General features: G+C 32.0%; 6 protein-coding genes across 13 annotated transcripts; 4 read left to right on the forward strand and 2 right to left on the reverse strand.

Moving 5' to 3' along the window:
- The first annotated feature begins 1,634 nt into the window (after positions 1-1,634).
- On the forward strand, positions 1,635-43,886 carry LOC148624669 (putative ATP-dependent DNA helicase HFM1). Of its 4 annotated transcripts, none has more exons than XR_015919733.1 (39): positions 1,635-1,848; positions 7,145-7,222; positions 7,794-8,326; positions 10,411-10,447; positions 12,769-12,944; positions 13,442-13,486; positions 14,674-14,741; positions 15,419-15,554; positions 16,182-16,333; positions 16,999-17,079; positions 17,721-17,879; positions 18,370-18,413; positions 18,757-18,913; positions 20,475-20,613; positions 21,082-21,183; positions 21,430-21,575; positions 22,133-22,180; positions 22,497-22,543; positions 23,020-23,153; positions 23,712-23,759; positions 24,024-24,107; positions 24,465-24,556; positions 25,068-25,174; positions 25,424-25,471; positions 26,519-26,616; positions 27,320-27,448; positions 28,232-28,317; positions 29,590-29,673; positions 30,631-30,788; positions 31,342-31,445; positions 32,501-32,577; positions 33,397-33,457; positions 35,596-35,828; positions 36,517-37,060; positions 37,386-37,434; positions 39,560-39,829; positions 40,142-40,252; positions 41,399-41,703; positions 42,229-42,364. XR_015919733.1 is itself a non-coding variant. In XM_088567494.1 (39 exons), the coding sequence occupies exons 2-39, from the start codon at positions 7,176-7,178 to the stop codon at positions 43,593-43,595; spliced, it is 5,379 nt and encodes a 1,792-aa protein (XP_088423620.1). In that variant the 5' UTR covers positions 1,637-1,848; positions 7,145-7,175; the 3' UTR covers positions 43,596-43,886. The 4 variants fall into 4 exon arrangements, 3 of the variants coding, with proteins under 3 accessions (XP_088423621.1, XP_088423620.1, XP_088423622.1); XM_088567494.1 differs by lacking the exon at positions 41,399-41,703 and adding an exon at positions 43,529-43,886 and having other exon boundaries at positions 1,637-1,848; positions 42,229-42,906; XM_088567495.1 differs by lacking the exons at positions 40,142-40,252; positions 41,399-41,703 and adding an exon at positions 43,529-43,886 and having other exon boundaries at positions 1,636-1,848; positions 42,229-42,906.
- A 966-nt stretch (positions 43,887-44,852) lies between these two features.
- Positions 44,853-80,748, reverse strand: LOC148624670 (uncharacterized). Of its 2 annotated transcripts, XM_088567498.1 has the most exons (30): positions 80,658-80,748; positions 77,465-77,521; positions 76,792-76,876; positions 75,503-75,520; positions 74,377-74,441; positions 72,976-73,080; positions 72,113-72,196; positions 71,379-71,483; positions 70,156-70,326; positions 65,815-69,684; positions 65,052-65,168; positions 63,730-63,849; positions 63,273-63,461; positions 62,622-62,729; positions 62,071-62,196; positions 61,097-61,259; positions 59,263-59,363; positions 58,596-58,673; positions 57,932-58,111; positions 57,229-57,299; positions 56,827-56,880; positions 55,061-55,183; positions 53,709-53,811; positions 53,164-53,379; positions 52,999-53,034; positions 52,579-52,648; positions 51,434-51,519; positions 50,709-50,852; positions 50,164-50,272; positions 44,853-48,019 (listed from the first exon to the last, which is right to left on the reverse strand). In XM_088567498.1, exons 1-30 carry the CDS (start codon positions 80,661-80,663, stop codon positions 47,946-47,948), a joined length of 6,834 nt encoding a protein of 2,277 aa, XP_088423624.1. In that variant the 5' UTR covers positions 80,664-80,748; the 3' UTR covers positions 44,853-47,945. The 2 variants fall into 2 exon arrangements, with proteins under 2 accessions (XP_088423624.1, XP_088423625.1); XM_088567499.1 differs by lacking the exon at positions 75,503-75,520.
- A 239-nt stretch (positions 80,749-80,987) lies between these two features.
- Positions 80,988-104,918, forward strand: LOC148624671 (monocarboxylate transporter 12-like). 4 transcript variants are annotated; one of them, XM_088567500.1, is made up of 7 exons: positions 80,988-81,072; positions 82,236-82,336; positions 90,601-90,709; positions 91,365-91,508; positions 94,221-94,364; positions 94,886-95,923; positions 96,584-104,918. In XM_088567500.1, exons 3-7 carry the CDS (start codon positions 90,652-90,654, stop codon positions 96,736-96,738), a joined length of 1,539 nt encoding a protein of 512 aa, XP_088423626.1. In that variant the 5' UTR covers positions 80,988-81,072; positions 82,236-82,336; positions 90,601-90,651; the 3' UTR covers positions 96,739-104,918. The 4 variants fall into 4 exon arrangements, with proteins under 4 accessions (XP_088423626.1, XP_088423628.1, XP_088423627.1 ...); XM_088567501.1 differs by having other exon boundaries at positions 81,004-81,072; positions 82,209-82,336; XM_088567502.1 differs by lacking the exon at positions 82,236-82,336.
- Positions 104,919-106,714: 1,796 nt separating this feature from the next.
- Positions 106,715-109,324, reverse strand: LOC148624672 (uncharacterized). The gene has a single exon (XM_088567504.1). The coding sequence runs from the start codon at positions 109,088-109,090 to the stop codon at positions 107,408-107,410; it is 1,683 nt and encodes a 560-aa protein (XP_088423630.1). The 5' UTR covers positions 109,091-109,324; the 3' UTR covers positions 106,715-107,407.
- A 9,453-nt stretch (positions 109,325-118,777) lies between these two features.
- Positions 118,778-124,135, forward strand: LOC148624673 (LHFPL tetraspan subfamily member 6 protein-like). Its single transcript, XM_088567505.1, has 3 exons — positions 118,778-119,825; positions 122,942-123,040; positions 123,607-124,135. The coding sequence occupies exons 1-3, from the start codon at positions 119,444-119,446 to the stop codon at positions 123,735-123,737; spliced, it is 612 nt and encodes a 203-aa protein (XP_088423631.1). The 5' UTR covers positions 118,778-119,443; the 3' UTR covers positions 123,738-124,135.
- A 13,264-nt stretch (positions 124,136-137,399) lies between these two features.
- On the forward strand, positions 137,400-139,664 carry LOC148624674 (uncharacterized). Its single transcript, XM_088571170.1, has 4 exons — positions 137,400-137,518; positions 137,745-137,909; positions 138,072-138,136; positions 138,388-139,664. The coding sequence occupies exons 2-4, from the start codon at positions 137,747-137,749 to the stop codon at positions 138,823-138,825; spliced, it is 666 nt and encodes a 221-aa protein (XP_088427296.1). The 5' UTR covers positions 137,400-137,518; positions 137,745-137,746; the 3' UTR covers positions 138,826-139,664.
- The last annotated feature ends 4,515 nt before the right edge of the window (positions 139,665-144,179 follow it).

The following is a 144,179-nucleotide window of genomic DNA, read 5'->3' on the forward strand; positions in this document are numbered from 1 at the left end:
GGGTGGCGAGCCTACCTGCAAGCTTCATTGTCACCTCAAACATCATGAAACACTAAAAGTAAAAAACATTCTTTATGATCTCCAGTACAGATTTCGCCAACAACTTCTTTCATTTGTTCAAGAACTCCAAAACATTAGCACTACAAATACCTAAACTGATCTGATCATCATGGACTTCGCTAATGCTTTTGACAAAGTTTCTCATTGGCATCCTTTCTACAAACTAAATTACTATGGAATTTCAGGCAAAAAGTTTAAATGGAATTCTGCATTTCTATCTTGCCGCACTCAAAACGTAGTCTTGAACGGCAAGTCACGTCTCTGTTACTACCGGAGTACAACAAGGTATTGTATTAGCTCTTATGTTATTCTTGGTATATATCAATGACCTCTGTGACTATCTTTAACACAGCAAACTACGAATATTTGCTAACGACAGTATTATATACATGCCTATCAAATTGCAGAGCAATTGCCAAGTAAACTACAAAGCGATCTTGATGCAGCAGCAAAATAGGAACAAGACTGGCTAACAGCCTTCCACCCTGATATATGCACTATTATGATTATGGTTTAAAGTCCTATGGCAGAAATTTCAGGCATTTTCAGGCCGAGAACAATTTACCATTCGAACAGAGGTCTGCTTCGTCTTAGACCTACACACGGAGTCGGTCTTTACTGTGCTAACTCACATGTTACATAAGCACAACATTTTTCAAATTACAAAATTCAAAGAAAAAAACTCAGCCTGAAATCTCTGAAATATAATGTACCTGTGGAATTTTCTTTTTCAAAGATTGAATAATCAGATTGTCTTCCGGAGGCCAGAAAAGTCAACAGAAGTTCTTCTTGGTACCAAACCAGTTAGGTCTACATTATCATAACTAGCAAGCAGATTGGAGTTTCGAGGAGGATGAATAATATTACAAATTCATTTTTTTATTTATAAAAATTGGATTTCTTATATCACAAAACACATTTTTGATATTAAAAAAATCACTTTTTAATATTAAAAATTTAATTGAATTTCTAATATCATAAAAGCTATTTTTGAATATTAGAAATTGATTTTCTAATATTAGAAAATGGATTTGTCGTATTCAATGACGATTTTTTGATATTAGAAAATCAGTTTGTAATATTAAAAAATGTGACTGATTTTCTAATATTACAAATTCATTTTCTAATATTAGAAATTAGATTTCTAATATCACAAAACACTTTTCTAATATTAAAAATTCAATTGAATTTCTAACATTAAAAACCATTTTTTTAATATAAGAAATTGATTTTCTAATATTAGAAAATGGATTTGTAGTATTCAGTTAGGATTTTTTAATATTAGAAAATCATTTTGTAATATTAAAAAATGTGACTGATTTTCTAATATCACAAATTCAATTTGTAATATTACAAAATGTGTGATTTTATATAATATTACTAAATCAGGAATTTGTAATATTAGAAAATGAATTTTTAATATTACAAATTGAATTTCTAATATTAAAAAAATGATTTTGTAATATTAGAAATTCATTTTCAAATATTACAAAATATTTATTTTTGTCCACTTTGGCTTGCCATACTCCTCCCTCATTTTATTATTCTTTATCTCCTGTATATAGTTTTAACCACAAATGTTTACTGATGCACGGATCGCGGAAAAGTTTTCAGTAATTGTTCCGGTTTTGAGTTTGGTTTGTAATTTTTTGACGTCTGCTGGCGCCATATAAGGCATATTTGGAAAAAAATCAACAAACAAAGAAGGCGATGTTGAGCTGTAGGCACGAGAAGTTCAGTCGTTTTGTCATCTAAACGCTAGATTGACAAGCGGAAAGTTTCAACTAAGTATGGAAATACATGAAACATCTAAAATCATTGGCTGGCAGTTCATTTACTGTAAACTTTAGACAGTCACATCACACTTTATTGATAAGATTTCCAAGTTATCCAACTCCTGTGGCCAGTCGAAGTTCTTGTAGTCGTACCCATAACTGCATTTTGTGACGTTCGAATGAGTAATGGAATAGTTTATGAATTTCAATATATTTTGTCAGTCGAGAAATTTTTGTTAATGCAGGTACTTGTTTCATATGAAAAAACAGTCTCCCTGTCTTCAAGAAAGAATGAAACAAGTACCTGTGTCTGTTTATATAACAGTAATATATTAATGGCAACAAAAAGGCAAAACAATTCAATATGCAACAGTTAATTTATGATACTTTATTGTTTTCTTAGAATTTTTGTCAAATACAGAGCAGTTTTATAAGTAAGGATTCAGACCAGTGCATCATTGTCAGGAGCAATATTTTAATAAAAAATCCTTCCTTTAATATGGGGGTAGGCATTGCCTAAATTGGCGAGCACCGTGAGCTTTACTATACATGTACCATCTGTGCGAGACTCGTAAAAATAATAATGGACATTACAAAGAGGGGGGACGACTCAGATAAAAATTTTTGCTTCGCAAGTGCAATATTTGCTTTCTGTAATTTAAGCAAGAACATTCAAATTTTCTTGTATTTTAATCATCATAAAGTGAATACAACAATTACAAAAAAACATGATGATGAACTTTATTCTCATAAACTACATATTACTTAGTTAAAGAGAAACATATATACAATAATGTATAGCAATTATATGCATGTGTGATAAATACAATATGTAATAAATTTACCCCTACAAAAAATAAATGAACACAATATTTTAAAATTCAAATAAAGAATTTCAGCATCTCTAACAACTCAATGTAAAAAAAAAATATTTGAGGAACATATAGAGATGGGTGCATGTTGTTTTTGAACTATTAAACACTGAGAAATATAGCCATAGCGAATATAAGTTATATTACATGATCTTAAGATTAATGAAACACCAACAGCACAGTTTTCCTTTACCATCGATTTCTAAGTGTAGGTCAAGATATGAGGCTGACCTCAAAGTGTCTGTAGTATCCTTTAGCTCAAGTTCTTAGGGGTAGATGCAATGTATCAAATCCCCAAATCAAGATATCAGCTTGGGTACACAGCTTGGATATTTCTTGTTCCAGAAATTTCCTGTGTTGTTTCATTAATATAATTAGTGTTTCTGCATTAGTTTATAACAATTCATTAATTATTTGTTAATGTTCATCAAAGACATAAATGATAATTAGTGAAAATCAATCTGCTCATTATATCTATTATTGTACAGGTTTTCTTTTAACGAATTTATCCTCTTTAATTTATTCAATTTTTATTTTATACACATGTTTATTTTACTTAAATGAGTTGATATACATGTATATACAAATTGGTGTGATATTTACAACAGAATGTAATATTTTTAAATGTGAGGACGAAATATACTGTGGCAGAGATAACTATGGCTGAGATGTTAGTATGGCCAAAATGACTTGTATTTCAATATTTTTATTTATATTTAACCAGCAAGCAAAATCAATATTTCTGTCTGAAAATATGTCTTGTTAATTAATGGGGGAGTTTTTTTCATCATCATGAACTCGTGGATCGTTACAGTGTATCCATCTGCGCCATGAAAACGGATTTGTTCAATGTTTAATAGTTTTCCTTTCCTCTTTCATCTACCCCAGACTTATCTTTTATGAACAACTCAGCGGGTGTTTCTAGAAAAACAGAGGGCACTTACCCTACCGGTGCACCTGGTCCATGCTCCCAGTTTTTAGTGGAGTCCGAGTTGCTCATTTGCTTCTGTTACTTTGTATGTATGATTTTAGTTTCTTTATGTTCTTTGTTGTGTATGTCGGTTTTCCATGTCTGGTCTTCGTCCCTGGATTACATTCTTTTGATTACCGCTATAACCTTGGTTCCCTTGATTACTCTTTCAGTAAATGAATAACTTGAACAATTTTTTCCAAAAATTCCAACCCTATACCCCCCTCTTTTCCCGTCGCTCTCAAAATGGTCAATAACTTTATAGCACTTCGCAATGCTTTACATTTTTTATCCTTTTAAGGGCATCTTTAGCAACATCCATTTCAGTTTTGGCCGTCAGATCAATGTATACAGATACCGGAAATATTACAGTTCTTCACAGATGGTGGGAATATTTTTCACATATCAACGTGACGTAAACAAAATTCAGATGACAACTGCAAATTCCAAACAACAAAATGATTGCCTTTCCTATCTTAGAAAAACTATGCTTCTATTTTGATAAAATATTCAGTTATAATTTTTTTCGAGGCGGGTTAGGTTCTTGACAACTGCAACAGTGGAACAGCAGAGATACACGTACGTACATCCACATGGTGTTTCCCGAAGTTTTTATAAACATAACATTCACTTCTTTAAATGAGTAAAACAAATTAGATAAGACTTGAAAACTATCAGAAAAGATGAATCTATTTTTACTGAAACTGAATCTTAACCTATGTTTTTTTATTTGTTTGATTGAAGGAAATGATGAATTTTCTCCGTAAGGACAGTCACTTTTTGTTACTTCCAGGGCATGACTTTTTTTTTCGTTAGTATATTGGGGAACCTTAAGGGAAATTTAGAAAGTACACGTAATAATGGTAGAGCTCACACCGCTTCGCGGCGCTTGCTATAAGCAGACATGACAGAAGATATGATAAAAATCAATTAAAAAAGGCAATTACCAACAAAACAAAAGGAATTTGTATTTCTACTCCTGGTTTATTTTGACAGGTTGTATGTATTACAAGTCTATGCATTTCATCCAAGTAAGTGAAGTGGAGAGGGATGTTAAATTAGAACTACATGTATCAACTTAATTATTTTGTAGGATCTCCTGTACTTGGCGATTGCTATACTGGTATACTAGTATTGTGCACAATACTGGTATAAAAATTTGTTCCAGTATTGTGATTTTAAAAAAAAAATATTTTACTTTTATATCTATAGTATTGTAGTAAGTACCAAAAAAGGTGGTAATTGTCTTACAGAAGTCAGGCATTACTGGTATAATTTATGTTACCATAAAATAATGATCCTCATAGACATCCATTGATGGAAACCTGAACTTATCTAAACTGATTCATGAAAGTGTAACTTCTGAACTGCACAATTAATTTAATATTCGGTACCAGCTAGTAAAATGTAAAAAAAATTATGAAGTTTACATTGAAATTCTGTTTGATCCAATAATAAACACAAGCCCTATAGAGCTTTTTTTCTGAAAGACAGCATCAAACTATTTGCAAAAATGACTGTCTAGACAGGAAGTACCGACAATAACCTGGCTTACCTGTGCAATATTTCACTTTCCTTTGGTAACGGGAAATGGGAATTTTCATGCCCTTTAACAGCAAACAATGAACAAAACATGTACAAAATGTAGTAAAATCAAAGAAGAAATTGGAATAGCATGTTCGACACTTAAATGACTAAAGAATAAAATTTATCATACAGGGATCAATTTCTTCATTTTTAACCACTTTCTTACTACAAGTGCCGTTTTTTTTTACTTGATAAAATAAATTTTCACTTGCTATTTTTTTTATTATGTAATTACAAAAATTTAAACAGCTAGAATACAGCTAAGGCCCATAATGGCCTCTATCTTTTCTGTCTATTATTCTACCAGCATGTAACAAATAGCCTCGGCTCAACACATGGTGGCATAATAAATATCAACCTTACAAGGTCATTTAATTTTCTTGTGTATGATTCTCCAACATTAAGGAGCTGCCATATTACCCCAGGTCAGAAAAATGCTTTAAAGCAGGAGAAATAATACTCGTATCTAGCATTCTAATGATCCTGACACTTGAAAGTGAAACTAGGCAATTAAAAAAAAACATTTGATAAAATCTGCTGGCATGATGTAGCTTCAACTCGTTAAATTGATATTCCACTTGCATTTAGCGAGTATTTCCAGTAAAATTTGAACTCTGTTTTGTGTCTCCTTCATGAACTGTGTAAAAATATTTTATCGTCACCAGAAGCTGGTTCAAATGAAGAACTTAATTTTTGATGTACATACCTTTTGTAGAAACTCTTTCGGAACCAATCTAAAACTTTTGGAAATAACTACAAATGCAAGGAACAGTAAATTGATATGCAGACTTATAATATGATGCTGCACTACAGTTGAAGAAAGTATTATTTTCTGAAATGAAAAAGAAATTTAGAATCAAAGAATGTATTATAAGCATGTTTAGTTCGTATTTCCTTTGACCTTGCAATGTGGATACTGATATGTCAGGTTGCAGGGTCAGAGGAAATTCAGACCAAATAATATTGAAGCATGACATTAATATCTGTCGAAAATAGTCTGAATTCCTCTAACTGTTCAACCTTGCCCTTTTAATTTACAGTTGCACACTGCACTTCATTACATGTGTTTGTCTAGATCCAGAACCCTCAATTTCTGTACCAGGACCTTTGAATTCTTTTTTTAACCAAGCCCTGGATCTCCAGTCTCCTGCATTGACACTTTTATTGAGAACCTTAGAATTTCCCAAGAGAACCTTCGATTTGAAATTTGAAAAAGTCCTGGTCACTTCAAAAGTTACTCTTTAAAGCTATTAAATTTGAATCCCTGGCTAGTGGAGCATTGTAGTTTATCTGGAATCAGCTTTAAATGCCAGGTGCTAGGTAGAATTCTTGACTGGTACTACATTGTATGTCAATTTAGTTGAATCTTTCATATACTTTGTTAAACATGAAAGATTTCAATATTAATTATATGTTTCCAGTAGTGCACAGGTTCATTTTTTTTTTGTCTGACGCGTCGTGAGGGGACATGGAAATGCCGGGCATCCGTCCGCTTTTTCCTCCCTTTTTTATGCTTTTACCAAATAAGTTTGTTTTTGGTATGTGGCATTATTATGAAGAGTTACATATTAAGTTCGACTTTTTTACTGAAGTTGTGGCCCTTGGACTTAGAAAATTTCAGTGAATTTACAGTTTTTTGCACTTTGTTTTGGTAATGCTTTCACCAAATGCTTTTAAATTTTGTATGTAGTCTTACTATGAGAAGTTACAGATTAAGTTCGACTTTGGTTAGGGTTGATGAATTTTTATGGAAGTTGGCCCTTGGACTTTTTTTTTCGCTGGGGACATTGGAACGCTGTTCTCTTATTTATATAAAATTATAACAAGATATAAAGGACATGTATATTTGTATGAATTAAATCACAATAATCTTTTTTCAGATTGATGATGTTTTAGTGTTGAAAAACAATCATGAATGCCAGTCAGTTATTCTTTAGCAAAAGAGATCTTCCTAATGAGTAAGAAAAATATTATTGAACTTAAAACATACAGAATGATTCAGTGATTAGGTGTGCATGTTAGAACTCAGATGGCTCAAACACATTTTAAAGTATCAAAATTCAGTATATGTACTAGTATATAGCAATCATCCTGTCTGATCATCTGTCTACATATCTTGTAAGCACAATTCCTAAACTGCTCAGGTAATTTTGATCAAATTGTATAGGACTAAGGAGGGTATGGCATCATATGTAGATGTTAAGATAGAATATAACTCCATGTATTGTTATAGAGCTCCAAGGAGAAATCATTAAACTTAAGGGTTTAACATTTAACTCCTCTTTAAGCAGGAATTGGTACCAATTTATTTATGAGTTAACTCATAGTATTTTTTTGTGTTCAACCAGTAATTAAAATTTAATACATGTATGTTTGTCACATTATTTAATTGCTAAAACTGAAATGCTAGAAGCATAACCTGTTCTTCAGACACTTTTATTTTAGTACTTATATATACATATACATGTATGTTTTTATACAGAATTTTTCATGAGCTATTTTGAAAAACTTTTATATTTTATTTCTTAGACCAAGGTTATCACAGCAGTACCAAAGTTCAGATACAGGTAGCGTACCAGATGCTCCATCACCATTTGAAGCACCTCTTCTGTCAAGTCAGAGATCATTTTGTGATATCCAGGCTTCACAGCTTTATAAAAATCCACAGACATCCGGATTTAAGGCACCTTATCCTCGAAGCCAGTTATCCATCCCTGACTTTCAAGAATTTAAATTTGTTCAAACTCAAAACAATGAGAAATCCCACAGAATTAAACCAATATGGGCTACACCTGGGTCAAGAGACCTTTCTGTGTCAGAGGGCTCAACTCAACTGAGGCAGAATTCTAATCAGGAATTAGACTTATTGTCTTCCCAGCTCTACAGGAATACACAAACAGAAAAAAAATCAAAGACAGGTGCCCATGACACTTTTGGCAGTATTTGCAGTTATGATAATGTAGACTCAACAGGTTTGATACCAAGAAGAACTTCTGTTGACTTTTCTGGGCTCAGGAAAAGACAATATGATTGTTCAATCTTTGAAAAAGAAAATGCCACAGGTACATCATATTTCAGAGATCTCAGTCCGAGTCATTGCTTTAATTTTTTTATTTGAATAATGCTTGTGCTTATGTAACATCCTAGCTTAAGAGGAGACGTGTCACAAAAAATATTTTATAAACGTTTGTATTTATAAAACTATAGTATGTTAAGATACGAGTGTAACAACCGTTTTCTCATCAGGTTAGCCCTAAATAAAGTAAGAATGATTTATTTGTTTTCTTCATGAGGACTTAATTAATATGCATAAATGAAAACCGGAAGTAACGCTCAATTAACACATACTGAAATGCTACATCATTAAATCTCAGTCTCCATTTGGGCACATTGAAAATGTCTTTATCTTCAGACATAGCTTGTTTATATGCAGAGTGGTCCACTGATCTGTGTATGGATCCAATAATCGTGTTTAAAAAGTTAGAAGACTAAAGTTTTTCTCCTTTTCTGTCAGCTTTTCATTTCCATGAGGCATACATCCATGTTGTGAATACACAATTACTTTGCACACTATTTTAGGACTTGAACAGGAGGGTGCAACTAAAATAGTGACACTGTGTGTATTGTTCTTTCTTTGACCTGGATAATATTAATAAACAAGCCCGGTAGACTTAATTATGACCAATAGATAGTTTGAGAGGCTTATTTTAACTTTACAGTGTTTGTTGGCCCTTGACTTCAATTATTGAATTTCTTCTGTCTTACAGATTTTGAAATAAAACAATTTACACAACGAAAATTTGACACAATACACAGTATCTAATAGGGGACCCTAGGTGAGTTTAAGTGAGCTTTTTTAGTATGGGCAATATTTTTTATAGGTTAATTAAAATATTTAATTTTGGCAACAAAAAAAAAAGATTTATAACACCAAGAAGCTCAGCATGAAACCCTTATTGGTTATCAAATAAAATTATCAAAAACCAATAAAAAATAAACAAGTCCATATCATCCTCTCTACTGGCAGGGACTTAATATTACACTTTCTGGTGCTGGTACACTTGTCAGGACTAGCGTTTTGTAAAAAATGGGTGAAATCAATATTTTCATTGAAGATCGAGATTTAAACAGTTTAAATCTTAGAATATGAATTTAATTTACTTTTTGTAAAAAGTTTAATCTTACATGACAGAACATAATGAAATATTTCTATGTGATCTGCGGACAGAAGTGGTGTTGTCTTACTGTGAATAGTCTAGTCTTCATACATGTACATGTAATCGTTTAATACTTCTGACTTAGTTAATTATTTTCTTCTCGAAGTGGCTTAAATTGATACAACTGTAAGTATATATTAGTTGGCACTCCAAAACTTTCAATATTTTCACTCTCAGTTTTAGAAATCATGCAACAAATGCAGAAGCCCCAAGCATTTCAACCACTCAATCTATGAATTGAGAACCAATGATGTAACATGGTCATGTGACCACATGGCTAGTTAAAATTTGTCTGACTTGGGTCATCTTTGATTTTGAATCAGTTTATCTTCATTTAAACAACGTAAGTGACTACAAGGGGCATTTTGATTATGTATATTAGGTGTGATAAATAAAAAAATACAAAAATGAAAAAAAAAAAAAATTTTGTGTCACGCCTCCTTTAAGGAAAGTATGATAGAAACTGCTGTTCACAGCCATATGATTTTATATAATTTACATATTACATATATGTTCTTGTAACCTTTGAATCATACTGAAGGACTGAAACTGTTCCAAGTAGTAAAAACAGATTTAAAAAAAATCTTTGAAAATGTGTAGAATCGAATCAATTAGGCTTTTTGTATGTGTTTTATCATACATGTAAGATAAATTACTGGTAGTACCTTGATAGTTGATCTTACATAATGAATGATAAAAGTAATGTCCCAGAACTGGATGGGAGAACGTCAACTTCTTTTATGCAACAGTATAACTGTCTGCTGAAAATGCAATTCTCCCACAAAGTCTTGGTCTTCGAAGGAAGGTAAAAGATTAAAAAGAGTTTCTGTAATTTAATATGAACATAAACTATATAAGGTGTTAGCAATCTCAGATTAATGTAATTTTGCACATTTTTAATTTAGTTTACCTTTTAATTTTCCCCGCAGTGATGATAAGCCAGCCAGGAAGTGCCAAAAGAAAAAGGTATTTATGCAGACTAAGTTGAAATTTATGAGCATTTATTTCATCATTGCAACTGGTGATTTGAATGATGTTGTTTAATATAACTTAAGTTTCATTGAAGGTGTGACAAGATATGTTAATTTGTTATACAATGAAGCCGTATGTGTTCTTTTATGATAAAAACCTGCTTGAAATTTTATTTGTGTTGACATGACACTGCAGTTAATTGAAGAAAAATGATTTTTCACAATAAATGTTAATTTACTAATTACACTTTACATGCTGCTTCATAAATTGAATTATTATTGCTTTCCTTATCAAAAATTATTTTAGCTGGTTTAATGCCTACTGTGGTTTCATTATTATTCATGGGGTATTTTTTTTTATGGTTTTTGTGGGCATTGTGGATCCATGAAATCAAGAATTCAATGAACAATTATCTGAATAGATGAAAAACAACTCAAGCAGAAAGACTTTGGATAAATCTCAGCGTTGGAGAAGAAGCCATACCAAGTAGTTGGCATCCTGCCATATCTGAATTGTTTAATTGAACAACAATTAATTGTTTTTTAGGTCTTACTTGCCTTTGGGCTACCTTAGTTTATGAGTGATGTTTGGTATTTTTGGCTGTTTCCATTCCTCCACCACTAACCGATGTTGTAATAGTGTCAATCAGTATACTCCGGGTTTATACCATGTCCATTTAACTTGAATCAAGTAATAAAGCCTGAGTTTTCTATTCGAAAGAATTTTTACTTACTGGAATTTTTATCTTACTTGTAAACAGTGAAATGATAACTGGAGTCATGATTTCCCTTTCTATGGATGTATTATATATGTAACATCTATTCAATACTAAAATTACTTTGTCTCAATTGTCAGTGTTGTGAAACATGTTACTGCAAAGAATTAAATGCTTACAAAATGTTTGTTATTCCAGCTCAAAATTTTGGCTTTGGTGATAATTTATCTGGAAAAGCAGAGAAAAATAATTGATTTAAAAACGAAATGTTTTTTTTTTTCTCCTCTACCTACAATTTGATACTAACAACATAAAATGAAATCTCAGTACTTGTATTTTTTTATTTAATTTTCAAAGTTATAAAACCTCAAATTTGAACTACGTGTAGATATTTGATATTTGGTCATTTGCTGACTGTTTTTGAAATTTTTACAATTTCTCATTGCATAAATAAATATGTTCTTGTGAAATGCAATTCAAGTTACTGAGTGAAAACAGAATTTTCATTGGGCTGAAATCACTGATCAGTGGTGGTTATTTAATACTAGCTATATTCAGGGTTCAGTGTCAAGACACTAAAAATAAAAGCATGCAAATTCTTACCCCAAAAAAATATTCCTCCTTATTGAGTATATACAAAGTATGTTCAGGGTTGAGAAAATATCATTATGGGGAAAGTAAAAACACTTTTTAGCTCATCTGGCAGAAGGCCATGTAAGCTATTGCCATCACTTGGCGTCCATCTGTAGTCGTTAACAATTTTTCAAAACTCTTCTCCTCTGACACTACTTGACAAATTGGAACCAAGCTTTGTATGGATGTTCCTTTGGGTATCCTGCATAGAACTGATGTGGAGATTTTTGTTCCGACAAAAAACATGGCCGCCATTACTAAAAATAGAACATAGGAGTCGGACAGTAGTTTTCCGCATGTAAATCCAAAACATTAGATTTAGCCAAATTCTGACAAGTTAAAAGTGTTAAGCATGATGAAATCTATGTATGGTCAATTTTCATTTCAATCTGTTAAGCCGTGTTGGAGTTATTGCCCTTTTTCAACATTTTCAAAATCTTCTCTTACACTACTTGACGAATTGGAACCAAGCTTGCTATGAATGTTACTTGGGGTATCCTGCATAGAACTGATGTGGGGATTTTCGATCTGTCAAAAACAATGGCTGTCTATACTAAAAATAGAACATAAGGGTCAGACAGTATTTTTTGGCATATCATATCTCCAAAACTGTTAGGTTTAGCCAAATTCTTTCAATTGCTGAAATGATCCTTATTATAAGGCCTACAAAAGTCTTAATGGATCAAAGTTGTCAGACTACTCCTGGTTAGAGTTATAGCCCTTGAAAAATGATAAATGACATTTTTTTTTTTACAATTTTCAGCTAATATCTTCATGCTCCTTGGAGCTTCTTTGTTTTTTATAGCAAAATGCCAAAAAACAAAAAAAACTCCTTTATGCAATTTTACTGCATATTTCCAATTATTTTGTCTTTCAAAGAAGAATAGCTGCTTTTCATTGCATTATTTCACATCAGAAAAGTTTGTGCCATTGATGGTTTATATATGAGTTTAATTTTTTTCTGAAGAAATATTTCACCAATTGGAGCAAATACTGTTGACCAAAAAAACTCTACTAAAGTGGTAGGTGTAAGGCGAAAGGAGGCTGCAACAACACCATGGAAAACACCAGATGGTATAACTAATACCAGGAGAAATTTATATTTGGAAAGAGAAAGCATACCAACCCCAATGCCTTTGGTTTGTATGTATTCTATGACAGTTATTTAAGATGTTAAATTGTTGTTTACAACTAGTTTTGATGCTTGCGTTATTACTTTCTCAATTACTGTAAGCTTTTAAAAGACAACAAGCTTATAGCAGCTCAATGAAGTTCCCTCAGAGTTACTTTTACATTGGTATATCTCTGTAATGACAAAATAAAAAATCACTTACAAATTTGAGCTAAATTTTGTTTAAGAAAAATAAGAAAGGTATATTTTTCAGAAGTAATATGATTGTAAAATCCATTTTCTGTAAATCAGAAACTATTATGATTTTTTTAATTGTCACCAAAAAAAAAGGGACACACTTAAACATTATAATGAAAATACAAACCGTTCAGCATCACTAAAAATTGAAATGACATGTTTGACTAGAATGAAAAAGTTACGCTAATTAGTACCTGCAATTTTTTTCTGAATTTACTATACCATTATGATTGTTAATTGAGTGTAAATGATGTTTTTATTATTTTTTCAGTACCAAGCAGCCATGGAATAAAATTAAGACCACTTGAAGAAATTCGTATCCTTGTAGCTATCAGATGCACCTAACTAGATTTATTATCTTTTTTTTTTTACAAATAATAATTATCAATGGTTAACATTTTTAAGTTATTGACAGATCTGAAAAAATCTTAATTTTATAAATATTCCTCACGTTATTCAAAGTTCTATTATATATAACCCAAGTGCGTCACATGTGAGAAAATGTCAAAAGATTTTACAATGAATGGTAATAGAAATTATAGAATCATTTAAAATAGGGTAAAAATTTAACTTTTATGCCAGAGGCTTGTTTGTTTTTATTTTTTTTTATATCAAATAACTCAAGTGGATATTTTGCAATATTCAGTTTTTGTGTGTTGTTGACCTATTTCTCAGACGATCCCCCTGAATTGTTTCTGCAGTACAGTGTCTGTTGGGTAGGTACTTAAATGTGCAGCCATCTTTGATTTATATAGTTTCAACCAAATGCCTTGTTAAAGTATAATCACATCACACACTATTCACTCAAATAGGAAATGTTCATATCCTTTGTCAATTTGTCACAATGTCTGATATCTGTTACATGTACAATAATTGTTCAGTAAACAATACATGCTTATCAATACGAGAAGTGTTTTTATACCCCTACTATATGAGGGGTAGCTATTGGGGTATACTGTTTTATCCTACTGTATTAGGGGTAGCTATTGGGGTATACTGTTTTATCTTACTGTATGAGGGGTAGCTACTGGGGTATACTGTTTTATCTTACTGTATGAGGGGTAGCTACTGGGGTATACTGTTTTATCTTACTGTATTAGGGTTAGCTACTGGGGTATACTGTTTTATCTTACTGTATGAGGGGTAGCTAAATGGGTATACTGTTTTATTCTACTGTATGAGGGGTAGCTACTGGGGTATACTGTTTGATCCTGGTGTATAAAAATAAACATATAATGGTATGTCAACATCCATCCATTTGTACAATAATTTAAAAACACTGATGAATATTACTGGTTTTTTTTTTTGATAAAATTATTATTTTTTGCAAATATGTTTGCTGAAGACTTTTGTTTCTGAGTAGTGATCTTTTAACAACTTAGGGAAAACGGGGATAAACGTCATGCTTAGTGCGTTTGTTTAGTTCACAATGAAAAGATCCACTGAATATCACTTGCTTTCTATGATACATTCATATTTGCCTTTCCTTAACCATCTTGCTAGCTGAGAAGTACCGAAATGTATTTGACTTTCCATACTTCAACATTGTACAGTCTCGTGTTTTTGATGAGGTAATTGTTTTTCATAGATTATATCTTTTAATAAGATGTTTAAATGTTTTATGGAAGAAATTTTACTGACTATTACTATAAGTTGAGTTGCTGTGGGAAACCCTACTTGGGACACATCAGAAAGAAAATGTATTGTCATTCAGTGTACTGCAAAAGTTGAAAGATGTCTTTGATTGATTTTCAAATTTTTTGCCAGTTGCTGGTTTGCTAATAGCGAACTTCCACTCTGCATTTTAAACTTAGTGCAAAGAGATACAACTCTAGCCTTTGACATACACAACCATTCAAAGTATTGTAAATATCATTCTGTTTAAAAATTCTATTCAAATATTACATATTTATTTTTATCAATTAATGTTATGAAAAAAATTGTTGTTATTTAAGGTGTCAAAATATTTTACTTGTTCAGAGTGACATTAATGATGTGATTTTTAAGTTCAAAATTAAAAGCTCATTTGGTTAAGTTCTTTGAAACATTCTATAAATATTTTAATTTTGTCTGGTTTTGGTATTGGTAATTATACTGGCTTTGATGGCACTGATATTTACAGAAACTCATCAAGTGCACTTTTTGGGACTAAGTGACAAAGTGCCCAGTATGAAGAGGTGGGATGCTGTGAGCATGCCCACTAAGTTTCTTTTATTTATAAATCTATTACATGAAATATATTTTACAGGTGTTCTATTCAGATAAACCATTAGTTGTGTGTGCACCAACAGGAGCAGGGAAAACTGCTATATTTGAACTGGCTATAGTTAGACTTCTGATGAAAATGGAAAACCATCAAAAGAAAAGCTTCAAAGTAGTATATAGTAAGACATTAGTCAGATGTTTCATTTTGAGGAACCAGATAGGTTCCAAGGAAAGTAACCAAAGTATTTAAGAAATTTTTAATGTATGTACTGAGTTGAGGTATAGTAGTACTCATAATGACTTTGGAATGTTAACATGTATAGAATATGAATATGAGTTGCTTCTACAAAAAGGCACTAGGTAGATAGTGATTAGAAACTTACGCATGTAGGTATACTGTGCTGCTAGGTAGATAGTGATTAGAAACTTACGCATGTAGGTATACTGTGCTGCTAGGTAGATAGTGATTAGAAACTTACGCATGTAGGTATACTGTGCTGCTAGGTTGATAGTGATTTGAAACTTACGTATGTAGGTATACTGTGCTGCTAAGTAGATAGTGATTAGAAACTTACACATGCAGGTATACTGTGCTGCTAGGTTGATAGTGATTAGAAACTTATGCATGCAGGTATATTGTGCAGGTTGGTTGATAGTGATTGAAAACTTACGCATGCTGGTATACTGTGCTGAGATTATTTTTGTTTCCTGTAAATTCAGGAAATTGTTTTGAATATCTCGGGTTTAGGCAAGATGTGTCATATGTATTATATCTCAATATTAAATTTGGAAACTTCTCATTACAGTGGCACCCATCAAGGCCCTATGCAGTGAGAAGTATACTGACTGGAAGGATAAGTTTGCTGCATACAATCTGAGGTGTTGTGAATTGACTGGAGATACTGAGATAGATGATTATTATGAATTACAGGAAGTCAATATTATTTTAACAACTCCAGTAAGTAAAGAAAGCAATTTCCTTTACAGGAGTTATATTTGCAAGCTTAATATGCAGCATTTTTATGCAAATCTTTGATGTATATGTATTAGAAAATCAATAGAGGGATTTTAGATTGATGAAGACTGATGGACAGTGATGTATTGTATCACTTGTATTGCTAAGTGAAACCTAATTCTCATTGACCAGTTATATGGTATGCAAATGAATTTGTAAGAAAAAGGAAAAATACTTCCTTTAGATTGTTTATTTAAGTTTAGTATTTAATATTTGACCAAATCATGCAATATAACCAACATTGGGGCTGTTTATTCTTCATGAATCGGAATGTAGCTTATGAACAGGTGTATACCCAAATGTGGTTTTTAAAATCATAACTTGGTCAAAAATTAAAAACAATCCCTGAAAATTTAAATTTAATTTCTAACTGATTCTAGTCCAAATTGAAATTTGATCCTTATTTGAAACATTATTTAGTTTGGGATAATTCGAATACCTACTGTGGACCAAGAGACATTTATGATGACATTTCAAATTAAATTATATGTAGCTTTGTAATAATCTTACAAAAGCCTCACATATTTCATTTTTTGAAAGAAATAATTAATAGAATTCGAAATATAAGTAACCCAGACATTAAACTAATAAAAATGTTTTATTAACAGGAGAAATGGGACAGTATGACTAGGAGATGGAGAGACAACACTGCATTTGTTCAGTCTGTCTGTCTATTCTGTATAGATGAGGTATGTAAGAGTATTTTTACTGAGAGAAATCAGTATTGTTGCTTGTAAGTACTTGGAATAATGACCACACAAAATTTAAACTTTTCAAAGCAGCAATGCATCTGAACAGTGATATCCTACTAGGTCACTTGTATGTTTACTCAGTGTTTACCAAAACTGTTAAGAATCAACACTTGGATTCATTATTATTTTGAAAGGCACACATTTATTTTCTGGTCCATAATCCTGCTAATGCAACAAAGGCTAAATTATCACTACAACTAACCCAGAAAGATCATACCAGCTTGATGTTTGTTCATCGACTGGACTGTTATTGTGAACATTTTACACAAAAAATCTTTTGTATGCCTTTGGTAATATGAAAAGAAAGGTTGCTTATACTTTACTTATTTGCAAGTTGATTTCTTTTTAAGCTAGGCCAATTAAAAATTTCTTGGTTCTCATGCCCTCCTTTGTCTCTTTTACAGTTTCATAACATCAACATTTTTGCAATTTAAAAGCAATTATCATATATTTTGTATGCATTTGTATGTATTTCGGAATAGTGACAATTGTATTATGCTAAAAAAACAAAAAACAAAAAAACAAAAACAACAATAACCACTTTACTGTTACTTCCTAAATATAGTGTATTTTAACAGATCCATGTGTTAAATGACTGTTCCAGAGGAGCCACAATAGAAGCAGTTATCAGTAGAATGAAGACTATACAGGCTGCAATGGTTAGATCAAATGTGGAGAACTTTCTACAGAAACTAAGATTTGTTGCTGTATCTGCTACTATTCCTAATATTGATGATGTAATTATACTTTAGTCTTTTTCAATATATTACACCTTTTGTCTTGGAATTGTTTTTGGTTACTCAGAATCGCTGTTATTGGACTTCCCTTTTTGACTGTTTCTTTTGACCATTGCCTAGAGTTCATCAGTTTGGAAATTTTGTTATTACCGTTCAATCTTTTTTCAGTAAGGACTACTTGAGACAGAATATGGTCATTTATCTATAAAGGAAAAAAAACTTATACAATTGTGTTTTTCCCCCTTTTTTCAACTGTAGATTTTAATGTTACAATTCTTTTTTTACTATAAGCTTTTTCTTTACTGTATATTTCTTTTTGATTTTACCGATTTCTGCCTTGTTAGTTGGCCTTGTGGAATAAAGTCTGATATGTATAGATCATACTGGGAGTTTTTATTTGTTGGTAAGTTTCATGGTAGAAAAAAGGAAATTGCTGTGGTTCAATAATCATTTTCTTCCGGTGATGTATCAGTATTTTATTGATTATCAGGTTGCAGAATGGTTGGGTGAAACAGAGCCTGCTGTATCCATAAAGTAAGTCGTGAAGGTTACTTCACTCTCTCTGAACTTGTTAAAACTTCATATACTGGAATGGAAAATTATTTTCATATTTGGACTGTGTTAACTATTATACTGTTTGGTTTTTGCAATATAAATTTATTTGGAGAAGATAGACTTAAATGGAACTTGCAAAGGTAGAAGCAACTTGATTGACAAGTGAGACGGGTCATTACTGGTATGTCTAAGGTCAAGGGTATTAATACTTAAATGAATAGATGTTTTTTCGGGGAATTTGAAGACTTCTCTTGATGGTTTCGGATATTTTTGTGCCCTGGTCTCTTTGATAGACTATTGGTTATACTTGTTCCCTTTGTAGAATGGATGACAGTCTCAGGCCAGTCAGACTTAGGAAGGTTGTGTTAGGATTCTACTTCAATGATGAGAAAGGATCAGCATTTCATTTTGATATGTCCCTCAATTACAAGCTTGCAGGAATCATTAATACTTACAATGATGACAAACCAACACTTGTGGTAAAGTAACATAGATTAAATATGATACAATAAGATAATTCAATTTGTAGCTGGATACATCTTTATTATGAATAGTGATTTCAAGTCTTCATTGGGGGTTAGGATAACCATTATGCAAGGAAGACTTTTTGGAAAATTTGATACTTGAACAGTGAAACCTTCTAAAATGAACCTGAATAAACTTGAAGTATGTCTAAACCATTCATATTCTGGTGTTGATTGTATACTCTAACATGTGCCTGGGATGCTATGATTGGTTTTTCAAAGGTGCTCTCTAATTTTTAAATATTCGATTCTGCAATTTACATACTATGGGTGTCTGAATAAAAGCCCCATTTACTTGTACCATATTTTTAGGACTATAAGTTGAATTGCCTAATTTTGACCAAAATCGACGAAAGAAACATATATAAGTCGAGGGTCAGATGTGTGCATTTGTATCGTAGGTGTCAGCTAAGATCCGAGTTGAGCAGTTTGTTTTTAATAATAGCATGTTATTCTAGTGATGTTACTGTGTTAAGTATTTTTTACAATATTTGTGTTTTTTTTTAAAGTGTACTTTGTAGGCGAGTTCAGTTATTTTATTGAAAGTCGTGTCATTGGCTCTGAAGCTTTAGATCGTCAGGTGTAGGAAATCCTAAACATGCCAAGCATGGGCGCAGGTGTGTGATGTAAGCGGGAAATTTGTTTGATCACGTGATCATAATTACAAGCGTTAATTAATAAAGAATATTACCTGGTATTACAAAATACAATAAAAAATAATTGTTCCCTGTAAAATTGGTTCGGAATTAGTCATTTAGATAACACCTTAACTGATTATAATTAGAACCAATGGGTATAAATTTGCATAATAAAGGACCGACAACTCTGGGACACTTGATAATATTTTTCCAGTTAAAAATAGTTTTGTTTACACATCTGCTAGAGTTTGTTTATATATTTTAATGATTTCAAGTTTTTATTAACATTGTTGTGTTCATTCATAAAGGATATCGGCACTGATTAATAATCTTCAAGTTTGATCGCCGGTTTTACTGAGTGACAGCTTTCCTTGATTGCAATTTACCCAAATTTTTAATTAAAGCAATCAAAACTTAACTAAACAAATCTAATGCATTGTTGATTAACATTTTTCTTGAAAAATCCTTATATAAGTCTAAGTGGACGATAAGTCGAGGCTGACACTTTGCTAAAAAAAAATCAACTTATAGTCCAGAAAATATGGTATAAAGTGTAAAGAATCATAAGTTTCAAGATTATAACAGACATATAACATATAACAAATTATAACATAATGCACTACAGTCATAATTACAGATTGTCATAGATTTTTTGTATATAGATTTGGTTTTATTCTTAAACATGTGAAGAAAGTTTTTTCAGAATTCTGATTTATGTTTCAAGCACCAAACAGATGTGTTATGCCAAAATTAATTGCACCATCTTTTAAACTGTTTCCTTTTTTTGAAACCTGTTAAAGTACATGTATTAGTAACTTTAAAATTATTTTGATTTGCATTATTTTGGCAATAGTTTAATGTCGACTACATCTTTCCAGTTTTGCTCAACAAGGAAAAGTACACAACTGGCAGGAGAAATTTTAGCTAAAGACAGTAGAGGGAGTTATATCAGGACCACTCAACAGAGACAGAAACTAATGAAGTATTCCAACATGGTCAAAGACAATAAACTCAGAGGTTGGAATTAATTATTAATATAACTGTGCTGATCTAAAATGTGTTTGGTTCATATAGATTTTCTGTTTGTTTATATATTCTTCTAATATTACTTCTTACACACCTCAGAAAACTGTCTGAGATTGGATCACATTTTCATTAAATTTTGAATAAATGATGAACTTCATTACATGCCCATTTATAGATAGGGTAGCATTGCATATTGCTGAGACATTGGGTACACATGAATATCATTGAATGAACTTTCAAAAATGAATAAGAATATGTATTCTTTTGTGCAATATTGGTGAGTGCAGATTATTGTTGGCATCATTATTAACTTTTTATGTAAAATGTAAATACATACAAAAGTTTATAGTGAAATATACATCATAGAAGAAAGAAAGAAAAAAATTCTAGACTACAGTTGTACTTTATTCATTATTAGATTTACTGACTGTTTAAAAGCTGGTTTGTGATATTATGTAGATTTAGTGATGAAAGGTATAGGATTTCACCATGCTGGTATGGATATACAAGACAGGAAATACATGGAAGAATTGTTTGCTGGTGGAGATCTGCCAGTTCTTGGTTAGTTTTGAAAAAGATGCTTAAAATCTTTTCTATGAAATTTAAGATGGGTAGAATACAGGGAGGAGCATACAAAATACAACATTAGTGATTCAGATCTTTACTTAATAAAAATTAACCATCCTTTAATACTGTCTTTTATGGTTCTGAATTTTTCTTTAGAATAGGTGTTATAATAAGTAATTTTAAATTTGGACGTACATGGATATATATTGCTGCCTAAATTCCTGTACTAATTGTTTCCAGTTGCCACTAGTACTCTGGCAATGGGTGTGAATCTACCAGCTCACTTAGTTATACTAAAATCTACACAGTACTATAACATGGGATGTCATGAGGAGTATACTGATACACAAATTCTACAGATGATTGGTCGAGCTGGTAGACCTCAGGTTTGTATGTTAAGAGAAGACGATATCTTTAAGGGTTTAAATATAGTGGTAAAATGGGTTGCTATGCATCTACATATGTCTGTCCATGTGTCATTCTCTTGATTATTGATTCATTATTTGAAGTGTTTGTTTGTTGGGGTTTAACGTCTGAGCAGCAATATTTCAGCTATATTCAGACGATATTATTTGAAATAATGTTAGTTATGCACCAAGAGGCATTTTTTGTTTGTTTGTTATTTGTTTATATTTTTGTTTTTGTAAAGAGTTTTCTTAACATTGAAAAGATGCACAAAAAAATAATTTAAGCAGAACATCAATTTCTGTAGAAGTATTACATGTATGTAATGCACACTTTGAAATTCTATCATTGGTAAGTTAAAGATAGTACTGTCAATAATTAGAGAAAAATTTTTCTGCTATAATGGCAAAATTTCAGTTTTTTTTTTCAAAACCAAATTTTTCCATTGAGATGATTTTTTTACTGTATATTTACTTCTGCTTTTTGCTGGCTATGAGAAATCATCCCTGAATAATGTAATATGACTTTTTTTTTTCAGTTTGATATAACTGCAACTGCTGTTATCATGACAAAAAATCAAACCAAGGTGCTGTATGTTGATAAGTTAAAAATAAAAAAAAAAATTCAAATTTGATTTGTGATTTTTGAAAACAGTTAAGATTCTTCTAAGTAAGGGTCATCCAGGATAGAGTGTAAAGTTGAATTGAACCTTTGGTTGATATTCTTCTATCAAGTGCTGATAATTTCAGACTGCTGTCTCAATCATTTTTGCAACAGCTAGGGAACTACTATTTGTCTAGTGCAGTGAATTTCTAAATTATGTATTTGTTGTCTTTTATGTACAGAATTTTGACATATACCTTCTTTATTTCTATTGCTTGAATTTTTTTTTTATTTTACAGTCAAAATATGAGAATTTGTTGAATGGTACACAGGTTATAGAAAGCAGGTATGTTGATATTAATACACATTACCAATTTAAAAATGATTTGAAACTGTTCTACATTTTTGAGAAAAGGACACCTATAATTTTAGCCAACATAGCTCAGAACATCTTCATCTAGTATAGTGACAGGAAACTACCCTGATAGGCAACAGAATAGGCTGGATGTCATTTGGATCAAGATGAAAAGGGAGCCATTTGGAGACTACTATAGTCCTTTTTTTTTCAGTGAAGTCTTAATGATAAATTTTTACCTTGGGAAAATGTAAATGACTATGGCCCAAATCCCCTCCAAAAGAATCCTTGTAGTTAAAGGACTAAAGATCATTCATTTGAAATATGAAGGTGCTTACAAATTTCTGTTTTACTGCATATTTTCTCCTGGTTTTCCTGTATCCAGTCACTGTTGTTCCTCTAATGTCATCCCTGATGAAGTTTTTTAAGAGCTATTTGTATTTTCATCGTATGACACTTTTTTCCAGCTTGCACAAAAATCTTGTAGAGCATCTGAACGCAGAGATAGTACTCTGTACAATTAATGACATGTCTATTGCCATGGAGTGGATCAGATATACCTTTCTATACATTAGAGTAATGAAGAATCCTAAACACTATGGTATGTGTGATGTTAGTTATACCCTCACTAGACTGTGTTAGTCCTCTTAATTTTTGTGTTTATTTGTTTCATTGTTTATGGCCTTGATTAGCCTAAGCATATCATTTTATCTTGGTTCTACATCTTAGTTCTGTAAAGTATTGAATTGATGCTATGTATGCATGAATACAAACCTTGTAAAAAATTTAATTGGAAATCATTTGAAGATTTAACAGTTTACAGGTAATTTATCTAAAGTTCTTGGAAAAGAGAAAAATTGCTTTTTCAAATGACAAAATATTAGCAAATCCATGAATAACACCAGTTCTATTTTCTCATGAAATTTTGTCTTTTTGTGTCTAAAATTCTAATGTCGAACATTAATCAAAATTTTATTTTGGTAAATTTAATTTATAAATCAGTTCACATCTTATAACAAAAACTAAAAGGGGGCATGCATTTCATGTGCTTTACACAGCCATTTTTATTTGATAATTTATTGACTGTACAATGGCACTTCATGTATTGCTTTTATCTTGTTTTTATGATAATATTGGAATGAAATTTCCAATATTCTAGGAATGCCTGCTGGATTAAACAGAGAACAGGTGGAGAAAAGATTACAAGGTGAGGTTTTTGCTTTAAAACAATGCATTCAAAATATTCATTCCTTTGCCCTCCTTTTAATCTCTTGAGAAACTATCATCTGGGTTATTTAAAGATTGAACTGTTACCATGAACATAATTCCAATTGGAGATTTGGGCAATTAAAAATTTTGTTTGGTTGGCGACCTTTATTATGCTTCTTAGTGGACATCCTTGGAAATTGAACGTCATTATTTTGATTTGTGAGTAGGAAGAAATAATTAATTTTCATTGATTTTTTTATAGACCTATGCATGAGAAATCTGAATGAATTAGAATGCACAAAGATGATTACAATGAATGAAGAAACTTTTGATGTTAAACCAACAGGTATCTTTCATCTCCATTTTACTAAGTTATAGTCGATATAACTTGGAAAAAGGAAAAAACTTTCACTGGACAATATTTTGAGATACAGGTCTCACCCATTACACCCCTGTATACGAAGTTTCAGTTACACAATCATAAACTTGTCTACTCACCAGATCTAAACATCAAAGCCAGTAAAAAGTGTACTTCTGTAAATTAAGTTCAAATTTTGAAGATTTACTATGCACTATCTATGTAAGTGCTATGATATCAGTTTCAAAGGAGAAATAATTCTACTTGTATTCTTTTTTTTAACATTTAGGTCAGTTGTAGCTCATCTTTGCATTGGATGATCACTTGTTTTGCTTTGTTTAACAGAGGCTGGGAGACTAATGGCAAGATATTGCATAGCATTTGAGACCATGAAGAAATTTTGTAAAATAACTGGAAAAGAATCAATCAGTGACTTGGTAGGCATGAAAACTGAAGTATCCATGTATATGCAGGGAATGATTTTCTTCTGTTTTTTAGCGGATTTCTGCTATTTCAAATTTGGATTTTACCATTATGATTCTTTTTTGATTGTATATTTACTTCTGAATTTGCCAATTTCTGCTTTGTTTGTTGACCTCATAAAATCATCTCTGTATATGGATGTTTTATTCTCTGATGATAATTTCAAAACATTGACTACACTAAATCTTTGCTAACTGAAGCTTAAATTGTTTGCAGTAGCTAAGAGGCAAATTAGTGTGTCTGTATTCTGTAGTTAATAGCTGTGCCTGGTTTTTCAGACAAACTTGTACATAGGTTGCACTAGACATCTCCAGTGATGAACTGTTGACAGTGGATATATATGAACAACTGGGTGATTTTTTGTAAATTTCAGATATAATTTATTCTCAACAACTGAAAAAAACTTGTGTCATGACTACTTCAATTATGCTTGTAAATGTTACTTTGATTTTCTTTGATTTTTAGGTGACATTAATTGCAGATTGTGAAGAGTTCACAGAAATTCAGCTGAGAACCAATGAAAAGAGAACATTAAATACTCTGAATAAAGACAAGAATAGAGTGACAATCAGGTTATTAAGTACATTGATTGTTTAAGATGGAAAAGCAGCGTCAATTTGTTCTTCTTTCAAGACTAATCCCCTTTTCTGTTACTGAAATAGTTAGTATTTGTTATACTGGAAGTAGCTTAAAAAGATGTGTTGTGTTTCATTGTGAACTCATACATACCTTTGAATTTTGTCACGAATGTAATAATAAAAATAAAATGAATTAAATGACATGAACATTCATAACAGACTTAATACAAACATATTTTATAGGTTTCCAATACCAGGCAAAATAAAAACCAAGCAAATGAAAGTCAGTGTGTAAGTAGATATGTCATATGACAAATATTACATGTATGAAATAGATATGCACATATTGATATCCAAGAAAAATGATTTTTTTTTAATACATTATGTTCTTCACGTAGGCAATATTAGAGCTAATGAAGAATGATATGATTCTTAGAATTAAAAAGGTGTACAAGTTTTTATCATATTTTATATATGATACTTTGGACAGTACTTTTGTCTATGTTTGAGTTCCCCCTAAATTAAAGATGACATTAGTATGAAGAATAATAAGTTCTTAGATAAGTGAAGGTTAAATATTCAGTTATCTTTCACAAGTTTGAGAAATTAAAGTCTTCTTCACAAATTCAGCATAGCGGAAAGAGTGAATGTTTCATTGAACGAGTTAAGATGAGCATGTGCCCTTGTCTTACACAGGTTGTAAAACTACGCAGACTTTTTGTATCGCGCTAGAACTCTAACAAATAGGCTTCTGGAACAAGGTTATGTTGCTACAAGATTGAGTCATCATTACAGAAGTTTTGTGGTCGTTATCATGAACTCGTGGATCGTTATGGTGTATCCATCAGCACCATGAAAACAGATTTATTCAACGGGTCATAGTTTTACTTTCCTCGTTTGTCTACCCCGGACTTGACTTTTTATGAGCAACTCAGCGGGTGTTTCTAGAAAAGCAGAGGACGCTTACCCTACTGGTGCACCTGGTTCATGCTCCCAGTTTTTAGTGGAGTCTGAGTTGCTCATTTACTTTTGTTACTTTGTATGTATGATTTTAGTTACTTTATGTGCTTTGTTGTGTATGTCTGTTTTCCATGTCTGGTCTTTGTCCCTGGATTACATTCTTTTGATTACCGCTATAACCTTGGTTCCCTTGATTACTTTGTCTCAGCTGGCAGAGCCATTACCACAAGAATAGCTATTTATTTTTATCATTTCACAAGAATTGGGCATTCAACAAAAACATTTTTATTTTTAAGACTGAATTTAAGTGCAGCACAGGACTTAGTTTTATAGGGCTTACACCTTCACTATATATTTTGTGTTTGTTTTATTTTACAGTTTGATTCAGACAGCACTTGGTAGTTTGACAGTACAGGATTTCTCACTGCAGCAGGACACAACCAGGATATTTAGAGCTGCCAATAGAGTTGCTAGATGTAGGACTTAATAATTGTTTTATACTTTTTGCTTTAAATATTATGCAATATACTTCAATTTTCTTTTTAAAAAGTAAGGTAGTTTTAACACAACTCGCATGTATAATTTGCCTTGATTCCAAATTTAATTATGTATAATAGAGATTTTTTATATTCAAGTGCAGTTCATTTTAATATTTGAAGTTTGCATTATATGTGAAGTACTGAATGATATTTTTGACAGTTTTACAGTTGTGATTAAAAGTTGCTGATCTCATTCAGAATTGATAGCAATTATGACAATTTATGTTATCAGCCCAAATTTAACCTGTGGGACAATGTATGTTCAGAACTGATGACAAGGGCAATATTGAAAAGCCATTGGTTAATTTGTTTTTGAGATATTGAAAAATCAAGTTTATCTACCCTTTTAAAAAAGTTATTGCCATGGAGAAATGTTACGCAAAGAAAACTCTGCTTTTCTGCACAATGAGCATATATCATTGAGAAAAACCTGCATTTATTATGCATAAAAATTTGATGTTTTCAAAATTTTGTTCATTTAGAATATGATTGTTGGGTTTAATATAACAGGATTACTGTTGCAATAATTAGTACTCATATTTTTAAAAGGGAGATGCTTACAGCTATTTTAAAAACTAATTTGCATTTAAAACTAAATAAATTTTGAATGCAACCTATATGATTCATATTTTTATCTTAGGTTTGTTGGAGTTGTTATGGTCAAAGAGTGATTTCAAGTCTTTGCTAAGTTCAGTTCTGCTCTGTAAAAGTTTAAAGGCTAGACTATGGGAAGACTCCAAGTATGTTACCAAACAGCTAGATGGCATTGGTAAGTTTCTTTTGGAATATTGGACTAGATTCTTTCAAATACATTTATATGTATATCTGATGAGTAAGATAAACTTGTTAAACTACATTCATACTTGTTAATTTTGATACCTCCCAATTATCTTCTCTCCAGAGTACTAGGCAATTATTAGTTATTTTTTTGGTTTTCCTGCTGTTTCTTGTGAATTATGAGGAAATTTTTTTTACTTGTTTATTGCCTCTCAAGAAGTGTAGGTGCTTTTAACATTGTTCACAGCCAGAATATCTATAAGGGAAATTTTTTCATAAGGCCATACAAAATAGGTAATGAGGCATTCCAAATGGAGACATGAAGGGACTGAGAATTAATTTTTTTTATCTTATAATGATAAATGTACAATGAGGGTATACATTTTTTCTCCATATTTTTGATTTTTGTTTTTGTTTTAACTAATAGTGTGACACAGTGAAGTTTGAACTTTTAGGTTGTAGTTTTATAGATAATGATGTAATCCTGCTTCAGTCAGATCTTTTACTGGTAGTTCCATTGCTGTGATATGGATGAAAGAATTATCATTTGAGTTATCAGAATCATTTATAACATGCATATAAGTATTATCCTATTTTCTTTTTAAAATGTGAATCACAAAAATAAATTTGGATCAGTAGAGATTTTTTTAACTTTAAATTTGGAGACCTGAATATGGTAAAATTATATTAAGTATGGGATTTGATCAAACAAAGCCTTATAACCTGAGTTGTCTTGTTGGTTGTATAGATCTTCATTTGATTTCACTAATTTTAGGTCCTACACTTTCAAATGCATTGGTAAATGCAGGAATAACATCCTTTCAAAAGATAGAAGAAACAAATCCCAGAGAGCTTGAATTGGTAGCTTGCTTGTTTCTTTTGAATGCTTTGTTTATGTTGGTTGATAATAATTTTTATGTGTTTATATAGCTTGCTTGTTTCTTTGGAATGCTTTGTTTATGTTGGTTGATAATAATTTTTATGTGTTTATATTCTGTTATGTATTTATTATATTTAAATATATTTAGATATTTGATAAATCATGAATTGTTGGTATGTACAGTGTTAGAATTTACAATGTTATTTTATTTCATATCACAAAAGTAAAATATGCATTTTTGCTGTCACTTGTTGATAAATATATTGTTATCAAATGCTTTTTCTTTTTTTCTTTTTTTAAGTGTATACTGGTACCTTAGACACTCTAGAAAACAACAATTTATTAATAAAAATCGTGCTAGTAAAAGATTTTAGAAAATAGGGACATTTATTAAAAGAAAAATGTCTGCATAAATGAAAGAGTAATCAAGGGAACTAAGGTTATAGCGGTAATCAAAAGAATGTAATCCAGGGACAAAGACCAGACATGGAAAACAGACATACACAACAAAGAACATAAAGTAACCAAAACCATACATACAAAGCAACAAAAGTAAATGAGCAACTTGGACTCCACTAAAAACTAGGACCATGGACCAGGTGCACCGGTAGGATAAGCATCCTCTGCTTTTCCAGAAACACCCGCCGAGTTGCTCATAAAAAGTCAAGTCCGGGGTAGACAAACGAGGAAAGGAAAACTATGACCCGTTGAATAAATCTGTTTTCATGGTGCTGATGGATACACCATAACGATCCACGAGTTCATGATGACGACCATAAAACTTCTGTAGTGATGACTTCAATCTTGTAGCAACATAACCCTGTTCCAGAAGCCTATTTGTTAGAGTTCTAGTGTGATACAAAAAGTCTGCGTAGTTTTTGCAAGCTCTGGCATAACACATGAGTTGTGATATGAACATTCCATACGCAGGAGCCAAAGGGATGTTGCCACAGATGACAGGAAAGTTGACAATTCTGAATGAAAAGTCATCACTTTTGTTGTAAAGTTTGGTCAATAGTTTTCCTTTACCATCGATTTCTAAGTGTAGGTCAAGATATGAGGCTGACTTCACAGTGTCTGTAGTATCCTTTATCTCAAGTTCTTTTGGGTAAAATCATCAGCATCTAGAAATTTGATTTGCTGTCAGCACTTTAACATTATTGTCTTACCTTAAGTTTTTCAATTATTTTTATAACATTAAATTTGTGAATTTATATTGTTAGAATTGTTTAGACATATGAAGTCTTTTGCAGATTGTAAACAGACATCCACCATTTGGGAATCAGGTCAGAGATGCTGTAGCTGGGTTACCTAAGTATGAACTTACCATTGAACAAGTGAGTATTTCTTAGGAATGAGATAGGATCACACCCAGTTAATGTTTTGTTAGTCTAAATTGGTGCTCAAATATAATGTTTTTCTTTTTAAAGTTCACAGATTTTCTTGAATTTGATCCGACTTGGTTAAGTTGTGTAACATACTGCCAGATTGATTTTTGTCACATTTTTGACAAAACTGACCATCCTGCTGAAATGTATTTAAGAGTGGTAAGATAAATTGATCATGTACCCTATCTTATCTTACCTTACCCTAGTGCAAGATTGTTTTTTCTTGTCTTTTTAAGTTTTTGGTAATGATGATTTTGTACTAAATATTGAATACTGCTGTTACTTAGAAGATAGATTTTGACATTGTATTATGAGATGTGAATATCTTTAAACCAAAATTTTATGAAAAATTAAACATTTATAGAAGTGTTAAAATAACTTCAGGGAAAGTGCATGGTGAACATTCTGAATGGGTGGAAACTTAACATTGTACCATCTATCTAAGTAATGTACACAAACATATTTTACCCCCAAAAAAGAATATTTTTTGGGATATGACCATGGAAGTTATCCAAATTTACAACTATAGAGAAAAAAGTGAGTGTTTTTGTAATAGTAAATTAACTTTTTGCTTAACTCTTTTTCTTAAATGGTTATTTTTCACACAATCCAGGATTTCCCAAACCAGTGGTATCAAAATGTATCAAAATTATTGAAAATCAAGTTATGTAAAGAAAGATATTCCAATTCATATGCCTCTGCACAACTGACCAGCATGAGAGATTTCTGTTATGTGGTACTACCTAGGTACCCATCCTTTTCACTCCTGTTTGAGCATGAGGTTAACTCCCTTACCCCATGTAACTTTCAGCTCTTTTAATGATGTAGACCTGTTACCCCAGGTCTACATCCTTAATTCATATTCAGCAGTCATTTATGTAATACCTCTAAGTATACTTCTTTAAGGTTGTGAAGTACAACAATAGTTCTGCTGAGCTGTGGTTGCAGTTGAACATATCCAACAAAGAGCAGCTGGTTGAGAAGAAAACAGCCTCACTAAATCATACCTGTGTGCTGCTGATCGGAGATGAGGACAATAAGATTGTCTATCACAGAAGGGTCATGTAAGGAGTCACATTGTAATTTCTAAGACTAAGTGGTAGACAGATTGACAGTGTCTGAGAAATCTTCCAGTAGTTGATTTCAAGAGAAGTTGTAAGCCTAAAATTGGTTGTAATGGAAGATAACATTGTTCCATTAATATAATGAGAATGGACATGGTAAATATGTTAAACCCCACTGGGATGAAAAATGTCAGCTATTTGGTAGAAAGGGATATAATTTTAACCTTTAGTTATACAAACATAGTATTGAAAATTAAAACACAGTAACATTTTAACTTATTTTTGTTTAAAAGTCTTAAAATTTATGTGAAATTAGAACAGTGACACTTTATTTTGGTTTGTTGCTGAAAATGTTCACTGATTTTTCAACTTCCTTGAGAAAATGTATCTTATTCATTTGTGTCTGCAAGTGTTAAAGCTAATATATATTTGACAGACGAATTATGTAAAAAGTTTAAAACAAACAGGGTTTACAATCCATTTATTTCTTTTCCTCCTGAATTTAAAACACTTAAACTATAATAAAAATAGTTATAAGTTTATCATTTTTCAGGGATAACTATTTAATTAAAGACAGTGGACTAACAAAGAAAATTGAAATAAGAAGAGCTGACAATGGACCTGACTTGTTCATCAATCTTATTAGCCAAGATTGGGGTAAGGCTATTTGTCATTGACCAAAAAATCTAGAAATTTGTCATATAGGGCCATGTTCAAAAAGAAACACCAAGTCACATATGTTATCAGAAAAAGACACCTTGGTGGGAATCGGAACATTTGACATGACATAAAAAAGGACATAAGTCTTGTTAATGTTGATATAAGGAATGGTATATCAAGCAGTAAAGTTTTTAGTTTAAATGCGCAGATAAGTCATATAATTTTTCTCATTGTCAGGCTGCAGTTACTTTTTTCTTAGGATTTACCAATTTAAATTCCTGACACAGTAGACTCACTTTTTGCTTGAACTGACTGCCTGGGGGAGACCTTGCTTTTCTTTGGTTGAATCATTTTTGTTTGAAATGACTTTCACCTGTTTCTTTCTTTTTGGGCAAACCCTGCGGCTTTTGAAAAGGGCATAGTAATTAAAGTAAACATAAGGAGCACTCTTGCATGTTGGAGGCAAAATAGAAGACACATCATGCAAACATAATCATGTCATTATTTAAAGAAAGTTGACAGAAAAGTCAATAAAACTCATAAAAGAAAAGGACATGGTGCACTTCCCTCCCAAAATGGTCTGTAGGAAACACTATAGAAGACTAAGAGTGACTTGAGAAGTAACAGTAAGTGCTCTACTAACTTGGACACAGGCATTTTGCTGGTTTTTTCCTCGTCACATTTTCTAGACATTTTAAAAGTTTTTGTTACTTCTTGAGGCTTCTTGACACATCTTGTCGCTTATTAATGAGATTGGTATTACTTAGTGTTGTACTTTGGGCTTTATGGATAAAGCAAGAAAGGCCTACTCTTATGGCATGTCAGAAAAGATTTAAAAATAAATTTGAATAATTATTGAAGACTATATATTAAATGCCTTTTAGTGAAGAAGATATGCAAATATCGAACTTTGCATTGGAAGGTCAGTTAGATGTGACTTCCTGTCAAATTGAAATCAGTCTCTTAGTGCTTCGAAGCTATGAATTTATTTTGCATTAAATACCATTATGAGGGCTTTGTCCTCTATAATCTGAATTCATTGTATTTTACAGTTGGAATGGATGTTCAGAGTGTATATACACCTTTTTACAGTGGTCCAAAGCGAATTTTAAATTCATCTAATAAGCAGGTATGACTCGTTCATTACATTTTTGCACAGCTAGCATTTTCCAGTCAGAGGGATGGCAGGTGTTAAAAAACTTTAATTTTAAAAAAGTATTCTTAAAAATCTAGGTCCTTGTTTTAATGAATTCATTAAAACATGTACACATTACTCAAGTTATTTTGCATGTAAATCACATTATATACATACACAAAAGTCAATCCATTCTTCCATTCCTGATTATGTAGTAAGCATATGTTTATGTGAATTTTGTTGAGCTCTTTAGATATTTACATCTGATTAAACATTATTTGTTTAGATGACTAATTAAGTGTATGAATGACAAATTACATTGGGCAATGTCTTAATTACTTTAAATTGCCTTCAATTATAAATATGTTACTGGTATGTATGGTTAATTGGTTTGTCAATTACATGTAGTTCTGACCAGGTTTTATTAACACGTTCTATTTCATTGCATGGATATGAAATTGCTTGCCTGTTGACTACAAATTTTGTGTAGATTTCTTTGTGTATCTACAATCCAGATTGGCCATGACACATAAAAAATAACATGTTGAAATGCATGAAAAATATGCAGAATAAGAGTTCATTTGTTTTTTTTTTTTTTTTTGAATCTGTTAAACATACTAAGGACCAGCTTAGGGAAACTGGTGATACCCTTTCTTGGCTATGATTACTCTTTTGAGACAGTTTAGGAATTTGAAATCCTTGCTTATGATGAAAAAATTCACCAGGATGTCTTTTAACATGATGTATTCAAGTTTTTGTTTGACCTTTTTTGTCAAACTTTGATAGCATTTTGTCATAATTTTTTTTTCTTAGACTACACAATACCCAAAGCCAGTCCCAGGAAACAGTTTTCAGCAACAAGATAGAAGCAATAGTAAGTATTCTGCAAGCCTTTAACATGAGGTGTGATGAAAAGTTTTACTTCAAAAATTCAAGGAAAAAATTCTCAAGAAGGAAGTAACATCTTTAATAATAATTGAAAATTTCATATGACAAATTATAAAGTAAAGTACTTCCTTTGATTTTGTATAGAAAGAAAGGTTATTTCCTGTTTTGGGGACATACTAAGTTAGTCCTTTCTTATAGGGGTACATGGTTTGACCTCCCATCTTCTGTCACAGTTTTTAAGCTACATGATGTTTTATACACATAAGGAAGCGTGCAGGATGAAAGGATTTTAGTTTCCCAAAATAACTGCAAGATAAACATGACAATTTCAACAACAGGGATGCATTTTTCTCAAGACTATTCTCCTACAGCTTTTATTGTGTAGGATGTTTGTACACATAGTGGAGATATGCAGGGTCAAAGGATTTTGATTTTCATAAAAAGTAGACTTACTAATTTCAATAATCCTCATGAAAGCCTAGCTTGTTTTAGAGATATCACTTAATTTCATACATGTTACAGGGCAAATTGGAATCCAGGACGATCCGAAATCCTCCTAGGGCAAATCAGAATTCCAATTTGCCTAGTTCTGGTTTAAATCCAGTACAAATCAGAATTCCAATTTCTACTAAGACAAATTGTGATATCCCGATTTACCTTAGGGGGATTCAGGATAGTCCTGACTTAAAAGAGTGTACATTCATTAAAAAGTTATGATACATGTAAATAAAGGAAAAACTGAAAATGTGTTGGTGTTATATCATGATTAAATAATTGTCTAATCATCTTTTATTTAATCATTATATAACACCAAAACACTTTCAGTTTTTTCTTTATTTACATGAATTATAACTTTTTTAAACTAGTGAAAAATCAGAATTTTAATTTCTAAGAGGACAAATTGGATGTCAGATTTGCTGTAGGAAGATTCTGGATTCCAATTTGCCCTGTAACGTATACATGCTGGATTTTTTATAAAAGACATAGTATTATATGTGTGGATGCATCAAATGTGTCTCCTTTACACAAGTCTCTGATGCAGTCTTTAAGAAGTTTTTTGTACATAACACACTCCAATATGGGATTGTGGGTTTTTTCTCGTAATTTTTTGGTTGAATATTTTTATGTAGGAAGGTCTTTTGATTATTTTTTGATTTATTTATTTATGGTAATACATTCAATACCTGAACTGATATGAAAACAGATCTGCTGAACTGATGATCGCTGCTGTTTTACATCACATGACTACTGATTGGTTGATATATTTTACAGATTGGTTTGTTCCAGTTTTCATTTTTGCTCTAATGCACTAAATAAGATAAATTAAGACATCAATTGAAAGACTTGTTAAGTACCAGTCTATATAAAAGTCAGGCACTGTCCATTTGAAAGTGATTCATGGTGAAGAAAAACCTACTGAACATACAGTGCTTTTTCAGTCTACATATGCTTTATTTTTATGGACCAGTTGTCCTTTTCATATTCAGATCTGTACTTGAGAAATTCACTCTCCCACTAAAGACAACCAAATTCAACAAAATCAAGAGCGATAAATCTTACAAAGTGCTAATTTCATAAACAATCTGTATAAATTTTATCTCAAAAGCCCAACACCCAAATGAAAAACTATAACTGGTTGTGTGGTCTGTAACTAATTCTGAATAAGAAATAAAAGTGAAATCGTTAGGTTTTTGACATGCATGAATCACCTCATGTCTGATTTTTTATAAAGACTGCTACTTAAATACATTTGCTTTTTTGTACTGAAATACCAAACTTGGATTTTATGTATAAAATTGAAAGTAAACTTAATACGATACTGTATTGGATTCGTTCCCATGAAAATTCTGAGATTTACATGAGTTGATCGTCAGCCATTTTTACATGATTAAACCCCAATCAGATTGTTCACAGTTATGGATCAGTCAGTGATCATTTAGTCACAGGCCATTGATCAGTCAGATAGTTAAATGGATTGGTTCAGGGACTGTAAGTACCATTAATCAACAAACTAATGACATACTGCATTTTTTGGCAATAAGCATTAAGGGAATCAATTATTGATTTAATTTTGGAATTCTTCTGATAGTTTCCTTATTTCAGATCTTTCTTTTTCAACCACAGGAAATAGTATGCCAAAAAAAGTTCCCTGCTATCATCTGTGTATGAACAAGAGGATTTGTGGTCATGAGTGTTGCAAGAATGGTGTTATACCCAAGCCAAAGTCTACTCCACAAATACCAATACTGCCTGTAAAGGAACTGAAAATGAAGTCGGATTCATTCAATAATTACATGTCTGATTTGAAATCAAAATTGTCATATTTCCCAGATACCCCAAAGAAGAATAGAATTAAGGTACAGTTAAAACATGTCTTACCTAAATCATGAATAAAGAATATAGTCGTTCAAAGTCAAATTCATTTCTTTTCTTCCATTAACTGTTTGCTGTTTGGAGATAGATTTTTGACATGGAATCAGAATTATGTCTTTGTGTTGGCTTCTTTCTGTGATATAGTAAAGAATCTTGCATTGAGATTGTGGAAGTTTGAATCAAGGTCTCCTTTTGTGATTAAGTATTCAGAATCCGCCTACTTACACTGTTAACAATATCCTTTAAAGTATTTTCATTAAAGTTTCAAAATTTTTAAATTCAAATCAAACAACACACCAAACAATCAAGTAAATAAAACTAACACATATATGTTTAGTTAAAGTTGTACAAAAAATATTTTCAACTCTGATAATTTCTAGACCTCAAATGCTGACATTACAAATAACAATTTGAAGTATGTGATGCTTCATTATGGTAAGAAATGTGGCTTGTAAAATTTGCAATGATACTCTCCCAGTAAGAACAATGCAAGTGAAGCAATATTCTGGTGTTAGAATTAGCAAAAAAGACACAGAAACAAAATTGCAGTACTAATTTTATGCATGCAATAATTTCTTAAGTTACGTTTTTAATAATACAATGTGTTACAAAGTCATTATACCAAACAACATACTGGCTTCTCTGACAAATTTTGAATGTATTTTTATGCAGGCATCAAGTAACCTAAAGGATATAGACCTGAATCAATTTGCCTACAACCCAAAGTCTTCAATACCCTGCCCAATACCAACAACACCAAAGACTGCTTCAAGGGCCACTCCTTTAAAGCATCAATACTTCACACCACCGACTAATAAAGCTGGTCTGTCAAGTTCGAGTTACATTGCCAAGCAGAAGAGGTTAGATGACGACTGTCAAATGATTGAAGATGATGTTGACTTTGAAGAGGATTTTGTTGATGAAATGGGAGATGAAAGATACCCTGATGCTAATGCATCATTTAAGCAGGTTGATGGGAAACAATCAAGCTTTGATAGTTTTATGCCTAACAGCAATGCTGGGAAGTTTGGGTATGAAGTGGTTAATGAAAGAGAATGCAAAGATCAAAACCAGAATGATATTGGAAGTGGGATGAGTGGAATGGAGGAAAAAATGAAAAATGAAAATGGATTGAAAAAAGATGACAGATGTGGCATTAACATGGATTGGCCAGAGTTGGACATATACCAGAGAAAGAGAAAAGAATTTGGTGAAGGTACATAAAAAAAATATTTTGATGAAGAAAAAGGTTCTTTTTATGGGTTTCCTATTCTGTAACAATTTACAATGACATCACTGTGATGTACAGTAAACCTGTACAATATAATGCTCAATTGAATAAAAAATGTTAAAAAATTATGATAATTGAAGAATACTGGTAAGAATATTTATTCAGTATAAACTTGCCTTTACTAAGTTTTTCAGTAGAAAATAAATATATATTATTTAGATCTATGTTGTCTGTAAAACGATTTTTGGTAACTATTTACATTTGATTAAATGTGATTTTAAAAATTGGTGGAATATTTATTTTATTTTAGAGAATGAGTATGAACTTCTCGATTTGGACATGACTCAAGATGCTGGCTGGTGTGTACTTTCTTAATTTTCATCTAAACCTGTATGAATTAGATTTATATGAGACTAATATAGACAAAATGATTTGTGTTTTAATTCTTGGAACAATAGTCAATATCCCAGAATATCTTTAAAACAGAAGACAAATCTATTTACATGAGATCATAGAAATGAAATTCTTATAAATCTGGACATATTTGTATACATCAAAGGACCTTGTATAATTTGCCTGTTTCTGGAAAATGTTAAAACGAATAAGTTATCATCCATTATTTAATTCTTTATATAAACAGTCACAAAATTTATTCCAGTCTGTCAGCTATAAGATATTGCTACAAAATGTTCAACTGGCTGTCCTCATGATAATGTCACCAACCTCTTATTACTGCTAGACGGGATTTGCAGGAAATTTTACGCAGTCTTCGATCTGACCTAAAAAATTCTTCGTTTCTGATAACATTTCCTTCAAAATTAGGGTCAGTAGGTTGTTTTGGTTTTTTTTTCGATTTATAGATGTGCAGCCTACCAGTTTTGCTGCCTCTATTAAGACAAGGCTGAATACTGAACTTGTCTCAGCCACAACCATGTTGTTTAATTTTTTTTATGAATTTTGAACCTCCACATTGGAGAGCAAGTTCGTTTTAGTAAAAAGTCGAAGGCAGTAGTGCCAAAAATCTTTTTTTTTTCTTTTTTTTTTCTTGTTTTAATTTTACACCATAAAAATATTAGGGTTGGTAGGATTACCTTAGGCCTCGCTGTATGAAGATGGGAATTTTGTCAAGAATTTCAGTCTGAGCTTTTGTCATCACTTTGCATCTGTCATCATCTGTCATCCGTTGTTAACTTTTCTTTAAAAATCTTCTCCTCTGAAACCACTCAGTGGATTATTACCAAACTTGGTCACCAGCATCCTTAGGGTATCTACTTTCAAAATTATATTGATTATATAGATCTAGCATAAAACGTGGCCATTATTGCTGTCTTAAGACCACAGTGGTTAAGTCACCAATCTTACATATATGTCAAAAACTATAACTTGAAAATAAATGTGTCCTGTCTTCTTAGCTTGAAGAGCTACTAAAGTCAGCAGTTGGTCAAAGTTGTGAGGCGATTCCTTGTTTGTAATCAGCCTTGAAAGGCCAAAAATGATGGGTTTTATTTTGCAGTTTTCAGCCAATATTTTAAAAACTACAATGGATGGAAAAACACTTTCCATTCATGAAATGATCCTTATGATATTGCCTACAAAAGTCCTCACTGGAAAAAAGTACTCAGACCACGTCTTGTGAGGCAAAATGTGATGGTTTTTTTTTAAATGATGTCTTTTGCAATTTTCAGCCAATATCTTGAAAACTATAAGAGATTGGAAAAAACTTTCAGCTGATGAAATGATCCTTCTGTAAAGACCTTTAAAAGTCTTCATTGGGTCAAAGTTTTAGGGCAACTTGTTAGAGTTGTTGTCCTTGAAAGAATTGAAAAATGTTCAGTATCTATCAAGATATATCTTTTGTGCTAATATCAGAAAAATCTGTTTATTTTTTCATGGAGTGGTATCCCCTGAAAATTCACTTTTGACAATTTTTCAGTTTTTCCTGTTTCTGTCCAGAAAACTAAAATTGATAAATTTTATTTATTTCACTAATATTTTTTTTTTATAACTACATTGTGATATAAATTAAAGAGTTTGAATATGGCAATATTTTCAATACTGAACAGGTGAGCTAGTCAGGCTCTTGAGTGTCTCTTGTTTATTTTTGGTCTAATTTTGAAAATTTTTAACTAATTTTCAAATTTTGTACTATATTTGTCCAGACCAGTAGTTGTGCCCATAATGTACAACAAGTCCCTATGCCTAAGTGTGTCAAAAACTTATATTGTGTCTACACTTGCCCAAACTGTTCAGGGTTCAAGCACTGGGGTCGTATCATGCTGTGCTCCACAAAGATTTTTTTTCATTGAGAATGGAACCCACTTCTGTAGCCAATGGAGTGGATGTTAAACTGTAATCAATGATGCAATTCCTTCTTACATAATCATGACATTAAACTATGGTACGTTTTATCAAACAAACAATCAAGTATAATAGAGCAGCAAGCAATGAAACCTTTGAATTATTGATACATGTAATCCATTGCAGTGATCAACCAGATGTTAATTTCCAAATTCAGTCCAGTCTACTACCAGGACAAGGTCAGTTTAATGAACCTGTGAGAAATCCATACTGTGGGGACAGACTAGATAGAATAGCTCAACCATCATTTTCAGGGAACTTTCCATCTGATGAATCCTTTTCATATGCAAAGCCTTCTACCAACAACACTTATAATGTGTATTCTGAGCAGTTATCTGATGATTTGCCTCAGCTCTGCAGTAAACCCTATAAGAGATCACCTATGACCCCACACAGGTATCATATTTGATTGAATTCTCTAATAACTCTCCATAGAAATTAATGTTTACAGAAAAGAGTTTTTAGTCTGTAAAAAAATGTAGGTGTCCTTTAGTTGTTATTGTATTATTTAACTTTCGATTAATTATTGTAGGAGTGCTTTTATGAGTATTGCTTTTTGTGCTGTATTAAATTCTAATTGCTTTTTGGAGAATCACTACAAAGATGTCCCTTTCAAATGGAAATTGATATTTCGCCAGAAATTTTTGGTGTGTCTTACAGGAAACCAAACATTTTTTGAAATTGTTATAAATTTAATAAAATTTGAAGGTATGGTCGGGTTGTGGCCTGGAATAAACCTGATTGCAACAATTCAGATCTTGACTTGAGTGGTAGTGATAATGATTTAGCAGCTATGGATGTGGAAAATAATTCTGCAAGGTATATATTTGTACTTGCATTGTGCTGTATAATATACTGTGAAAGTACCTTAATTCGTGGGTACCAATTTTCATGGATTAGGGAAGAAACACACATTCGTGGATTCTTGAATTCGTGGTTTTGAGATTTTCAGTATACACATCAATGGAAATTTCCTTTTCGTTGGGAACTGAAATTCGTGGTTTAGAACAATAGTACTTTCACAGTACATGTATTATACCTCGACTCATTAGAGTAGGGCTGAATTGCAATCATTTTATCAGTCTGTCCATCTGTTACACATTCCTGTGACAGATATCTCAGGTTCTATTGGATGGAATGTTTAGATATTTGGTATACATTGTTTTTCCTAGATGACTTGAACTATCTTTCACATTTTCATATTTATCACTCATCTGCTTCCTGTTAACCACATGACTTAGTAATTTTTTTAGGTTATGCATAAGGGAAATTTTCTTGACAGATTTCTCAGCTTCAATTGGAGGGAATGCTTTGATAGTTGATATATTGCTTTTGCATGAAGACTTGTACAGTGTCTCTCCTTTTCTAGTTTTGAAATAAATAGTTAACTGAGGGTATAACATCTTGTTTTGAAAGAAATGTATTTTTTAAATATCTAGATTGCTCATGTTGTAAGTGTTCTATTTCAACGAACTACTGCAGAGTGCTTTATTGAAATATTATGTGTTTACTTGAACTTTAAGTATAGTTTCACTAAAGAATTATGCACAAGACAATAAATGATTGTACAGACATATTTAAACAATGTTTCAAATGTAAAAGTAATATTGAAAGTATCTCCTAATTTACAACATTTCTACAAAAACAAACCCTGCAGGTTTATTTGAACACAACTTTTAAATACATCTAGGCTTCTTAAGATAAAAGATTTCTTACCAAATTCTCTGATGATTTTTAGACAGATCCCTACTTCACTCTTTTAGTATTGCATGATTAACAACTTCCAAAAAGAAAAACTGATAAAAAGGAACCAAAATAAATTTATGTGTCTGTTTCTGGTTACCCTACCTACCCTTTTTTTAGCCACCAAAATCCTGACCCTAAACTTTTTTTTATGATTTTTTGGGAAAAATAAAAAAATCTGGAAAGGTATGTGATTTGTCTGTATTCTTATCCATGATATAGTGCAACTAAACAACAATGAAGACATACTCGCTGGCCACAACAAGTCTGCTGGCTGTGCCTTTTATCAAATGCCAGCACTTGGAAACAACCATGAACAGAATTCTTTGCCTGGAAAGTAAAACTTTTCTGAAGGTTTTGACAGAATGCCACAGAGAATTACCTATAGGCAACACACTTGTTGCATCATGCAACACAAGCAATGACCCCAAAACGAACTGCTTTCGATGTACAGCCCAGTTTACTAGTTTTAGAAGGCAATTTAACATCAGACATCCAGATTTCACTTGTTAAAAAGAATATGAAATGTATGACAAAATTATTCACTAGGCAGTGTACTGTGAAAGTACTTTTATTCGTGGGTACCACTTTTCGTGGATTAGGGACAAAAACACAAATTTGTGGATTCTTGAATTCATGGTTTTGAGGTTTTCAGTATACACATCAATGGAAATCTTCTTTACGTTGGCAACCAAATTTCATGGTTTGGCCTTCCCACGAAAACCATGAAAATTGGTACCCAAAGAACAATAGTACTTTCACAGTATTCTGCAAAGTTTGCTGTCATTTTTTTTTATAACAAAGAAAAAAAAGAAAAAAAAAAAACATCACAAAACAAGAAACACACCAACTTTTTTTTTGGCCTGAAGTTGAATTTCTTCAGAAGAGATTGAACTTTCGGTCAGTTCTTACTTTTCAGCATATAGAAAACAATTAAAATTTAAGGTACTGAGCTCATAATAAGTTAGGTAATGTTTATTTATTTTGAGTTTTAGATTGACTTTTGGTAGTATTTTCAAAAGAAATAAAAATGAGAATTGGTTGTATTTCAGTGCTTTGTTGAACAGAAGCAAAGAAACACTGAACAAACATACAAAAAGCATAAGCATTAGATCTAAACCATGCCAGAAAAAGCAAAACAAAACATTTCTAAAAACCAACTCATGTAAGCTGCCATCAAAGCAGAGTTTCAGTGAAACCAACTTGTGTATGCTGCCATCAAAGCAGAGTTTCAGTGAAACCAACTCGTGTAAGCTGCAATCAAAGCAGAGTTTAAGTGAAACCAACTCATGTGAGCTGCCATCAAAGCAGAGTTTCAGTGAAACCAACCCATGTAAGCTGCCATCAAAGCAGAGTTTCAGTGTAAATCCCCAGGAAATTGATTCAACTGTGAGCTCTAATCAAGTGATGACTAAACAGACTGTAAAGATACCTTATCAAGACAAAACATTGTTTGATAAATTTCAGGGAAAACAACTCAGTTTTGATATGTGTAATGAGAAAAAACCTGACATAGGCAATCAGATTAGGCAGCAAAATTCTACAAATTTTGGAGCCTTCACACATTATAATGTTAATAGTAAAGAAGTGAAAGTGAGCGGTTCATTAGGTTTGCCTACCAAAGAGCAGAAAAATGAGTATAGTGGATCCAAGAAATTCAGTAGCACTCTTAATTCGCCTCCAAAGGTACAGAAACCCATTAACAATTTCTTCGCTCCTACTAGTGACCAGTAAGTATATTTTTATCATTAGCTGGTTACTTGTTTGTCTTAAAATTTTTAGGATATTTTGTGCTCCATCCTTTACGCATTGAAAGCCATAGAATATAAGTCGTCTGTACATCTGTTTCATAAACTTTCGTAAACTTAATGTTGTAAACTCTACCTTTGCAAGTGGGACATTAGGTATGATGCTTCAGCTTCCTGTTGACTAGGAGTATTGTGACTGTGTATTAATTTTATCAATTACCATAGTTTATAATTTGGGAAACCTTAATAAAAATTTATTTGAAATTTTGTCTCAGTTTGATGGATTGTGATGTGTGCAAGACTTTCCTTTCTTTCATAAACTGCTTTCTGCTCCCTTATCATTTAAGTGCATTTGTTTCATTAGTATATATTTCTCCTTGTTTCATTATGGAATGCTTTTCATCAGTAAATGTAGCATCTATGAGTTGACAAAAATATGTGTCTAAAGCCTCAAACTCTAGGGTGGTTTTGTAGATAAGTTAAACTTTGATAATCTAGAAGAAAAACAGACAATTTCTTTATTAATGATTTTACTTGCTATCTGTAACAATCAAATACCTGAAAAATGAAAGAAATTTGAACTCTTCCATTTTCATATTTTCAGACTTGTACATCCAGTGCAACAGAACCCTCAGGATTCTTTGAACAGCATATTTGATGGCATTTTCTGAACATCATTGATTCATGGAACAATAAACCCAACTTCCATAGGATGCAACATAATGAAGGTTCAACTGTATTTTTTTTATTCTGATTACTGGACAGTCGGTATGTGAAAGTTATTAATCATCAAATAATAATATGAATGTATAATTTTACATCTTATTTATATATATAAGTTCAACTTTTGATGGTATAGAATTATTTAATAGATAATATTTAAAAGGTATATTACTGTGAGCAATTGTGATTCTCATTACTGTGATATTTTGCTGCTATTAAATGTTCTGTTGAGGATTTAATTTATATTCCAGTTTATACCTGTAAGTGACGGACTCGCCTGTTTTGTGTTTTTTTTTTTTTCACTTTAAAACTTCCGGTGTGTTGTTACAATTTAATTTTTGCTATTTACTTCTGATTTTGCTTAGTCTGCTGTTTCCTGCTATCTTGTCTACCTTATTATGTTGTATAGCCATTTTGGCTTGAGCACTGTTGAAGTCAAAATTGTTTCTCCATTAATTCAATGTAAACTGTTTTTGAAAGATAAAATATTAATATACCTACCCACTCCTGCTGGTTGTAGGAAACATGACTTTATTATGTTTTTGGCCTGTCTTTATTAAATAGGTCTGTTGTGAGGAGAGAGAATATACATTCACCTTTCCACTCTTACTTTTTTCCAAGAAGTTCAGACTGGCAGACAGGGTGGTTCTTATATCACCAACTCCACCCCACCAAACGGAACTTTGTTTGTGGGTGGTATGATAAACTACCCAATTCGAGTGCTGGAGATCTTTGGCAGCTTTCTCCATTGCAAGTAATGGAAAGAAATTGTCACCCTGACAATACACATGGCTATATTATCGTAACTAAGACCTTATTCCAATTCATGTATTACATTTTGTCATGTGAATATTATAGTTTTCTTAAGTTCTTCACTTTATAGATATAGTCAGAAAACCATATATTTTGGTTCTTATTGGCATGCAGGGGTTAAAGCTAACTACATAGGTGACAGACATTTCCACAGATTTTTTCTGAGGATGAAATAGACCACCATTTTGTTTTTGTAGAGTTACAGAACCATTTTAACATGCTTCAATAACTCCTGAGAAACTACCTGATAGATCCTTTTGATATTTGGTGCAATGTCTGATAAACAGTTTAAATAGTGTGAGCAAATTTTCAGATAACATGTCATGGTAATACATGTAGCATGCACGGTGTATTTTAGGTATATTGTAGTGTCAACAGATAAAACACAAAACTATAGTGAAAACAGTTTATTGTGAAAAAAAAAAACCACAACATTATAATACAATACACATGTTTATCCCAATGAAAGACTAGGCAGATAGCCACATTAAATGCATCACAGAACACAAGTTGCATAATGTATGATAACATACATGTCAAGAAATATAACTCTTTATTTAAAACCATTAATAGTATATACATCTTGGTAAATTCAGAATTTATTGCAATGCTGTTGGTAATTGCAGTTTTATTGTGTCACCAGTTGAAAAATATCCTAATAAATCAAGGTGGTGTTTTTACAACAATACAAATATGCAATAATTTCTGAGTTTCCAGTACGTAATCACAGAAATAGAAAGGCACCAGCAAGTCATTTACAATTATTAAGCTTACCTGTTTAAATGCTGTTCTAAACAGCCAAACAGACCAATTTTCACAGATTTGGAAATTAGAAAGGAGATGTTGCATGCTATAATTTTCTCATATTTGCTAAAATTCACAAAACAAAAACCAAAAAAATAATAATTTGTGGCCAAAATACAATTGCAAGTACATGAAATTCCTAGCCATGTCTATTTAACTTCACAGTATTCAAAAAAATTGAGCAGTTGGATTAGATTAGAATTGCAATTTATGAAGATAAAAATTACAGGTAAGAAAGTATAAATATCATTAATATCTAATGTCATATTCCAATAATTATATAGCTCTGAATGGTTCAAAGCGGTTTCAAGGATTCCTCATGACCTCAGTTACAATGTATGAAGTCATCAAGACAGAATACAATCACCACTGGCTTTATGTGGCATAAACTGCATTGAACATGGACATTTAAAAAGTTAATGCCTATAGATAGTACATTGAGCCACAACCTGACCTTTATCAACAATAGTCTTCTGTAACAAATTTTGGTTCACTATAAGTGAAAAAAAATACTAAATGAATGTCAATGTTAGTTTTGGTGTACATAGATTATATCCTTATAGTGTTAACAAAAGTAAATGGACATAAGAAATACTTAAAAATCACTAAAATACAAACTCATAATAATGCTTAAATCTAACAAAAACCCAACAAAATATATTTGGTCATTCAAGTTAATTTGGTTCTTGGGCCACATTTCATGAAACCAATAAAGATGAGATTTACTTTTCATATATTAATTTCTTCTGCTTGACATCAAAGCAAATACTTGCTATTAAATGATTAGTGGAAAAGGATTGAATCTCAACCAACCCTATCTTTCTCACCACCACTACCAAATTATTCTAATGATTTCTACTCAATTTAGAGCTGCCTATCACAAATATAATCAATGTAAATAGAAGTAAAGTATTTGGCTTTATATCTTAAGTGGAACAATATTTCATTGTGTCTTGAAAAAAAAAAAGGAAATTAGGGCATTCAAAGTTAATTTCTTGATTTTCAGGCCATTTTAAATGAAAACCAATGATGAAAAGGGACATTTCTAAATTTTTTGTTGCCTTAAAATGATTTTGGTGCTTTTCACATAGAAGAATGACAAATTCGTCAAACGGGACTAGTGAGGGCTTGAGAACCAAGATTTTATTTCCTACACTTTCCGTAGCAGTATTTTTAACTGATCATAGTTACGTGTAAGTGTAATTTTTAGATCAGGTCATCAGTGCTACATACAAAAGCAAATAAAATACTCTTAAGCATTAACATAAGTTGTGAGCAGTTTATTGAATAACAGTTCAAGCCACTCAAAATTTAATTTTTATTTGTGGATTTTTTCCTCTAAAAATATTGGTTAGAGGAGAGCTATTTTAAATTTTTAATGATTTTCTCCAGAAAGCAAATCAAACGATAAAAAAAACTTGTCTTATTAATATGTATGTAATCTTTTTAAAATTTCAACAAATATATATCCCGAAACTGAAGAGCAGGTTATTATTTTCTTGAAATTATACAATTTTTACAATATAGTCCCTAATATGGGGTGACCCATTATGTTTAACAAATCAAACAATGAGACTATATCAACACTATTAACTCCGCAATAAAAACAAGGTCAGCATGTCTAATATGAAGCTATTAACCTAAAATATTAAAGAAATACCTCATAGTAAAAAACCCTCAAAATACACAAACACGCTACACTTACAAATTTACATTTTAATACCTTAAATAACATTTGACAATATTTTATTAAAGAAAATTATAAGCCTATTACATGGTGAGAAAGAAAATGGCAAAGTGACAGATTGAATTAAACCTTGTTAGAATGACCAACAAATTTTCTCTTTTCTGTACATTCAAGAAAAATATGTACTGAAAGTACAATATGAAACTTAATTATGTGACAATAGTTGGAAATATGATATAGATAAATAATTATGATAAATCATGGTAAATTGGAAGTGCAAGGCAAATTTGTATTTATTTTATGATTATCAATTCTTCTGACAGTTCTTCCAACGCTTTATATTAATTTTCATATCAACCAATATATTGGTTCCAAAAAAATAATTCATACCACATTCACATTTAACCGAAAAAAGTCATATTTTTCAGCATTTTCAGAATAGACCCTTTCAAAGTAACTGTTGAATAATATTTTTTGTGGTAACTCAGTGGGTACATGCTAATTCCTTAAAAAATTGCAGTATCACAATACATGTATTTGATTGTTTGCTAATGTTGGATAGAAGAAAATTGCATGTTCTAACTCAATTTCTACCAGAAATAAGTAAAACAACAGTTTCCACATTTATAGTAAATGAATCAATTAAACTTCAATAAACTATAATTTTAGCCTATCAATACTTTAAATAAATGCAGGGAACACTAGCAGGTGTATAATGCAACTTTCAGAGTATCAAAAGTACTACAAATCTAAGCTACAATTACCCCCAAAGATGGTAACATGCCATATGTCACAATAGGAAAATTGCACAAAGCCAAGCAAACAAGACTAGGTAAGTTTAGTGGTCCATAACATTTCTTCTGGAATGTAGTTTCTTGTTTTCACACAAGGTGCATCTGGAATAAGGTTTTGTATGACTAAGACACATTTACAACCACAACAAATTGCTACTTCCTGGACTGTATACACTTTTCTCTTAAGTACCTCTGGTTGATCACACAAGTCCAGACCATCTGTGAAGGTAGGAGCCCCATCCAGCTCCCTGTCCTTGACCTGCTACTTCCTCACCTAAACAGGGAGAGTTGGACATTGATTAACATCAATTGTTATTTCCTATTATTAACAACAACAAAAAAAAAGAAAAAAGAATCACTAATCACTCACCTTCTTGAATTTTGCCTTATAAATTAAACAAGAAGTTGTCAAACGATTTTGACTAAAGAAGTCTTTGGTAGGACTATCACAAGATCTTTTCAACAATTCAGAGTTTCTTTTAAACTATCATAGTTTTCAAAATATTGACTGAAAACTATTAAAAAAAAGTCATTTTTCCCCTTTCAAGTGCGATAACTGTTACAAGGAGTCTGAAGACTTTTGTAGTCCTAATAATATGGATCGTTTCAGCTACTGAAAGAATTTGGATAAACCTAACGGTTTAGGAGATATATGTGAAAAACTACTGTCTGACCCTTATGTTCTATTTTTAGTAATGGTGGCCATGTTTTTTGTCGAATCAAAAATCCCCACATCAGTTCTATGCAGGATACCCCAAGGAACATTCATACCAAGTTTGGTTTCAATTGGTCAAGTAGTATCAGAGGAGAAGATTTTGGAAAGAAGTAACATTAAAAAATAGCAAAAATCGTTGAAAAAGGGCAATAACTCCTACATGGCTTAGATCTCACTAACCATTTCTAACGTTTCCATTACTTTATATGTTAAAAAAGTAATTTTCAAAGTCTCACTGTGAATTCCCAAGACAAATGACATCTTAAAGTTGCATACTGTTGCGAAGCTTGGAAAATAAGGCTTCCAAAATCATTATGCTAATGGTACGATGATTGTAGAAATTCTTCACAAAATTTACTGACAGCATGACACATGTAAACAATATTCATACACTTTTGTAGTTAATTACATATATGATTTTAAAGTACACATTCTCAGCTTTATTTTGACTACTTTTAATCATAATACACACAAATAATGCACTTACAATGCATATGTCTAGGTTCAGTGTGTTTTTGGTACTACATAGGGGGGTTGCCATTTGACCCGGAAGTGGTTAGTGAGACCTTAACGGATTAAAACCAAAATTTGACCAGAGATAGATCTCATCATGCTGAACACTTACCTGTGTCAGAAATCAGTTCAACCTAAACATTTAGGAGATATATGTGAAAAACTACTGTCTGACCCCTATGTTCTATTTTTAGTAACAGCAGCCATGTTTTTTGACGAATCAACAGTTCTATGCAAGATACCCCAAGGACTATTCCAACCAAGTTTGGTTCTAATTAGTCAAGTAGTTTCAGAGGAGAAGAGTTTTGTATAATTGTTAACAATGACAACGGACACCAAGTGATGGCCTTTGGCCAGGTGAGCTAAAAAAAAAGCAGTGAAATTGTGTCAAATTAATGACATATCCTTCCATCCTTTCCTAATCAAATGTTAATAAAACTTGTGAGGCTTATTTCTGCATTTTTACATCAAATAACAGTTAGAAAAATGCATGGGGTATGTGATGGTGTCAAAATTAATGAGAATAATGATAATATTATACCACTTGTAATTTTCTTTCAAGACAGAATGAATACAGTGGATTCACCACAACCAGCAAGTTAAACCCAAAAAACTTTAAGTCATAGTTATGACTTTACTTTCATGATGAAAGTACACATCTAAAAACTTGATCAAAGCATACTTCTAAGACTTCCTTCAAAGGGAGATAATAAATAATTAACAACACAAATTCAGGTATCTGTATCCACAAAGCAGTAAACTAATAATTCAAACAGAGAAAATTATATATTTGTTTTATAGGCATATTTGTTCAAAACTTATCTTTTGATTAGGATTTCAAAAATCTATGGTGCAATACATATGCAACAAAACTCTTAAAACAAATAAAAAATGTACTGACTCCTAATTGCAAAAGACCACTCTAGATCAACACTGCAATACAGAATAACAGCAGTTTTGAAGAGGAGACAAAAAATATCACAGCGAGCTTGATAGGTGAGATGTGATGTTCAAAACACTTATTATTCTGTTTATTGGTGACATCATAATTGATGTTACGTGACATTTTTATTGAATGTTACCAATATATTTCAGTATAATTGCAGAAGGCTGGAATAAGAAACTGCCAGAAAGTAGGAACTAATTACAATTGCTTTTTGTAAATAAGGGGATTAATAACAAAAATTTACCCTGAGCAGCTGCTTCTAATCTACCCTTCTCCTCCGGACTCAACTTTAACATTGTTGTTAATACTGGTACTAGTTGCTGCCTTTCTTCACCAACCTTTAGACTCAAATACTGAAAATATAAATCGTATCATAACTGAAGTCATAAAGCAGGGTTTTTCAAAATTAACCATTGCATAGCTGTATTTGTAGCATTCTAGGTAACATTTTGTCTGTCTACAAAACAATGCCAGGAACACCAAAAGTAAACGGACAAAAACAAATCATACATTTAGTTTTATTTGTTACATCTAAAAGCCTTGAATACAATATACAGTAAAATCTGTCTAAAATGAACCCCTATTAAACTTGAAGATTGGTTTGACTTAGACAGGTGTTTGGTTCCCCAAGGGTCAAAATATATTTAAACTGATATAAAGGACTTTACGGTTTTGGGATTACTCTGGGTTTGGTTTAGACATATCTTGGTCAACAAAAGCTGGATGAACCTTTATGGTTATCAGAAAAACAGATGAAACCAGACACATGCATGTTAATATACACATTACCTTCAACAGAATATTTTTGAGATACTCCATGTTTGAAGTTTCTTCCTCCCTCTTCTGGTTTCTCTCCATCCTTCTTATTTCTTCCTTCAATATTTTTGCCTGCTCTGTCAATCTCATAACAGTGGCCTCACTGTCATTGAGTAACTGAAATAGAAGCAACAAATTAGAGCTATCATTTCATTTAGCATTTTGTCATCAGAATGTTTTCTGTACAGAAATTCATATTATTATATTGAAATCATGGTTAATGAGATCTCTGTGAGTCCTAGCCTAGTAAACCTCCCCCACTGTACTAAGGGGTTAGGTTGATTTTTTTTTCAAACTTGAAGTCTCATAATCCCATGGGCACTGGTAACCAGTTGAAATCTTCTTACCCAACAAGGTTGTAAAACCTACCAAAATTAGCAAAAATAATTTAATTTAACATGACATCATATTAAAGTAATAATGCATAAAAGACAACATGCAAACTATACTTCTAACCTCCCACTTGCAAACTGAGTCCCCATGATTACTCTACAGCCAAAATATTTTACTGGAGGCATGACAGCAAAGAACAGATGGTCACACAAATGGAAATCTATGAGCCACAATTTTATTGGCAATTCATGAAACTAATGAAAAACAATATCTAATCAAACAAGACAAATGAAATAATGCTAACATGTATGTACATGTATTAATGTATTACCTCAAACATGTATGTACATGTATTAACGTCATACCTCAGTGAGATGCTCTATTTTCTTTTCTGCTGTAGATAAATTCTCTCTTAGAGTGTCTTCACTTTGTAATGAGGATCTTTTTATACCTACAAAATATCAATATATTTTATATATATTAATAGTAATAACAGTGCTAAACTTATTAATTAAAGAAATAATTCATGGAGGGGGTAGATTTGTACTCATTTTAACATGGGTATGGCATTTATATTCGATTATATTATATAACACCCAGCAACAGCAAGGTGTTAAATGAGAATATAAATGCCAAACCCTTGTTAAAATGAGTACAAATCTACCCTGGAAGGAATTATTTCTTTTCTAATATGACAAATACAGTAATTTTTGTCACAAAAATTTCCCTAGGCATAGCCAAAATAACGGCTGTTTCATTTAACCTCCCCCATATGGAAGTTGGATTAATTAAGAAATAAACCACATATCCAAGTAAACCATCTATTGAATAAATATCGGTATCAGTATCAGTATAGTATTAGATAACCTCAGCCGTTAAATCATTACGTAAACATTTTTAAATGAGTGTTTTGTCTTGAAGCGACAGTGCACAGGTGCTAAAGGTGGGGTTGTACTGACATATACTGTGTGACGATATGAAGATGTCATATTAGAATTGTACACAAGAAATGTGTTCAATGTATATTATGTCCAGAGAGAAATTTCATGTACAAAATAGGTGGAGCTAAGGCCAGGCATTGATTTCACAACAAGCAGTAAGATTGAAATTGATCCTAAATTATGACGTCACAATGCTATATTAGGTTGTGACATCATTACTTACGATCAACTTTACACTTACGACTTGTTGTGAAATCGATGCCAGATCTACAACTACAGTAAATGATATCAAATACTGTGCACATCACATCTTGATAAATGACAAAATTGTCAACAATTCTGCATTATCAATATTTTTGCAGTATGAGCAGTGTAATGTAGAAATAAAATTGTCCTCAATATTTTTCTTCAAAATAAATTCATAAAACTGTAAATTCATTTATTTTGACGGAGTACAAATTTTTGCTTCATGATGGTCAAAAGTAACTGCAACTTGACTTGCACTATGAGATACCAATTATTTTTTGAAACCACCATTCAGACATTGTAAAATATTTTTTCAACAGTACCTAATTCATCAGATCCTTTAGTTAACAGCTGATCAAGTGGTAAAGGTGATGAAACTGAAGCCGTGGTGGACTATAAAATAGAAAATAAACAAAAACTACAATAAAAATAATGACAAATGACTTCAACAAAAAGTTCCCCCTCATGTATTATTAAAATTAAACTCTCATGTAGATTGCTGCTCATAATTTAACTGTTTCATTATCTATTTCAATTTTTGAAAACTCAAGTTATTACTGCAAAAGTTTAATTAACATTTGAACTCATCAAATACAAACCATTTTTCTAAGCATGATAAAAATTACATCTCATCAAAATAATTCATTTATAGTGAAATCTATCAATGAGTTGAATGGAAACACAGAATATGTCATTCATACTACAAAATTAATTTTGAATGTTTAGATCATAAATCCTGTTACCTTTTGAATTGGCTCTGGTTCAACTATCTCTGAACCCTAAAATACAAAATATGAAATAATTAATAATTACAGAGTTTACATATCAAAATGATTTCATACATTGAATATTTTTGTGGTACTTAAGGCAACAAGGACCAAAAAATGAATCAGCTTATGTTCAATTACCTCCCCTTCTTGCCTCTCCACATGTCTGATATCTGTGTACTCAGGGGGTGATGACATCACTGGACTATCAGTGGTTACCCTGGTAACAACATGCTGCGTTGTTTGCTGTTGAAGGTCTCTCTGTAGGCGGAAACAATCATTTTCTGCCTTCTCCAGCTGTTGTTGCAATAACTCTGTCGTTTTGTGGTGGTCTTCTTGTAAAGTTTTGATTTGTTCCTAAAATAATTTTAATAAGATAAAAAAAGAGACTCACTTTTGTATCAAGACAATCTGATTAAGCTTGCAATGTGTTTTCAAATCAGTTATTCATTTTCACAGCACACTGTCTTAACTGTACAGAGTTCAAATACATGTACAAACATGAATAAATCCTGGAAATTTCAAAATGACCACTGAAAATATGAATTTAACTTTTCAAGCTAAACATGTTAAGTCCACAAGGATTTATTAAACCAATTCTTGTGTTTACAATTAATTAGTATTGTTCACTTGATAAGTTTATTACATAGATACTATTAGTATCAAAAATTACTAATTTGCAATACCTTGAAAGACAAAGTTAGATTTTGATTCTGCAGGTGTAACTGCTGCATGGCATGTTGTTGTTCTCTGTTGTAAGCTGCTTTCTCATTGTTCAAGTCCTCTAATCTTAAAAAAAAAATACATGTCATTGTTAGTTAATAATACTATTTCAGTTATATCACTTTTAACACATCATCTTTTTGACAACTTGTATTAAGAAGTCAACCAATATGATTTGTAAAAATTCACTGTGAGAGATGAAGAACTACAAATTAAATAGTGATCTGTGAATGAAATGCAAACAAAAACTTGCTTTTTATAATTTGAAACAGAATCTTCCATTGGGAGTAGTGAATTACATACAATTGAGTAGAACAAACCCCCAGTTGTAAACTGCAAGTTTATGGGAATAACAATGTATCTGGACCTATGTCAAACTTATACATATGTCAAATACGTTCACATCTTCAGTATACACACTATGCAAAGTTTGAAAATATTGATTCAATTCAGAATGAGTCACAAATTATACGAAGTATTTACCCTTCATCATAACAAACAGTATTTTACATATACTAGACCAGCTATGAATTGATGATACAAGTAATATCATCGCAAGAAGGTGCAATATAATATTCTGCTTGGAACAATATTCACCAATATTCATGCAATAACCCTTTTATTATATAATAATAAATATTTCAGTTAACATTATACTAGTTTGTTGGATATAATGCATTTGACAACATTGTATGTGTTTTATTGCACTAGTTCAAATATGATGCATAATAAATATATGAACTAGTGCAATATGAGTTCATGAATGTTTAATAAATTGTAGTAAAATTGAAAGGAATGCATTTTTTCTTTGTATTATTTGAAAGAAAAATGGAATCACAATAACTGTCACCAAACACAGAAATATGTTGACCCATATAAAGAGGTAATTGCCACTTTTATAACAACCTGTCAATATCCCATTCAGCTATTTTTTAGCAGACGACAACAGTGCAATAATTTAAAAACGTATTCAGAACATCTCCAAATTTTTCCAGATACGAGTGAAAGTTTGAGTGCAAATACCAGGATATATTGCATGCTTTGTTTTCTATTGATTTGAATAGGAAAATATTTATTACTACATAATAAAAAATAATATTGAACTAATTGTTGTATAAAAGTACTTTTATTCATGGTTATCCATTAAAGTGGTTTGCCAAAATTTTGTTACTTCATGATAGAAAACTCTCACTTTTTAGGTGAACTATTCATTTCCTTAGAAACTTGAATTTTGTGGGTTTAACCAAAAATGAAAGGAGAAAAAATTGTAACCCACAACAATTGTTACACCATGGTATAATTTAATAAATTGAACCTTTTCCTGAGAGCTGTTTCCTTCTCTTGTGACTCCTGTAATAGTTTGTTATGTCTAGTCAACAGCCTATTGTGTTCTTCCTGTAACAGTTCATTCTCCTGTTGTGCTGATGTCAGATTCTCACTACAAATATTAAGAAACTTTTCTATTACTAGTATTATTTTCCTTAGTAAAATGTTAAGTCAAGAGATAGTTTGGCTGAGGCAAGTACATGTTTCTAAACAAATCTCATAAAAATCTCTTATTATATGCAGAGAATACTTCTCGCTATAAAGACTAAGACCACATATCAACTATAACAGAAAAGCAAACTCTCTTAAAGGCAGTGTTCTCCCTGGGATTTTCAGATAGCGCTGTATTCAGCGCGTGTGACACAACATTAATGTGTCGAAACGTGATACTTTGTATTTAATGCATTATATAAAAATTGATCTGTGTATTAAAAATGTACATTTGTACATTGCTTTTTATTTTTACATGAATTATTTGTTGGTAAATATTTTACCTTTTTTATTCTTTTGCAGTAATTATAACTTTAATACCATTTTTTATTCTTCCTTTTTAAATTAACAGAAAAATTAAAGATATTCTATCAAATTATGATAAGTAATTCTTCATAAACATTTCCTCTAACTCATGCACACCCAGTGTTCTTCAAATTTTTGTTGACAGCAGACCCATTTGAAATTATAATTTTTCATTTGTTTTGGGGCCTCAATGGCTCATTTGAATGTGATATTCATTTGATTAAGAGCAATCTCTATTAAACTCTTTTTCTAGTCTTAGTAACTATCAATATATTGTTAGATTAAGAATATTATCTAATCATGTACATGTAATAGACTACTCTGGTATTAATATTCATGTTTCCAAAATTTTTCAGGAAGTCGGTAGTGTATAGTTGAAGTATAGTTATACCAGGAAAAACATTCTTGTTATTTAAAGTTGGCACACTAGATGTTTTGTTTTTGTTTTTAATTATTATGTTAATGTGTAGTTTATTCATGACAAAAACCCCATATCATGACTTACAAAAAAAAAAATTTCCCCACACCTGTTGTACTGTTTTTAGACTTGGGGGATTTTAGATCTATTTCTTAACTAATTTTCCTGCCAAAAAAAACATGTGCTCTAGATACACAACATGGCAATGTAAACAAAAGATGGCCATTTCCTTTTCCTTTTCAAAGTGGTTTGGAAGTATCTGATGGAATAAATATTTTGGGAATTTAATATGTTCTTTTATAAGGTAAATCAGCTTCTTATTGTTGAAAACATCATGTGATTGTGCAATTATTCAACTTAGCACTTATAAATAGCCACATGCTTTTGGCCACGGTTAATTTTTACCATTGTCAGTTTTGATTGGTTCAGTATAAGATATTAGTATCTGATTGACATCTTTCTTAAAATTAATTTGTGGCCAGGTGGGGTGACTGATTAAGAATCTTGTCGGCAATGTCATAACTTTTATTGTGCTTCAGACACCTGTGCGGTCACGCGTTGATCAACTGACCATAACATGTTTACTGCTATCGGTTTCAAGAGCTAAATACCTTGTAGGATGCAGTTAATGACCTTGGGGCACACACATTTTCTATCGTAATTGATTTTTAATCCTCAAATTTAACTTATAACACAGCAGTGGTAGCAAGATAGCACAGTACCGATCTCGATAGCGCAGTGCTCAATCTCCATAGCGCTGTAAAGCGCAACGCTTTAAGGGCCTGGAGAGAACACTAATGGGAAGCAAATAAAAATCATACCTAACACTTTGAAGTTTATTCTTCAGTTGATCTACAGCCTTCTCCAATCTCTCCCTAAAACAGAATCAGACACTTCCAATTTACACAATTTATTTCAATAACTAAACACAGTATTCAACATATGTAAACTAGTGTTGATAAGAAAGTATAAACCAGTCACTATATAATTTATTCCAAAGGAAATAGTGATTCTATTGCACAGTTAAACTAGATCATAAAATATTGACACTTGCCTAGTATAACAACTGACTTTTCCAGAAACCTAACTAATAGAGCAGTCCTAATACACTGTATAAGCCAATACTTGATTTTTTCAGGACTTTCAATCAATTAAGTATTCCAATATGTCCTATTTTTGAATTCACAACCATATAAAATTGCCATACATAAGACAAAAAATACCTTTCTAATTTGTCCATCTCTGATGTAGTCTCAGTTCTTTTCTGTTTATTTAATACACTGTGAACTCTCACCTGTTCAGAAAGTGTCTAATTATTAAATAAAGTATGGTAACAATTGATCTTTCAAGTCTTAAATCCTACGTAAAACCTGGATTCAAAAATATCTAACAACAAACAATTTATGTAAGCCCCTATAGTAAAATGTCCAACAGAATATATGGTCAACAACAATACTAGCCATGTCATTTAAACAAAAGCCTCATCAGGCACTGATCTGCTGTAAATACTGTAAGATGTAATGTAACTAAGATTTCCAGGTAAATTATAACTGTACAAAGTTCTGTATTGTCTGCTTTTTAATTTTATCCATGCCTCCATTCAGTCCCACAAAACTATTTCAGACCACTGTATTGTATGTACAATGTAAAACCATGAATTTATAAGAAGTTTAAAATAAATTATTATATGAATTAGAATTTTGAAAAAGAATCAATTAATGGTTTTCTTCAAATGAAAACTAATTTATTTCATCTAAGCATGTATATTAAGTATACAAGTGATTATAAATTAACGCATACAATATACATGAAACTGTCAATGTAACTACAGCTGCAAGGACCATCAATCTAAATTCATTTTCATTATATCAAGCTTCAAAAATATTACTCAATATTCTTTTTCATTACCCAAAAGTGTTTACCAACCTTATATCCATCATATTCAGCTTGTAGTGTATTGAGTTCACTTGTACTGAGAGCTACATCATTCTGAAGTGACTGGATCCTGGTCTCTAGTGTTTTCACTGTCCTTTGGCTTGACTCTGACATAGACTGGTACCTCTCTACAGCCTTCTGTTTTTCAGCTGCTACTTCGGACATTTGAACCTAAAAATGGGACTTTGTTACTACAAAAAACTCCTGAGTCTTTTCTTTCCTCAAACTTTTCCTTACTTGAAATGTGTCTAATTTGTTGCTGACAACTCTTTAAGCATTATAAAAGATTACACTGACTAAACTTAGGTAAAAATGAATTTAAATGTTTAGAATGCCATTAATGGAATCTTTTTTCAATCATGTTAAGAAATTCTTTTTTTGTAATTCCTGCATCCAATACTTACTAGTCAAGAAGTACAAAAATTTTGTTCTTGTGAACCAAGTTTTCCTCACATCCAATACAAAAAAGTTCTTGTCAAGTTTTAAGACCAATATCCAATAAAATAAGGACATTCAGCCCTCAAAATTGAGCTATTATGCATAGGGATATAAAATTTCTGTGAGCATGCTAGTATGAAATACTTTCTGTCATGAGAATGGTCAATTCTACTTTATAATCAGAGACTCGTGAAATTAACTGGTGACTATTCAATACCTTATAGTCTTCAATTTGCTGATTAAGATATTCAAGCTGACCACGTAGCTGTGCATCAGATGTTTTTTGTTCTGCATCCTTTACAAAAAGATAAAAAATACAAACAATAAAAATTACAAAAGATCAGACAAGGATCATACATGTATCACTTCAACCTTACATGTATTAAAATCCAAGTGAAAGATGTCACTAAATAATTAAATTTACTTGGGTGTTAATCTTATACATCGACATTTGTAAAGTTTCTATTAAGGCATTTTATAATTTTGTTCACATAGATTGTTATGTACTGTTATATACCAATCAAATATAGCTGAAATATTGCTGCTCGGGCGTTAAACCCCAACAATCAATCAATCAATCAATCAAAAAAAAGTATTAAAATCCAAGTGAAAGAGGTCTATAAATAATTAAATTAACTTGCAAGCATTTTGGAATTTGATGAATCAACATTTATAACATGTTTTTATTTTAATCATTAAATAATCAGTGTTAAAAAACTATGTTTATGAACTGACTGGAATAGTATTATTGATAAACTCCTGAGATAACATGGAGACCAATTCTAAGTGTTTATAAATTAAACTTGCTCAATCGGGGTCTTCACTATCTGACTGATTGTCATTGACCCATTAAATCAGGATTCCACATTGATCACTGTACCTACCAACTTCTTTGCATCACTCAATTCTTTCTTTGTTTTAACCAACATACTCTTCATCTTATTGGCTCTATCGTCTGCTTGTGTCCTTTGTTCATCCAGTGAATCTGTTATACAAATACATGTATGTTAATGAAAGCATAATAAATGTAAAAAATTCATTTTATCAAAGAAACAAGTTAAATTTCCAACCAGATACTAGTACTAGTAATGAGAACCATTTGGAATTTGTCTTCTTTATAACTGAATAATGATAACTGACGTGCAAGCATTTTGTGCAAACACATTTCTTTTTTCGATGTTTTACAATTTCTCAAAAGTAACATCTGCAAAACTAGATCTTCTATAATTCTATGGGAGACCTTGTAATGTAATATGGAAGCTATTTTCCTCTATAATTCTATAAGAGACCTTGTAATGTAATATGGGAGCTACTTTCCTCTATAATTCTAAAGGAGACCTTGTAATGTACTATGGGAGCTACTTTCCTCTATAATTCTATGGGAGACCTTGTAATGTAATATGGAAACTACTTTCCTCTATAATTCTATGGGAGACCTTGTAATGTAATATGGGAGCTACTCTCCTCTATAATTCTATGGGAGACCTTGTAATATAATTTGGAATCTACTTTCCTCTTTGCTAATTAATTATTGTCACTTTCCTTTATCTTCTATAATTCTATGGGAGACCTTGTAATGTAATATGGAAGCTACTGTCCTCTTTGCTAGTTAATTATTGTCACTTTCCTTGAATTGTTTTCCAGTGACCATCCTTATAAACAATATCAGGTGAAAGCGGAAAAGTAAGACTGATCAAGTTCCCATGATACCAAAGATTTTTTTTACATATTGCCATCATACAGCTACAGGTCCATATAACTGAACCATTAGGCCAACTGAAAATACTTTCTTGGTTCTCATTTCCTCCTTTGATTACTTTCATGGTGCTTCATTACCCTTTCTATAGTCATACTAAATAATTAAAGATTAAGAATTAGCTCTCTCATTATTTTTGTTCTGGCTATGACCAATGTAAGAAGCACCCTCTTTACTTTTTGCAGGTACTCAAAAGGTTATAGGAATCCCTAAATCCCTCCCACATTAAGTTTCCATATAAATGGCCTGAGAAAAAAACTTTACTTTCAATGGCCTTATATATGTAGGTGTCTTTTCCCAACAGTTTGGAAATCTTAAAACAAGAGGCTTCCAGGAGCCCAAATTACTCACCTGGTTAAATTTTGTCTTCCAATGGCAATAAATTCAACAATAAGTTGTCTAACAATTTTGACTCAAGAAGACTTTGGTAGGCTTATCATAAGGATCATTACATGGCTTTACAGATAAAAATGAAAATTTGACCACAGATAGATCTCATCATGCTGAACATGTCTGACTTTGGTTAAACCTAAGTTTTGGAGATATATGCGAAAAACTACTGTCTGACCCCTATGTTCTATTTTTAGTAACAACTGCCATGTATTTTGATGGATCAAAAATCTAAACAGATCTTTTGTGCAAGCTACCCCATGGAACATTCATACAAAGTATGGTTCCAATTGGTTAAGTAAAGTCAGAGGAGAAGATTTTTGAAAGAAATAACAAAAATAGCAAAATATCATCGAAAAAGGGCAATAACTACTAAATGGCTTGACAGATTAAAATGAAAATTTGACCACAGATACATCTTGTCATGCTAAACACTTTTACTGATATAATTCCACTCAGTAGTTTCAGAGGAGAAGATTTTTGAAAAATTGTTAACGGACGACGACGGATGCCAATTGATGGCAATAGCTCACATGGCCTTCGGCCAGGTGAGCTAAAAATGCCTTTCCTACCTATCTGATCCTTCAACCCTTTGTTTTGGTCCTCTAGTCTTTTAATCTCAGTATTGAGCTCGGTAATTTTCTGGTCCCTTTCAGCTAACTGACTGTTCAGAATCTGTACTGTTCTTTCATAGTCAGCCATCTCTAAATCCATCATACTGCTCTGCTTAGCTTCCTATAAAATTGATGACAATGTACAATTAAAGACAACCACTGTTGAAGTTGACAGGGTAAGTGTAGAAATCTTATGTTAGGGTAGTTATTGCTTCATTTTTGGTCATGAAAACTCATAAAATAACCCCCATGCAATATTTGTTTGTCATTAAGGCATCTGACTGAAAAAATGTTTAAACCAGCAAATTGCAAAATTAACACCCCAGGAAAATGTACCTCTTTTCAGTATCCAAGGCTAAAGAGAAAAAAATTGCAAAACAAATGAAATAAAAACATATTATTCAAAAAATTCACAAAGATAGGCATAAATGAGCATTCAAAAAGATATAAAACCAGGTGCACCAGTACGGTAAGTATCTTAATTTTTTGTATTAGGCGAACTAATGGAGAAGTGCATGACTTGATACCCAAAGTTCTGACACCGCTGTGGGTTTAAAACCAAATGAATACATCATTGATTTCTACCTTGGCAACAGGAACAGAAACTAAAGGTGAATTGGTGCACATGTTTTAAAAGGAAATAGATAATGATTAAACAATTAATAAGCAATCTATCAAATTTTATTTACACTTTTCTTTTTAACTCTTCTGATTCAATTAAGTGTACTCAATACTCAATACTCAGTTGTCTCCCAAGCCAGAAATCAAATAATGCTGTGTAAATATATCAAATGGTTGTTTTATTAAAGTACATGTAGCTGCAGAGATGGGTGGTATGACAGACCATTAATTCAGACCCCCAGACCGATAGACTGACCAACAACCATAAAACAGTATACCCCCCTCTTTCATTGTTGGGTAAAATGAAGTACCTGTTTAGCTGCCTGTAATTCCTTTTCCATCAGTTGTATCTGTTGTTGTAGACCACTGACCATTTCACCATGCTTCTCCTGCTCTTTCTTCCTTGACTCCTCTAGTTCTGTTATAGCAATCTGCATCTACAAACATACAGAACTAAGCAATGTACTTTGTACCTAGATAGTTATTCAGCAATGTACCTATAAGATAGTTATAATTATCCCCTGGCTATACATTCTATAAATGGTTCAAACACAGAAACTACCATAGTATTGTCTAGTAGTTACCATAGGCATTGTCAGTGCTTATTTAAAAGAACAACTTTTTTCTCTGCATGATATTGTAAAATTTGACCAAAGAGAAGAAAAATCCTAAATTATCACCATTTTCAAATTCATTCAAAAAAGTAAGATAACTCTTTATTTTTGTGCAAAATATGATTGTTTTCATTAAAGAACATAAAATTTTTTTCCAGGCCATCCATTGTCATTTAAGAAAAACCTTTTTACTATCTGACATACATGTGATATAAACATTACATATCTTTTTTTTAAAGCAAACATACCTGTTGTTTTTCTTTGCTAATCGCCTCACGCTGTATTTTATTTGCATCATTTTCTTTCTCTGCGACTGTAAGCTTACCATTTAAATCAGCTATACTGGCTTCAGACTTCTATCAGTCATAAAAATTAAGATCAAGCACATCTTAAAAACATACATGTACAATGAAGTGATGATTTACATGACATTTTTCTAAGAAGTGTTCTGTGTTTCTAATCTAGGTTACAAAAATAAGAATCAAAAATGATAAGCTTACATTGTGAATATATATGTACAAAATCTAACTCTGCTTACTGTTGATTATCAAAATCATACAATCAAAACATTTAAACTTATATAAATTTTGTATCTATGTTGAGATAGTAGAAATATAAAAGTGAACTGTTAGCTGAGTAAATTTTTTTTCTCTAATTCTTGAAACAGTGTCTATACACTACCTATGGGGATCCTATTCACATCATGCAATACAGCATGTCATTTTTCACAATAATTTAATTTGATATGTAATAATCCTTCTGATAGGTTGGTTTTCATGTTATGGTGATTTTATCAACATTGATTGGACAGTAGTCTGTGATTCAAAAAAATCCCAAACTAAATACTTTTTTAAGGATCAAATCTTAATTGGACTGAAATCGAAATTAAAATAACAAACCTTCAAGTCTGCACTCAATGTCTCAATCTGTAAATTCAACTGTTCTTTCTCTTCCTTGGACAATACAAGTTGTTCTTTGGTGTCAGAGAGGTCATGTACCATTTTTTGGAGATCTTTTTCATATTCCTCTTCTCTGCTCTTTGTTTTCTGGAAATCTTCTAGTGTCTTGCTATGTTCATCTTGGAGGGCCTATGGAAGAAGGTAATATTTAGTCAATAAGAATTCAGTATTTCTACTTAATCATGCATTGAAAATAAAGTGAAAATAGAAAACCAAGACATGATTTTGTGAGGCCAACAAAATATCAATAGAATTCCACAATAAAACAAGAACCATGACAGTTATATCTTGAATAAGCAAAAATCAGATTTCAGATTTTAAAAAAAATTGTCTTTGAAAAGCAGGGGACAAAAATCACAAATAATATAAAATGGTTTTGGTAATTTTCTTTGCTAACCTTAAGACTTTCCATTAGTTGTTTATCAGCATCTTGATCTTTTCTCAGACCATCCAGCTGAGTCTGTACATTCTCTCTATCCTTTACTGTAGCTTCTAACTGGGTCTTAAACTCTTCACACTGAAATAAGAAAACTTCTGTAAATGTACTTTTATTCCAGGGTATCAATTGGGCTATCAGTATCATTAAGGTGATTCAAAGTTTATTCCTTGGTTCTACGGTCAACCTAAAAGGGAGATAAGTAACATTTTGACAATTTATTGATCCCAAAAACTTTATGAGGGTGTTTTAGACATCGTTCATAGCAGACAAAATGATGAAGTGTCTTCTTGACATAACATTATAATATCATAAATGGGCAATGATATATTAGTACAGAGAGGATTGGAGAAAGGGTCGGAGAACGAAGAAATTATTTTTGTATGCCTAAGTTGTAGTTTTTTTCATTTCTGGATTTTATTCAAAAACTAATGTTTCTAAATCAAACTTTCATATTTTGTTGAGAATTTTAATTTGTGAATTTGACCAATCCACAAGAACCATGAAAATTGGTACCTTCTAAACAATAGTTTTCAACAGTTTATCGCTATTTTGTTTAAAATGCCTTTGATCTTGCTATACGATAATTTTCAATCTCACGCCAGTCGAGTGAAAATGAAAATTATCGCTAGTTTCTATGTCCTTGTGTGACATACAAGCAACAGCATAGGAATATTTGACGGCCCAAATAACCATCTGTTTGTTTACTGCATACAAAATAATGGCTAATTTGTGGCAATATTTTCTAGTCTACAATGGAAAATGATTAAATACAGTAATTTACTTAATTAGAATGAATAAATCCCAATTTGAAAATTATTTAACAAATTTTGAACACAATCGTCATAGTTAACCGATTTGTTTCAAAAAATGTGTATCACAGCTGCACAACATACATGCGGTCAGGTAGCATGTCGCTGAAAAATAGTCCCAAAAGGAAATTTTGCAGTGCTTATAAAACTTACATATTTAGATCAAGAAAACTGAAAATAAAAGAAAACTAATACCTTTCAATTCAGCAAAACAGCGATAAACAGATTATTAAATATTTTTTCAACTCGCGGGAGTTTCTCATGCTCATTTCATTGAAAAAATATATATCCAATAATATCACAAAAAAAATTTGCAGTAATTCATATTTATGAAATGATAAAAGTATTCCTGGATGTGATTTTTTTGCAGTTAAGGAAATAATTAGTTGTTTTATTGAATGGAAAAGATACGCTAACAAATCTATTCTGTTTTTCTCTCTAACATACACACATATACATGTATGACCATACCTTGTTTTTAAAGTCTGAAGCTTCCTTTTTGCTCTTAAGGATAAGTTGCTTCAGCTTGGCAATAACTGATTCCTTCTCTTGAACTGTTTTTTCTAGGCTTTCTTTTTCAGAAGAAACCTTTACAAAAATAGTAATAAGAACTTACACACAATACAAAAAAACAACACAAAATTCACATTTTTTATGATAGTTTCATAACAGAATGAAGACTTTATACCACAAAAAATAAGGTGTCAATAAACTACATTATACCCCCACTTGCAAAGTGGGGGGTATTTAGTGATGGGGTGTCCATCCTTCCATCCATACTCCCTTTCATTACACAGGGGGAACACAATCTCTAATCTGTCACTCCTCCTACAATTGTGGATGGAACTGAATAAAACTTTCATAAAATCTTAATTACATGTTCCCATTGTGCACCTCCTCTTTTAGATTTTGATCTAAATCAATTAGGGGGTTTCACAAAGCAAAACATGGACTTTGTTATTTACGAATATGAGGGCATGGGGGACCCATCTTTTATCCACTATTCCACCTACACCAGTGAATGGAATTGAATAAAACTTTCACAGAATTCCTTTGTGCACCTTCTATTTAAGATTTGAATCCAAATCCATATGAAGGTCAAAATGTGCAAAATAAATGCAGCCCCATTAAACCCAAGAATGATCAAATTTCTTTTGCAAGTATATATCCCCTTTATTATTCCAAAATTTGTTTTCTATTCTATTTCTTTTTGGTGTTCTTTTACAAACCATACCTGACTTGTCTGTTTTGCTTCATTCTGCTTCACTTTGTGCAGCTCCTCCTCAACCTGGGATTTTTTACTTAGTACCTGATTCAACTTCTCTTCCATCTGAGACTTTTCATTAAGTACCTGGTTCAATTTCTCTTCCATCTGAGACTTTTCATTCAGTACCTGGCTCAACTTCTCTTCCATCTGAGACTTTTCATTAAGTACCTGGTTCAATTTCTCTTCAATCAAATCAACTTTATTCTGCAGCCTCTCAACTTCAGACTGCAGTTTGCCATTCATCTCTTTAGTCTGATCCAATTCATCTTTCACCCTTAGAACATCACTTGAGTACTGCTTATTGACCTCTTCTTTCTCTAGCATAAGTTGTTGACTTTCCTCTTTCATAACTTTAGTCTCATTTTCTCTCTGGTCTATCACATGTTTCAGATTTTCACATTCTTCAATTTTACTTTTGTGTTCGTTATTGATTTCATTATACAACTTTTCAATACTTTTAAATTTTTCTTCAATCTCACTTTTCTCATTGGTTAATTGTTCTACTTGACCTTTGAACTTTGCAACCTCTTGTTCACTTGCTGATGAACCATCTCTAAGGGCTGATAACTCTGCTTGTAATTGTTCACATTTCTTGGACATTGCATTACTTTCAGCTTGTAATGAAGATTTCATGTCTTCTGTTTTTTTAAATTCTTCAGTAAGTTTATTCATCTCATTTCCTATTGTCTCTAATTGATGTTTTGTTGTTTCATGTTCTTCTTCTAATTTTTCTTTCTCTTTAACAATGTTTTGCATTTCTTTTACACTCTCCTCATTTTGTTGAGTCATGTTTTTAAGAGCAGTGATTTCTTTTTCAACTGAGCATTTTTCCTCTTCCAAAGTGTTCACATTTTGTTGTATTTTCTCATTTTCTTGCACTTTCTCTCTAAACTGTTCATTCAATTTCTCATTCAAAACTTTCAATGCTTCAATTTCTTTATCACAACTTTGCAATTTTTCATTTAACTGATCACATGACAATTTTATATCTTCATTCTCTGAGGTCAATTTTTCCATGTCTTGCTTGAAAAGTATTACCTCCTGACCCCTCTCCTCAATTTCTTGTTTCAAAGTCAACATTTCTTCTGATTTCTCATCATCAACTTTTTGCATCTGCTCAATTTGAGTTTCTCTCTCTTGCACAACATTATAAAACTGATCCCTTTCCTCCTTGAGTTTATTAATCCTTGACTCAAACTGAGAAATGACCTCGTTTTGTGCAGACTCGCTTCCAGCCTTGGCACTATTCAATTGATTTATCAAGCTCTCAATGTCCTCCTTCAATGAAGTATTCTCATGCTCAAGATTGTTTCTTGCACTTTGTAAGTTATTATTTTCATTAACTATTTTTTCTTGTTCATGTTTAAAATGTTCACTTTCATTTTTCATAGTATTTACTTCCTCTTTCACTTTAGTCAGTTCTGAACTTTGCTCCTCTTCAATTTTACTGATGTCTGATTTCAAATTTTCTATTTCTTTTTCAAGTTCATTCTTTTCTCTTTCTGCCTTTTCAAGACTTTGCTCTAGTCCTGTAACTGTCTTATTTTTAGACTCCAATTCAGATTCTATGGATGATTTTAATGACAAAAGCTTTTCTTCAGTTTCATTCAAAGTTAGCCTTAACGAACTAACAACCTTAGTTTCATTTTCAAAGCTTGTATGAATTTGTTCTTTTTCATTTTTCAATCCTTCACATAATTTCAGAGTATAAGACAATTCTTTATTAAGGCTTTCTATCTGTTCCTGATTTACTTTTGCAGACTGTTCAGTATTTTTTATTTTGGTCTTTAACTCCTCGACTTTAAATATCAGACTCTCATTTTCTTGTTTGACATTACTCAATTCAGCCTCTAAAGAATCTTTTGTATTTTCTAATTCTTCTAATTTCTCTTGCATGGTGGAATTGGTGCTTTTTTCCTTTGATTCTTTCTCCATCAATGATTCTTCCAACTTTTTCTTACTATCTGTTAGAGATTGTGACATTATCATAACTTTGTCTTCAAGTTCTTCAACATATGTTTGTCTTTCCTTCAATTTAGATTCCAATTTCTCCTTATCTTTCAACAATTTATCATTAACTCCTGAAATTTCATCCAACTGATTTTTTATATCATTGTATTCCTTTTTACATGACTCAACTGAATTTGTCAAATCAGTTATTTGTCTCATTTTCTCTTCATTATTTAATTTCAGAGAATTATTTTCATCTGAAAAGGTTGCTTCTTTTTCCTGTGCTAATTGTACAATTACCCCTAAAGATTCCTTCTCTCTTTCAAGAGAATCCTTCTCAGCTGATAATATTTCCAACTGACTTTTTAAGTCTTCAACACAAACAGAGTTATCCCCCTTATCTTCCGCAATTGATTTATCTCTATTGTCCTCTCTCTTAACTTCCTGTTCTAATTGTGCTTTTTGCTCTTGTAATTTTTTTACTTGTTCTATTACATCTATAGACAGTTGAATTACAGGTGCATTCTCAGATTTAAAAACATCATCACTCAAATCAGTTTCTCCATCTTCAACTACTTCCTCCTCTTTCAACAACTCCTTTGGACAGAGGTCGTTTTTAAGGGAGGTGAGTTCCTCTGTTACTCTTTTTTCTCTGACATCATACTCATCTATTTCATGAAGAATATGCTCTTTCTCCGACTTTAACATATCCATCATATTTTCCCACTCACTCAGTTGATCTTTCATTGCCTGCAGCTCATTTCTTAGTATTTCCTTCTCTTCTTGAAGTTCACTGATTTCATATGCTAAGTCTTCCTTCTCCTTTGCTGCTTTCTTCATCTCCACAGCAAGATTGTCTCTTTCAGTTTGGCAAATTTCAAGTTTTCTTAAAAGTTCTTCAGCACTTTTTGGACTGCCAGCCCTTGAGGAGTTATTTTTAGATACATCTGATTTACTGCTAGATCTAGACATGCTAGAAGAATTTTTTGAAACATCTGTTTTGCTTGTGGATCGTGAAATGTTACCAGAATTTTTTGACACATCAGTCTTGCTGCTGGATCTAGACATGGAACTCTTGGATACATCTGTCTTGCTTCCATAGGGACTTGATTTTCCTTTTGGTGTCTTAGTTGCCTTGTCTATTTGCTCAAGTAGCATTTTCTTAATTGAGTCTAGAGAAACAAAAATATTTCCTTCTTGTAAGTTCTTATTTCTCACAGAAAGCTCTTCACTTATGTGTTGAATTTTTTGTTTAACCTTGTCAAGGTCACTCTTAGAAGTTGCCACAGCACTATCCTGATTAGCAAGTTCCTGTTTAAGGGACTCCATCATTGTTTCAAGATCTTCTTTAGCTTTTTCCAAGGTTTCTTTTTCATCTTTCAAGTCACTATAGTCCTCTGATAGTTTGTAATACTTCTCAGAAATTTCAAATTTTGAGTTTTCAAAGGATTCGGTATGTTTTTTAAACTCTTCAAGTCTTTCTTGCATCAGTTCTTTCATTTTTTCAATATTAGCTTCTTGTGTCCCTATCACTTCCTTCAGTCTAGTTATTTCTGATTGTAAACTTTCCTTTTCATGATTTGACTCAACAGATTCTTTACTCTCACAAACAACCGGAGGAGATGACTTTGAATTTTCAACTTGTGTCTCCAGTTCTGTCTTCTCAGATTGTAGTTTTTCTATTTCTGATTGAAGTTCTGTCAATTTACTGTCTGTTCCACTATCAGATTCAGACTCCCTTTTCAACTCTATTTCAAGGCTTTCATTTTTCCCTTGTAGTTCATTCATCTTTTGGGTCAGGTCACCAACTTTGATTTTTTCAGCATTTAGCTCCGACATGTAGAGGTCAACTTCCTGCTCCAGAGAGGTAATCCTTTTCTTGTATTTCTAAAAAAAAATTATTCAAGGTTATTTCAAATGACATGCAAGGCTAGTTTTTTCCAAGTTATAATAACATGTTGTTCTCTGCTTTGATTTTACCTGCTATTCCGGTTAAGAAGTTCTGAAAAAAAACCTACTTTCCTTTGCATTTATAATTCATTCTAGTGTTCACAGAAAAGTCATCCTAAGCCTGTGTTTTTGTTAAGACAGAAGTAAGAATTTCTTTACTGTTCCCAGCTAATGAGGAAGAAAAGTTAAAAAAGTCAACTCCATCATGACCAAAAACACCAAGACTTGCTAAAAGATCAAGGGGTGTTCTAGAGAATTGAAGGAAGAAACCCTTCTATAGGAAAGAGTTCTAAGTGGTGCATGTACCAAAATAATTCAAAATGCAAGAAAACTGCCATTTCTTTTAATTTGAGTTATGTATATTTCTAAAAACTTTAAAATACCAATCAATTAATAACACCAACTAACCTGGTTTTCAGCAGTAGCCTGTTCTAAATCAGCAAGTAGTCTTTCCTTAGATTCTGCCAACTCCTGCAGGTGGAGCTGTGAATCTGATTCCTGCTGATGTTTCATTGATTTCAGTTTTTCCATCATTTGATCTCTGGCATCAGTTAACATATGAATCTGGTCCTTCAATGTCTGTAAAATAATAAACACTATTTCTTTATTTGATTGATTTGTTATATGATGTGTTCACCCCTCTTTTAGAAATGATGATACAAATGTATAAGCAAAGGAGTATATTAGCTTTTACCACTATTAAGTGCAAATTTTGGCTTACCCACTAAAATGTATTGGGATATCTTTAGTTAAGTGATCACTCAACCCATATAAAAACAATTTACCAGCTCTTACGTCAAAAATGTGCAAAAATGAAATAAAAAAATAATGTTCCTATGCAATTTTCAATGAACTGAAGTTTGCAGGTAGTTCACTGCAAAAAAGTTTTGCCACAAAGTTGGCACATATTTTACAAAAGATTATGCAATGTCTTAATTGATTTAACTAACTTTTTTCAGGGCTGAATTTGATGTAAATGGAACATACCCCTTTGATAAGGTTATGAAAAATTATTGGAAAATACATGAATATATGGTAAATGGTGCTGTAGGATTTTTTTCCTAGTGGACAAACAGAAAAAAGGTCCCATTCAAAATTATTGCTCATAAAAAATTCAACTCATCAATTCAAAAATGGTAGAACTAAAAAAAGTGCAAATATGTTTTGACAAAACAGGCAAAGAAAAATTTGCAAATCTAAAATTAAATACACTAAATACACGAGTTAGCATCAACATAATATTTTGGTAGGTACATGAAATCTGAATGAAAAAATAAAGAACAACAGAAAGCTTAAGACTTACTGTTCAAGGGAAATCAAGAGAGCCAGGATTTGAACGGTATTCAAAAAGTACATAATCCAAGGATAATGACAGGACAAGGGAAATAGACACAAAAAACATGAAATAACAAAAATTAACATATACAAAGAATCAATTGAGCAGTCGAGACTTCACTAAAAACTTGTAGCATGGACCAGGTGAACTGGAAAGGATATAATTGTAGCATGGACCAGGTGAAACGGTAAGGGTATAATTGTAGCATGGACCAGGTACACCGGTAAGGGTATAATTGTAGCATGGACCAGGTGAACCGGTCAGGGTATAATTTACTGAACATGTAATGACGTACATCATTTTCTGTCTTCATTTTGCTTTGTTCTTCTTGCATGAACTGTAAAGAGGTACTAAGCGTTTCATCCTTCATTTTCAAACACTCCAATTCCTCTTCTAAGCTCTACAAAAACATATAATACAATATATTCATACTGGAAATATTTCTAGAAATGGAGTACCAGTACACAAAAATTACTTTTTTTTACTGCGAAGAAGTTATGTTCATGGGATATTAATTATTAGTGGTCTGGTCTCACAATAAATTCTAATGCCCAATGAAATACGAGCTTTCCATTGATATCCAAGGTGTTCTTGTAAACCCACGAAAAAGCATGAAAATTTATACTGGAAGACATTAGGCCATCACAATAAAATTCCTAATTTTTATCCAATATTTTTCAAAATTAGGGGTGGTTAGGCAAATTTTATTTGTATATTTATATCAATTTAAGTGAAAAATACTGTCAAATTAAAAGAAATTGACCTAATTGGGAAAAAAAATTAAAATATTTTTGTTTTCAGGAAGAGTGAAAAAATCAGGTAGGGAGTTGATGAGAATCTAGAATATATTTTATTTTTGCCTTAGTTCCATACCAGTATACAAAAAGAAAAAGACTAGTTTTATAACAATTTTTGTTGACAATATCTTCTTAAAGAACTTTAAATAAATATACAATGTAAATATTTTATTGTATGACATTAATATTGTATATAGAAACAAAATGTAAATAATAATAGTTAAAGCTATACCTTTTTAGACTGATTTACAGTCATAAGCTGCTTTTCAATGTTTTCTTTCTCGTCTCTCAATACATTACACTGAGACTCTACATCCTGAAAATTAATAAAAATGCTGCAAGTCCTAACTGTCAATTGCCTCTAATTGTTTTAGCAAATACAATGATGATGTTCAGAGGATAAAGGTGGTCTTCCGTTGACTAGATTATGATCACCTGATAAACTGTCTTAAGCAGTGAACTGGATAATTTATAAGGAGATTTAAACTTTATATCAGACGTAAATTCAAATATCAATAAAAAGTAGAAAGTTTAAATTTCATTATTTATTATCCAGTTCTCTACTTTAGACATTTTGTTAAGTAACAGCAATTTAACCAAGGGGAGAAACTCCATCTCCTGAAGTTAACTATTTTATTTGTTAAAATTCCTAACATTTTGTACCATTTTTTTCTGCTAATTTGGCTACATTATATATCTGTGTAACTGTCTTTAATCATGAACATCTCTAGAGAATATTCATTCTTTCTATATGCTTGTAGTTTCATCAAATCTCATTGAGTGGTTTAGGCAAGTAGACCATATGAAAGAAAAAGAACAGATATGCTGGAACATAACAAAGGCACTAACTTATAACCTTAAAACAAAAGTGTAAATACTTTCAGAGATCCACAAAAGGTCTTCAATAAATGTAATTACACCTTAAAGTAAACCAAAAGGCTCTGACAACTAAGTAATAAAAAGATAACAAGGTGATTCCTGAATGTATATATTAATATACCCAATAAGTCTTGTTATAGGTTAGGGATATAAAAACAATTATCTTCTAAAACATTGTATGTATAAGGATCATTAAATCTTGACAGCCATGATTACTTGGAATTTCTGTATTGACAGTTCCTGTGACTGCTGTACAGTTTGGTAGGCCATCAAAATGTCCTGCTTTTCTTCTTCAAGACCTTTTATTTTTGTTTCCAATTCCTGAAAGAATTAAAACATGCAGTGGTATACATTGAATAATCTATGCAGTCAACAGACACTTAACTTTCTCATTTTTCTTTACTTCCTGCTATTTTGAGTTTATGGGATACTGCAAAGATTATGGTAATAGTTTTAGAAGCCTTGATGGATTTATGACTAGCATCACACTGTGACCTTTCAAGCTGGTGTCAATACCAGGAATACACTTTTTATCACATTTTCAAAACTTCTATAAGACTGATTATAAAGCAAATTATCCGGTCAAAATCCCTGGAAAGACTAAGTTCTGACAGTCATGGTGTTATTTTTATTAATTATGCTTCACAACTGCATTTAAGATTTACTGCGAAAGAACTCTTATTCCTGAGAATCAATTTTTGTGGTATGCCAAATCTCTAATATTTAGAGGAATTCAAAGATTTTAGTAGACCCATACAGTTTTTTATTTGAAATTTAACATTTTGTTGTGAATTTGAATATGTGGTTTGACTGAAACATAAAATCCACAAAAATCAGTATCCAAAAAACTTTTAAAACAATAGTTCTCCACAGTATATAATAAATTTATTTAAATTCACTTAGACATCTGACTTTTTTTTTTATAACTATCAGACCTCTTTCAAAAAATAAAGTTAACTATTTTTTTTTCTTTTTATGTAAAGTCTAAGTTTTTTTTCCTTCCAATTTTATTGTTGCCTATCAGACTTAATTAAACGCAAATAAATAAGTACATTGTACAAAACTGGCTAAGAAAGGATACTAAATCCCAAGTGCAAATTTAGATTTGGGATAATTTTTTTCTGTTAGTTGCTCTATATTTCTAGTCTTAAATGGTTTTCATTCAGTTTCTGCATGTTGTTTGTTTTTTCTGATTCAGTTTTTGTGCTCATCTTAGTTCCATTAAAATCAATTAATGATTCTTCTTTTCTCACTATGTACAAAATAAGACAACTGGTTCCCTGTAAACATAGTATTTCAGATGGTAAAATGGCCTATTAATCAATTTCTAAGTGCTCAGACTCTCTCTCATCAACTCTGAGGGTGTCTCACTGCTCATTTTTATTGCACATACTAATACATTATTTTTGGCTAAAACACCCCATGTATTATTTAATGGTCAACAAAAAGAAAAACTCTTCCATCATTTGCTCTCAAGAAAATCTCCTTGGCATAATTTTTGCTATCGTGGCAACTGACAAGTTAGTGTGAAATCACTTTCTTAAATAAACCTGCTACTAATATGTTCCTACATGTACATGCATGCCAGAATCAGTGCAAATGTAACATTTACAGTACCTGTGAACTGTTTTCTGATCCAGATTCTTTTGAGGTCTCCAGTTCTGTAACTTTCTTTGCAAGATCTAAAGTAAATAAAGCATTATGTTTTTTCCATGTAAAATATAAATGAAAACTATCTTTAAGGATTTTGCCAAATCATATGTTCTCATGTTTTAAATTCACTTTTGATGATTCTGAAAACAGACATGTTCGTGAATTTTTTATGATAATTCATGACTATAACCACATTTTCTGAAAATAATCAATAAAACTCCAAATTTTGTAATTACTCAACATAAAAGGAGCCAGTAGTGGATAATTGTTGTTGAAATCCTAGAAACTACATAGAATATAATAAGTCATTTGTCAATAGGATGTCTACTGTTGTCAAGTCCAAAATGCATGCTTCATTTTTCTACTTTTATTATTATTGTTGTTTTGTATGTAAATGTCAACAAGAAATTATTGTTCAATCGTTGCTTGCTTCTGTGCTTATATTGGAGTTGTGACAAATTTTTTGAAGGGGAGAAGACTATGTAAGTTGGAAAAACTTGTATCATATCCATGTTTGTTCTTTGAGCATATGAAAATCATCATAAACTAAACTATAAAGAATAAGTGTATGAAAAAATGAATGAAAAAAAAAGAAACACAGAGCTGCCCAAAAGCCCATGATATGCCTGCCACTTTTCTGGTGGCGTTTAAAAGTTCCATAATTATAAAACAATGAAAAGAAGACTGTGCTTTTTTATTTCATACAATATGTTTTAAATCAGACTTACTCAATCTGTTAAAAAAAGATATGCAGATTAAAAAACAGAAGAATAGAGAAAACCTTTTATCTTTCAAAATCAAATTGTTGGTAAAAATAATTATTTTTCCTTCTTTGAATATAAATCAACAATGCACATACATACACATTAATTATTCATATTGCTAAAAGATAACAATTCATAACTTGACAAATCAATTATAAAATAACTGTCACCATATACAAGTAGGAAGGACAATAACTAATAGGTCATTTACAACCTGGAGGAGAAGCAAATGAGACTTCAAGATTGTAATTAAACATAGTTCTCTCCCATAACCAGAATTTCAAAGACCCCTGTTCATAGGAATTTACTGATCAAAATATACATACCATTCTCCTGCATTAACTCTTCAAATCAAATTTCATAACTGTATTACACAAGGCCATATTAAGTTAATTTCCTGGTTCTCAGGTAATTTTTAATGGAATCCGGTGATGGAAAGGGGAATTTTTTAATTGACATACAGGTCAGGATGGTGAGGGTGCTTTTTACATTGTATTAAAACAGAAAAAAGGATGTACTTTTTGTTTTTTTTTAATCTATAAAAGGATAAAATGGGTAACAATGCACCATTAAAAGAAACACTAGAAGATCTGCGAACCAATAATAATAGGATAATTAATTGGAAAGAGTGAATAACCAAATTATTATCACGAATGCAGAAGAACGCCTAGATTTAGCGAGTGTGCGGAACTTGTTCCATGCAGAAGTTAAACCTTAAGGCGTTCTTGGCACGAGTAATTATATTTCGGTTATTCACGATAACCCATTGATTATTCTATTAATTATATAGATTTCTTCCATTATTTCTTACTATTTTCAACAAAAATTTAAAATTTTGAGAACGGGGGATTGATATTTCTTTTCTTAGGATTTGTGACATTTTGGCAGAGAAAGTAAAAGAGTGAAATTACCAAATTTATTTCACAGTGTGGATTATCAAAAATGTTTACACTGGGAACATATGGTAAATCCTTGCTATCTATATAATAAATTATTAGTATTTCTAAAGACAAATGAGAAAGAGTTACACATTGATTTGTTATAAAAATTCAAACTCAAAATGATTACTTTATTTTTTTTTTTAATTTCTGACAGACTTGATTTTAAACAAATAAAAAACATATTTTTCACAACTAGGTAAGTGTAGACTACTGCCAATTCTTATTTTAGTCTACCTATTGAATTAATACATTATCATGTGGTGCCAATGGACCCATGATAAATTTACTTTTATTTTCCATTGGAAACTACTCCAATAAAGTAAAATGAAAGCTAAAGAGTGGTCAAGTGTATAATAACTGTTCCTGCTTACCCTACCAGTGCTCCCAGTTTTTAGTGGAGTCAGAGTAGCTCATTTGCTTTCGTTACTTTGTTTGTATGACTTTAATTTACTTTATGTTCTTTGTTGTGTACGTCTGTTTTCCATGTCTGGTCTTTGTCCCTGGATTACATTTTTTTGATTACCACTATAACCTTGGTTCCCTAGATTACTCTTAGAAAGAAAATAGAAATTATTGGGATTTTGAATGGTTCACATCCTTTTTGATATTTAGAAAGACTGCTTCTTAATAACAAAATCTTTAATTTGAATGCAATGCAAGCATACTAAACTTACCATCACATTTTGACCTGGTTTTCTGTAAGATCAACATCTGTTTCTTGACAAATTTGATCAAATCTTCTCTTGACAGGCTGTCCAGCTAATAAAACAGTAAAACATAACATATATTACCTTAATGAACAGATTTATGTTCAGTTAATAATTAATGAATGTATTGGTATCGTGAGAATGTTTAAATATATCAAAAGCTGTCTCCTAAACCTATATCTGTAGAAAAATATATACTGTAAAATATAAATGTATTAGGGTGGAAGAAAAAAAATATATTGTAGAAATATACTACATGTACTAGGGGTATTAAAAAACTTTGGCCATATTTTCAGGTCTCACACAGTCTGTTTTAAATGTCAATAAAACCAACAATTATTGCTGATGGAACCCAGCCTTTTGGATACAGGACCAAAAGCTTGATCAGAGTATGTCATACTGGCAGCAGGGCTGCTGTGTTGATGCAAGGTTTGTGACATCATAAAATCCCAAGATTTAAGTTGAAATTGCATGTACATGAATAGATTCAGGCTTGTTAAATGACAATAGTTTTTCATTGTTTTGGGCTCCTGTCATTGTGTATAGGTGTAGATTTTTGCTTGTTCTTGAATATTTTCAAGTAAAGAACTGTATTGATTTTAAAGTCCTGTAATGCCCAGGCCTGTTCACTGTTATGTACCTTAGAAGCTGCTGGACTTTTTCCAGCAGATCCTTGATGGTCTCCATCAGGCTGATCCTGAAAAAAAATAATTAAAGATGAGCACATTTTAAGTAAAGAAGTTAACCAATACATTGCATTAAGGTTTCAGCCCATTCTGTCTACATGGCAAATGACAATAAAGTAGGGTTGTTGGGTAGAAATTATTGATTTCTGAAGGAAAATGAAAGGTTTTTTTGGGGTCCAAAACTTCTATATCTGTACAAGTCCCTTACTCTCACATTTCACAAAAGACCTCTGAAAATTAAAAACCATTGTCCAGGTTCAATTCATCAATGTCTGTTTCCAGGCTGGGCAGCTTACTTTTGCAAGAACCCATAGGCCATACTGAATTTTTACAGATTGTATTTTCTAAGGTTGACCCAAAAATTGCATGTAGTCTAGAGGACTACTTACGTGAACGTGATAAGTTTGAACAGCATAAAGAAAGTGACTTCAGAAACTAAGATTTTAAAGCTAAAACCTTTGCAAGACCCACAAACTCTACTTTAAAATAGCACAACATATTTTCGTGGATTTAGAATAAGATATTTTTTCCCAATTTCCAAAAATGTTATTTTATAAAAAAAAAATATTTGCAGAATTCAAACCAGGCAAAGGTCGAATTTTTTTCCCACCAAGTAACCCTTTTTTAGTTAACAAAAACAATCTGTATGATTTGTGAATCATTGTTTTTCAAGTTACTGTTATCTTATAGAGTTATTAATGCTGTATGATATGGTTGTTTAGTTTTCTGTTGCTTATTACAAATTAATTGAACTATTTCAATCGAGAAAGACTTCAGTTGTGTATGAAACATTGTGGTACAATTTCATAGAGATCTACATGAATATACATATACTTAAAGATACATTCATATAACTAATATGTGAGTTGGAAAATCCTTGCTATTTGCCCCCTTTTTTTACCCTAAGTCTAAAACAGTTGAGACCATAACATCTAATATCAATACCAGTCTATCTTTTATAGCTTGGGAACCTGTAATAAATTTATTAACATCCACAAACTAAACTTATATCGAAGTTATTGAATGAAAACCAAGTGTTTATGGACAATGGTAACAAAGATGATGACGAAAACAATGCCATACCACTATACAACTCTAAAATTTAGCAGTAATGATAAAAAAATTGCCTTGGACATTGTATCAGAGACATCTTTTGATTACAATCTGACAGGAAATAAACAATATCCTAATGGCTTTTGTGGCAGGGACAAGGGATAATGAGACGTTTTGAATCACTAAAAATTAGAAAATCTAACAATGTGGGAAAATACAACTGATATTTTCACACTGGCCTTAAGTACTATAACATAAGATTGTGTACATGTACAAAAGTACATTTAGTTGCATTGTATTATATTTGGATATTTATAATATTGTGTTACACAAGTTCAATGCAACTCACTGTAAAAAATTTGCTCCATTATCAACATACCATTTTATTGAATAAATAAACAATTTGTTATTGTTGGAAGTGAAAGGCCACCTTAAAATCCTGATGATTTTGGATGTTTAAGCAGATTAAATTGAACACAGGTCTTGTAAGTACTTACATGTAAGATACAAAGATGTACATGTTCTAACCAAAAATATGTTTACCATTACAATCAATTGGAATGTGAAATTTGCCAGAGATGTTTGTCAAAGCAAAGTGCTTTAGCATTATCTATTTAAGCTCTGATATACAATGTACACACATTTTTGTACATGTTCAATATGTACTATACAAAAACACCTCTGAGACAAAATATTTCAAAACATTTAACATACAATTTTGTATTACATGGTAAGAACTATCAAGAAATTTCAAATAAAGCTTCATGATTAAAGTGGTCACCATAAAACCAGGGATATTCAAATCAGATTCTGCCAAATACATTAGCATAGTGGCAATGTTAATAAGCGAATGAAGCTGACTCTTAAATGTACATAAATTTGCCAAAATTTTTTTCATATTGTCCACTTGAGAACTTTTGTCAAAACACATCTGTTGAAGCTTTGAAATTTAGTAAAAGTACCTGCTAAACAAAACGTTTCAAAGTCCAACATACATACAATTGTATTACATTTACAATCAAATTGCAAATGATATATACTTGTACAAATCACCAATACTATTGTATTATTGTTGATAAATATAAAGACATTATAGTTGGGTTTTTATTATACACTCCTTGAAACGTTCACATTTCCCATTTTAGCATTTGTGCATCATTTATCGTGCGTTTACATATCATTTTGCATTCATTTATATGCACAATAAACACACACTAGGAGTATTTGTTTAAATGCACAATACAAGTGTTTGTTTAAACGCACACTGGGAGCGTTTGTTTAAACGCACGATATAAGCATTTGCTTAATTATTTACTTTATTTCTTTGATTCATCTGTTCTTATGGTATTTTTTGCTATCATTAATTTATATATTTTCATTAATTCTATTTTCGATTCTTTCTTTCTTTATTATTTGTTAATATTATTATATTTCATCATTCGTCTAACGTGTGTTTAAATGCACGCTGGGAGTGTTCATTTATCATGCGTTTAAATGCATGATAGGAGCGTTCGTTAAAACGAATGAAAGAAGCTTTCGTCTATCGTGCATTTAGGTATTGTGCATGTGGGAAACCTAAACATCTCAATGAGTGTAGTTGTATAGAACAGAATTTGTAGAAAGAGAGAGAGAAAATAAAAGATAAATAAAAAATTGAAACAATTGAAAAGAAATAAAAAATATCAAATCACACATTTCCTTATCATATCTAAATAAACTATGATCATGTCAGTAATGTTTTGTATGGATTCCATAGAATATCAAATATTACTTTATCGGAACTCCTCGGACATTATCAAAACATATACTCCCAGTTGTGTTAAATGATTCATTCTTTGCGGAACATGGAACTGTTTTACAGATAGAATTATAAATATTTGGAATATCCTTTCAATCCATTTTATTTCAAAGAGAAACTACTAACTGCTTCACTTGCACTAAAGCAAATGCCTTCCTCATATTAAATTTTTAAAACCAGTATAAATCACCGACTTGTAGACCTACAGATAAATAACTTATTACTGTCAGTGTCGTGAGATTTAAAATACAGAGAACGGAAAAGACAAATTGAGAGTTCATGGAAAAAAACCTTACAGCCATTTTTTCACTATTTAAAGCAACTCCTGTTAATCATTCCTCTTGTTTTCACTTCTCATTTTTTTTTGTTGACCGGAAATTGATGCGTGGAATTTTTATAAATTCAAGATCCAAGTTCGGATCATAGGAGTTATCTGTCGGTACATCTGTTTTATGTTTTCTATGTGAAACAACTATCTTCTTTCAAGAAAAAAAATAATGAAAATTAAACTAAACAATTTCTGTACCGTTAAAGACTAATTGCAATAAATAATAATAATAATCATCAAATGCTTAATTCCGGAAAAATCCTATTCGGAACAACTTATGTTCTTTCCATCTCAGTCAGAGACATCCACATGTAGGATAAACAAAAGAAGGGGATCTTGGATGACTCGCTTTTCTCCTACAAATTACGATTATTTGCCGCTGTGTAAGTTTGTTATTCTTTGATTACAAACATAATAAAATACGCATTTTTTTATGAAAGTGCAAAGGCACTTGTCTCAGTGTCACAGTGAGAAACTGGAAGTAGAACTAGAAAGAGAAAAAATAATCCCTGTACCTGAGGATCGTTTATAAGGTGCATTTAGGTAGAACGGTACTATTCATTTCCCTAACTAAAATTGTGAGCAAAATCATAGCATAACGGTTTTGTTTCTTTGGTATTTTACGCAGGCAATGTTTGATGTTTTGGGTCAAAGTTCCCCCCTTTTGCTACGAACCAGTCGAATGGCACATAAATTTTAAAAAAATCATAATGTTTATATAATTTTTTTAAAAATATAATGCAATTTTATAAAGTGGCTAATCACAGTGTCTGGAAGTATTTACCTGAGTAGGGTACATGAAAGGCCTAAAATAATGAGAAATAGTACCATTCTACCGACATTATACTTTTTAGTACACCAAATTTTGCCAATACTACATGTAATTAATGTTACTAGCATCAATTTCTTGAATGGTACAGGCACTTCTTTTTTTTTTAAATAATTTATGTAAAGGTGATCAGTCCTAACTAGCTAAAATTACATTTGTATATTTGATTAAAGGTATACATAGTATCAGAGACCTATGAATAAAGAGGTAATTAACTTGTTAATTAGTCATTTTTTTTTTATAAAAATATCTCATAACAGAGAACAAGATTCCCTGACTTTTCCACTTATTTATTAAACTCCTTTTTCCCCTTTTGATGAGATGATCTGGAATAAATTATAGCAGACACCCAGAAGACGTAAAAATGGGAAACAAGATTTTATTCAATTATCTTTAAAAACGAAAAGGTTGTGATAGGTTAATGTAAAAATAATGAATTTAATTTTGATTTATTTTCAATTTTGTAAAAATCTGCAGGTAGGTAACTTGTTATCAATACTCTTTTTTGTTTGTTTTGGTAGAAAAAATGTGGTATGAACATGAGGCTATATTGAGGAAGATATTGTTAGAATAGGAAACTGAAAGTTTTATTTCGGTATTCACAATACTTTTTTAGATATAATCATTTAAATTCAAGTTACCATTGTTGATTAAGTAAGTTCCTTGCTGTGTTTTAATGTGAGATTTCAGGTAGTCACAAATCTCTTCAATTACTAGTGGTAATGGTGGTATACATGTGGTGTCAAGTCAGAACTCCCAATGAAGGACTAAACTTATTTTGAAGTTATCAACTGACTTGAATGAAATTACATCTGCTGGTAAGCTATTCCAGTAATTAATAATATGCTGTGAAAATTGTCGTAGCAGAAATGAGGTGTTACAGTGAGATTTCAACCATTTTCGGTTGTGTCCATGGGTATTACAACAGTAAAAAATCTTACTGAAGAAGTATTTTCAAATCCTTTAAGTTTCGAATGTTTGTATCATGTCTCCACAACGTCTATGTCTGGACCTTAAATCAGGGACTTATATTATAGTCCCTGCTTGAATATTCAGTGTCCTCCTCTGGCCATTATAGCATTGTACTTTGCAGCGCTTTAATTTCTTAGCACTGTGCTATCAGTAATTAATTTTAGTTATAATACACTATGGGAACTGTGCTATAATTTTGCAGGAAGGCCAAAAGAACTGTGCTATAACAGTAAGCATTGTGTTATTCAAATATTATAGGGAGAACACTGATTTTGGAATAGGTATTTTTTTTCTGAATCAAGTGCCTGTTAGCATGACACTGTATTTGGTCTTGTTCAGATTAAAAAATAATATGAGACTGTTGAAACCTGAATTGCTCCTGAAGAAGTTCATATTCCCACTTACATGTAGTGTTGGCGCAGCTTAAATGAATTCAAACTCGTCATTTTGCATGGAATGGCCCCAGTTTTGTCTTTTAACAGCATTTTGATGTCAGAGAAATGAGTTATTTTGGGACAAGATTAATCTTTTAGTGGAAAGAGATTTTTGTCTAAAAACAAAGGGATAGGGAAACTAGTTTATTTTTCAAAATGGCTTCAACATTAGTGTGAATATGTCCATTGGTCAGTCAAGTCTAGATTGTTCACCTTGTAGTGCATTTTGTTGTGACATCATGAAATTTAGTGAGTTGGAGAAAATTCACATGCCAGAAACTTCTTTTTGTCATCTTGCAGAATTTATAGGACATATTTTACAACAGTGTCAGCATGCAAGGATTCCACTGTCTACTGTTAGAACTTTTTTGAGTAAATTTTCCATATTGCATGGTAAAAGAGCAGTACCTTCTTGTTGTATTTGCTTTATTCAGACTTGCAGTTCCTTGTAGCTTTTGAAAACAGCTGGATATCTATGTCATAAAATGCATTCTAGCATGCCAGAGGCATATTTGAAGGTTCATAATTCAAGCTTTAATATCTATTTAGAGAAACTTGACAAAAAAGGAAAGGGCACTTATAAAACCCAACAAAATGGATAAAGTGGCTGACCTTTTCAAAATCAATTATAAGGATCACTGGCCAGCCCTGATTTTTTTGTTAGGCTTTTAGAAACAGTTACTTTACATATGTAGGTCAACATGAAACACTTCCAGATTTACTTTATATTTACTTGACAGCCATTTCATTTGCTAAGAAATTTCCAAACCAAATGCTATGTCTAGCAAATCTATAATGTGCAGTCAAACTATTACAGACTTGTGTAAGGGAAATTAAGGAAACCTGGATTCAAATAGAAATCTGAAGAAAATAATCCAAGGATAACAACCAGACCGTAAATATGAACACACACATCAAAGAACATGAAATGATCAAAATAACACATACAAAGAAAGTAAATGTGCAACATGGTCTCCACCAAAAACTAGGAGGATTGACCAGATGCACCGGTAGAGTAGCATCCTTTGCTTTCCTAGAAACTTCTGCAGAGTTGCTCATAAAATGTCCTGTCTGGGGTAGACAATTTTGATTGTATTTTGATTTTTAATTCATCTATTAATTGGAGTAGAATGGTATAGTAAAAACAATTTTATGAATTATGGTCAATGATTCCCAACAATTCGTAATACTGGTACATTATTTGTATACTTAAAATGTATATAAAAACTGCATAGTTAATTTATGAAGTATTTTGGGGTGATTTGTGGTGATTAGAGGTAAACTGGTTATGTAAAACATTGCATACCTGCCAACATTTGGAAATACCCACTGGGCAAATTGTGTTCTATTTGATATTTGAAATCTTAAATACATTTTGTATTGGACCTGTCCTGATGGGCAAATCACCAAATAGTGTTTGTTTAGTTAGAAAGCTGATTACAATTATATACATGTACTTAAGGATTGGATATTCCATTTTTGATGTTTAATCACCATATAAAAGCTTTTACTGTAGCACATTTTCAATGAAGTGCACTAACACTTCATGTCCAAAATGTGCGACTGGTCAAGACTTGTACACTCCATGACCTCTCATGACATGTATATAAAGCCGATTAGCCAATGAGATTAGTATATTTTAATGATATGCAAGGTATATGTAATTATATGTTAATATAATAGGTTTTATGAATATGTCAAAGAGACAACAATGGTTGAACCCCATCTGGATGAAGATATCAGCAAAGATCCCCCATTGTTCTTCAAATGATAGATGAGGAAACCCTCACACCACAGGGCAGGCTGCAGCTAGCCCCAAAACATCATTATACATAGGTACAATGAAAGAGTTGCCCCTATATACTCAAGTAACATGAAAATAAACTAGAGGTGAAAAAGAAACAAGGCATACAGAGGCCAGAAATTTCTGACTTGGAACAGGCGCAAAAAATGTGGTGGGGTTATAGTACTTTGGCGTGATCACAATCCTCCCCCTTTGAAATCTGGCCACTGTGGAAAAAATATTACACAATTAAACCACCTAAACTCAGTTCAAGAAGGTATTAGTCCCTTGTTCTAACGAAAATTAAGAAACTCAATATACTGAATCACACAAATGTACAAACTAAGGACTACTAGCAGTTAAGTGACTTGCCAGCTTCAGACCAGTTTAAACCTACAAAAAGTTATATCCCCATCTTATGTAAAGTCAATGCCAATCCCAATTCTTCCCTTGCTGGAATGACAACCACAGTACATTATAAGTCAAACAGTAAGGACACAACCCATGTCATGTCAAAAACTGCTTTTGAATACAGTGTTTTAATTTTTTTGTAAAAGAGCCTATGAGCAAATCATTGTTACTACTAAAGTTCAGGTCTTCAAGTTCATTTTCAAGAAAAGGGACAAGACTCTCATGTGATCAAAGCAATACAATTTTGGAACATTTAGTTGCAGCTTTACATTTTTGGTTGTAAATGGTTTCACTCAATGCCGTGATGCTTTGGTTTTAAGGAAATTATTGGTTTGCATTTGTTTTACGGAGAGGGGTGATTCTTAGCTGAGGGGAAAGTCTCACAACGGCATGAAAAAATGTTTGAATTACTTATTCAATAAAAATTGAAAATAGATCTTAGACTGTATTTATAATAAAGGCAAACTTATTTTAGCCAATAAAATAAAATGCACATTGATATTCACCTCAACAACTTACAAAGTGGCATTTTAAACTGAATTCATATACAGTACGATCCAGAAGGTTCCAGGGTTGAAACCCTCTCTTTTTGGAAAAGTTCCTTAATTTCAAGCAAAATTTTGACAAATGGCAGATAAACAGCATGTGGCTCCCCTTCTTTTCAAAACTTCCAATCCACACCCATGCAGTTGCTGTTTCATATGGGATGGACCGAGCATATGCACCTTCCCTTATTTTGGAAGAAATGAAATCTTGATCAGTGCATTCTGAAATCTTACAAATAAGGAATTTAATATACCTCAGTCAAACCACACTACTTGCTCAATGTTAGAATACAACAATTCTCATTCAAATGAATGTTTTCCACAGTGAACTATTTTGACATGTTAATGTTAATCCCTTTGAATCACCAATTATACATCATCAAGACCACTTTAAAAAGTAGTATAAGCTAAATTTGTTACTGTAAACATATTAATTTTGCGGTTGCTAATTTTCACAGATTGGGTCAAGTGAACATATTCATTGGTATCAATTTTAGCGTTATAATGTGTTAAAAATCAATTTCTGTGTACTATTTTTCACGGTTTTCTGTCCACTGTGAAAAAAAGTGAAAATTAGTATGTTTACAGTATACTATGGTTAATCTTGGATATGAAAAAGAAATTCTTTTTCATATACCATGATTAACCATAGGATAGCCTAAATATACTTGTTTATTAGTACTCACTAGAGTGGGTAATTGTATTATATTTATCTCAAAAGTGCAACAACTGAATGGATATTTTCTCAATTTTTTATTGGTTTTGTATTACTGGTAAATTGATAACACCTGTGTCCCACCTCATAGATGTACCTAAATAAGTATTTGCTATAAATTAATTGTTTGCAAATGTTGACTGGTTGATATGAATCTCATTACTTGGTCTAAATGTAAATTTTATAAAGTTTGCACAACCCTATATAGTCACCTGCTGTAGTTACAAACGCTTTTGTATCTTGTCATTTTACTTGTTGACACAGTCGTTTGTTCATTTTATGTAATGTATGAGGTTCTTATTGATCATCAGAGGAAAAAATGAAAAAAAAACCAGTCAAGCAGCAAAATTAGATTTTGATGTAAGTTAATGTATAGACATTTTATAAACACTTAGATGTCAAGGCTATCTATAAAGTGGCTTGGATTTGTGATAATGTTGTTTTAAAGTGCTTCAAGTCTTTCACAGGTGTCCTAATGGCTGTACTTAAATGGAATTGTATAGTAAAATTTCAGTGTCATTAAAATGGTAAGTCCATAACAGCAAGGGCTGCTTTAGATTGAAATACTTATGTGTGTGCTGATAAACTAGTTCATGTTTATGGTGATTGTGTTTTATGTAGAACCATAGGCATAGCATCCACATCTGGATTGGTACGGCAACAATGCCAGGAGGTTCTGGGGGAAAGTAGTGAAATACCGTATTTCAAAAAATAGTTGTCGAGAATTTTAGGTATGGCATGCTGCACCAAGGAAAATTATTGGTACAGCCATAGCTGGAACCGTCATTCAAGGCACTATGTCCCTAAGAACAATGCTGAAAAGTTCTAAAGCACCTAAATCATAGTTTTTAATTCAACTAGAAATACAGCTTGTGTTATAGCATTTTCAGCTGCTAGCCCAACCATTCTCAATAAGAAAATGAAATTTCACTGAATTTTAGCTAGCCCAAACAGTTTTCTCGAGTCTCTGACAAAAGGATGGTCACTATAAAGGCAGACTGGAAATATTGATATTGATCTCATTGTTTGGTTATTATTGGTATATGTAAATGCTATGAAATTGTGTACAAACAAGAATTTGATTGGATAGTCTGTTAAAAAAGGATATTTGAAACCAGTGATTTCTCATTGAGAGTATTTTGTATAGCTTGTATTAATAGATATCCAGACAAATTGAATTTAGAATGTATTGTCAATGTGCTAGAATTCCTGAAATTACCATTTTCCATATGAAAGTGGCATTTTTAGAAAATAAGTTATTTGACAGGAAAAATAAGTCTGACAATCTATATTTTTCCCTGGACTAAATTTGAAGTGCCTTGAGTTATTGGAAATATGAATTATAGAGCACTGATAGTATTACAGGTTTTTGTCATTGAAAAAAAAAGCCCCAATGTAAATACATTTGTGTGTACAGGATTCTACTGATTGGTAAGAAAGTCTATTCCATTGTTTAGTAGTGTATGTGCATATGTAATGGTAATTGTACGATTTGTTGAGGAAATAATTTTTTTTTCAGTTTTCAGGATATAATCAAGGATAGGTTTTAATAATTACTTATCCAAATTTTGTGAGTGTGGATTTATTTGAGTCAACTTCAAGTGTAAGCACTATTTTTTTGTACTGGTACTTCATTTTCAGAAAAAAATAACTTATGAGAAAGTGTAATAGGATAATTAATTGGAAGGAAGGAATGACCGAAAAATGGTCTCCAGTACTGAAAATCACCCAGATTTAATGAGTGCACCGGACAAGTTCCATCAAGTTCTGTGCATAAGTTAAATCTTTAAGTGTTCTCGGCACTTGTAATTGATTATCCTATTTATCATAGAGATTCTGTTTTTTTTTCAATAATTTATTGTTATTTTTCAATAAGATTTAAAATTTTTTTGATTGGCTGATTGATATCGATGTTTGTGACCTTTTGGTGTGAGAATTTATTTCACATGCCAACCAACAAAAAAATATTACAGAAAGAACAAATAAATCCCTACTTTTATATAAAAATTAACCATATTTAATTCTATATATCTATAGGATCACTGAGACTTTAAATTTGGGTTTGATAATTGGCTTTTAATTTAAACCAACCAAAGGAAAAAAAAATAAATTTTATTCAGTTTAAATATGATAAAACAACATAATCATTTGATTAGATGTTCAGTGATGGTTGAAAATTGTTTATGTTTGTAAACATTTCATTAAATTCATTCCTGCCTCAACACATACTTCAGTTGAAATTAGTGTTTTTGAACTTTTATTTTTACCTTCTGTCACTGATTTCCATATGAATACTGGTACATCTGAGTATAGATTTCTAAACTAAATACATATATTTATTATGTAAATGTCTAAATGTCACCGTGACCAATTTAAACCAACTGAAATGGAACCTTTAATGCACAGTATTTAAAGAATTTTTAAATTTTATTCTCCATGACGAGATAAAATAATTTGAGTTTGGTTAGTGAGAACTACGTCAGTCCATTTTGCAGCACTATAATAGTGATTTTTATCCCAGCTGTCTTAAATTACTACTAATTTCTGTAAAATGTACTGTTAGCTTTTGTGGAAGCAAGAAGAACTGTTCTGTGCCAATAAGCACTGTACTATTTCAATTTCATGGAGGAAGCTACATGGGTTTACTCCCTAGCCCTGTGTTTAAAGCCAAAATGATTAAAACAAGTCTGGAACTTAAAAAGGTTAAAGTAGATAAAGTTAAAAGCTGAATTAGAGTTTTACCTACATTCTTACGGTATGTGTACGTTACACTTTGAATTATAAATACTGTGTTCTCCCCAAGAATTTAAAGCTTACTGGCAAGAACAGCTCTTTGGAACGTCCCCCAATGATAGCACAGTGCCCTTAAGGCATTTTAGAGAAAAATCATTTCAAATAGCTTAGTGCTGCTAAGCCCAGTGTTATAGTAGCCTTGGGAGAATGCTGTAATGAGTTCTCAGAGTTTTAGGGAGCAAATGTTTGGACCTAGGTTCTGAAATAAAAGTTTACATTATTGATGCATCTTGTTACAAGAGAGAAAGATTATAAATCAGTCATTTTCCTACCATGCATTCAGGCAAGCATTCATGGCAAATTAGCTGAACTGAACCTAGTTTACATGGTTAATATTCTGTTGTGATTCACTGAGCGATATATTTTGTGCGGGAGCATTACCTGCAGCTTAGAGCATTATAAACATTTCAGGCAATGTCACAGTCCAGCAGGCAATCTAACATTATAATGTCTTCTATGTTTAGCTACTATTGTATAAGTGATTCATTAAAAAAAAAAAAAGCCACATATATTTATTATTGATGTAAGGTTGCTTTAGGCATTTTATTTATGGAACAAACATGATAACTCTGATTATGTGTTGGCAAAGTCAGAGTTATCACCCTTTAAAGGAAAAATGCATTTCATTAATATTTTTACCGTCACTTGGAGAAACAGTTGGTGATTTTCAGTACTTTAAAGCATTCTTAACAGCAAATTAAGTGCTGTATGTGATCTTTCGATGGTAAAGGAAAACTATTGACCAAACTTTACGACAAATGTGATGACTTTTCATTCAGAATTGTCTACTTCCCTTTCATCTGTGGCAACATCCCTTCAGCACCTGCATATGGAGTGTTCGTATCACAACTCATACATTATGCCAGAGCTTGCCAAAACTACGCAGTCTTTTTGTATCGCGCTCGAACTCTAATGTTCATTGTTTCTAACAAATAGGCTTCTGGAACAGGGTTATGTTGCTACAAGATGGAAGTCATCATTACAGAAGTTTCATGGTCGTCATCATGAACTCGTGGATTGTTATGGTGTATCCATCTGCACCATGAAAACTGATTTATTCAATGGATCATAATTTTTTTCTTTCCTCTTTGTCTACCCCGGACTTGACTTTTATTATGAGCAACTCAGCGGGTGTTTCTAGAAAAGCAGAGGATACTTACCCTACTGGTGCACCTGGTCCATGCTCCCAGTTTTTAGTGGAGTCCGAGTTGCTCATTTGCTTTTGTTACTCTGTATGTATGATTTTAGTTACTTTATGTTCTTTGTTGTGTATGTCTGTTTTCCATTATCTGGTCTTTGTCCCTGGATTGCATTCATTTGATTACCGCATAACCTTGGTTCCTTTTATTACTCTTTCAACCAACAAAATCACACTCTACATAATGAAATGATCACGATGAAATTATGTGAATTTGAATTTTTTCTTCAGAAAATTATTGAAATGGTATTCAGAAAGTAGAACTTGCACAACAGAAAGAAAATGGCAGAGACAAGGGGAGTCCCTTTTGACACTGGATGGGCTTGGATGATAGTTGTTGGTATGTTTTACATTCTCTGTGTTTCCTAAAAAAAGAAAAAAAATAGGTGTAAACCATGTTTATATTACTTTTATCAGCATACTAGTTTTTGATGGATTATTAAGGAACAACTGTCTGCCTGATCATTTCTGTCTACATGTAATTGCAATTCCTCCTTATTTACTGAATGGGATTTTAAACTTTTAATTATTTATTCAGGAAGCATTTTAAGATGTGGATGAACAATGTGAAGGTAATATTGATGGTTTCTGGGTGATATTAAACAAAAGCTCAACCAAAGCTTGAACACAATACCTTGTACAATGTACCATAAAATACAGGCCACATTATTTTTGGTGTACTCTGCTTTTATTAGTTAAAATCTCCTCTTATTTGATACTGGGATCTCAGATCAGTCTTCAGTGGATTTTGTACTGTATTTGTCTGTGTATTGTACACACTTGTTTTTTCCTTGAGTGGGTGTACTGCAGGGTTTACACCTAAACTAAATGTTTTCTTTTTTTTTTCAGTTGACATGAACAGTTTGAGAAACCGTCAACAATGAGTCAATTTGTAGTTTTGAGAAAAGTTTTTGCAAATAAAAAATAAAATTTTACTGCTATTAATAATTATTGATTTGATAACATTTCTACTGTATATGGATCTGTTTTGTCAGGTTATTTCTGCAGCAGTTTAATTATGGTGGGTGTTGCCAAGTCATATGGTTTATTGATGTCTCCATTAATGGATGAATTCAGCATAGATCTGACAGTAGCCTCCCTTGGTATGGCAGTAGGAGCAGGAATATACACCATTACAGGTATAATTGAAATAAAGGTGATATTTATTTTTCTGAATAAAATGTGTACTGTTCTGAGTTTATATCCCCACTTTGTAGGAGGTATATAGTGATCATGGTGTCCCTCTGTGCATCCTTCCATTGGTGTGTCTTTAACTTTTCCCTTATAGTTTTTACTACTACTTCTTTTCACAGTCTCTTGATATTTTGAAACTTCCTGATTTAAAACTTTGTTTATAATTTGATCATATGATTACTTGGATGGTGAGAAATCCTTTAATGAGATTTGCTCACAGTTATTCTAGTTTAAGTTTATTGTACTTTGAAAGACATATCACCACATGATGAATTCTGTCTGTCCAATTCTTAATGTCATTTGGTAACCTAAAACACTCTTAGAGCATGCAAGAAGCTGTCTGTACAAATCATGCAAAATGTGTTTAATGATTCATTTGAAAAATTGTCATTTAATTTTATAGCCAAACCCCAACAAGGTTTTGGAGTATATGCGTTTGTCTGTCTGTCTCTATCTTTATGAAATAACTTTGACCCAAAATCCTCCATTCAATTGACTGGATTCTTATGACACGATAAGAAGTGTAAGGTCATGATCATTGTACATAGAAGTACATATTGTCAGGAATTTAGATTTCAAGTTTTATATGACTGAAAAAAAAAATTTGTTTGTTTGTATAATGGTATCTTTGTCATTTTTAGCTCACCTGGCCAAAGGCCATGTGAGCTACTGCCATCACATGGCATCTGTCGTTGTCATCCGTGGTCGTTAACAATTTTTCAAAAGTTTTCTCCTCTGACATTATTTGACGAATTGGAACCAAACTTGGTATGAATGTTCCTTGGGGTATTTTGCATAGAACTGATGTGGGGATTTTTGATCCGTCAAAAAACATGGCCGCTGTTACTAAAAATAGAACATAGGGGTCGGTCAGTAGTTTTTCACACATATCTCCAAAACCATTAGGTTCAGTCAAATTCTGAATGAGTAAAACTTTTCAGCATGATGAGATTTTCATATTTTTTCATATTTTCGTTTTAATCCATTTACCCATGTTGGAGTTATTGCCCTTTTTGACATTCTTTTGCTATTTTTAATGTTATTTCTTTCAAAAATCTTCTTCTCTGACACTATTTGACCAATTGGAACCAAACTTGGTATGAATGTTCCATGGGGTATCCTGCATAGAATTGATGTGGGAATTTTTTGCTCCGATGAAAACCATGGCCACCATTACTAAAAATACATAAAAAACATAGGGGTCAGTCAGTAGTTTTTCACACATTACTCCAAAACCATTATACTTAGCCTAATTCTTTCAGTGGCTGAAATGATCCTTATTATTAGAAATACAAAAGTCTTCAGGGATAAAAGTTGTAAGACGACTCCTTGTAAGAGTTATTGCAAAGGGCAAAAATGACATTTTTTTTTTTGGCTTAAGAATTTGTTACAGAGTAGGCTTATCTTTAACTGTTTTGTAATTAAAGGGATACAAAATTGGGGCAGGCAAAAAGAAAATCAGTTTTTGTATTGTTGGTCTCATTTTGATTTTTTTCTTGTAAATCTGATTTTGGATTTTTTTTTTAAATTGACTTTTTTATTTTTGGTTGGATTTCGAAAATTTTTAATCGATTTCTAATTTTGTGCTATATTGTGTCCAAATTGGTTGTTGTGTCCTTATGCTTAAGTGTGTCAAAAACTAATATTGTGTCTACACTTTCCCCAACTGAACAGCATTTGACATGCTGCTCTTGTATCATGTTGCATTCTGTAAAGCCCTGTATTTTGAAATATATAGCTCCTATGATAAGAATTAGTGACAAAAAAGGGTTTAGAAATGAGGATTTATTTGATGTTTGGATAATTACTAGACTGTAAGTGAATATATTTTTTAAAACAATACCACAAGGTGCAATATCACAAAAGGAAGGCTGATATTGACTTTTGGGATCGTTACATGAGCCATTTAGGAATGAAGGTTCAAAATGGACTTGAAACAAATATTTATGGAATATACAATTATTATAGGAACAGTAGTGGGCAAAGCTATGTTTGAAAATACACAGTGAAATGCCAAAATGCCATAGCCACATGGCCACATTTTTCACACAACTAGTAGAAGCATAAATCCCTGATATTATGGGCATCTGATTGATACTGAATTGAGTTTTATAAGAACCCAGTGAGTAATGACAAAGAATTGTGGACATTGTTCTGTCTCAACTAGCTTAAAGTTGTTGGATGACTAATTTTTGGACATATAGCAGTAAGCTAATATTTTGTGGAGAATAAATAGGTTAACTCACCTTCCCTAAATGGATGAAATGATTCCTATGACAAGGCTTACTAATGTCCCAATTTGGTTGAAGTTGTAGGACAACCCCTTAAGTTATTAATCTTGAAAGGTAGGAAATGATGTATTTTGTAGCTGTAGCTAATATCTTTAAAGGGATAGAAAAAAAAACTTTAAATTGATGAGATGATTGTTGATTATTTGTTATGATTTTGCCTTCAAAAGTTTCAATTAAGTTCAAGTTGTAAGATGACTACTTTTTAGCGATATGTCCTTTTGTTTTGATATTTTCCTATTTCACTAATTTTGTTTCAAAATGAGACTTTAAAAGGCATATCATGTATTATGACATGAAATTGTGGATTTCTGTAATATTTTTACAACAGTTTACTGATTTACTTCTGAAAAGCTATTTGTCTTTCAGCACCAATATTTGTAGCACTAGGACAACATTTCACAGAAAGAGCTGTAGTGATGTTTGGTGCACTATTTGGTTGTGGATTTTTGGTGATGTGCTATTTCAAATTCAATGTGTGGTATATCATATTCATGTATGGTATAGGAGCAGGTTTGTATACAATTCACACTTGATTATAAAAAAAATCCTTGGTTCTTAAGCCCTTGTCTCATCAGGGATTCCAATGAATGAAGCCTAAGGTTTATGACTTTTTTTCTGACCTTGGATTCATTTACATGTACTTATGCCCTTGACCTTCAAACTTTTTCAAAGATACTTTAGAGAACTTTTTGGCTTTCCAGAAGTGGACCAGGAAAAATCCAGGACCTTTCACTCCTGAAATTAAACTCCCCCTGCTTGCAACAAACAAAAAATTTTCCATATGGGTCCACAAGTCTATAATCATGACAAATTATTTAAATTTAATTCGGTAAACATGGAATTCCACTGGAGGTAATTCTCACTACATTCACACAAAATGTATATAGTTATTAACACTTTGTGAATTTTTCTGTATTTTTAGAAATATTTGACCAAGGGAATCATGACAGTGACACCTCCTGAAAATGTCTATATTTACATTATTATTTTGTTTTGCTTTGGATAAATTTTCTGTCTTACATGAATTTCAGGTACAGCAAATGCTTGCTTATTCGGAAATGGTTTGGTTATGATTGGAAAATACTTCAAAAAGTTCAGAACAGTGGCCAATGGTATTGCTTTATCTGGAGCAAGTGTGGGCACTTTTGTTTTACCTCCTTTGATGGAATTTATGTTGCAGTCATATGGACTGAGTGGAACATATCTCATTCTAGCTGGACTATATTTAACTGTGGCAGTGAGTGGTGCCCTCTATAGACCAACACAATTTTACACTGTAAATAGAAGGGGAGGTAAATCTGAAGAAAAGCATCAGTTATTGCAAGATGAAAGTAATGATTCTACAAGGAAAAGAGCAAACATTTCAACTAGTAATGACATTAAAGATGGAGACTTAGTAGAAGAAATTAATGATCTTGATATCCAGGTAGATGATAAAAATATTGAAAAAGAAAAGTCTGTTTCATACGTGACAAGTACTGGTTCCTTGGTCATGGGCTCAGTTGAGAGCTTAGCACCAGTAGTACAGGCTGAAGAAAGCAAAAAACCATCAAACGTTGTGAATTTAAATCTTTGTGGAAAATCAATTCAAATTCCCAAGATATTTGACTTTTCTATTTTACAAATGCCTGTAGTTTTGTTTTATACATTTTTTTCATTTTTTGTTTTCTTTGGTTACTTCAACTTTATCATCTTCATGCCTCAAGATGCTGTCAGCCGAGGATTTATCAAGTATGAGAAAGCTTGGCTAGTTTCATGTGTTGGCATTGGTGATCTCATTGGACGAATTGTATCTGGAGTAGTTGGTGACCTACAAATCATTGAACGATATAAAATTATGGGAGGAACTTGTATACTCTGTGGTTTACAAATTCTAATATTCAATTTTGCTGATGTGTTCTGGTGGTGTGCATTACATACCTCTCTTTATGGATTTTTTGGTGGGGCTTATGTGGCCTTAAACTCAATAGTATTGATAGACATGGTTGGATTAGAAGTGATGCCAAAGGCACTAGGAGTCATACTGCTAATTCAAGGACTAGGAGCATCTATTGGGCAACCAGTAGAAGGTAACTACTTTTTATAGGTATTATAATATTCCTTTGATAATTTATTTTATGACCATTTTAAAGTACTTCCAGCCCCAATTTTTTTTATTGCATTGGGTGGGGTATCATTTAATGTCCCATCAGATGCCCCATTTTTGCTTTGACATGGATTAGCAGATTTCCATGTACACAATTAGAATTTTACCATAAAGAGATTTTTTCCCTGTATATTTATGATTCCCCCACTAGGTGGAAAGCTAGAAGTGTAGTGATCATGCTTTCCATCCATCTGTTGTTAGTCCTTTTGTCTATCCTCAAACATTGTGGAACTCCCAATTTGTTTTACAATCTGAATGACTTCTTGGGGTTTCCTGATGCAGAAGATGGAATTTGTTATTGGTCAACCAGAGGTTAATTGTTATCCTGATTCAACTACATGTAGATTCCTTTTTGATTATCAAGTGTCTGTCTGTCTGTTTAATATTTGCTATCTTGTAACTGATTAGGTTTATTTAGATTAAATGTTTTTTGTTTACTCTTACAAGTATATTTAAAAACATACTCAATTCTATGTTCTTCGTTAACTTTTACAAGTAGAAGCATACTCAGTTTCATGGTTTTTGTATACTCCTACATGAAAACATACTCAGTATCATATTCTTATATTTGTGTTTTTTGTAGGTGAAATTAAAAGAGTAACAAGATCTTTTTCATCACTTAACATAATCAATAGTAGTTTTATGATAACTGGAGGGCTACTTTTGTTTATGTATCCATGGGTGAAGAGGTTTGGGAAACCAAAAGACCTAAAGAATACCATTGATGTTTCAGCATAATAGACCTACCTGTTATACCTCCACTCAAGGAGAGGATGGTAAATTAGAATCTCCTTGTTACTAAGTACATAAGTTAAACTATTCATCCCTCCATTTAAATTTTGTTGCAATTATCTCAACTCTTAATGGATAGATTGGTTTCAAATTTGGTGTGTGGCTTCAGACAGATGGGGTATACATTGTTAGTGATTTTGGGTGCTGTGTGATAACAACTTCCTGCTTGTGGGACTTTGCCATTTTTCACTGTATGAAATAAAAGAGAAAATTTTCTTCACAAAAGTCCTGGATCCCAATGAATGGATTGATTTCAAATGTGATTTGTGGCTTTATATAGGTGGATATATGTTGTAAGTGGTTTTGGTTGCTCTCAGATATTAAGTGGGGTATACTTAGCACTACAATGTTGGTGAAGAAATGAGAAAGAGTTGAGGTCAGATGTATGACTTCTGCCAGATTATGTGTACTAAAATGTGCCTTAAGCTTACATGGGTTCATAATAGGTACATGTTTAAAGTGATTAGGACTTATTTAGCCATTCTTTATTATTTGTAAATGTTGAGGAAAATAAATTAAAATTTTTGTTTGCTTAAACATGAAAAAAACTTTTGTCTGAAATAATCATTACTTTAAGTTCTAATTTTAGACACTTGTTTTTAGAAGAATGCTCATAATATGCATTAGATTTTCAATAAATGTGTGTTAGTTTTTGACATTTTTTGTTTATTTTTGGCACTTGTTGACATAACCACCTGACATCAGTGTCCAAGTTAATTCTTTTTAAATATTTGCTGCACAATACCTGGCACACCAAACTTTGATGCTTATAGCTAAAACAAATTAGCATCCTGTTTCTTTTAATTCAGAAGTTGTGGTGTGTATTAATTACTGAGATTTTGTCTGTTTATTCACAAATGTGATTTTGATTTTTGCAGTGTTGTGAAAAATCCAACATTATTCTAATTCTTGGGATTATAAGTAAGTTGCATATTTTGCTATAATAAAAAAAGGTCATCTCAGTAGGTACTATTGACTGCCATGGCTGTCATTCTGAAGTTCATGAGTAATAATTTTAATTTTTAGGAATCTCAATACACCTATATATTGTATTATGATTGATAAAATTCACTGGTCTGTCACTTTAGCATTGAACCAGAATATTTTTCAAAAAGCTTCAAGTTTGCAAAGAAATCTAAAGGATAGGGTTATTGAGACATAAACTTGATATGAATCAAAATTGTTTTTTGAAATTTCCTTTATTGCTCATAGTTTTTGAGAAAAGTAGAGTTTTAATTGATAATATACGGTAACATGTTAATTAATTTGTATTGAATGTATTGAAATGACTAAATATTGCAGAAATTGTTTTTTTTTATAAGCTTTCATAGATTATTTTATAATTATTCAGCATGTGTTTCTTTCAAAAAATTTATGGTTTATTTGTAATTTAAATTTTGTATAACTTAAATATGGTCATTCTTATTCTGAACAAAGTAGGGTTTAAAAGTTTGATTCAAGGCCTCACAAAGTAATAACTTGTTTCCTCATCAATGTCATCTCTGTTGAGGGTGCCTCATTACCTATTTTTATTGTCATATCAATAAGATAAATACAAATAACCCTCTCCTCATCATTTTATCTGACAATGAACAATATGAAATAGTTGTCACACTTTTTAGGGGTAATGGAATGGTGAAGATAAATGCCTCTCCCTCTAATTTATTGTCATTAAAAATTGCCTGAGAACCAACATATTGCCTCTGAAGGGGCATACTGAAAGCATTTATAGAATTTCATAGTTTTTCTATAAAGCATATAATTTTGAACCTTTGAAAAATACAAGACCTTCAAACTTATTGCTTTTTAATCAGTTTTAGTGAAGGAAAATGAAAAAAGGTCATGACTTACATGTAACACCTGTTTATTCAATTGTTGATTTAGAATATTTTTTTCAATTTTGGCAATTTTATTATCTTGTTGCCTCTTACTCATAGTGGTTTAGTGTATAAGTTTTAAAATTGACTTACCTCCCTTATATATACCAGATAAATGTTGTTTATATTTATCTTAAAATTGAATTTACAATGTTTTTTATCTTAAGACCTTGACAGGGTTGGATTATAGATTATAGAATATGAATGAACTTTTTTTTGCATTATTGTAAATTCTTTTATATTTGGTTTCCTTTTTAACACACCTAATAGCTTGGTGCCTTAATAGTTATTAGATTTTAGTCCAAATGTCTCATTTTAGTTATATTTCTATGTTGATTAAAATGTACAATTTTATCTTGGATCTGGAATTAACCATAATATAATACTTGTGATGTACGTATGTAGAGTTTAATACTTGTGATGTACACATGTAGAGTTTAATACTTGTGATGCCGTATTTTCCGGTGAATAAGGCGCACCGGACTATAAGCCGCAGGGTCGATTTTCGTGGAAAATAAGGATAAATTCCACATATAAAGCGCACCCGAGTATAAACCGCACCCAAATTGACGATAAATGTGGCTATTTAAAGATACATACGATACTATTTGCGTTTCTTTTTCAGGTAATTTGACAAAAGGGAGTGGGGAAGTAAAGGTTTATAGGGTTTTATTTTCAATAAAATTTGATATTATGCATTATAATTGTCAATAAAATTATGATTTTCTCGTATATGTCGTCTTATTTGTTGTTTGAAGTTCGCGATGTTGACTTTCACCCCACGCTGTACTCATCCAAGCTGTCGCCCATTTTGGGGTCGTTGAGTAATAAATTTGTTTTGTTTACATTTAAAAGGAATATGATGGCTTTCTATAGTTATTACAACAATTTGTCAGTGAGCTGATTAAAGGTTATTTGTTGTTTGAACATTGTGATATAAATAATTGTTTGTCACCCCACGCCGTCCTCACCCCAAGCTGTCAAGTTCGTTGTGAAATAAATTGTTTTGTTTACAGTTATGATTGAAAATACATCAATTAACGGTATTGGATGGGCTAATTAGAGGTTTCAATTTCTACAGGTGTCATGTTTTGAACAGGTATAGCCGGGGGAGAAATTTAGATTTTAACAACAGTAGAAAAATCTGTGCACACGTGCACACAATACCATACACAGTCGGCTTTATTCTGGGGAGGATTTCAAAATAACTTCAATAAAAGTTTTAAAAATATATAAACTTATGACCCTGAAGAGAATATTTTCGTTCTGTTTACTCAGTCTTTAATTAAGAAATTATGTTGATTTTTTTAAGGAAAGAAATAAATTTAATTCAATGTACGAATGTAGAAAATTATTGAAGATTTTGAAATGTCCCCCACTAATCTTGATTTTTAGAGAAGAGGCGTCCTTAGGGTATATTAGAATATCATGATGTGATCAATACATTTTATCGTAAACTGTTTTTGTTTTTTTTTGTTTTTTGTTTTTTTGTTTTTAGTTGTTAAAAAGGTGAATGTGCTGATTAATAGGAAAAAAAACAAAACCCCTTTATTGTACCTCTTGATAACTCTAAAAATACTTAACAATATATCACCACGTGACCAAATTATTGATCGTAAAGACACAAGTCATGAAAACTTCGTCATTATTATACATTTTATTCTTTTTAATCAAATAAGCAACAAAACAAAAAATTAATATTTATTCAGATGAAAACAAGATGTATACATTGCAAGTACCTGTCATAGTCGGCTGTTCAGGTCGTATAAAATAATGTCAACAATGTAATTTCCGGTCAAAATCAGATCAGCTGATCTGGTCTGAAAAAAAATACACATATAAAGCGCACCCATGTATAAAACGCAGGTAGAAGTCACCTGAAAAAAATAGCGGCTTATACACCGGAATATACGGTAGTGTAAAATGCTTGTGATGTACACATGTAGAGTTTAATACTTGTGATGTAGTGTAACATACTTGTGATGTACACATTTAGAGTTTAATACTTGTGATGTAGGGTAAAATACTTGTGATGTACACATGCAGAGTTTAATACTTGTGATATAGTGTAAAATACTTGTGATGTACACATGCAGAGTTTAATACTTGTGATGTAGTGTAAAATACTTGTGATGTACACATGTAGAGTTTAATACTAATGATGTAGTGTAAAATACTTATGATGTACACATGTAGAGTCTATTCTATACATGCTATATGTGCCATTGAAAATCTCATTGAAGTATTAAGCATTTTTTATTTCCAAAATAATCTATGGATGCCAAAGGTTGTCTGGCAATCTGTTTTGAAAATTTTGTTTATTTTCGTAAAAAAATTTGGATGTAAGTGTGCAAATAATTACCTGGATCAACCTTTTTCATATATATGGATCTTTTATGGATTTTAGATTGAGATGGTAATACATTATTGAGGTTACTGTTTAGTTAGCTGTTTTTTTTTATAGACAAATTATGTTACACTGCTTTATGTCCCTCATAAACTGTTGGTTTTCAAAAAACACTTTTAAGGATTTTGATAAAGATTTTGCAACATTAATTATCATCATAAATGGAAGTTGCCCTGAGGTTTTCTTTTATTTTTTTATGAATTGTCATTTCATGGTTATATAACTTTTAATTCTAAAATCAGGGGGATATGCCTATCATGGCTTATGTTGCAGCTGTTTATTTACTAGGTTAGTCAATTTTCAGAATGCTTCCTACATTCCATAGATTGATTTTAAGGGAGCAAATTGCATTTGAAACCAGATTCCTAATTATACTGCTGACATATAAATAGAAAAAAGGGGAAAATGCTCTATTTGATAGAATTTGGCACTAGCTAATTTTGTAATAGTGTACCTTAAAGTATATTTATTTTATTATGGTATATATGCGATATATAATAAAATACTGATAATTGTGCATACCTGTGTTTTTACATGTAGGAAATTAATTACCTTAAATAAATTCTTTTACTTTTTTTTTTACATATTTGGGAGAGTGCAAATCATGAAATAAAATTGAGCAAAAATTTTATTGTCATTTTTAAGGATGTTTGCTGCTCAATTTTGAAATAACAAGCCTTCTAATCGTTTGGTATAGATTGTCTCTGGAATAAAAATACCAAATAAAATTGTTAGGTCAGTGATCTTGTTTTTGAGATAAAAGGATTAAAAAAATTGGTATAAGCCTGAAGTTACAGGTCAACTCTGATTAAAACAGTTTCAGAGGTTATTGTTTATTTCAGTTTCATAACCTAGAAATGATTGGTTATTAGTTCTTTTTCAGTTTAATTTTTTTCAATTCAAAAATTGTTGAAACTAATTGTGATAGTGTAAATAAGTATATAAAAGAAACGATCATTTGAAAAATTGGTGAAGTGACAATTCTAGATTCAGTTTCGACTGTGAAATAAGTTTGGTTTAGACAATGAAACCTGTCTAAATCAAACCCCCTATTTAATTGAAGGATTTGTTTGGTTCAGTTTACACAGGTATAAAATTCAAAACTAAAATGGAAGAATTCTGACTATGTCTGGTGTATAAGGAGAGGAAACTTACCCTACCTGTGCACTTGGTCCATGCTCCCAGTTACTCATTTGCTTTTGTTTCTTTGTATGTATTATTTTGGTTATTTCATTTGTTATGTGTGTCTTTTTTCCTTTTTTATCCTTGGATTATATTCTTTTGATTTCTGTTCAAATTTGGTTTTCTTGATTACTCTTAGTCAGGTATATGGTTTATTTAGAGTTCATTAAGACAGGATTCTCTGGTTAAAAACTACATATACATGTACATTTTAGAATCATTAAGTGCTAAATATATGTACAGTGTTCTTCATTTGTATTATGGTTACACTTTTGATTATAGTATTTTTTTTATTTAGATATTTTATGATATTTTGTATTTTAGGCTACTAATTTTTTTGTGGGTTTTTTTTATTTGCATTATTGTATTTTTTGACCATTGAATTTATATTTATTTGTTTAATGAGTTTTTTTTTACAGATATCAGAAGTACTTAGTTGTATCATGAAACCATATGTTTCATTTGGTATTTATGCCAAACCACCACATATATGAACATGCATCATGTTCTCAAAGAAATTGCCTCATTTCCAGAATAAGAAGGTTCATTAAGCTTAGTTCATATCTTATTAACAACATTTTTATGACGAACGGGTACAGTATTAATGTCTTCTTCTACTTCATTTGACTCATTTTCTGTGTTGGCCCTCTCCATTTTTGTTTATTTAGTTCTTAAAATTATAAGGAAGTATAATGTGTTGGTTGATTATGGTATTATGTACTGTGGCAGAAAGGTCAAGAAGATTCACACAAAACTGACTTTGTTCTAGTCCATCACCCTAAGTTATATTTTTATTTGAGCTAGCTTACAGAAGTAACAGCTGGCATGTTTACAAGCATTTCAACCCACTTGTATACATTTCTGATTCCTAGCCAGCCAGGTATCACTCTGTCTCATATATGTTTTGTGCTTGACAAAGAATGACTACCACTGAGACGTACATTATTGGCCATTGAAAAAAAAGCTCTAAAAAGGCTCAGTTTGTATTTAACTGAAGTTTCTGATTTTTTTTGTTGGAAATATTAGAACAAACTTCTTTGAAATAGAAAATTTGACTTTGATCAAAAAGTTCATCAAATGAACCCCAAAATGCTTAATTTCCACTCTGCAAAAGTTTCCATCATCTAAGAAAGTTCTTTCACAAGTCTTTATCTTTTCTTTATACTAGTAATAGTAAAAAGAAATTTAATCATTCTTTTTTTAATTATCAATAAAATCAGGGATATGAAAATTCGTTTCTATTTTTGTATATCATTTTTACTTATCTGTTTTTGATCATCTAAGTCATTTCTTAGTTATGTTCAAAGAAGATATTATCTTTAATTTATTTAAATTTTCTCAAACACATTTCTATTTATTATATCCCACGATATGACGTTGTGGAGGGTTTTTATGTTTTTGACCTGTTAGTCCGTCCGTCAGTTAATCTTCAGTTTTCTTGACTTTTTTCTAAACGCTTGCAGATGTTAATATGATTTTTGGTATATAAATTCACCATGATAAGTTACAGGACAAGTTTGTAGTTGGTTCCATTCCGATGATTTTTACCGAAATTACAGGCCTTGACCTTAGCTAAATTCACAGAAATAACCGTTTCCGGACTTTTTTTCTAAACGCTTGCAGATTATGACATGATTTTTGGTATATATGTTCACCATGATAAGTTACAGGTCAAGTGTAAGTTTTGTTCTGCTACGATGATATTTTCTTTGGATTAATTAAAATGCAAATAAATCACAGTCTGGAATTTGAAACTACTATTCTAAATTTAGTCAGAAGATAAAGGTCTGAAGCCTGAAAAACACTCTAATTCCTTTTTTATTGTGGCCCTTCTACATGTATTTCTCTTACGAACGAATTTACTTGAGTATCCAACATGGGGACGCGTGGGGTAAGTGAGTGCGATCACTAAGGTTGTTTAATTATCCGTAGCATAATTATGATTTTTTAAAATCAGTCTTCAGTAACTGTTAATATTTATTTCGTATAAATGATATCAGTTATGGTTGTGAACACAAGTGTTCAATAATAAAGGGACAATGATATGACTATTTTTGTTCTAGCTATTATTTCCAAAATGTATATTTTGGCCTTATCAGGGCTGAGAATAAATATATTTTAACATTGAATTGAAAGTATCTTTTTTGGTCTCAAAACAAACAGTACACAGTACATATAATTGGGTATTTTCAGACCATTTAACCTTTAATTTTCCTTCTCAGTCAACTTATGTGGAGCTTTTTGCCAATTCATATTTTCTTAAATCCTGAAGAAAATATTCGTAACAACATTATTTGTTAGGTCTTACCACATAATTACCTGAAATACAGGTACTATGAAATTTCCAAGCTCGAAGTAGCCTAATGAAAAAAATTTTCTACTCCTTAAAATAAGGCATCATTTTCATAGTTGAATGGTTGTACTTGTGGTATTTAAAAGGACTGCAATTTCTAGTCCAAAACCAGTTAATTGAATCTGATGATAATATACATTTAGGAGATGTGAGATAATTTTTATTATCTGTCATTTTGTTTTATTGTTTTGTTTTAATTGATTTATGCACGTTGTCAAATATTTTTGAACTTCGTCTTTATATTTGATATTAAACTGATATGTTGGGTTGATCACAGTACAAAAATAAAATTTTTTATTTTAAAAAATGTTGAATTATATGAATATATGTATGCTTGCTTCCTGCAAGTCAGAACGAGCAATTGTTACATTGAAAAAGAAACAAGATAAAGAGTATCAGACGTGATTTTGAACTTATTTACAGTGAACGAACTTCTGTTTGTTGGATGAAAATTTTCGGGTTTTCAGCTCACCTGGCCTGTGGCAAGGTGAGCTATTGCCATTACTTGGCATCCGTCGTCGCTGTTAACAATTTTTCAAAACTCCTCTCCTCTGAAACTACTTGACCAATTGGAACCAAACTTGGTATGAATGTTCCTTGGGGTATCCTGCATAGAACTGATATGGGGAGTTTTGACCGTCGAAAAACATGGCCGCCGTTACTAAAAATAGAGCATAGGGGTCAGACAGTAGTTTTTCGCATACATCTCCAAAACGGTTGGGTTTACCCAAATTTTGACGGAGTAAAATTGTTCAGCATGATTTGATCTATCTGCGGTCAAATTTTCATTTTAATCTATTAAGCCATGTTAGAGTTATTGCCCTTTTTCAAAGTTTTTTGCTATTTTTAAAGTTGTTTCTTTCAAAAATCTCCTCTGACACTATTTTACCATTGAAACAAAACTCAGTATAAGTGTTCCTTGGGGTATGCTGCATAGAATTGAAGTGGGGTTTTTTGATCCGTCGAAAAACGTGGCCACTGTTACTAAAAAGAGAACATAGGGGTCAGACAATAGTTTTTCGCATATATCACCAAAACGGTTAGATTTAGCCAAATTCTTTCAATAGCTGAAATGATCCTTATTTTAGGACTACAGAAGTCTTCAGGCATAAAATTTGTCAGACGCCTTCTTATAAGAGTTACTGCCATTGACAGGGGAAAATGAGTTTTTTTGTTTTTACAGTTTTCAGCCAATGTCTTGAAAACTATGATAGATGTAGACTTTAATTTACTGAAATGATCCTTATGATAAGTCCTATCAAAGTTTTCTTGAGTCAAAATTGTTGGACAACTTCTTGTTTAATTTATTGCCCTTGAAAGGCAAAATTGAACCAGATGAGCGATTCAGGCTCCTGAGAGCCTCTTGTTATGTGATTCTTTCAAACAAAGAAATCAAATGTCCAACAAAATAGGAAATGTTTGTTAAAAACAAAACATTCTTCAGAAATCCCACGAATGTAAATCTCAAAGAAATCGACAAAACTACAAGAAAAAATGATACTCTCGAATAAAAGTACATCTCGGTATTTTCAAATTTTCTAAAAAGTAAAATAACGACACAAAGACACATTAATGACCAACATCTCCTGACTTGGGACAAGCGCATGTCTGCAGTGGAGTTGTACTAGTTCTTAACCCCCGCCTTTTTGTAAGGTTAAAACTTAATTGAAACAAAAAACAAAAATCAAATTTAACACACCATATAATTCACCCAATAATGCAACAATTTCTCTCCAAGAAATACCTCAACATACATCATACAGACAAAATGAGATATCTACTTATAGAACGCTTGCAGTTATTCGATGATAGCTCCGAATAAGGAAGATATCTATTTGCCTCCTCCATTTCATAAAATATCACAAAGAAGTTTACGTGTACGATGTGTGTATCAGTAAACAAATTTTATAATTTATCCTTGTTGACGCGATTGTTTGTCAACCTGAGTTGTTGCATTAAAGAACAATTGATAAGAATCAATATAATGCAATTAATTCAAAGTCGACTCGAATATTTCAAAGCTTGCTTAAATTAAAGAAATGATAATCCCGAACCAAAGTGTTTTTTGACAGACGTGCTGTAATAAATCAATTGTTTAAGATATACAAATGTATAAGCATTTATTTTATATATTTCCAAAATAAAAAGAAAAGAAAAGAAACACCGAAGCATGAACAATAGCACAAATACATCAAAATCTAAAGACTATGACATGAAGTCCGAGCCTGAAAACAGGAAGATACACATACATAATGTAGTGAACCGAAAGAAAATATTATACATACAAAACAAAAACAAAAGAAACAAAACTGAAGATAGGAAAACGTAACACAAAAAGAAAACTAAGGCACTTGCAACATGAACTCTCACAAAAAAAACGGTAGTGACATCTGGTGCTCCGGAAGGGTAAGTATGTCTTGGTCCGCCAGCGGCACCGGTCATAAGTGGGTGAAATACGTTATAGTCTAGTAACAGCAATAACAACCTGGCACGAATCCAAAGGGGTCTCATAAAAATAACTCAAACTCGGGCGATTTCATTCAATTAAGCTAAATATAATGATGTAAATAAATATCTTGTCCTTACCTAATTTGCATTTTAAGCATTTATACAGAGTGAATCAGAACATTAAAGGGAAACGGTTGCAGTGGATTCGTTAGACATTCGTCTACACAAGAATAATATGATATATTTATGATTTTAAATTAATCGTTTCCTCTAGCCAGTGGGAAAATAAAGATTTCCAAACAGATGAAATGGATTTGTATAATTCAAAACATCTACAAAAACATTTTTTCAGAGTTGAAGTACATATATTTTTGCATTTCTATTCGATTCAACTGTTTCCCTCAAACTACAACCCACCCACAATAACCTATCTCTGTCAAAATAAAGACTAAATGAAAACTCTATTCCCAAGGTAATGAGCTGATGACGGACTGTAATTTGACCATAGGTGTTCAGAACATGTATGGAATGGTTTTTATTGTCAGACACCAGAACCATGTTTATAGACGTCACTGCAATGCCTCTTGGATAAAACTTATCTTTACTTTCATGTATTTGTCCATCCCCAGGATAGACCCATTGCAAGCACCCCTCATTATTTATAGCTACCACTCTACCTTCCCCTGAATTGTTAAATCTATCAATAATACAAATAATTCCACTCAAGGTTACAATTCTGAATGGACCAGTGAACAGTCTTTGATCGTTTTTATCATATTCATATGTATGTTTTATCTCCCCTGATTGATTCAGAACTACGACTTTTCGAATGCTGTTCGTTGTAACATCGATAAATCCTGGCTCAGTTAGTCCAACTAATATCTCATCACACTTATTCACATGAATCCCCCATGTTAATAATGAAGAAAATGTTTTAAATGCTTTAAAGTTACCATCTTTAGAATATATTCTAAGTTCATTGTCCCAGGATGAAATGACTAAATCCCCATTCCTCATCATGCTCATATCATATACTTTTATATTCTCCTCTTTAATCACCAAAATAGCTTCTCTCTCGATTTTAACTCTTTGCAGCTTTTCACTTGCATAACTCCCAATAAGTTTTTCGTTTGTACCACAACTTACAATGGCAATAACGCTTTTAATGCAAGTCTGAAAAGTATTGACAAGATTATGCTCAGGGATTCCATAAACATTCCCAAACACATCATTCATTCTAGAATCTAAAGAATATCCAGGTTGAAATTTCGTCAGTGTCACTGGAATTATATTGACATGTTTTTCGGGTGTCTTGATTTTGACAGAATCCGTTGTTTCAAGTATATCAGCAGCTTGATGGGACATCAATATGCTCTTGTAACTATCTCTTGCCTTCTCCACCTCTCCCGTCTTTCCCCTAACTTCCAATATTACATCCATGATTTTGTCTTCGGATGGTTTAAACATTTTGTCAAGTTCATCTATCAATTTTTGACGATGTTTTGCCACAGCATCTTTAACTTCCTCCTCTCGTTTAAGAATTGCACTCTTTACACTCTCATATTCTTTCTTTGTGTCATTCATTTTGTTCTTGTGCGTCATGACTTCGTGATTAAAGAAAGTGAAATCTTCGTCTGCAGTCAGTTTAAGATTTTTAATCTTTGAAAATTTATTCATGTACGTTTCAGTCAGGTCGGACAGTTTGTGATCTTGGTGCATTTCATACGAACATTTCAGACAAATTGGTAGATTGCAGCCAACACAATACATCACACATTTTTGGTCTGGGTGAATGTCGCAAATCATATTCTGCAAGTCAACTTTCCGACGAGAGGCAGCCTCAATATCGGTGTCTAAGTCTGTTAGACTGGTTATCTCATGATTTTGGCATATTTTCCCAATAGAATGAATCCTTTTATTACAAACTGGACACAGGAATAGGTCACAATTTAGACATATCCATTGGATGTCTGATTCTAAACAAAACTGACACTTTGAAGGATTTTGGACAAGAGTGTTAGATTCATTCATGATGTCAGATACCTCACTTAATTTCTTCTTGCAATTTCAGATATTGTCAGCCCATACAACTTCCTGGTTTAAGTTTTTGGTTTTGATATTACCAAAATAGTTGTTTAAACTTGATCTACTATAATTATTAATTCGGTGTAATACTGTTAAACCTATCTTACCCGAACCGTTAATAATTCACCAGAAATCCTTTTGAAGCTGATATCCTATCAGATTCAATCAATTTTGAACTCGTGTAAACTAAACTTATGCTATTGATGTACTTTATTTAAGATCATGAACTAGTATTCAGTAACTGCCGGTGGTTCCGTGTGTAGTGTTCATTGATTTGTACTTGATTTGTTATGTTCCCTAAGTTTACATTTGACTCACGACTCAATTAACTGAATTAGTGTCTACATTGTTTAAAGGTAATGGGAGTGGGCGCCCATCAAACTTGTTCAACCCGCCAAATATATTGCACTTTGTTAACTATGCGTGATTTTAATTTTGTGCTTTTAATGTGTTGCCAATTTCAAAGAACCGGTAAATATATCGTTTCGGCCAGTCGAAGGCAGACTTACCATGTGGGACATCCTCAATATTCACGGCCAATAGATTACTGTTGACTGTTTTTGACTGTTTGGTAAGGTTATTCCTTATTTACATATTTACATCCAGTTTCCACGTTTTCATTATCAACGTTTCAACTATCAGCGTTGTTTTTACATGTAGGTTTCTCTGTACACAAGCCTGTTGTTTTGTCGTGATAAGACAAATACCAGATAATACCAAAAACAATCGGTAATTTGGGCACATTATGTAGATATTTCAGTGTATTTACTAAAAGGAGAACCAAAAATAACGAAATGGGAAGGCGAATCCAGCAACAAGTTCTACAAAATGCAGGAGTGAAGCCACAGTAGTTTTTGGGTTTTGATTTTCGTTATACTGCTAATGTCAGTAAATAATATATTATGTAAATCGGCTTTGACAAGGTTGCCTACTATGTTGGTGAATATCCTCGGGTGCCGTTGGTCCACCAGCAACGACGCCGGCCCAGAGATTTCTAGATACACACAAGTATCACTCATATTAATGTTGCAAACTCTCAAGGAGTAACCTCTCACCAGCTATATTAGAACCAAAAACATAGGAAGCTTTAACTTCAAATATCAAAATCCCGGTATGATGTACATATGTTTCATGCCTGATTTCAGTTTAACTTGTGATACCAAGGGTTATATTAAATTTTCTTATCAATAACAACATTTTAAAATTGTTTATAGTTCGGGTCTTAAAATTTTGCTTAATTAAGAACAAATATAAATCCTAGTTGAATGGAACTGTAAATGCATTATTTTTATTTTTAAAATATCAATATATTCAACTTCGTCCTTGTACAGCGTACGCCTGCCTCTCGTTAAACAATATTTGGTATCTTGAGGGGGAAAGAATCCGACCTCATTTTATTGAAAGCCTTGACCTGTGTAGTGACAAATTCCTAAGGTATAAGTTTTATGTCATCTCCTTGGACAAAAATTAGGACCATCTTAATTATATATTTCTTAGTGAAAATAGTCATACGACGATCCTTAGAATATTTAAAGTAAACTTTGTATAAATGCATGCACAAAATTATTGTTTATAACTTGTGGCATCGCTGCTTTTGGAAGTAAAATTATATATAAAAATATCCTTTTCACATAGCGTCTTTCCGGCTACTTGCAAAGTCATATGGAAATTCTAGTACTAGTAGTATATACTATTAATAAGCTAATCGTTAGGTATGAAGAATAAAAGATTTAAAAACTACATAAGTTGAATAGCAATTTTTTCTCAAGATGGTTGGCTTTTCAAAGGTTACAAATTGTGCTCCGCAACTCTCTGACCTACACTTTTATGAGGCACAATTCACAGCTGATGTTCTGCAAAAGAAGGAACATCGTTTAGCCAGATCTGTGCTATGCAGATATGTAGATGATTGTTGTTTTTAAACAATCCTAGATTCTGATATTTTATACATCGCCTCTACCCCAAAGAATTTGAGATAAAGGATTCAACAGACACTTTGAAGTCAGCAGCATATCTTGACTTACTCTTAGAGATAGATGAAAAAGAAAAACTGATGACCAAACTATACGACAAATGCGATGATCTGTTTTGTATCGTTAATTTTCCTTCCATCTGTAGCAACATCCCCCAGCCTCTCATATCACAACTCCTTCGTTTTGCTAGAGCTTGCTGAAACTATGCTGACTTTTTAGCTAACATGGCTGTAGGCCATATGCTCTATTGCCATCAACTGGCGTCCGTGGACGTCGTAACAATTTTCAAATATCTTCTCCCCTTAAACTACCGAATGGATTTGGATGAAACTTAGTATGATTGTTTCTTAGGGTATTGTGCACAAAATTTACGTTTTGATTTTTTGATCGGTCGAAAAACATGGCCATCGGTTTTAAAAATAGAACATAGGTGTCAGACAGCAGGTTTTCGCGTATATCTCCAAAACCCTTGGGTGAAACCGTATTCTGACATGGAAACCAGACATACACAACAAAGAACATAAAGTAACTAAAAAAATCATACATACAAAGTAACAAAAGCAAATGAGCAACTCGGACTCCACTAAAAACTGGGAGCATGGACCAGGTGCACCGGTAGGGTAAATGTCCTCTGCTTTTCTAGAAACACCCGCCGAGTTGCTCATAAAAAGTCAAGTCCGGGGTAGACAAACGAGGAAAGGAAAACTATGACCCGTTGAATAAATCAGTTTTCATGGTGCAGATGGATACACCATAACGATCCACGATCCATGATGACGACCATAAAACTTCTGTAGTGATGACTTCAATCTTGTAGCAACATAACCCTGTTCCAGAAGCCTATTTGTTAGAGTTCGAGCGCGATACAAAAAGTCTGCGTGGTTTCGGCAAGCTCTGGCATAACGTATAAGTTGTGATATGAACACTCCATACGCAGGAGCCAAAGGAATGTTGCCACAGATGAAAGGAAAGTTGACAATTATGAATGAAAAGTCATCAAAGTCATCACGTTTGTCGTAAAGTTTGGTCAATAGTTTTCCTTTACCATTGATTTCTAAGTGTAGGTCAAGATATGAGACTGACTTCACAGTGACTGCAGTATCCTTTATCTCAAGTTCTTTTGGGTAGATGCGATGTATCAAATCTCCGAAATTAGGATTGTTTAAAGATTATATGTCATCTATATAGCGGAAACTTAATTTGAAGGATCTAGCCAAACGATATTCTTTCTTTCTGATCAGATCAGCTATAACGTCAGCCCCATGAGAGTGAAGGAATAGGTCAGCAAGTAAAGGAGCACAATTTGTTACTATTCGAATGCCGACCGTGTTTTGAAAAACACGTCCACCACACTGGACAAATATGTTGTCGATTAAAAATTCCAGCATTTTGTAAACATCGTCCTCTGTATATTTGGATGATTTTGAATTATTTCTTACAAAGTATGAGGAATCTCTACCAAGAACTATATATTTGTATCTAGGTGTACCATCTTTTTTGGAAAAACAACCATGTATAATATTTTAAGTCGGGATTTTAACTGAGTATGGGGAATAGAAGTATACAGTGTTGAAAATCATAGGTTGTAATGCTATTATATTCAGATAATAGTTTTGAACTGATTGTCTCCAAAAAATCTGTCGAATTTTTCAGGATCCACATTGAATTAATACCACTACGGGAGTAACAAGTGTTGTGGTAGGACTGCAGACCCTCTTTGACAGTTGTGAGTATAGAAGTTGAAAGTTTTGAAAGAGGTTTGGTGGTACATATTGCAGATCCAGTTATGAAACGTTGTTTGTATGGATTCTTGTGGAGTTTAGGAATCAAGTACATAGACGGTAAATCACAATCATCGTCCTTGGTAGAGAGACCAAAAGAGGATAGCACAGATTTATGGTTTTCCACAATCTCTTCTTTGGAGAGAGTGGTAGCAGTATAGGTCTTATCACTGCTATTAATTTCTACGTCTGCCTCTCGTAATAAACATTGGATATAAAACGTTTTGCAGACAAAAACAATGTTGTTTTGGGCTTTGTCTGGTGGTACGACAACATATTTGTCATGTATAGTAGACAATGTTTTTGCTACATCGGGGTCTTTGAAAACTGATGTAGCCTTGGCACTCATTGACCTACTTGATACATTCATTCGTTTCAAAATTGGGACCTTTAGAAAGGATATTACGCAGAGATTCGTTTTCGATAATGGTTAAATCTCCCGTAACGACGTGACCAGAAGGACCATATTTGAATGGAAAGGTTTTGCAAGAACAGTCAGGTGGTTTAGCCTTGAAGTCCCCAATCTCGAGGTTCTGCAACAGCCTTTAATAATTGAAATTTTTGGATGCAATGGGTGAAGTATAGGAATATGAAATAACTGTATGGATTTGTCTTTGAAATATTGGGGAATTTTGTTGGTGATGTTTTTGTGATGGAGGATGTTAGCCAAATTAATTGCATCTATACCTTTGTTGACAAACGGTAGTGGAAGAAATGATCGTTTTTCTTCATATTGACTTTTCACACAAACTGGTTTAAAGAGTCTGTGGAAACCAATATTCAAAATGATGGAAACAAGTCTGTATAATGATGAGGTGGAGTCAGAAACAGGAGTGTCAAGACTTATTTTGTAAAGAGAGTGTAGTAGAGTGAGAGTAAACTAAACTAGAATAAAGTTTGGTTCTAATGTGATGAAGTCCAAGAGGTTTTTGTATGAAAGGAAGGAGACCATCTATGGAGACATCATGTAACTTAGGTGACGTATAGTGGCGATGACCATGACTCCTTTCCCGTCTTGGATTTTTGTCAAATAAATTCATCACATTTATGCTATTGTTATATTGGCTTGAAAGGTTTCCTATACTTTTGATGTTTCATTGCACCCGTAAGGTATTGCAGTACCTAGTCTGCGTATCCAGTACTCCTCTCTTTCCCTACGATAGTTTATACTTGGAACGGGACTGTTCGTAGGATGGTAAATTGTTTTCTAAAATACGAACTTTCATGGAGAGGATTGAATGATCTTGCTGATTAAAGTGTTAATAAACTGTCGGGAATTTGGTGGTGTTAATTCTCGAACGATGACCGCACATTCTTTTATTTAATCGTCCTTTCGTTTCTCCGACATATATTAAACCACACAAGTTGCATTCTAATCCATATATTAAGTTTGTTATTTTGTAACTTAAGTCATCGTGACTTCTTGTATGGAAGGTTTTGTGACGTTGAAAAAATGTGGCCGGTGTTACTAAAAATAGAACATAGGGGTCAGAATACAGTTTTTGTTGTAAATAACTCTAAAACCGTTGAATTTAGCAAAATTCTGATGGAGTGTAATATTGTTCACTATCAGAAGACATACCTACGCCGAAATTTTCAAAATGGTTTGTCACCCAATGTAGGATCTATGGCCTATGAAACAGATTTTTTGTCGTTTTACACGTGTGAAACTTTAAAAATCTTCTCTGAAACAAAATTTAATGAAAGTCGACACAATTGTTTTAGGGTATCTTGCACAACCTGATTATTCAAAATCTTTCATCGCTCGATAAATATTACCGTTGTTATTAAAAATAGAACATATAGGTAATTTGCTGTCTCCTGATTTGAATGGTGATGGTGAAAATATTGTATAGCCATGATTTAACTTCATTTTATGTTTTTTTTTCAGCAAATGTATGCTGGGCTAATCCCCCCTCAGACCCGGCGGAATAATAGGTATAGGGAAACTACTGCTCAATTTTTTCCAAAGGTTCTAAAAACACATTGAAGGAATTCCAACAAATCACAGTGCCTTAGGCACTAAGTTGAACTTACAGCATTCATCAATACATGCTCTTTTTAACATGTCAAACATGGTAACAATGCATGATACCTTTACTTAGTTAATATGGCATGATTTTCCAGGTGAACGATTCAGGCTCTTCGAGAACCTCTTGTTGTACTGTGCTAGACATCGTATTTGGCATCTGTAACAGGGTTATATTGCTACAAGATTTAAGTCATCAATACAAAGCTTTTTGGTCGTCATCTTGTAATGGTGTATCCATCTGTGCCATGAGAACCGATTTGTTCACTGTGTCATAGTTTTCTTCTTCCGTCGACCCCTAATATATATTATATTCTCATAACATATATAATATACATGTTAACAACAAGAAATATACATTTAAAACATTGACAATGATACAACTACAATATAGCTAGTTAAAATACGTAAGGAGATGTACTAAGAATTTATCAAAACTAGCTTCCAGGAGATTCCATTTTTTTGTTAATGATACGAATAAACTTACACGGATTATTGAGATCGGGAAAGTGTTTACTGTTCATTAAATTATGAAATTTCATGATATTTGGTCTATTTATAAAATCACACCAGAAACAAATGTCTTTCATCTACAAAACTAAATAGTAATATTTCTCTACTAAATCGTCATCAGTTCTTTCTTTCCTGTATATTTCTTGCCGTGTTCCATTCTATATGGGAAGTTAGTGATTCGTGGTTCTAAGTCTGAACAAAACTATTACGTTTCTATCATCTAACTCGTTGAAATAATGTTGCTTTTTTTATAGAATCTGAAATTTAGAGCTTTAGGGAAGCTGCACAGTAGAACAAATGCCACTTCTGTTGGAATTGGTCAGTGAGTCTGTTTACCTTAACTTTACATCCTTACACGTATAATTTCTGAGTAAAAAATACCTATAAAAAACTGCTTTCCTTAAGGAAGTTTTTGACACAGTTTAACCATGCAGTGTTTATCTGTGTTAGACGTGACATTTTATGAGTAACTCGGAGGGTATTTCTAGAAAAGCAGAGGTTGTTTACCAGTGTGCTTACTCTACACATATATTCTCGTTTACAGTTCGTTCATTTTCTTTTTCTATGTGTTCTTTTGGTTATTTCAAGTTCTTTGTTGTGTGTGACTATTTACTTTGTACACTATTCGAATCCTGAAGACACCGTTATATGTTTTTTTTTTAACTACTTCAATGATAACTGAAGAAAAAATGGAATATCAATATCCATCATTATGATATATTAGGATACTTATTAATTATCTTTATGAAAACATATTTATGCGTAATACTAAGATAACAGATATAATTTGAAAAAAGACTCGAAAAAAAACAAAAACAAAAACAAATAAAATGTTTGAACATCCATCGACAACAAAAATACTAATAGACTAATAAAAAAAACTGTCGATTGATTTTGTTCTGCACATTTTTTGTCAGTTTGGTTAAATAGTTTATTTCCCTTTCCTCGTACAGTTCAGGATTACAAATTTCTGAGAAAAAAAGTTAATAATATAATATACGAAATGATATTATAACTTGAAATATCACAATCATGTGATCTCAGTTTTTATCGAATAAAGTCACAGCTAACTATGAACTTTGTGTAAGTTGCGTGACTCATATTAATATCCATTTTTCTTTATATTTTTATTAAATTTTATAATCATAAAAAAATCAGGTAAACAAAGTCTATCATTTCTGACCACCACAGTTTTAGCTATACCTTTTGAATTTGTCCTGTGTTTTGTTATAAAAGAATATATTCATTTCAATGAATTGGTAATATTTGATTGAGAAAAAAAGCTATGCATAATTATCCGAAAAAGTACAAATGTAGTTATTCATATACATGAAACAATTTGAGTTATCTTTCTTTCGTTACCTAGATAAATTGATTACATGCACGTTTGACTAGTATACATGTACCATTTTCTCACCGAATTCTTGACATTTCTCTAATGTTGACATATTTATGTGTTGTACATAAATTACTGTCAAATGATATTACAGCATCTGTCAAAACAACAAATTGCAAACAAGACGCATATTGACGGAATTAAAAACATTTCTTGGATAAGAATTCAGATTAGTGAAAACACTCTACACTCTACACGTTGACGTACTCCCAAACAGAGTGGGAAAACGCTCTCGGACCCACGTGGGGTCTGGGAGTAGGCCAGAGCATCAACACATCAGCCCATTCGCTAGTAGGACGTACTCTGCTTTCTTCTGTCAGATCCGTAAGGATAGTCAAGATCGTATAAACCCCCAATCATCATTGGTGAAAAGTGATTACCAGGTAATAACCTCAGTAACTGCGGTCTCAATCAAGACCTATAAATTATCTGTAGAATAAATGTAATTTACGCTTATCCAAAAGTACTTCGAGCATACAGACTGACAACCAATCTTCTATCCAACCCCGTGTTCCGTTGCATGCATTTGCTTTATAAAATTTTATTTTCGAACACCATTCAAATGTGCATGTTGTATATTTTTAAGAAAAGACTTTCTTCTAATTATAAAAGTATATTGGTTTATACAGGTCTCAGAACCTAATGGTTTCGATATTTGGCGTTGGTTTCCTCTCAGGTCTTTCTTACTTTCCTTTGCAAAATTTTAGTTTGACTTATTCCAATCATTGGATATGAGTGCAACCACAATTAATGAATAAATACACTCTCAAGTAAACGGGTAATGTTTCTTTATTACGATATCGATTTGATCCCCATCATCATATGCCTTACTTTCATTAATCTCGTATTTTTTCTCTTCATGATAGAGTAATCAAGGGATTAAAAAATCTAGCGAAAATTAAAAGGCTGTAATCCAAGGACAAAGACCAGACATGGAAAAACAGACGCACACAACAAAGAACATAAAGTAAATAAAATATTACATGCAAAGTAACAAAATTGAATGAGCAACTCGGACTCCACTAAAAACTGGGAGCATAGACCAGGTGCACTGGTAGGGTAAGTGTCCTCTGCTTTTCTAGAAACACCCGCCGAGTTGCTCATGAAAAGCTACCATTTCTGGAGACGTAAGAGAAGAACAGACCGTTCATGAATAATAATTGATACGTTTAGAAAAAAATACCAATTTCATATTTTGTTTAGAAGCTCTAGTGGTATGAATTTATTAATCACTTCAATGTTCTTTATTTTATTAGTATTTGAATGAAATTCCATATAAGCATAGACACTCATTGGGCTAACGTGCATGTACGTGGTTTCTTGGCATATTTTCAGTTTGTCAAAGACAGGGTTAACAGATGTTTCAAGCATTAGAAAAAAAATCCCTTGCAGAATTTTATATTGTCACCTGTTTACAACGTTAAAATATTATGCATTTTCAGCTATCGTGCCGTAAGGGTTTGGATTCTAATTCAATTAGAGGAACTACCATAATATTATTTCGAAAGTGGTCTTTCAGTACTTGGATTAATTCCGGTATATAATTTCAGAATTTCATAATTCATTAAAACTGCAGGAAAAAATCTTGATAAGACGATTTAACTGAGAACAGCAATGCAATCTAACTAACATTCATTATCTTGAAAAAAAACCCCACTTTCTTGTTTTGTTATTATAGAATGAAAAAAAAAATACTGATAAGCTCCATTTAACGGCTATATAACCTATGAAACAAGCAATGATTAATCAATCGGTCATCAAAATCATTTTACGTTCTATTTGTAGAAATGCCTTTTCCCTCGTGTAATAGAATCTAAAAAATATCTTTTCTGTCTAAAACTGTAAAATCCATAAAAAATTAAGCAGATCAAACTCGTCATTCAATGAATCATCTCGATCAATAACACAACCCTTGCATGCAAGAATACATTTTATACAAAATGCACGACTGTTTTAGTGATTAAATTCCGCATTTTAACGATGAAAGATTCTTGTTAGTGTATTGGCAGTGATAAAAAAAGATAATTATTGTATATTCAGCACCTGATTCTTTTCAAGCGCTCTAACGCGAAGATAGGGCGTCCAACACTACCTGTGTTGCCGTTTTAAAAGGGACTACTTTATTGACCCACGAAATTTTAATCAGTGATTTTGGGTCGCAATATTTATTGAAATTTACAACCTATGCCGTAGAATTATTAACGTCGTCTATATCAAAGTGTCATTCAACGACTAACCTTTCAATCTCGACTTGTGACAATTATTGTTTGTTTACGGTTGAATGTGTGGGACTTTATATATACTTTACAAGTAAATATCTTTGACATGAAAAATAACACCGATTTACCCAGTGACATGGATTTAGCCCTTGTCAATAACGGTATATCGTAACAGAATTGAATAATAAGGAAAAAATTACTTTAATTTAAGTTGTGTATTTGGTATAACTATGTGACATTTAAATTTGACAAAGGAATCCATCATAGCTCTTTTTAACCTACCGTTTGTAGTTTATCGAGATGTATTAGTTCTGTGCTTACAAAATACAAGGATGTTTTTTTTCTTTGGAGGTTAAAATTTTAGTGACAGTTGAAAAAAAATTCGATCATGGGGAGTTTAAACAACTGTGGAGTATTTTGGGCGTTTACCTCTTTAATAGCAGCTTTTGGTGCTTCTGTAGGATTCTATCTGCCTTACTGGCTTCAAGGAACCCTTCGTGGTACAACTGTTTATTTTGGAGTATTCAGAAGGTGCAATTATCCACATGTTGCCTCAGGGAATTCAGATGCTGTAATAGTGAATGAATGTGGACGCTATGCCACTTTCGGCGATATTCCAACTCTTTCGTGGCAAATAGCTACTCTGCTCATAGGTGTGGGGTGTGGATTAGCATTGCTTGTCTCTTTCATTGCGATATTGTCGGTTTGTATTAATGATATCATGTCGCCTACCGTTGCCCGATCTGTTGGAACTGTACAGTTTTGCGCAGGTAAATTTGTGTTGATTGAAATATTTATAAAAATTCAATTTTAAGTTTACTCAAAAAGAGTTTGAAGAACTTATAGTTAATGCACACAATTACTGTTCTTTGAAGATAACTTGGATCTTGATGTTTTTTTAAGTTTTATGTTAATTGAAACCGTAAAATACACTTACGACGTAGATATTAGATTTATCAGTATGTTTATCTTTTTCACATGACGAAAAAGAAATACGTTCTTTTAAAATATAAATTTTAGTAGTCAACCCACTATTTTTCAGAGGAATCTTTGCAATGCTAATGATCGCAAAATAGATCTTGTCTCTGTAAATATCGCAGTATTTATAAAACAAATCGGCTTCTGTTTATAGAACGCATTTATTATTATAACACGAGCAACGCGCGTAGAATCTGTATATAGAATATGAGCGAAGTTTTGATAATTCACATGTAAACAGCATGTTGTTTTTATCATCTGAATTAATTTATCCCTTATTCAAACAAACTTCTAAAATGAAATCAATTTTGAAATTAACATCTGTTATCGAGTTTTTGGATTCATGTCATCTTGCTTTTAAGCATGTGCTTAACTATATGTGACATCTTGGCTTTCGATCGATACTCGTGAACTAGTCGTCTAATGTGCTAAGGACACTTAATGAGCTTTTCTTTAAAAGCATACACAAGACGTAGTAAGTCGCAGTCGAGTTGATTATTGGAAATATTTCATCTTCCACCCGAATTTCAGTTTGATAGTATGAAAAGATGATACTATTTTTATAATCGGTCAAATCAACGAAAGGGTTGGGGAGGGGTAAAGGAATATTTGGTGGATATGTGAATGATTTAGTTTAGAATATCAGGGAGTGGTAAAGTGATGTTGGGTGCATATATGAATGATTAAGTTCAGTATATCAAATTACTGACTTTTTGTTTCTTCTTTAAACACTATATCAACTTTTATAATCATTTTTCTATACTTAAAAGACTTGTGATTTACGAGCTGTAAAAACCCGTTTACATATGCATATATAGACCCTTTAACAACTTTAAAATTTATTCCACGTTCATTAATAGCACATTTGAATATATTTATTGCCAATAATTATGGCATTTAATGTTAGCATTAATTATTGCATAATTTCAGTCTAATGAATAAATTAAAGTTATCCATGAGATTTTTAGTGAACCTTTTCAATGGGAGTTGAAAATAACTGTTTAATACCACCCCCATCTCTGCCAGGTCAATTGACATTGCATTTGAAGTATAAAAAAAGAAAATTTCTATTTAAAAGTCTACTTATTGTTATTGGGAAATAGGGTTTACTGCAACTGTATTTCTAGGGGTAGTTGTGTCTTTCTGTCTATGATTCTGATTGTATCCTGTCGTATTTGTATACTTATTTAAGATGGTGATGCAGTATATTCCCTGTCTTTATTAATATTTTAATAACATACGACATATGTAGACAAGAATAATTATAGCCGAATTTACTTGGTATACCTTTTTTATGCTATATGTAAGCCATTTCAATTTCACAAAGAAAAAAATTCTACAATTTACTCCGATGAACGTCATTGCTACCCAACATACGTTCACTACTAAAATTTATGCAAAATGAATGAAAACGCAGGATTTTTGCATTTTCTTTTTACAAAACAAAACTTTAGAAAAGCATGGATCGATCATTCAATCTAACTCCAAAAATATGATATGCATTGTGAATTCATCAAGGGTTTCTGGTTAAAAATGATGAAGGGTAATAACAAAATTACCGGACTGATAAAATCTACGCAATAATCAAAAGTAAATTTTTAAGTCCGTTTAACAAATAAAACCGGAAAGATGTCATTGTTTTTTTTTAATTGCAGCTGTCGAATTGTATTTTTCAGTCTCGTAAACGTACCTTCCGTGCCGACAATGATTATACAATATAGTCTTATGTATGATTTTTAAAGGCAATCAAACGTATGCCATTGAAAACCCTTATAGTGTAACACTCTTAAATCACGCTAAAGTGCATGTCCAAATTCAACATACAAAATTGTTTTGAATTATCTATTTCATTCTTTGTTTACTACCTTATTATATAGTTGCGGATCGGTTAAAGGTTAGTCTCTCTGGGCTGTTTAGTTTGTTTCATCTTATCTTGTCAAAGCTCATCTTTGCGAACACAAAGGTTTGAAATGTATACTAAATATTTAATGAATATGCCGGTTAGGTTATCTGCTTGTTAGATCGTTATTAATCAGCGTAATCCAACCAGGTAAAGGAAACGTACCCCCACGGCAGTAAGTTAATGTATGAAGGTTTCAAGTACAGGTTCATCTAAGATTCATGCACAGTGTTATATATAGGTCCATAATTTGCCAATTTTATTGAAAGTGTGGAAAAATGGCGAAATCTGTTTCAAAAGATTTCAACAAAACTATTTCATTTAATGTAAAAACTTTCAGGTTTTAACCTTCAAAGTAACTTGAATAGGTATTTTTATACTAAATATGACTTCCTGTAATATATTAGGTTGGTTAGCAAATCGACAAAAATTTACATGTATCGTATTTTTCTTTCTTTGCATGATTCTTGTAAGAACCTGTACTTCTAATGTCATGTACTGGTATTTAGATGATCAATCTATTACCATTAAATAAGCACAGTTGATGTCTATATTATATTCCCACGAAAACTGATGTGTGTTTAAGAGTTGAAATACCAAATTTACAGTAAACGATTCCGAGCAAGGACGTTTATTAGGAGTCAAAGTTCTAGTTATGGATGAAAGTCAGACGGCTTTATTGCTTATGTTTTTTATTTTTTTTTTGCAGTGCCTCTTTTCTAAGACACTTTATGCTTTACACATTTTTGCACTACCTCATTTCTAAGACATTTCAAGCTTTACATATTTTGTCGAAGGTCTGTTCTCTTTCTGCTTCCATTTGATCCGCCCAAGAAATACGTACTAAGATTTGTCTAGTTTTTTATGTTATGTTAAAAATAAGGTAATACGCAAAGTAGTGCTATATAGTTCTGATTTTAAAATTACTTCTTATTCGAAATTAAGCTATTTTACTTTACATCTTTTTGTTAATGTTTTGAAAAATGTAATTAATATTCTGTATTTCAGGACTGCTGATCGGTGGTGGGGTCGCACTCTACCCTAACGGCTGGGATAGTTTAGAAGTTCGGCAAGCTTGTGGGCACAAATCAAACCCATATATTTTAGGTATAACATAATATTGCTCCGTAGTATGATTAATTAGTTTGAAATTAAAAAAAAACAATTACAAAAAAACATAACAACAACAAAAAAAAACAAACAAACAAACGACAAAACAAAAACAAAACGCTGTTTTCACAACATCAATGCTTAATAGTATATCATAGTACACTATTTTTTTATCGAAAGGTTATGATGAACCTGAACTACTTGTTATCAATTTGTTGAGTTTTCATCAAACCTTCTGCTAATGCAACACAAATTTTAATTCGGAATTTGACTGATCCGATTCTAATATATAGTTCTACTGAATGATTTTTTTACTATTTCTTTTTTTCCTAGCCCCTCGCTTCGCGCCTAAATTTTGACAGAGTTATTGTTCTTTATTTCTAATAATATCTCACCATTTTTTTAGCGCCACCTGGTGCAATTTTTTCAAGAAGAAATTCTTCTTTATGCATTCGAGATTATTTTTTTAGAATAGCGGAAATGGCCGCGTAGTTCCGATTGGTTTCAAATTAAACAACGCATGATACATTCGATTTGATTTTCAAATCTATTTTTATTTTAAGGTGACTGTAAATTCGATTGGTCCTTTTACCTGACAGCTGCAGCAGCTGGCGTGACGGTGTTGTGGTCTATATTGTCTTGTAACGCAGCAAAACGGAAACGGAGTAGCCCTGTTTCGTATACGAATATCTAGATCCACCAACTATGTTCGTTTTGGCTACCACGCTGATATTGTCTGTAATCTAGATACCTTATGAGAAGCATCAAAACTGGTAGAAAATGTGTCGTTGAAACAAAGAAAGTAAAAGCGGCCTGTCTGGAACCCAATTTTGTTATAAATTTTTACCGATGTGACAGCTAGAGGATTTTATTTCAGCATATGTCAGCAATTATAAACATATGTTCATTGATAATTGTACATCATGTGTATTGATTTATTTGAGTTGGACTTAATTAGTCTCGGACTTAACATCGTTTGTAGAAGTGCAATATGGAAGACTGTTTTGAATCAGTATTATTTGAGTTGTAATGGTATGTGTTTATACTGCAGTTTGTGTATGCTTTAATAACTAAATATACGAGTTTATATAATACTATTGTACTGAAAACCGTGTCATATTGATACTAATGACGGCTGTGATATCTACGCAAAAGCCATAGACTGTAGCGTCTGTTTCAACACATTAGAGGCAGGCGTCTTTAAATATCCAGTATATATGTTTGTCTAAAGTTAAACCAAGTTAAAAAGCAGCAAGATTTTAACAATTTGTTGACGCAGAAGTTAAAATATCACGAAAAACATTCGCTGTCCAAAAGCTTAAAATTTGTGGGACAATTCAAGGGACATCGATAAAACAAAGTATAAACAACTTAAAACAAATAAATGAACAAATAAATAAATAAAATTAAATAAGAAATAAAATAAAATAAAACAACACTAAAAAACAGCAAAATCTAAAATTAGATAAGCTATATACAATTTTGCTAAATAAAATTTGCATCATGGGTTAAGTTCCAGTTGCACCGGTAAGGTCAGAACGTATTGAATAATAAAGGAATAATACGAAACTCAGGTATTGAAAGATTTATTAATGACATTCTGAATTTTCTTTGCACAAGGTTTTTTTGTCCAACTGAAAAATATTTAGCTCTTTAAGGATATCCCCAATTTATCAACTACATCAATGGCATACTCTCGGTCTGAAATATATATATTAATGATATTTTAATGTTTACACCGTGATTTATAAGTCATAAAAATATTACATTCAAAGACTTGAAAAAAACTTGTTTTCTTCAATTTCAAATCCCCTACAGAAACTTGAGCATTTTAATGACCGTACAAATAATTGAATATTTGTTAAGTATTGCATAAATTCGATCTTAATGTGAATTGGATTTTTATTCACTGTTTATTTTGACTTAAACGATTGGTACAAAGGGTTTTCCTTTATGCTTCTCCTGTTTTATTTCGGGGGGTCTTGAATCAAGTCTTTCTATATAAGATTAGAACAACTGTTATGTAGACTCTGAAGAATATTGCCTATTTACTGGAATGTAGAAGAACTACACATTTTGGAGTGACCTTAAGGACAAAATATTAACTAAAACTTTGTTATGTACTAAATAAATTTAAAACAATACAAAACAAAACTTTCAGAGTATTTTTTTTTACCACACAAACCGAAAAGAGGATATTGCGTCAGTGTTTGGGAAGATCACATCGATAAGATCTAAGACTTCATTCAAAGACGATTATAAAAGATTTATGAATCTTAGTGTTTGTTTGTTTGTGCGTTTTACCGAAAACAAATCATCTAGAGTCGATAAACATAAAGTTTGACACAGCCATTTCAAAGTTGCTAACAATCGACGGTTTTAACCAAATTAAATCGTATTTGGTCCCGTTTGACACTTTAAACGTTTTCGCTCGCGTGAGGACAAGTTTAAACTTTACCTCAGGACGGTTTATAGAATTATAAAATTTGTCTTATTCTCGCTTTCAAAGGTTATTAAACAAGTTCAACAAATTTTATCAATGAAAAGTTTCCTGTTGACACTTGCCATTGTTAAAATTCGTTCGGTGGGTGTTAATACACTTCAGAAAATGACTTGTTCAAATATTTTAAAATGAACGGCAATGTATATTTAAATACTGGAATTTCAGTGTTTTCTTACAGGAATATTGTATTATCTTATTGTTCCTCTGTCGGTAGACACCCTCTGTCAATATATACTATATACATGTATATTTCTCACAGACGTCTTGTTTGGTACACGTAGCTTACAAAATTTGAAATTGAAAAAAAAACATATTCATACTGTTGCTTAAAAGTCCATCACGAACATTTTCGTATTTGATTAAAAAAAAGGATTGACCAAAAAAAGACAAAACAACTCAAAACAAAAACAAACAAACAAACAAACAAACAAGCAAAAAAAAAACAAAAAAAAACCAATCAAACTACAAGTTAACTTATGAAAAATAAATAAATAAATAAAAAATATGACACAAGACCTCCTCCTTAGGATTTGCATGAAGATTAGCAATTAACCGCTCTGTTTGGGGCGAGCCATAGGACGAGCGAACAAAAATAGAACATAATTAATACGGTTATGACGGGCGTCATGCGTTTGTGCCAATTTTTGAAATATGAACTATTTTATCTGCACCATACGGTTGTATTTCATTAGCGCTGGACTAATTACCTGACGTTTATCTGAAAAAATATTTTTCAGGTAACAGTTAGGTAAAGGAAGATAATTATTTTTTTTAACGATACTACAAAATTGTATACCTCAGGTGTACAAGTTGTATATGTTTTCAAAGTAACATATAATGCTGGCGAACGGAAGAGGTACAAAAAGTATAATTATATTATATCAAATTCACCAGATACAATAATTTATATTTTTGGCGCAATTGGATATGGTTTGTGGCGCAATTGAAAGATGATTTGTGGCTTAAATGAAAGATTTTTTATGGCGCAAATGAAATACTGAATGGCACAAAAGCAATACGTCGGTTACGACTACAAATAATAATCCAGAGGAAAGGCTTTTCAAAGGAAAGTTAACGACGACAGACGACGACGGTGGACGCAAAGTGAAGACATGAGCTCGCCTGGACCGACCCTTAGGTCCAGGTGAGATAAAAAAAAAAACAGAAATAGTAACGATGAAAGAAGAATAAACCCCATTTTTCTAACAGATATACATAGGTGGTACACTACCAACAATTTATCAACGTTAGGCATGCAAACGGGTGTATCAATATTCTTTAATTTAAAGTAACAATGTTATATTTAAGTATATATTCATTTAAGAATAAGAACATGTAGGCAACAAGCCGACTTTTGCTCAACCTTTTTTCACGCTGATATGGAATCAACACTCTTGAAACAAGTATCATATAGTGGCGTCCTAAAAATAAATACTTTTTTAAATGTTATTTTTTTCCTAGAAAATAAGAATTTGCAGTGCGCGTCAACCACATTACAATAAAGTATTTTTTTCTGAACAATTCTGGATCCTAACTGTACATGGATTGTTTTTGAGTTGCATTGAATGTTTTTCGGTACTAAATAAAGTTTTCTTTTGTTATGGTTAATATAGGATCTGCCTAATTATAACATGTATTTGTGCTTAAGAAAAATTCAAACAAATCTTTAAATATACTAAAACTTCTTTCAGATTGACATTGAATTGTTGTGTACTAATACAAAACACGTTTTTGGAAGAAAATTTCTTTATATCAAAACGAAAGCAAAGTTACGGAAAGTGAAAAAAAGTGAAAAGTGTTATTCGATTTATGCAGATTCTGGATTCAATCTGGTATCATAGGTGTAATAACTGTTAACGCATGTGTGGTTTGTTTTGACAGGTCCCATGTGGTTTATTTTTGACATATCCCATGTGGTTTGTTTTTGACATGCCCTCATGTGGTTTGTTTTGACAGGTCCCATTTGGTTTGTTTTGAAAGGTCCCATGTGTTTTGTTTTTAACAAGCCCCCATGTGGTTTGTTTTGACAGGTCCAATTTGATTTGTTTTGACAGGTCCCATGTGGTTTGTTTTGACAGGTCCCATTTGGTTTGTTTTGACAGGTCCCATGTGGTTTGTTTTGACAGGTCCCATTTGGTTTGTTTTAACAGGTCCCATATGTTTTGTTTTTGACATGTCCCATGTGGTTTGTTTTTGACAGATCCCATTTGGTTTGTTTTGACAGGTCCCATGTGGTTTGTTTTGACAGGTCCTATTTGGTTTGTTTTGACAGATCCCATGTGGTTTGTTTTTGACATGTCCCATGTGGTTTATTTTGACAGGTCCCATTTGGTTTGTTTTGACAGATCCCATGTGGTTTGTTTTGACAGGTCCCATGTGGTTTGTTTTGACAGGTCCCATTTGGTTCGTTTTTGACATGTCCCATTTGGTTTGTTTTTGACAGGTCCCAAGAGGTTTGTTTTGACAGGTCCCATGTGGTTTGTTTTTGACAGGTCCCATTTGGTTTGTTTTGGCAGGTCCCATTTGGTTTGTTTTGACATGTCCCATGTGGTTTGTTTTTGACAGGTCCCATGCTCACTGGAAGTTTTATTTCGGGTGAGTATAACTGTAAAATACTAATCAGTGTAGTTAGTTTATTAAGAGTCAATGAATGTTTGTTGCTGTGAATTCTGATACAATTCATTGTGTCACCGAAGCAAATAAAATAAAGATGTGAAAATACACTCAAAAATGTCTTAAGAGACCAATAGTACTATAAATAACTAGCAAATATGACGTGATGATACTTATTAGAAACATCAATGGATAAGGTTAAACGTTAAAAATACACACCCGTGTATCAGGGACCACCACAAGGTCTTCAACAAGTTTAATCACGCTTTTAAGTCAACTCCGAAAAGCTCCGACGGCAAAATAAAATAAAATCCGCGGTAACAGAAATATGATGCTTCTTCAAAATAATCTAAAAAGTAAAATAAAGACGCAAACAATATATCCTGTAGACAGGCACATATCTCCGGTGGGGTCCAACTTATTTTACAAGGCCTTAACCACCCCCCTCTAATGTAAGGGCAAAAATGAACTGAAACAACAACGAATAAAAACACACCATAAACTTCAATCAATAAATCACCAATTTTAAAGCCGATTACCCCCCGACAGTGTCGCTAAATAACTGAATTTATTAAAAATACAGTCATTGCTTATACTGAAATCTGCACCTTGGTTTGGAATACATTCCGTGACTATTCATATGCAGAATATAAATGTACCTGCTACATTGCATGATATTAGAAACCACCCATGAAGTAGTTAAGGGATAGATTAATGTGTTTCAAAATAAAACAAAAAAAAAGTTGTACAGGAACAACAAAATTACTGTTTAAACCGAATCATTCTTTTATGTCGGTAATTTCTTGTTCTTTACACCTAGAAGCGAAATACGATGAGTGTTGGAATTTTGTCAACTAGAACAGACTTTGGATTAATTAAAATTTTATTGAAGTATCCTTCAGTTGAAAAACTGCGACACACTACCACAGATTTCATGATATATCGATGGCAACGAAAATGATTGACAAGTTGTTCATTACAAAAGATACCTTGAATGAAATATCACCTAACTTCTTACTCAAATATATCTATTAAAGTATTAGATAGGTCACACACAATTACAACAGACTTGTATAAGAGATCGTCCCGATAATGCGCCATGCACCATATTTTAAATATCTTTTCTAACGATAAGGGAGTCTAACAAAAAAGAATTTAACTAATAACAGGTAGTCCTGTCAAATATGAATTGATAACAAGGGCGTGTGTGAAGATATTCATTTTCCAAAAAACACAATACATTATACTTCATACAATAATCTTGAATTCTGATACGGTAATGGGTGATGTATAATTTAGTCTAATCCCTGCACATCCTTACTTGCCCCGCCCCCACTGAACAGTAATTGGCTGCTTGATATATCACCCAGACGTCAACGATATATCACCCTCTCTCCTCTCGATATATCACCATTCTTTCGGATATATCTCCCTCTCTCCTCTCGATATGTCACTCTCTCCATAGAAGACAATAATTTTCAAATTTGTCAACTTTTTTTGTTGTTACTTTATTAAATTGTTGAAACATAATTTATATTTTATTTAAGTCAATGATATATTAACGAAATATCACCCTCTCTCCTCTCGATATATCACACTCTCGTATTCAGTGTAACATAACACATACTGCCTGTAGTAGAGGGTGTTACGCTTCGTAGCACCCTCTACTACAGGCAGTATGTGTATAATATTTACAGTGTACAAACACAAGGATATAACAATTTGTTCCTTGAAGCTCTATGCAACTCTAAAATAGCAATGTTCATCTGTGTTATTTTAATGACTGAATATACAGATAGCTGTGTATGGAACATTTATTTTTTTCCTCTGTTGTACCTGTCATCTAATAATTTCATACTGTATTGTACAATGTGATAAATCATCTTCATGTGCTTAAAATGTAAGTTCAATACAGTGTGATGTAATACTTTAAATACATGTAATTATAACATGCCTTCCCGGACATATTTACATATATTCTTCTGTACTTTTTAACTCTGCAAGTACTTTAAGAGTCCAGGGAGTTTTAAGGGAGAAAAAGAAAGTTCTGTGATTTGTGCACCAACTACTGGAAATGAGAAGAAATTAGTTGTTCTTTGAAATTTAACGATTTTTTTAAAACTCATTTCCTTTATCGTAATTAGCGATAGTTCTTGTTATGTACAAAGAAAGATAACTCTAAAGGCGATGATTAACATTAGGTCTCAGTATCGTATTAATTTTCCCATAGACTTCTATAGTGAAGTGCATATTTTTAGGATTTTTTAAAAAATATGTAAATTGATTCAATAAAACTTTCACTTATGTAGCATTTGTAAGGACATGTGAAAAAATAATTTCCCGCAAAGAAAATAGGGTGAGTCCACGAAGATCGGACAGAAAAGTAGTCTCGAACTATAAATAGCCATTTTCCCTACTTTCACTTTCGTTTTGCACTCACCAAACCAACCTTTTCAGTGGAACATTTTTATGATATTATGTTAGATTTTCTGTTAAAAAAGTTCTTCATTTTACAGTGTGATGTTTGCTCTATTTTATAAGTCATTGTTCATATCTTTTGACAAAATATTAGTTTGTAGAGAGGCAAAAAGAAAATGCACTATATTTTTATAGCATCCATGTTTTGACGTACACCTGCTCAGGGATATGCAATACGATACTGGTACCATTATATTTATTAGAAATGGTACATTCTATACAGAAAGTGAGGCATTTAAAAGAGAAAACCGCCTTGATATAACCTTATATGATCCTTTTTTTTATTTTTCATTTGCAATCTGTACATCTGTTAGTCTAAAACATCAAGTGCCGGTACCTTATCCCGGCCTCGTTACTAAAATTATCCTATTAAACATAGTTGTCAATGATAGTTTTTTTGTTAGTACATTTTATACACAAAATAATCTATATAAAGCTTAATATATGTCTTTCAATCAATAAATAAAATGGTAATATTTCAAAAGACAATATTTGACAAACAGATGTTTTGTCAATAGCAAATTAAACTCTTAAGACAAAAGTGCAGATATACAAAAAAGGTTTTTAATTTGCATAGTATGAAAACGGATATTGATGTATTAACCCCCTCCCAATGGAAACTTAATAAAATCCAGTATAAATTTGTGTGTCATGTTAGCAACACAATATGCATAATGGTTTGTGTTAGATTATATATATATATATATATATTTCATGTTATATACTATGTATTAAAAGAAACAACGTTTCTATCGTTTGACAATCAAATCATATGTGTGTGTTATGAAATCAAATTTGTTTCACTCTTCATTGAACTTTGTGATTTGTTTGTTTTTGACAGCAATACATTTTACTAGGAAATATAAATATTTCAATACTTATTTCATAGTAAAGATACTATGTACTTTTTCAAATATCTCATATTATAAATATACGGTTTCAGGCTTAGAAAAATTAACTTTGCGGCTTCCCCTTTATAAATCTTTTTTACACCACCAAAAAGAAAAATCTTCTTATTAAACAACAGGCTTATACCATTCAATGAAAAACAGTAGTCTATACATTCAATAAAACTTTGTACAACTTCACAATTCAAAAATAAATATTTTATTGTTTCTGTGTCATCACCTTTGACGATTCTTTGAGTTTCCCTGATTTTAGTAGAGTCCGAGTTACTCGTTTACTTTTGTTACTTTGTATGTATTATTTTGGTTATCGTATGTTGTTTGTTGTTGTGTCTGTTTTCCTTGTCTGGTCTTAGTCCCTGTATTACATTCTTTTTATTTCCGCTATAATCTTGATTCCCTTGGTTACTTTTTCGAAACTGTTGTACAGTTCTGTCATATGGTGAAGATATTTGGGATTTATTACAATGAAGCTATTGATAATGTAGAATTTCCGTATCTTGAAATTGAAAAATAAAAATACTCCGAGTTAGGTATAGGAAAAATCTTACAACAATGAAAAATGTGGCACGTTCTATTGAAGTTTATATGTACGATGTGAAGCAAAGAAAGACAAGTAGAAACTGGGAGATTCCGTATATGATAATTCTGAAACAATTTCTGCTTTAAATTTTTGAATTAAATAATTTTCAATCTGAGTTTAGCTGCCATTCCTTAATTCCGTAAACAGACGTACACAGTGTGTTTTCATGTTGTTTATATATTGTATAGTATTCATGTATTTTACTTGTGTATACGTCTGTTTTTATCATGTACTTTTATGCCTCATGTGAGGCCTAAGATGAAAATGAAATCCAAAGTCTTTTTGATCTTTGATTATTTCATTATTCGGCGTAACGGTAAACCTACATCTGTTTACACGCATTTTTTTATTTTCTTGGTTGTAATATACACAGCGCTAAGAGCGGAGCGTTGTCTTACGGAAAGCTAACGGAGAAGTATTGAGTAATGAGGTACTGAGATGAAGCATAGGTTTACTAATAAACTTTTTTGCATCCGTTTGTAGTTTGAAAGAAACTTAACTCATAGCAAGAAAATGGTGTGTACACCTTCGCATTTCTGACAATATATTTTAGTAAACAATCACAAAATAATTTAAAACTGCATTAGCTGTCATTTTCGTAATTTTTTGTTTCTTTTGAAACGTACCTTAACTTTGAATTATTTCTACTAATTTGTACTTTTCTTGTACAATTTCATTTGGTATCCACAAATAAAATACATTAAATACATGAAATAGGTGTCTATGCAAGACAAAAAAATCGACCTAGATAAGTTCTTATGCATGTGACTTCTGGTGACCTTAATCCGCGCATGTGCCATAAGGGTAGCTTCTTTAATAACAAATCTGATTGCAAAGCGACAGTGGTTATTCAACGGCAGGGAAGACCGATGGACTCAAGCCGTAAAAGAAAAAAAGTTTGAATATAACGCAAGGATTCTTTTTAGATTTACGTATTGTGATATAATGTGGCTCAAATATGGTCATTATTTATTTGAAAGCTAATCAAGAAATAAATGAAATGAAATGAAAACAAGACACCACGTGCGTACCTGCGTATCCGTTATTGTTATTTTTGTTTTACCAATGTTAAAGTATTTTTAACCCTGGTGAATGTCCTGTCGGCAATCTTCGGAAGAAAGGGTAAACAATAATTAGATCAAACCTATCGATATCCTCTGACTGAAAAACCGTTGTTTTCACAATATTCTGTAGGTATTATCAACATTAATTGCTTCAATTGCATTACTACAAACTTATTTCATTAAATCAGCAAAATACAGTAGAATCAAAACTGAACAAATTTGGCAGCTAAGGCAGCTTTAAAAAACAGACGCATTCAGAACAAATGACAGACGCCTATAAAGAAAAGCAAGTATAATATCTTAGAACTTACTGGTTACGTCAAAAATAACCCAAAAAATGACAATGTATAGAATATTGTCTCGGTTGGCATTTTTCTGCAGAAAACACGTCTGTACTGCTATCTGAATAGATCAGCAACGGTGTCGTCATCAACGATGTCGATCTGTAACATTAAGTGCTATTCTCCGTAAGAATCAGGCAGTGGGTATTATAACTTAATGGATTATTTAGAGGTCTTGGTGATGTGTACTACATTGAAATTTAAATTTTATTATTCACATATAATAGGAGGATATATCACCGCAGGACTTCGACTTCTCTTTGAAGCCGTGTCAGTTGACAAAAGACGATTTAATGAACTGCACAAAAAAGAAACCCAAAGCCTACAAACGGCGAAGGTAAAATTGACGTTTTTATCGTTAAATAAGTCAACATTCCACAAAAGTAGGGATTTCACTCCCGTTTATTCAATGTTGTACAGACTACAGCTGTCTTTGGTAATTCAGGCATGGAAACAAAATAGACACCCTGGAATGAATGATGTTAATTGAATAGAACATGCTTCCAATTCTTTGAAAAATATTCTTTCAGGCATGGAAGGGAAAGGAAAAAGACAAAGATCGTCGTATAAATAGGAACACATACCAGCACGAGACTTTCCTTTCTCTTTGAAGCCATGTCAGCTGACGAGAGAAGCCATGCCGAGCTGTTAAATTAGAAACGACAAGCCAACAGTCTGTGAAGGTAAAAAAACGAGATTGCATCCTGAATTTAAAGGAAAGAAACACCTTTATTAACATGAACAAAAATTGTATGTTGTATTGGTGACCTTGACTAAATATGAAGCCATCAAAACATTCTGTCAAGATATTATCTCCGCAGCAATTTTGGAAGTAGCATTAGAAGAAAAGCTTAAAGTGTCGCATTAGAGCGATAGCCCGTCTAGTCATGCAATTACTCCAATACAGGCTCCCATAGTGTCGCATTAGAACGATAACCTGGCTAGTCATGCAATGAATCTCATAAAGGCTTCCAAGTGTCGTATTAGAACGATAACCTGTCTAATCATGCAACGAGTCCCATAATGGCTTCCAAATTGTTGCGTTTGAAAGTATTTGAATATTGTATATTTTAATGCACAGGACTACAATAAGAAAGACAAGATACTACAACTAAAAGAAATTACAAGAACAAAAGATAAGGAAAACATGAAATTGCAAAAATTCCTAGAAAAAAAAACCCAGCAAGACAATACATCAAAATTGTGAATGAAAGGTATAAACATCTCATATTTTAGAAATGATATGACTTGTGACAGATTTATTGGGTTCAGTTTTTCGTGTACATGATGTATGAACACACTTGTTCTTATCTTTATATTTGAGCAGTTTTAAATTTGTCTTCAAAGTATTTAATTTAAGGAGGAGTTATTTTGTAGTAAAAGCCATTTCATTATTTCGTTTATTCGTTATCATGTCTTTTGTCACTACTTATAAGTTTGTTTAGTTAACATAAGAGTATTTAATATTTTTTTTTCACAAATAATATAAAAACACTTATTTCCTTCAATTTGTAAATACCAAAAGAATACAAAAGGATGAATTTCATAGAACAATACAACATTAACTTTTTGAGCTTATACAGGAAATGTTAGCTTTGGAATTTCACAATTAAGCTCACAAAAAGAATATCTCCCGTTTCAAATGGGCTTAAATATTGACGGAATAGACAATGCCATAATTCCCTTATGCAAGTAAATATACAAATGATACCCAACTCTCCTAAAAAACCATCATAAGTTTGATTAATTCCTAAATTATTCAAACCATTCAAGTGTTTGACATTTCAGAATCTTCAAGTTTCGGTGATATTAAATGGTAAGGTGAGCAATCGAAAGCGTTTTAGGGCTGTGAGCCTTAGTCCGGTTAAATGGAGGCCGACATGATTGAATGGAAAATTAGTGGATTATATATTAATTCAACAAAACAAATGTAAAACACAAGTGTTGAGTGATAGAAGATGTAATTCTCTATTTTCTGGACTGTCCTCTTTATATTCAAGCTCGCCTTTTTTTTTTATAATACATTTATTTATGAAATATATAATGAACTTATTCTTTTTGGTGGTGATTTATTTGTTCCTGGTCATTGCTAAATTGGTTATCGTTCAGCATATTATCATGTCAACCAAGTAAACTAAACGTAGTTAAATTTGACCGTACATTTCTTTGCTCTTACAAACACATTGTTTTTTTTTTTTAAATCTATATGCAAGTGAATTACTTTTGTATTAGATTTTCTTTGTTAGATATGTAGATATTTTTTACTTGATATGTGTATATTTTTTTGCTGATGCATTTTGGTGTATGTATTTGATGTTGTTGAAAAGACAACGTCAGTATATAACTTTTGTCTGATTTATTTGCTAATTTTGCAATAAAAATCAAAAAAAAAATTAACGGTTAATATCAGTGACACTGAATTTCCCGAGTAGCCCCGCTTGCGTTAGTGATAGTTAAGATCAGAAAGTCTAGAAACAAAGACACTGAACGCAGCAATTATACATGTATAAAGACTGAAATAACAACAACAACCAAAGTGTCTGAATGGCCTAAATTGCTCACCTGCAGCACATTTATTTTTCGCCTTAAGAATAATTGATGTCAGGAATAAAAATAATATCAGCAATTATTTTTTTTCCGATCAACTACGTAAACCCCTAAACAACAACAACAACAACAATAATAATAATAATAATAATAATGATAATAATAATGATAATAATAAACCAACCACCAACCAACAAAACGAACAAACAAAAAATACACTCCAACCAAAAAAAAAAAAAAAAAAAAAAAAACGTTTCTCCTCGTCCTACAAATTTCGCTCAAAAGTCGTTTTTCATATTTATGGAATTTAAGCCATTTAAGCTTTTTAAGTTTTTCAAAGGAACGTAACCTACCAACACCCGACAACCTGGTTGGTAGGCTTATAGGGGAAAGGAAGAACAGTAAATATTTTTTTTTAAAACTTAAACCGCAGCTACAATAGGTCAGATATCTGAATTTGAAGTCTACTGCTGTCCATTGCTCCAATCGGACAGTGAACTAGTCTTCCATGAGCTCAAAATTAAAAAAAAAAAACCAAGTCAAAGTAGGGAATATAAAAAAGGTCTATTGGGTCTTTTACATGCAATATCCAATGTTATCAACACTATCCAGTTTCTTTCTGTTTATTTAGTATTGGCTAAACTACAAGAAACGTCCTTCTTTGCCTTGCAAGGACAATTGCTCTAAGTTCCACATAATTGAGGACGTGTATACCTTTTCATAAGAATCATCTAATCAGTTTAAAAATTCTTTCTTTGTTTGGCAAAAAATAAAGGTCATATTTTGTCTTTCAAGAGTAATAATGCTAATAAGGAGTCATCCTACAACTATGAAGACATTTTTGTAGAGCTCTTTAAACCAAAAATGGATAGTCTCCTTATATTTCTCTATCTCCCATACTTTTTGAGATATACCTAAAATAAAAAAGCTTTGACTATATTCTATAAATAAATATAGTGGCCAAGTTTTCTGACGGTTAACAAAAAAAAAAAATAAATTACAACTTTTGTGCAGGATACCCCCAAGAAACAATTCAACAAGCTTTCATTAAAATCTGCTTTGAAGTTTCAAATGAGAAGATTTTTGAAAAAAAAGGAACGGTGATAAACACCAAGTGATGTTAATATCTCACATGATACAAAAAGGTGGTTTGGGTTCCTAGTCAAAATCCTACGCGACCCTAGGATCTTTAAAACATAATTTAAGAGAACTTGTGAAACGAAAATATTAGATGGACTTCCGGTAAGAAAAAAGCTGAGAGGTACCGGAAGTCTGTGCATTGCGTTTGTGTCCGTATGTCTTTTGAACGTCACAGACGTCATGTCACTGACAACGGCACTGTTGCTGAGACATCGCTCGATAGTACAGACGTGTTTTTTTTTCTGAGAGCGCAGTTTACGAAGTCCATCGTGAAAAGTTCGCCAAACTTGATATAATTTAGGTGTGATTTTAAAGAAATAGTTAGCTATTGTGTATCGCATCTTCGGTAAAATTCGTCATTATTATACGTTTTCGATTTAAGTTTCGACCATAACTACTTAAGTTACTAAAAAACTTCTTGAAATATATTGAAAACTATTTTCTTCAATTCTTTTTTTATTGTGCAAAAAACAGTCTGCTTTTTTAATTCTTTGCTCATATTTTTCATTCATGCAAACTTATTGCAGATATGGGAAAAATGGAAAAGAAAATTCCCGATAAAGAAATCGTCATTTTGCGCGAGGCAACAATGCCACCACAGGAATTTCATTATTCTCTACAGCCGTGGCAGCTGACCAAAGAAGCCTGGTTAAATCGTAGAAATATAGATTACAAAGGACCAAGCGATGAAGGTAAAAGTATACTACGAATGCGATAGAGTGTACAGAAATGTTTTGTGAATATCTAAGATAGCAGAAAGTAATATAAAGTTTAGCGGAGGGGTGCGTGCAGTATTTAACTTTGTATTGTGAAAAGTCTTGTTGTAAGTAATATATTTTTTCCCGTTTTGCCAGGAGAGGTCGTGAATGAAGAGATTGAAAACGAAAAGATTCAACTAACAACTAAATTAAAAACTGAGGTAATTCACTAATTCGACTCTTGATTACTCAGATCAACGAATAACAGTGATTTCAATTTTTGTTGTGTTAAAGAAATATGAAGTATTTTAGAAATTGTATTAAATTCTAAATTTCATTAGCGTTGTAAGTTCAACACAACACAATGATAATGACCCCACACCCCTCTAAAAAACCAACAACACCAACAGCAAAGACAAACAAAAAGATACATTTCAATAATATCTGTAATAAGAATTTTATTATTTTATAGGGTTTAAGCAAAAAAGAGGGAAAACGACCCAAAGAAATAGAACGGGCAGAAGACAAGGAAAATAAACTAGTGCAAAGATTTCAAGAAAAAGAAGCGAGAAAATATATAGAAATGGTCAATAAAAAATATGAAGAAAGAAATGAATTGATGAAGAGAGAATGCAGGAGGCAGATGGAAGAAAACAAAAAGAAAGAAAAAGAAGAAATCAAACGTATGAAGTATGAAAAGGAAAAAGAAAAGAAAGAAATAAAAATACGAGCAAAAGAATTAAAAAAAGAGAAGAAAAAAAGCAAAGATTCTCGTAAACATCAAACTAAACAAGTTGTTCCATTGGAGGATCATGGGAAACAAAAAACCAAAAACAGCTTCTTGAAAAGTTTCCGAAGTCTCTTTGTTTCCGGTAGCCATGCAAAGGAAGAACACGCAAATCAAATATAAACAAAAACAAAAACAAAAACAAAAAAACTTTATAATGAAAAGACCGAATTCTATAAATTGTGTGATACCACGTTTTTTATATTTATCTAGAATTTGTACAATAAGATACTTAATATATATGTTCCTCCTTGATTACTCTTACGTTGACAAGTAAGACCCCCTCAATGGGGCTGAGGGAGGTGCGAGTGTGTCCGAGTAATCATATAATCAACACTTTTGTCAATATAGTCACGTAGTATTTACATATTTCCTTTTGAAATGAAACATTGATTTTTAAATGTAGTCCTCAATAATAAAATTATAAAATTTTGGCCAATTAACTACATAATTAAAAACTTACTTAGGAGGTAAGTATATACTGTGTACAGATTTCATTTCGTTCAAGATTGTCATGACAAAATGAAGATAATTTTTTTTAACTAATTGTTGTTAATATATACTGAATATTACATGCCAAAAACTGCATCAAATGCCGTATCAACCCTCGACCTATATCATCCGTGTTTCATACAGGAGTGCTATACAAATCTCGGGGTGCAATATAGAATATGCGATATAAGTCTAGGGGTGTGATATACATGTTTAGATTATGCGATATAGGGGAAATGATAAAGGGTTAACACAATCACTTCAATTTCAACAATAAAATGCATGACCATCATAAATCAGCTGTTTTGTTATGTATTAACATCGATCACATGACCATTCGAACTTTCCAAAAGTCGTTCAAATCATGTTTCATTTGACCATCTATCCAATATTCTACTAGAAATATTTCTAAATAATCAACCTGTATTAAACATTTTGTTATTTAATTATTGTAATAAATGTAATGAAAATATCTTGTTTTAGCTATTTTAACAGTTGTCTTTTGCTTATATCTAGATTTTTTCTGAGGGAATGCCCTATCTAGATCCACTTTTGCATTCGAATCTGCATAGGAAATGGAAGTTGTTAAGTATACTGCCACAGGACATAATTGGTGATGTGGTTTGGCCAAAACATTTCCTGTATATTTCAATACACCATCTCCTAGAAAAAATGAGCTCAGTGGTACTGACATTGATTTGCATGGCATTTGTCTTCTCTCTGGTGATATTAAGCCCTACAAAAGTTGCCACAGATTCAAGCTTTGCTATCGTGTTCTGTATATGGCTATGTTTATGTGAAAGAAGAGCAAGATCGTTAGCAAAATCAAGGTCATCAAGCTGTTCAAGCATAGTCCATTGAATGCCATTATTCCTGCCCTGTATAGATTCTTTATCACCCAATCGACGGCCATCAAAAAGAGCACAGGTGAAAATATGCAGCCCTGTCTAACTCCTGTTATCACTTGGAATTTTTCTGTCACACCTCTTCAATGCAATACTCTGCTTGTCATTCCATCATATATTTTTATGTAGGTTGTCTTGCCAATAGAGCCAAACTTGTCTGGTATTTCATAGTGCCTCATGATCAACCACAGTGAACCTCTGTCTACATTGTCGATCGCCTTCTCCACGTCAATGAAATTGATGTATAGTGAAGACTTTCATTTCAATGACTGTTTGATAGTAATTCTTAATATGGCAGTCTTGTCTGGGCAAGACCAATCTTTCCTAAATCCAGCATGTTGGTCACGTTTTTGCTGGTTCTCTGATGCCTTTATCTTTGTTTTTTAATAACTTTGTTTTTCTTGCTTCTTTCCATTTTATTTCGCATATATCCAGTATTGTCTCTTTACCTAACTTGGCACACGTTCCTGATTCGTAGATTGCTCGCACGTTTAATGATCATTTGCTTCGTCTCGAAAGCATATTCAACCGCTTAGCTTTCCCTCGGGTTTTGCCTAGTTGGACTAGCTCCTTGACGTTCGGTCACCATTTCAATTTGTTAATTGCTTGTGTTTCTGTAACATATATTTGTTTTTCCAAAACTGAATTGTTAGCTCTAAGCTTAGCCCTGTGAGGTCCGAGGGTCAGCAGTTTTTCTTAAGGGGTTTCCATCCCTTCGATGATATCTGCAAACAAGTTCTATCTAGCCGGATTATCTGTCTGGATTTACTCCTACAGACGGATTTCAGTTGACGTGCATTGTCAAGGGGTGCACCGTAAGAGTCTTGGAAGTGTAGAGGGTATGTACTTGTAGAGTAAGATTTATGCACTCTATTTCTCCTTCCGCCAAAGTTAGCCACTGGCAGAAATCCGAAGAATCTGTACATGACGGATAACCTCACCATGTGAGAAAGTCAACAATACTCTGTATACACCCCTGCTACATAACTAATTAAAGATTTAAAAAAAAATTGATAAAAATCTTCCTTAGCGATTTAAGACGAGACAAATACATTATTTGGACATATTTAGATATTATCAATGCTTTGAATTATTGATATTTGATTAGGTAATGCACTGTACGGACAGGTTACTGGTATTCCAGTGGGTACTAATTGTGCTCCTCCCTTAGCCAATTTATTTCTATATTTTTTCGATTCAAAGTTCATGGCTATACTCTTTACAGATTTACAGATCTACATGATCTGTTGCATGAATTTCATGATACTTCTAGATATATATTTTCCCTAACTTCGAAAACTCTGTTCAAACTTTCTACTCAAAAGAACTTAAGTTGTCTAAGTCTAAAATATGTCATCATGTACCTTTTCATAATTCAGAAAAAGTGTCAGTCTGTGACAAAAGAGATGAAACAGATTTTTCTTTTGTTATTTGTAATAATAAAGTGTCAAATCTAAATCACCAGAATTGTTTTATTCGTAAAGGGTACGATTTTCAATTATTTTCTATTCCTTAAATCGTGTTGTTACACGGAAGAATTTTCGACCCCTAATCACATTCCTACATAACCGTAGTCATTTTTTAGTATTGTACTGCATCAAATCTGGCCTATTTAGTACTAACCACTACTACTCCAAATCAAGTTTACTGGAATTGTAGTGACCATTTATTTCTAATACTGGTACATTTGAAGATATTGTCATTCTTTAATATATTTTAAGCAAGCTTTCAGTAACTGCAAACGTTCTTTAAGTGGATATTTCACATTTTGATTATTTGGTGTATGTTAAGGTATTCCAATGAGAGTAAAGACCTTATGAAACTAGTTTAAACCCACTGCAGATTTCCGTCCACAATCATTTGTCTTTGTATTGTTATGTTACTTTTTAGTTAGGTTTTGAGGAATTGTCATCGTTCTGTTACCATGGATTTTATTACTATTTTTGTCGTTTTTTTTCAGAAATAACTAAAACAGTTGGGTTAACACTTGTTGGTATTTTTTTGGTAATCTCTGAAAGTATTTACTATTTTGTGTTTAGAGTTTAAAATAAATAAAAAAAAACTTCTCGAGTCAATAAAACACTGTAGTAAAATTGACCTATCATGGAGAGTCACGCTGTGTTAGTGGCAGTAGAAGTTGCATTAGTCACACTGTTACAGATATAAAGGCATAGACGCTAATGTATAATGCATTTGAATAAGCTAGTTTCAAAATTTAATTAGCTACATTCAATCTCAACAAGCACTTTGCATATAAGGCACTCAACACGGCCATCAACCTCACGTAATTTCAACCGTATTTTCCTTTTGATACAACTGGACAAGTACATTATCCATCATTATGTTTACACCAATGCTTTGTGAACATGAAGAACCATCAACCTCTTTCATAAGTAATTAATAAGAGCACTTAATATAATGAACCCCAAGTTCTCATCAGGTAAAAGTTTTATCAGTTTCCGAGAGCAGTAAATAAAGAACAAGTGAAATAGCTGTCATTTATTTATTCCAGATAGCTATTTATAGCATCCTGACAGTTTAGGACACTCTATTTCTTCAGGTGGGTTGCATCTATCAACAATGAAGTGATTTCTATGACGGATATTCTTTCCATAAACTGTACAAAAAGAAATATGTAATTTTATTTTTTAACTCCAATAAATAAATATTATTTAGATATGTAAAAGTCAATAAATAATGCAATTGATAAATGACAGTCTCTATACATTATTCTTCTATTTTAATTTAACAAAAACATCAAGTTTTTCTTTTTTTATTACATCAATAGTATGACTTAAACGCACTTTTTAATGGTTGTGGAGGATATTGTAATTATTGTATTACCATGTGAAAAAGAAGAAAGTGAAATAAGCCATCAAGTGTCAGTAAACAAAATGTTTGTTTACTGACCCGTAGAATCTGAATATACTTCAGCCTTTTTTCCAGAATGATGATTAGTTGTAATGTCTTCTACACAGGAAAAAAAAACACACACGCACACACACAGTACATTTAAAGTGTAGCTTTCCTTTGTACATACCGTGAACTCTGTATGTACATTCCGGTCTTAACCCTTCAAGTGGATTGCCACATTCGTCAATTTTTGCATTTATTCTGGCATGATTCATGTATGGACGTTTACCCTTGATAATTGTAAAAATGTAGTAAATAGACAGCAATCTAGTTAAAGTTTTAGTTGGTTTATAAGATCGCTTTAGTGATAGAGTAATCAAGGGAACCAAGATACTAGCGGAAATCGGAGACAAAGAACAGACATGAAAATAGACACACAACAAAAGTAGAATAACCAAAAAACAATACATACAAAGCAACAAAAGTTAATGAGCAACTGGAATCATGGACCAGGTGCACCTACGGGGCGCCGAATGGGACTTTTGTGGTTTTGTACAGACAAAAGTGAGTTTTGTTCAACAAAAATAAGTTCAGATTAACAAAATTTATAACATAATACAATTTAAATTGTGTTATAAAGTAATCTTTCAGTGGACAAAAGTTACTTTTGTTTTGACAAAATTTCATTTTGTATCGCAGACATTACTTTTGTTACCTAAATTAAATATTGGGTAACAAAATAAAATTTTGTATGCAAATTAGTTTGGATTTTGTGAACTAATTTGCATACAAAACTGAGAAAAATTGGGACAAAAGTCAATTTTCTATGCAAATAACTTAATATTTGCATACCTATTTGACAAAATTCAATTTTGTCATGACAAAAATGAATTTTGTCTACAGAAATGAATTTCATAATCACAAAATTGAAGTGATCATAAAACAAGTGTGTAGTTTTGTACGACGAAAATGACTTTGTTATGACAGATTTCAATTTTGTGTACACAAAATTAATTTTGATCACAAAAAGATCAAGCCCCATTCCGCGCCCCGTAGTACCGGTCGGGTAAGAGTCCTTTGCTTTTCTAGAAACACACGCCGACCTGTTTATAAAAAAGTCAAGTCCGGGGTAGACTAAAGAGGAAAGGAAAACTATGACACGTTGAATAAATCAGTTCTCATAGTCAGATGGATACACTATAACGATCCACGAGTTCATGATGACGA

This window comes from Perna viridis, chromosome 2, assembly GCF_037379345.1.
Source record: "Perna viridis isolate PV_CMFRI_1.1 ecotype Kerala chromosome 2, ASM3737934v1, whole genome shotgun sequence".
Classification (NCBI taxonomy): Eukaryota; Metazoa; Mollusca; class Bivalvia; order Mytilida; family Mytilidae; genus Perna; species Perna viridis.

Coding starts and splice junctions, on each gene's coding strand:
- LOC148624669 (XM_088567494.1), top strand. CDS start 7,176: ATGAATGCCAGTCAGTTATTCTTTAGCAAAAGAGATCTTCCTAATGA. Junction 25,175..25,423: donor AAGAATAGAGTGACAATCAG/GTTATTAAGTAC, acceptor CATATTTTATAG/GTTTCCAATACCAGGCAAAA. Junction 31,446..32,500: donor TCTTATTAGCCAAGATTGGG/GTAAGGCTATTT, acceptor TGTATTTTACAG/TTGGAATGGATGTTCAGAGT.
- LOC148624670 (XM_088567498.1), bottom strand. Junction 62,197..62,621: donor TTAGCAAAGAAAAACAACAG/GTATGTTTGCTT, acceptor GTATGTTTGTAG/ATGCAGATTGCTATAACAGA. Junction 61,260..62,070: donor AATTACAGGCAGCTAAACAG/GTACTTCATTTT, acceptor TCAATTTTATAG/GAAGCTAAGCAGAGCAGTAT.
- LOC148624671 (XM_088567500.1), top strand. CDS start 90,652: ATGGCAGAGACAAGGGGAGTCCCTTTTGACACTGGATGGGCTTGGATG. Junction 90,710..91,364: donor GGCTTGGATGATAGTTGTTG/GTATGTTTTACA, acceptor CTGTTTTGTCAG/GTTATTTCTGCAGCAGTTTA. Junction 95,924..96,583: donor TATTGGGCAACCAGTAGAAG/GTAACTACTTTT, acceptor TGTTTTTTGTAG/GTGAAATTAAAAGAGTAACA.
- LOC148624672 (XM_088567504.1), bottom strand. CDS start 109,090: ATGAATGAATCTAACACTCTTGTCCAAAATCCTTCAAAGTGTCAGTTT.
- LOC148624673 (XM_088567505.1), top strand. CDS start 119,444: ATGGGGAGTTTAAACAACTGTGGAGTATTTTGGGCGTTTACCTCTTTA. Junction 119,826..122,941: donor AACTGTACAGTTTTGCGCAG/GTAAATTTGTGT, acceptor TCTGTATTTCAG/GACTGCTGATCGGTGGTGGG. Junction 123,041..123,606: donor ATCAAACCCATATATTTTAG/GTATAACATAAT, acceptor TTTTATTTTAAG/GTGACTGTAAATTCGATTGG.
- LOC148624674 (XM_088571170.1), top strand. CDS start 137,747: ATGGGAAAAATGGAAAAGAAAATTCCCGATAAAGAAATCGTCATTTTG. Junction 137,910..138,071: donor CAAAGGACCAAGCGATGAAG/GTAAAAGTATAC, acceptor CCGTTTTGCCAG/GAGAGGTCGTGAATGAAGAG. Junction 138,137..138,387: donor CAACTAAATTAAAAACTGAG/GTAATTCACTAA, acceptor ATTATTTTATAG/GGTTTAAGCAAAAAAGAGGG.